At 55.6% G+C, this 144,179-nt stretch overlaps 1 protein-coding gene across 2 annotated transcripts; it reads right to left on the bottom strand.

Moving 5' to 3' along the window:
- Positions 1 to 13,483: 13,483 nt before the first annotated feature.
- Positions 13,484 to 102,952, bottom strand: LOC122385779 (zinc finger homeobox protein 3-like). Of its 2 annotated transcripts, none has more exons than XM_043374275.1 (4): positions 102,774 to 102,952; positions 71,281 to 73,897; positions 59,874 to 65,630; positions 13,484 to 16,102 (listed from the first exon to the last, which is right to left on the bottom strand). In XM_043374275.1, the coding sequence occupies exons 2-4, from the start codon at positions 73,841 to 73,843 to the stop codon at positions 15,579 to 15,581; spliced, it is 8,844 nt and encodes a 2,947-aa protein (XP_043230210.1). In that variant the 5' UTR covers positions 73,844 to 73,897; positions 102,774 to 102,952; the 3' UTR covers positions 13,484 to 15,578. The 2 variants fall into 2 exon arrangements, with proteins under 2 accessions (XP_043230210.1, XP_043230211.1); XM_043374276.1 differs by lacking the exon at positions 102,774 to 102,952 and adding an exon at positions 79,171 to 79,272.
- Positions 102,953 to 144,179: the final 41,227 nt, after the last annotated feature.

Genomic DNA, 144,179 nt, shown 5'->3' on the forward strand with positions numbered 1-144,179 from the left:
CAGCTGTGTCAAAGGATCTGCCGCAGGGGCCTTTGCGTCGCCAAGGGCCCACTGTGTCAGCCAGGGGCCCCTATAGAATAAGGACCCCTGGCTTCCAGGGGGGGGCTAGGTCCCTTTGGCCCCCTCCTTGGCTATGCCACTGCAGGTGACAAGCGTTCTTCCAGGCGACCAGGGGGCAGGGGCCAAGCGACCAGGCCCCCAGGCGACCAGGGGCCCCCAGGCGACTAGCCCCCAAGCGACCGGGGCCCTCTAGGCGACCAGGGGCTCCAGGAAACCGGGGGTTATCGGATGAGTGCAGGGGCCCATTGGGTCATCAGAGGGCCACAGAAATGAAACTTTGATATCAATTTTCTTCCGAGTAAAAGACGTTTTATCCAGTGTTTGAAAAAAATAATATCCCGGGGCCTGAGGGGCTCCCCCATGGCGCGTTTTGCGCTCAAGGGAGGGGGCCATTGCCCCCGTGGCCCCTCCCCCTTGGCTACGCCCCTGCCGATATTATAATTCATGGACAACGCCAGCTAAATCTCTAAATACGGCTGAGCTAAACAAATAAGCAAGAATCATTACCGGTTCGGGTAGCCTTTACTACAATGTATTATGTTAGTTAGCCCCCGCCCGGTGAGGGGGGTTGATGCACCCCCCTAAGGTTTTTCACAAATAACGTAAAAACGGCGGCGCTCAAATTTGGCATACCCTCTGGGGCAACCTTTTGGCACTTGTCCTGAAAATTTCAGATCTCTAGTCTTTTCAGGTCAGGTCACCAGGTCACAAACCCCGTACAAGGTCAGGGGAAAATTGGACTAGTTTAGCGGCAACCGAATGCCAGAGTTTTTCGTTGATAGCGTGAGTTCTATAGCACGTAGCGCTACCAAATTTAAGACACGACTTGGAGCATCTGTTTGTCACTTGGCCTTGGAGTTTTAGGTTCCAGTGACCCGAGGCCAGGTCACAAGGTCACAAAAACTGGTACATTGTCAAAATAGCAAGAATACCGAATAAGGATACCTACCACGCAGTTTGCGGAAGGCTGTACATGTAACTCTGGAACGAATCGCTCGAGCATCGCTAACCATAAAACATACGACAAACGTTAACTTTGCTAACTATCATCTTATTTCCAATAACGGCACTGCTTATTTCGCCTCACCCCCGCCCCCCCCCCCGGTAACAGGTTTTGAAATTGGTTGAACCCCAAAACAGTGGCTGGATTCCCCCTTGGGCAGGGGGTAGCGAAAATTCTGCCCACCCAGTGAAAAATCCTTAGAGGAGGCCCTGGGCAATTTCGAATGCTTCCTGACGGCTCATGCGATATTTTGCTCGACCGATGGCGTCTCAAACTGAGGTAAATGTCGGCAACCGTTTTGCTGTACACTTATGCAATATATGCATAATGTGCGTGAACTAACAAGTGTTCTGCGTGGATGATAGACGACTCCGGTCTCGGACTGTTTCGTATAGACGATTTTCTGACGGACTTGAGCCGACTGCTGAATTCCTTACTGCGGATGTAGACTGTCCCGCAATACACTTGCGTTATCTTTCTATGCGTAACTGCAGTCTTCCGGTGGTTCCCGATAGGGCCGGTAGGTGGCGGCCGGCAGTGCAAACGGACTGTGTTTTTTGATGATCGCTACTTTTATGATTTTTCTTGTTTTAGGTCTGGCGAACATCGAGAAACTATGGATGTGGGAGACGGACCCTATCACGGTTAGTCCTGGCACCTTGATGATGTCCCAGTATGAGTAGTGAGTTATCCTCTCTTCTCCCGTAAGATGTACCTACCTAATGTTTTTGCTATTTTGTAATTGATTAATTAATTAATTATATATGATTGGACACGCTACATAGGTATTCGTTTATTTAATCAATCAGTGTAGCTGACCCTGTAAGGGAATGACTTGCCTGCCCGTAAGTGAACTGCGGACCCCAGGGAATGTGTGCCTCTGCCCAGGTGGGCCGTGAGCGGCCACGGCTCCTCAGACAGTCTGAGAGTGCTCGCTGCGGTGACGAGGGGTGTGGCAGGACAGCCAGCGGTCGTCGTGCCACCGTGGTCTGGTCGGCTCCTAATGGACTGCCGTCTCCTCCCGTGTCACCGGCGACGGCCGCACCGCTTAGCGCCCGTCCCGCCCGCTAATAAGGATCCCGCTGCTAGCGTCACCACACACACCGCTTCAAGGATCACTACCTACACCTTCACCAACGTCACCATCACCATTTCCACCGTCAGGCGTCACCATTGTCACCACTGCACCAATCGACAGCTGCCGAGATAGAGCATAGTGTAACGGCTGCGGTCGCCAAATGAAAAATATCCCTACCAAAACAGTTCGCGATATTAAAGAGCACCCGGCGTGGCTCGCTCTCCCAGATGTCGCCCGGGGCAACGCGACGAAGATGGCGTCTCATCATGAAATTAGGTCGGCAGCGCTCTGCCTCCTATCAGACGACCAACTTGGATTGTTGGACATGGCGTCCGCCGGGCGCGGCGGTGGCGAGCGACAGAGAAAAACAAGGCATTAGGTGCGCGGCGGCCGGCTCTGTTTTCAGCGGGCGCTTCTCATCGACCGGCATCAAGTGGCGCAGCTCGCATCGTCCGATGTTGCATGCAAGATGGGCTCGCGCGCGAGACGCGGCGCGTCGGGAGAGTGCCGCCGAGTGGGACCGAGTCGGTTATTGGCGCGGAGGAGACGATACAGGCGCGGATCGCTGGCAGATGGATGGCGGGAAGGGTGATTGGTTTGAGGCGGTGGTGTGCGGTTCATCTGAGGGGACTGCTGACGGAATGGGACGGGAGGTGGCCGGTGACGAATAGGGGCGTGGGAGGACGGGGTGCAAGGACGCTAGAAGGCGATTGTTCACACTCTGCAGACTGGGTTTTGGTTGAAATCCAATAATGAGCCCGGCTACAAGCTGCCAGGGCTAAGCCATTTTGATCTACATATCTTAACATTCAGGGGCTTTGCCTAAGATAATGAAAGAAAGTTATATTGCATAATGCAATTTTCTAAGCGGATGTCTTGTGATGATGCTCGAAGCCTTTTTTTCAGTTCCGGGTATTTGTGCTGCACTGAAAACAATTTAACCCAAGGCCCGCGAGTAACCCGGTGTTTTGCGGGTACCCCTATCCGCAACCATTTTTAACCACCCTCCCAGGAGTACAGTAAGGTCCCATTGCAGTGTAGTCATCCCTGCTCTCAGCGGACTTGTTCGCTGACAGCGGTTATATCCGCTCAGAGCAAGTACGACTACACCGCAATGGGACCTAGCACTACTCCTGGGAGGGTGGTTAAAAATGGTTGCGGATAGGGGTACCCGTAAAACACCGGTTTACTCGCCAGCCTTGGGTTAAATTGTTTTCAGTGTGGGTTTCTTCATTTAGGTATGGTTTACATATTGTTTTATCTTATCACTAATTAGCTGCAGTGCAGATAGACCAGCAAGGTGCTTGAGGCTTTTCAAGTTATATTTAGGGATACTTTATGAGTTATTATTGCATTCCTACCACAACTCCATATCGAACACCTTTAGCGTTGGGTAAAATGGTTTCTGTTATTCTCTCTGCAGTTGCATCATGGTTTGGGCGCTTTTAAACTGTAGGTTTATTCGCATACCCAAATCTGTTCTTAGCTTAGCAATGCTAATCATCAAAGGAGCTCGCTGGCATGGTAACAAATGCCAGCCCTTCCCGATACCGGCATTCATCAAAAGTAGGCATATTTTAAGGCATGGAGCAAATACTACACCTTTTTAGGCGCAATTTCAAAAATTTAAAGACCAAATTCAAAAAGTTTACATTCAAAATGCACGTGAACGTTTTGAATTTGGTCTTTAACTTTTTGAAATTGCGCCTAAAATGCTGTAGTGAGGGAGAGGTTAAACTTCCCCACTTTCTGGTAAGCTCGAGGAGTTTGAACAAAAATCTGATAAGCGGTAGCTAAAATTACAGCAAAATTTTCTTTTGCCGCACAAAAGCGCTCGAGGAGGACACTGTTCTGCTCCTGTCAGGTGCGGAGAGCCGATCACAGGCTCGGCTGCATGGCGCTGTTTAGACAAAACAACGGCGTGCCCCAAGGGACGGCGACTGAGATTTTCTCTCCGGGGATTAGCAGGCGGCGCAGAAAGTATACCGACCGGGCACTTCCACCAGTGGCGTCCATTTCCCCTCCGCTCCTCACGTCCGCCTAATTCCCCTCCACTCATCGGCTCCTTTGTTTCATGAGCAATTTCTGCCGAGCGGCCGGCCGGTCGGGACGCGCCGATCGGTCCACAATTAGTCCGTTTGTCCGGCCGAGCTCCGTGGGTGCTCAATGGCCGGCGGGCCGGTACCGTTACCTGACACTGACGTGCAGTGGTTCGACAGTTTGTCTCCGGAGAGAGGAGGCTACTTGGTGAGTTTGGCCCGTGCAGTTTGTATTCGTTCGACATGTCTCTACGTGTAGTCGTCGTAGTCATAGAGATCTTATATACATAGAGATGACACGCCTATGTTAAAGCACTTGATTTCGTGGCGATTCAGTGGGTCTTTTTAACCCTATTCCTGGCGGGGGGGCCTCAGGAGCCCCCCCCCCTGAGGTTTTTTGGTTATTTCTCCGAAACGCGTTGAGCTAGGAAGCTCAAATTTTCTGACTTTTCCTAAAAGGCTTCTACGCAACATGTCTGAAAATTTTGAGTTGATCTGACCTCAGGTCAGGTCACCAGAGGCGGTTTGGTGACCCTACCTAAAAAAAGTTTGCAATCACGCCAGAGCTAGAGTTTTTGACCGATCAATTTCTTCTCTTCAGGCTTTAGTTAGGGTACCGGTATGTGCAATTTGTATATCTCGGAATTTTGATATCGGTGACCTAAGGTCAGGTCAGTTTCGCGACCTCCCCATTATAAGTCAATGGGGGAAAAATCAACTCCCTGTTTTTACCACTAAAACGGGTCGGAATGGCCCCATATACCATACATGACTTCATATACGATCAACCTTCACTACTTTGAGGTCTGTTTTGCTGTTGGGCAGCTGTGAGGTCATGTGACGTCATCAAAGGTCACCAAAGGTTTTTGGCCAATAACTCCGTATAGGAACAAGATACAGACGCGTGGATGGTCTCATTGTGTTCAGCTCGTCAAGACGCATCGAATGATATACATGATGACCTCGAGGTCACGTGACCTGAGGTCAACCTATGACCTTGACCTTTCGAGGTCAACATATATATCATTCGATGCGGATTGACGAGAGGATCACGATGATGCCCTTAGTTTGTTCCTATCTTGACTAATTCGAAAGTTATTCGAGAAAAACTCTCTCCATATCTAGCGCCGCCATTTTGACTTTTTCGACCCCTGTGACGTCATCTTTGACCTGACCTGAAAATGACCTTAGTAAAAATTGTAGACCTTGTCCATGCGTATCCGATGCCGTTTACCGCTTGTCGCTATCTTGCTTCGTTCTCGAGATCTCAGGGGGGGGGGCCGAATCGGCCCCCCCCCCGCCAGTTTCTTGTCCCGGCGGAGCCCGCCAGGAATAGGGTTAAGCAAGGTTTTCTGGGGTGCCATGGCCCGTGACTTGCATTTTGTAAGGATTCGGTCAAGGAGATTGTGTTCAAATCCGCTTATTTTTAAGTACAGAGGCCTCTTGCACCAAACTACCTAGCTAGGTAAAATCGAAAAACTGGTTTCAGAATAAGCTAATCTAACGGTGGTAAATTTGTTTGCAATAGCCCAATACATAATCCTACATGTGCTTGCTAAATTTTACACGCAAATTGTTACATTTGAGACTTGGACTGGGTATACGATGCAAAATAATCCAAGCATTGGTGCAAGAGGATTTTGGTGCAAGAGGCCTCAGTTTTTCTTTTTTGTCTAGCTGTGACGCTTTCGAACGTTATTATTGAAATGAAATTAGGCATGTTTTAACCTTATGCTCGTATCAGGTACTACATGTATCATTAACCCTCGCCGGACCTATTGGTTTTCTACATACGCGCCGGCCGAGGGGGGGGGGGGCGGGTACGACCCCCCCCCCCTCGCCGTTTCGCCCCTGGTGGAGCTAGCGCGTCGCGGAAAAAACGAGCGTGTGCGCCGTTACGAGACGCAGAGATTGGTACCCGATTTTAAGGTCCTAGGTCAACCGGTGACCTCTGAGGTCAGGTCAAGTGCCCCAAGGTACGGTTCAGTTTTTGGTGAATAACTTCGCAAAAAACGGCCGCAGAGCGCCGATTTTGGCAGCATCGTGTTTGTCTCGCTCAGGCGCGTCGAATGATATACTTTTTGTCCGGGTCAGGTCAACTTGGGGTGTTGACCTCAGGTCAAGGTCAGGTCAGCACCCCCAAGTCACGAAGTTGGTCGAAAGAGGTCATGTCGCATATCATTCGATTCGGCAGGTCTTCCTGAGTCCATTGGTGGCTTTCCCGACTCGCTAGCTCAATTTGATCAAGAGTTATTGACGAAAAACTAATATGACCTTGATGACGTCATAAATGACGTCACGCAAGGTAAACATTGCAAAAGTGACGCATCTAACCTTGCAAGGAGTGCATCAAATCACGATTCTGTGTGCTTGAGATAGTTGGAGATCGTTCCCGGCGCCAGAATAGCAGTTTTCATTTTTCCCCATTGACTTATAATGGTGAGGTCACGAAAATGACCTGACCTCATATGACCTTTAGGAAAAATCCGAGATATACAAGTTGTGGGACTCATAATGGATACTAGATCCTGCAAGTTTCATTTCCCTGTGACATCGCCTCTGGCAGTGAGGGCGTTGCGAAGTTGCAACATCTGAAGACCGTGCAGAGGTTCACTTATGACGTCATAGGTCAGTGACCTGACCTGACCCAAAAATGCGGTTGGTGTCAAAAGATCCGGCTTGGATCAAAGGTCAGGTTTGCCAAGTTTCAGCTCTCTATCGCCAGCGTGTTCGGAGCTATCGCGAAAAAACCCTATGGGGGGGCGGCACCCGCCCCCCCCCCTCGGCCGGCGAGGGTTAACCCTCGCCGGCCGACGGGGGGGTGCCGCCCCCCAATAGGGTTTTTCACGATATCTCCGAACACGCCGGCGATAGAGAGCTGAAACTTGGCATACCTGACCTTTGATCCAATCCGCATCTTGTGACACCAACCGCATTTTCAGGTCAGGTCAGGTCACTGACCTGTGACGTCATAAGTGAACCTCTGCACAGTCCTCAGATGTCACAACTTCGCAACGCCGTCAGTGCCAGAGGAACTTTCTCAGGGAGATGAAACTTATAGGATGTAGTATCACTAGTATCATCCAGAGGTCTCACAACTTGTACATATATCTCAGATTTTCCCTAATTCCTAAAAATCACATGAGGTCAGGTCGGCCACGTGACCTCACCATTAGGTGTTAGTCAATCGGGAAAAATGAAAACTGCTATGTTAGCGCCCAGAACTATCTCAAACTGTCTCCAGCACATGGAATCGTGATTTCTTGCACGCCTTGCAAGGCCCGATGCTTCACTTTTGCATTGTTGACATTGCGTGGCGTCATTTATGGTCACTTGGGTCATTAGAGTTTTTGATCAATAACTCCCCATCAAATGGAGTTAGCGAGTCGGGAAAGCCACCAATAACTCAGGAAGACCTGCCGATACGAGTAATATGTAACATGACCTCTTTCAACCAACTTCGTGATCTGGGGGCGCTGACCTGCCCTTGACCTGAGGTCATTAAGCGGTCATTAAGCGAGGATTAATGTATGATTGAATGGGAGCATGCAACATATGTATATCTGAGCTTGCACCGTGCTCAGAAAGGTTCAGAACAGCCGTTTTCACGACGGTTGATCGAAAGCGCCAAACTTGACCAAATCTCAAGAAACCTACCCTGAAAATTCCATGAACCTGACCCAAATGACCTTAGACCTGTGACCTTTTTGGGGGGGGACCATGTCAGGGGGCCCATAAAACAGGCATCGCACAACCCTATTAAAGTTGGTTCATGTGCTGACCCTTGGTGACCTGACCTGTGACCTGACATGGTATTATCAGTGACCTCTAATAGCAACATTTATAGGCAGCGTACGCCCTATTGCTGCTTTTCGACAAAATGCGTTTTACTCTTTGTTATAGCGCATTCCCTAGAAGACCTGTGATCGGCGAAACCTTTTATCTTTGGCCTGACCTGTGACGTCATCGGTGACCCCGAGGTCGATGAAATTGGAGTTCCGTCGACAAATATGACAGGGCTATCGAACATCGTTTGAATGTTACGGATTCGTCCAGTAGTTTCGGAGATACGGGAGGGGGGGGGGGGGCAAAAATCCCCCCACCGCGCGGAAGGTGGCCGGGAGGTCCCACCGCCTGCCGGGTTGATGAGAGCCTGAATGAGAGAGAATGTTTTTTAGGCGAGCTTTTAAGGAATTCAATAAAAACACAAAATGAAATCATGCTACAAATTTCATTGCTTACCTCAGGAATGAAATCAGCCAGGAAAGAACAGCAATATCTTTAACCAGTAAAACGCCTTTTGGGGCGACCAACAGAGCGAGCGAGAGGGTGGGCCTTGGACAAGCGAAATTGCAAGGGACACCTCCAACTAACTTGTGCACTGCACCCTACTAACCGGTCCCTAGCGATGTCCAAATTTGAGCGCAATCGGCCTAGCCGTTCTCGAGATCTGGAAGCGGCACCCTGCACGTGCGCACGTGCAAAATGGGTCCCAACTGACTTTTGCACGGCACCGTACTAACTGGTCCCTAACCATGTACCAAATTTCAGCACAATCGGTTCAGCCGTTCTCGAGATTTGGAATCGACCCCTGCACGTGCGCACGTGCAGCAGCACCCCAACTGTGGCACATGGATATGCATTGCCTAGTGGGTGCCTACCTACATACCAAGTTTCAGCGCAATCGGCCAAGTAGTTAACAATATATTGCAACAATTACATAACTGACCCCTCTTCGTTTTGCACGTAGCACGTGCATAAGTGGTCACCCACATGCATCGAGAATAGTTCAATACTTGGTAGAGGGAATGAAGCTACCCTACAAGAATTATCGCATGTAAATCGGTCAAGTGGTTGCTGAGATATAAGCCTCGCAAAAGCGTAACCACGGCAGGCCGGCCGCTCATACTCAGAAATTTCCGTTAATCTACGAAAGACTACGCTTGCTTCGCTCGCTCCGTAATTATTTCTTCAGACTAACAATGCCTCAGCCATATTGGCACGCTACTGGCTGAAAATAAGTTGCTTAAAAAGACCCACTGAAATATGTTGTTTTAAAGTCATTTTTCCCAGGAAATTAGTTATGTATGGTCACTTTTCGGATTATTCTCTGGGATAATAATATCTAACTCACAAGTCCATATATTTCGGATGATATTGCTCACCCTTGGTCACTGGACAAAATAAAAACAATTACATGTATGAAAAACCACACACCAAAAATTATTCCCTAGACGGGTTACATTTTTCAAAAATATATCACTTGCCAAAAAACTGACACGGTCTTTTAGCTTGCATGTTCCTCTACATAACAAGTAGTGCAACCAATCTTCTAAGTTCTACATATTCCTATGGATACCTACTACCTATACTTGTGTCTACAGAGATACATCGGACACAATAGATCAATTTGCACAACCGGGTGTATGTTTAGTTCCTATGGATGACATCTTATGCTCATGTCGACCTATTTCTAAGGGTGAAATCCCATATTGGACTAAGGCCAAATTTTCCTACATCTCGGTTCATGTATGGATCTTTTTCTTTTATTTCTATTGCTTCGCGCACGATTCTCTTTTTCCAGTTACTCTCACATGCCAAAGTTTTGCCTTCCATGGGGTGCATGTTTCTACCGCACTGCCTAGTGTGCCGAGCGGGTGCCGACTTTTGTACCCGCCCGTGCTCGATGTCTTTAGCATGCTCGTTGAGCCTGACATCTTTTGGGCGCCCTGTTTCTCCAATGTAAATTTCGCCACATTCACATTGCATTTCATATATCGTACCCTTTTGCTTGGCCTTGGGAATCCTATCTTTCACGTTAACTAGTGACTTTTTTAGAGTTTTTGACGAATGTCCTACAATTACGTTGTGAGCGCGTAGGAAGCGGGAGATGGGCTCGCTTACTCCTTTCACATAAGGCATGGAGACATAACGAGGGCGGTTCGCTGGTCGCGGACGGCTGATCGGACCGGACGGCTGGTCCGACCCCGGCGGCGCTGGCTGACTGGTCCCAGGCGGCTGGTTCGATCCCGGCGGCGCTGGCTGACCGTTCCCGGATGGCTGGTCCGGCCCCGGCGGCGCTGGCTGACCGGTCCTGGACGGCTGGTCCGACCCCGGCGGCGCTGGCTGACCGGTTCTGGTCAGGTCTGGCTGATCAGCCAGCGCCGCCGGAGTCGGACCAGCCGTCTGGGACCGGTCAGCCAGCGCCGCCGGGGTCGGACCAGCCGTCCGGGACCGGTCAGCCAGCGCCGCCGGGGTCGGACCAGCCGTCTGGGACCGGTCAGCCAGCGCCGCCGGGGTCGGACCAGCCGTCCAGGACCGGTCAGCCAGCGCCGCCGGGGTCGGACCAGCCGTCCGGGACCGGTCAGCCAGCGCCGCCGGGGTCGAACCAGCCGTCCAGAACCGGTCAGCCAGCGCCGCCGGGGTCGGACCAGCCGTCCAGGACCGGTCAGCCAGCGCCGCCGGGGCCGGACCAGCCATCCGGGAACGGTCAGCCAGCGCCGCCGGGATCGAACCAGCCGCCTGGGACCAGTCAGCCAGCGCCGCCGGGGTCGGACCAGCCGTCCGGTCCGATCAGCCGTCCGCGACCAGCGAACCGCCCTCGTTATGTCTCCATGCCTTATGTGAAAGGAGTAAGCGAGCCCATCTCCCGCTTCCTACGCGCTCACAACGTAATTGTAGGACATTCGTCAAAAACTCTAAAAAAGTCACTAGTTAACGTGAAAGATAGGATTCCCAAGGCCAAGCAAAAGGGTACGATATATGAAATGCAATGTGAATGTGGCGAAATTTACATTGGAGAAACAGGGCGCCCAAAAGATGTCAGGCTCAACGAGCATGCTAAAGACATCGAGCACGGGCGGGTACAAAAGTCGGCACCCGCTCGGCACACTAGGCAGTGCGGTAGAAACATGCACCCCATGGAAGGCAAAACTTTGGCATGTGAGAGTAACTGGAAAAAGAGAATCGTGCGCGAAGCAATAGAAATAAAAGAAAAAGATCCATACATGAACCGAGATGTAGGAAAATTTGGCCTTAGTCCAATATGGGATTTCACCCTTAGAAATAGGTCGACATGAGCATAAGATGTCATCCATAGGAACTAAACATACACCCGGTTGTGCAAATTGATCTATTGTGTCCGATGTATCTCTGTAGACACAAGTATAGGTAGTAGGTATCCATAGGAATATGTAGAACTTAGAAGATTGGTTGCACTACTTGTTATGTAGAGGAACATGCAAGCTAAAAGACCGTGTCAGTTTTTTGGCAAGTGATATATTTTTGAAAAATGTAACCCGTCTAGGGAATAATTTTTGGTGTGTGGTTTTTCATACATGTAATTGTTTTTATTTTGTCCAGTGACCAAGGGTGAGCAATATCATCCGAAATATATGGACTTGTGAGTTAGATATTATTATCCCAGAGAATAATCCGAAAAGTGACCATACATAAGACCCACTGAATCGCCACGATTTTAAGTGCATGTCATCTCCAGGGTATGTTGAATTAGGAGGTAGGACCAAGTTTAGTAGGCATGATATCAGCAATTATCTTGTTTTATATGGCGGTTTTCATTATCACAATATTATTTTTGATATAATGAAGTTTGTATATCTCGGTTTTACGAAAAATAGTAGGGCAACAAAGATAGATTTCGCGAAAAAATAATTTTAGCTGGAAACATCCATTCTGGTATGCAAAATTCAGTATGAAGCCCAGTATGGTGACCGTCTAGTGTGCTTCCAAGGCTGAGTACCTGATATCAACAGGAGTTGTTTACTATTTTGCCTTACGTTGCTAGGTGGTTGCTAGGGAGCTAAGGATACTCTCTTGCGCGATCATTTGCACTTATTTTTCCTCATTATATCGACATGTTGCTGTTTCTGCAGGCCTAACTCATGCTAAGAAAAAAGCAGTTTTCTTAAAATGTATATTTAAGTGTCGTAGCATTAACACAGCTCTGCAATTTTGCTTAAATATCTGCAAAATCCTGACTTCCCAGAAAATTGTTGGTGGTGATGGGGATCGAGCCCGTCGATGAAAAGTAAGTCAATATTCAAAGGCTTCAAAACGTTATTTCTTGTTCTGTGAAATAGCAATGCAAAGACCGATGATAGTGCCAGTGTTGAGCTTTCAAATTAAGCATTGCAATTACTGGTTGGGTTATTATCACCTAAGATATCTTCCATCAAATATTAGAATCGTGCCATTGTCTTGCTGTAGAACAGGGTTACTTTCAGTCTCTTGGGAACACGATTTGCCGGTCTCAGATCGAAAAACACTTCAAAAAGCGGTAATAGACAATGAAATTTCCCACCTGATAGCATCTCGGGTTTTTATATATCCTGTCTAGAATTTTCATAAATCCGACGTAAAAATGGCCAATTTCGTCAGATTCCGAATTTTTGCCATTGGGTCTAATGTAAAGCATGGCTACTTTCAGTCTCTTGGGAACACGATTTCCGTACCTCAGATTGAAAAACACTTCAAAAGTTGCAGATAGTAGACGATTTATTCTACAAGATAGCATCTCGCTTTTTTCTGTATCCGGTCATGTATCTTCATAAAACCCTCTCAAATATAGTCAATTTAGCATTAAAGTCTATGGATTTGGAAGAATTTTCATATCCAACTAGATTTGGGCTACCATGTCTGTTGACCGGGGGCCGTGTCATCTCTATGTATATAAGATCTCTATGGTCGTAGTCGTCTGCGTGTGATTTGTCTCGTTTGTCTCAGGTTTGTCTATGCGATAAGTTTGTCTTTCGGCGTGCGTGGGCGATTGAGCGGTTCTCCCTGGCCGATTGACCGAGTGATCGCTTCAGCACAGATCGCTTCAGCACAGTTCATGGCTGGCTGATGCTCTTTGTACCTGCTTGCTTGTTGTGTGCGTGGGATGGGACTTCGTGTCTCGTATGTGTCGTAGCTTAGCCAAAGCCTGCTGCGTGGTAGCCGTCGCTCCGATTCCTTCGGCGGCAGAGCTGCGAAAGATTCCCTGTCCAGTGTCCAATAACTGTTAGATTAGGTGTGACTTTAATGCAATTTGCATCCGACTCATCCCCATATATGCATGCGGCACCTCCCTGCAGTGCACTCTAGCGCGGTTGACAAGTGACGGCGTCCCGACGCGAGCTGCTGTTTGCCCGTCGGTCGGTCGCCGCCGCTCAGGAGTCGCTGTGTCGCCGGCCGGTGCTGTCGCGGTCCCTCGTTAGTGCGTCCCTCCTCCCCCGCCTGTCCGACGTCCAGCGGCGCCTCTCGTTACCGTCCCTTCAGCCGGCGAACGCGGCTCAAAGACCCAGCTCAGGTGAATGTTTATTATCCGACATAAGCATTCATGCGTCCACTCACTTAGTACGAAAACAAATCCGAATCATGCCAGAAATCGGGCGGTGCGAGCACGGCGGCCGGCCGCGCCGCGGGCGCCTCCAGCGCGCCGTGACTGTCGCGCGCGCGCGCCGGATACAGTACGGGCCGGCGGCGGCGGCGGCGGCGGCGGTGTCCCCCTGTCAGACAGGGCCTCCTGCCGACGGTGCCGGCCGCCCGACCACCCGGAGACACCTTATTATGATAATAGGAACTTGGGAGAGGCGCGAGGAGAGCCGGCCAGCCGCGAGCTGCTCGCGCCGGGCCGCCGCGCCCGGTGACGGCGGCGCGCGCGACCCGGCCCGGCCCGGTCCGGACTCTCCGCTCGCCACCGCACATCCACCTCACTGGCGCATTGCCGTCTGTATCACATTGCCAATAATGCCGTTAGCACGTCATCAACAAAATAAATATATAACCCAACACTGCCAGATTGAATACAGTACACGCAACGCTAGCTACGCCAGACTATCGGCAATTATACTTACACACACGCACACACACGCACACAGACATGCGCCAGACTAAAACACACTCGAAATCAACACAAATCACAAATTCGACCACTGGAATGCATTTTTGTTAAACATACATCCTACGCGAGTGGTCGATAAGAATTGCGGCGGCGGCGCGCTCGCGGACGCGCGTGCCCGCGCCAGTGCGGTTTGAACGCTGAAGCGCGTGTCGCCGTCTCGGGGCGAGGTGGCGGCCCGATTGGCACGCACTCGGGGTCCGACGCAGCCCCAGTGACAACACCGACATGCCTGACATGGCGTGACGTAACGCGCGCGCGAGACGCCACTGGAAAACAATGGCACTTGATGCGAGGCCCGGTTAGTTGAAAAGTAGCAGGCGGTTAGCTCTCCGGGCCTGGACGGGGCAGGGAGCGGCCGGGGCCGCCGGCCGGGCTCGCGCAGAGGGTCCGCCGCGACAGCAGCGGACTCGGGTGACCAGCTCAGCGGACCGGTGCGGGGACCTCAGTGCGTCTGAGGGCGTCCCTCCGCCCCTGCTGAGCGGCTGGCACCGTGAGCTGCGCGAGCCGCGCGGCGAGCCAGTGAGCCGCTGCCCCGCCCCCGTCGGCCGGAGGGTGCCGTGTTAGGAACTTGAGTTAGTCAACAGGAACCCTTATAGGAAACATGGCGGCAGCGATAGGGACTATGTACCGTGCATTCCCGAACCTGTGCAGAGACTACAGCTGTAACAGACAGGAGTGCCGCACGGCGGCGCGGCTAAAATGCCAGGAATATTACAAAGGCACCAAAAAACAGGAACTGTCTTCACTGATTTAGCGCTCCATATACCATGAAATTGTCCCTAGCCGGCGCCGGCAAGTGCTACAAGAACCACGTCACCCGGTATAAAAGTACAGGAACATTTTAGTATTGTTAGTATATGTATATATATGTATATATAATGTTAGGAACATTAGCTGTGGTTGGCGGCTGACCGCCGTCCGGGTACCATTATATGGCATTGGAGACGCTCTCTCGCCGCACGCACACACAATATCACAACGAGAATAACACCACAGACGGCCGCTCCGACCAACAGAACAGGGCACGACGACGTCATCAGCGCTGCGTTAGGAACCATAGTGCCAGCGTGTTGTACTTTGTCTCACACAACACAGTCACACACACGCCGCGCCGGCCCGGCGCCGCGCGGCGCCCGGCCGGCCTCGCCCCCATATGGAAGAGAGATTAACTCTATCGGAGAAACATGTAGCTACGTATTGTCTGTGTGACGGCGCGCGCGCCGCCCTCCTCCGGTCGTCCTGTCCGTCCGCTCTCTCTGTCGATCTCGTTCTCCCGTTCTCTCTCCCTCCCCCTCTCTCCCGTTCGGTGTCCTGTCCCGTACCGTCTGTCGCGGCCCTGTCGTCTCTCCGAGCGTCGGTGGATCCTGCGTCGTGTGCCGCGTACACTGGCCTCTGTCTGGGCAGCGCTTTGCACCAGCCCTTTGCGCTTTGCAGCGCTTTGCACCGCCGGCGGCCTCGACACGCGTTATTGCGGTGTGTGGGGGCCCACCGGCTCGGCTAGTGCTCGCCACGCACGGTTCCGGCCGACGGCTGGAAGTTACCGTTGGTGTCGGTACCGCCGAGCGCCGCCAGCGTCTTGCTCTGCGCCAGCGAGGCGAGCTTCTCGGCGGCGTCACCGTGCTGCCGGTTCAGGTGGGCGAGCGCCTCTGCGCGCGTGGCGTGCCTCTGGCCGCACACGGTGCACTGGTACTGGCGTTGGGTGAGCAGCAGCCGCGCCGGCGGCGGCGCCCCGGCGCGCTGCCAGCACGGGTGCCGCTCCAGCTGCGCGGCCGTGGCGAACACCAGGTGACACTGCTTGCAGACGGCGCCGCTCTCGCCGTCCACCTCTGTGACACCCCTCAGCCCGTCGGCCGAGCAGCCGTCCTGTGTGAACCGCGCCTCGGACGGCCCGGGCGTCTGCAGCGCCTGCCGCAGCTCGGCCAGCGCGTGGGCAGGGATCTGGAGCAGCCGCAGAGGGGTGCCGGCCGAGCCGTCCCCGCCTGTGCCGGTACTGCCGCCGCCCGAGTCCCCAGAGGACGACTCTGCAACACAAGAACGGAGATGGGTCAGTGGTGTCGGTGGTGGAAGATGGGAGAGACGCGGCACGACGAGCATGATATGAGCAAGCGAGATAAACAGAGGCTGTCTCAGAAAGCAAAGAGAAAGTCACGACAAGTAATGGCCATAGATCTTGCAAGCTAGAGACTGGGGAAGGATGGTTGTTGGTTCAGACAAAACAGACGGGAACATCACCTACCGAATGCACTCGATAAAACAAACGGAAATGTGGTTGGACGACACAGGTGGATTGGTGGAGTTCCAGTGAAGACAGGCGTGAAAACGGCCACCCTGTTCACGCCGTCACCGTCCGTCACAATAGGCACTTACAGACAGCGGCCCGAGCGTCACGGCGCCCGCTTCACACCTGATTTCAGCGGTGACCGGTCGGAAGTGGCCGAGCGATGGGGAGGGGAAGGGAGGGGTATCCGTCCGAGCAAACAGCGAGTGTCAGCGGCGCAAGGATTATCCACCATCCAGCCACAGGGAGAGAGCTGTTATTCATCATCGTCCGGAGACGCGGCGGCGGCAGGTACGGCGCGCCGGTCACAAACACGACGCGCCGACCGCAGCGCCCTCTGGCTCGGACGCGCCGGTACCGTACGCCGGCCGTTTTTACCTCACCAACAATGATGTGTTTATGGCGCTGTGGCGGCGAACAAAAGAGCTCCACACGTCGATCGCGCACCGCCACCATTACGGGCGCCCGGCTCGATTGCAATTACATGCAGCCGACTAGCAAACTGCCGCTGCTTTCGGTACGTGCCGACAACGGCGCGTTGGCGACTAATGAGTCATATCCGGGCTGGGACGTGCTCCGAACCGCCGCGCGCCCGCCGGGGTGTCAGCGGCGGAGCACAGGATAGCTGCACTCCGGGTGGGGTTAGCACCGTGCCGCGGCCCCCGGCCCGCCTGGGGCCGTCCCTGTCGGCAGCGCCGGGGGCGGTCGGCCAGTCACGTACTAACCATACTGTCAGGCACTGTGTAGCGCCATAACTCTGGTGCTCCCACCGCCCACCGGCTTATCATTCAGTCATCCCGGGCGAGCGCGTCGCCTCCGTGGCGCCACGGTCCCTGGTGTATCATATTTAAACCGGATTCCACCACCATACGTCCGTTCTAATTCGCTGCCTCCATTTATACGACTTCAGATTCTGACTTTTTAGGACTAGATATCATGAAATGGTAGGATACTTTTCACGAGGCTGCTTTCCATGCATTGTCATGGCTAATCATGCTCCAGAAAAGTCTTTCTGCAGGTCTTTCCGACCTACAACTCAGCGTCACATCGCTCCTGCGGCGGCGGCGCGGCGGCCCCATTTGCGCGAGTGATCGGCGACCAGCGACTCGGCCGCGACGTTCTAATGCGCCTCAACTTGAGACGGAAGCGCATTAGCGGCCCTACTTGACAAGAATGAGAGTAATTAACATGATTGGAGGCTACAGCGGGAGCGCGTAATAGGATTAGGCCGAGCGGCCCGGCCGGGTGGACATGCGGACGACGGCCGGCCGGCCTTCCGCGCGCGCCGGCCAGAAGCCGCACAAACTATGGATTTCCGAGCTCATAGAACACTGCTGTCGCAGCTCGGTGTCCTCGCCAGGACGGACAGCGAGGACACGGCTCCCCGCCCGCGCCGGCGCCCTCCCTCGCCAACCGATCAGCCATGGGAGAAAGCGCGGACGAATTCCCCGACGCATTAGCGGTGAGGATCAGCGCGCGGACGAGCGCGGTCACCGGAGCGGCGACGTGCCACCAGAAAAAGGGTCCTCCGGAGTGCGGACGCCGCTGGGTTCGCCGCGCCGGTCAGCTCCGTCTGGGAGACGCGGCGCCGAGACACCGGGGCGTCTCCGGCACCGGTTACCGTCCGGCGAGCCGCTCCTAAGAGTAATGTTCTCGACGGCGGCGACACGCATTGGAGCGGCCCGGCTCGCGTCGCTGACAAAGGTGACACGGGACAAACCAAACGCGCCCAATTCGTCACCGGCGCGCCGAAATGAGCACTCTGACAAATGGTGTGCTTAATTTGCCCGAAAAAAACACACACACAGCCTGCCCTGCGCGCGAACAAATTGCCCCGGGGCGCCTGCTGAAGTGCCGAGATCGGTCGCCGGCGCCGGACCGGTCAGCGCGGCGGCGGGTGGGCTGAAACCGGTGCTGACATGACGTGCATATGGAGCCGAGTCGGACCACAATAAAACCGACCACCGGCCGCGAGCGGCACGCCGGAGAATCCCATTCGGAGCGCCGCTTTCGAATCTCTCCGGGCGCGCGTGTTTAACCACTTGTGTCTCACGACTTGCCTGGCCGGCTACTCGAGATGATTGCCGACCCGGAGGGGGCCAGCTGCTCGCTGACGGCCGACGGCGGCGGACGCGGCGCGGCGGGGACGAGCAGCGACACCCGTCAGCGATCGGCGGCGGCCGTCACGGCGCGCTGGGGACGGTGGCGGCGCGGCGCTGCGTGCCGCCTCGAAATTACACCAGCGAGGCCCATAAAACACCAGTAACAAATTGGACACTTTTTGTGCAATATTAATGAGAAAAACGGGAAAGACGAAACCGGAGGGCGGCTCGGCGGCCAGCTTTACGAGTGGGAAACCGCGAGCGACGGCACGGCGGCCGCGCCGACACGCCGCAAACGCCGCCGCCGCGCCGCGACCGTCTCGACAGCGTCTGGCGACAATCACGCCGGTAACCATACCGTATCCGTTTCCGCTGTCCCTGCCTCACTCCCAAACCACCCACCGGCTCGCCGGGTCGCTCTCGCCGCCCCCGCCCCGCATCCGCCCCGAGGCCCCGATCTCCTCCTTTCGGTCAGTCAGACCAGCAATCTGCAACTCGGCCGCGCCCGGTGATGCGTGCTCGATTATTGCCGGTGATTATCAGTGATTAGTGATAACTGTGGCGAATTCGAGGCCGCCGGGTCGACGCCCGCGGCGCCGGCCACCGTTTTTGCCATGTGCGGACAAAACCCGCCACTTACGCCGCCATAATTGTGCCCAGTTATCCCGCAAGGACAAAACAGTCGGAAGGGAGACGGCGCGCCGGTCTGCCGGGCGGGCGGAGGGAGAGTGGAGAGCATCCGCTGCTCTGACTGGCCGGGCGCTGTGCGGGTGACCTCAGTGACCTGCCGGAGCGGTCAGCGCCGCCGGCACACAGCGCCAGCAGCGCCAGCGCCGCAGAGTTCGGGTGTATCTCAGGGAACGGCGGCAGTTTGCAACGTGTTAGCACCAACTTGTTCAGCGTTTTCGCAAGATGGCTTGCTTAACACCAAGTGGTGAAGTCAGAAGCCATGTCGGGTGATAGGCCGCACCTTGCGGTCTTCCCTTCCAGGATGTTGGGTACACTAAGAGTCAACAAACAAGCTTCATAATTTCTGACTGGTGGTGCCAGAACAGAACATCCGCCTACACGAAGCTCCGCTGGGGAAACCTGGTGCAACAAACTAGCAGAGCTTTCATTCATTCATTCATTCATTGTGGCGGTGAGTGCGGAGCGGCGCCCACACTCGTCTCTCCCACATCAGGTTAGCGAGTGGTCTGCCTTCCTGGTGCGTCCCCGGCTGCCCACGGCTGGACGGTGACGCTGCGCAGTGCCGAGCGCCGACCGGGCCTTATCCGAACGCGACCCGCACCGGCGCAGCAATTAACTCAAGGACAGCGCCGCAGCGCGCCGGCCTCGTCCGCCCTCCGCGCCGGGCCGGGAGGCCGCCGCGACCGGTCAGCGCCGGGGTGTGACTGGCAGATCCGGGCTGTCGTCAGCCGCCCAAGCTCTCGCTAACCACAGTAAACCACCCACCGACCGCGCCCTGTCTCAAATCGTCCACCACTCTACCTACCGCCCGTCCTACTGCCCAGCGCTCACGACCCTGCCTGAAATCATGCATCGCCTTGCCTAATGTCATCGCACGCCCACCATCCACCGTAATCCATTCACCACCGCCCACCACTCTGCCCCGCGCCGTCCACCGTCCCCTGCCCTCTGTCCGCGCGCCGGGGCCTCTCGGTCGTCCCCCTCTCTCCCTCTCTCTCCGCCGCATACGTCACACCGTTCCAAGGCCCGGCGACCGACCGCGGCCCACTGCGTGTCATTACACCCCAAATTACCTCAAATTAGAAAATTCCAATACCAATCACTATTATTCAAACACATCTCCGTCGATGTGAATCGTCCCTCGATAATCGGACACCGCTCTCTGGTTGTGGAGGGTGGATGGGTGCCCGTTTAACGAATGACTGTGGTATTTTCGTGTCCCAATGAGACAGCAAATAGCGGCGGCTGCCGATATCACGAAAACCTGCGGATCACGGCGTGCGGAGCGGTCGATTCACGGTGAAAGTGGCGCTGGCGGGGCGATATGCGTCCGGCCGGCGCGCCTCTGTCTCGTATAGCTCACCGCTCCTACCCTGCTCCTGCAGTCTGTCTCCGAGGGTAGGGTCTCTGCCGCACCCAGTGCGTCCACCGACTCCGTCTTGAGTCCGCTCGGAGTCCGGTGGAGTCCGGCAGAGTCGCGGCCGTCGCCGGAAATAACGTTCTGCCGTCTGATTTGCATGCCGCTCAGTCAACGAGAATGAACGGCCGCCTCCGTCGTCCCCGGCGTCACCCCGGCCGGCGGGCGAAATACGAAAATCAGCCGGCCGTGAGGCGTAATCGCCGCTCGTCGCCTCGCCAAGACGGCGCACGACGCTCAACAAGCACGTTAAACAAGCCTTTTTAGCAGCCAGATGGGCCGGCCGGCCGGCGCGGCGGCGGAGGTCGGCCGGATGTGCTGCCGCTAGTTCGGCCGCCGGCCGCCAGGGGCGCTGAGGTCGGCGCAGCTCGGCAGCCCTGTCGGTTCGTCCCTCTGCCGCTCCGGTCTGTCCAGGGGTCAACCAGGTGAGCCGCCGGGCCGGCGGCGGCGCCGTGACCGGAGCCGAGCAGCGGCACGCTCCGCCGCCGCCCGCCGCCTCTCGGGTTGCCAGCACGAGCCGCATTTGCATAATAGCCGGCCGCGCCATGCACACGGGCCCAATGTTGCCGGTGATTTGCAGAGAGGCCGCTCGGCACGCGGGCACGCGTCGGCACGCCCTCCCCACCCGAGGGGAGACCGAGACGAGACGCGAGCCACCGAGACGCTCCGGGGGTGGGCGGACGTTCAGAAGCTCGCTCGGGTCGTTATGCTGTCCGGTATGCTATATTGTATTGTCGAGTGACTGAAGCCACTGAATCCGCCGCAGACGTCGGAAACAGGCACGGACTTGATGCAGCTCGCGATTCTGTCACCAAGTGGTGAAACATGGATCACAGTGAGCCAGCAGATGTTGGACAATAGAAAAATCAGCGCCTGCATCGTCTGAGAGCCTGGCAGCGTGCCGCGAATTTCGGCCTGACGAGTGCTCGTTCGGGTTGCACTGACAGCCCGCTTGAGGATCCCGAATGTTGATGTCTGTAATGTCGTCTGTGGCCGCTCAATGAAGACATGCCAGGTGTATGAAGAGAGTAGTGAGCCGCTCACTGGCGGCCCTCATCCCGTCTCAAAGTGTTATTTCTCACGAGCGGTCTGCACGAGCGTCTGCAGCTCGACCAGTTAGCGGCGCACGAGCCATCCGGCCCGCCGGCGGCCGGAGCGGCCACTTGAGGCGGCGTTAGGGCGGGTCCGGGCGTGTCAACACGTCTGCCGAGTGCCCCCGGCCGCACCTGGCCGCAGCCGCTGCAGCTATCATAGTCCGGCCGGCCGCCCCGCCGCCGCCGGAGAGCTATGAGGGTGTGGCGGGGCGGTCCGACGTGCTAGCCAGCCTCACTGGGCGCGCCCAGCCACCTGAGTTACACCCCACTCGCCATGCAAATGGCCAGCCAGACGTAATTAAAATCCCAGGCAATTAAAGCGTCAGCTCGTTTGGAGGCGGCGGCTGGCGCGGTCGGCGTGAGGGTCGATTTAGTGCCGATTGCGCCCCTAGATAGTGGGTAACTCGGTAGCCCGCCAGGCCGGCAAAAAGGCAGCGGCCGCGACAGCCTGCCTGCCCTCTGCACGCTCTAATTAGGAGCCGCCGCCTCCAGTCGGGTGGAGGGCCGAGAAGCGCCGCTCCACTGCCCCGCTACAGAGCACCACAGGTCAGGGAGGAGCGGCGACATGTCACGGCGATACCCGCCCGCCCGCCGCCGATTAGCATATCGACCCGTATCCGCATTCAGAATTGTCATAGATGTGTCGTTTACGGCCCGAGTGGCCGCGTTCGAACCGTTATTGACCGGGCCGTATGAGTGGCCGGGGCGGGTCGGTCGGTGGGCCGGCCCGCGTGACCTGACCCGCACTGCACTGGTCCGACCGGCCGGTCGGCACAGCGGGCGAGCCATACCGATTGGGCATCAGAACCGACCGCCGCTGACGCCGACCGCTATCAGCAGCCGCGCGAATTTGCTCGCCGCTAATTTATAGTAATTGCATAATGATTTCGTACATTATGGCTCCATAAATTCATTAAGATCGTCATACATTAGCGCCGAGCAATGCAAAGACTGCGCGATGCAACTGGCCGGCCATTGGAGCAACATTAAGGCACAGATATATGGGAGAAGCGGGCGTCCAGCCGGATCGTGGAGAGCCCCGAGCTGACCGGCTCACCACGTCAGGATGCTAAACAGCGCGCGATAAGTTATATCGGCGGCCGGCAGATAGCATCTCCGCTAACTTATATCGGTGGCGGCCGGCCCGATAGCATCTGCTGCTAACGACTTGCAGCTGCCGGTGAGCAGGCGCGTCACGCGGCGCGCGGCGGGCGCCGTGCTCCGCCGGCACCTCGGCTGGCCGGCCGGCGGGGGCGGCCGCCGTGCAGGTCGCGCCGCGCCGCGGTGACCAATCACTGGGGCTGTCGGGGCTCGGCGGCGGCCGGCACCTGCTCCCCACCCGGCCAGCCCGGATACAGACAGAGCGCCGGCAGACGGCGAGTGCAGCTGCAGATAGCGCACGGCCAGCACTCGGCAGATGCCTTTCAGGAGACGCACCAAAATTCAGACGATGGAGATGGTGGCGATAGTCCGTTGAGGAAGGAAGTCGAAAAGATTGCTGTTGAGTTTGCAGCATTCTCAGCATTGTGAAGTGACTAATAGGGATTTTTAATTTGTATTGAACAAGCTGAAATGACTGAGTCTTTGGTTTCTTTGTTGTATTGCTCTCTATATAACAGAGGGCACTTCACTGTGTTGTTTCAATTGCATGCAAGCCTGTTCTTAAAGAAGTACATATATACTAGCGCGAACCGGATGCTCCCAACCTCTACTTAATCCTTTTTTTCGAGCGGCGTCTCGGACGATCTCTCCTGCAGCCGTCACCGCGCCGCCAACCGTCGCCGACGCGCCATCAAGCGTCACCGGCGCGTCGCGACAGCACTTGCGATTCGGCGCAGGCGGGGTGCGGCGCAAAAAGGGCCGTCGGGCGCGTCCGGGCCGGCCGCGATCACTATGCGCGCCGGCGATGATGGCGGGCCCCCCGCCGGCCCCGTGACACAAACAGTGCATTCCCATCGCTCACGGAGCGACGCCGAGCCGATCCCCGGATAACACACCATTGTATGCTAATTGCCGGCCCACACAGGTGACACATAACCGTCTTTATTGATGGAAGAAGTTAACTTTTTATCTCGGTCCATCGTCCCGGCCGGAGGCGGCGCGCGGCTGAGGCGAGGGCGGCGCGGCGGCGGCCATATTTGGCATATTCGGCGCAGCGCGGCGCGCCGGGATGCGCGCTGTGTCAATTGCAGCGCAGCTGCCATAACTTGGTCTCGGCTGGCGTCGCCGTCCGGCCGAGCTTATGAAATTTTATTGACAAGATGCTGGCGGCTGCAGCGGCGCCGCTGCGAGCGCGACGCCATTACTGCCGGCTACGAGCGCGCCAATAAAAGGATTCATGATTCCGGCCGGCCGCTTTAGATTTTACAAATGGGTTCATTATCTGAGTGTTGATCTCTGGCGACATTTTTATCTAGTGCGATCGATGCGGCTATGATTGGACGCGGCGCAGCGAGCGCGGCCGGCCGGCGGACGGCTCGTTCCGCGCTCACGCGCCGCCGGACTCACATAGCCGCCGGGTAATTGAACGGGGGTCGGGGACGGGAACAGAGGACGGGCCGGGCTGGACGGCACGGCACGGGCACTGGACAGGAGCTGCGCGTATGCAGCAAGAGGGGCTTTGGCTGGAGCCGCAAGACTAGTAGGAATTTGGGGGCTAAAGCAGCGGCAGCCCAGGACAATGCTGTTTACTTTGTTACATGCTCACTTCGGGAACTGGTCAGTGGGTGCCAGTATTGAGCACCGCTGGCAGGGGGGGGGGGTGCACCCGCCTGGAATGACGCACAGGCCATGAAGGGCGCACCTTCGACGGGAGGCGGCGTCACAGACGGTTACTTACATGCTGATTGTTGGACGGCATATGGACAGCGCTCTAAATATGGCACCTTTGAGGACACACAACGAGGGCACTGGCATCGGTGAGCGATGTAAAAGGCTCTCTGGTAATGTGTCGACTGTCGTGTCCGATGGTTACTTGGCATAAAAAGCGGAGTGAATACAGCAAACACAAGGAGATATATGATCAGGAAACTCGCTTCGGCAAGAAAAATTGACGAAATTAAAACTGATGGAGGAGTTGAAAGAAAACATGAGCCGGCGAAGCAGCAAAGGCATCCGAGAAGAAATAAAATTATGGATCAGCTTCGTTGCTGCAACAAAGACAGTGCAACAGCGGCCCATAACTTGACCGAGGCATACGGCTGAGAGCTCAAATGAAGAGAGACCCCAGTTGATAGCAATAAACCCATCCGCCGACCCCAAATGAAAATTCATGGCGACTTCGAATGGCCATCATTTCCACCCAAATAAAACTGCCGGCTGACCCGGCAGAGCAGAGCGGGCTATCGAATCACGAGCCAGGGTCGGCCGGCTGACCCTCTGGCATATCTCCCGCATGTCGGGAGGGCGGCCAACAAAGGCCGCTGCCGCCGGACCGCACTGTCTCATCGTCGGCCCGCGCCATGTAATGGACGCCACTCATTACACAGAGTAGGGGCGGGGGCCGCAAGACGGCCGCAGTCAGCCGACAAAACGACGGACAAACGTCGCCGGCCTTCCGCGAACCGGCGGCGCGGCGCGGCGCGCGCCGGGTCGGCTTTTTTGCCGGGCGATGCAGGATGCTCTGATGATGGAATTGCTTTATTCGGCGCCCGCTGGTCCATTGAGTACCGAGTATATTGGGAATGTCTATTGATAGTGAGGTAAATGGACTACGTAATTAAGTGTTTTGAGAAGTTGTGTCATACTGAATTGGTGTAGATCCTGTTCAAGGGGTATTCCCGGTTTATCAGAATCTATCACTCATCGGATGAACGCGAGAAGTAAGCATCGACAGCTATTATAAAGTGTACTGTTCAATAACATTGCTGCCGGTAGAATGAAATACTGATTTAGAAACTTGCCTTGCGTCATTTTGGAAGGAGGCCAGTTAACATAAAACCCAATAAAGCGTCATTCAGATCACTTCTCAACAAGCGTACTTTATCTCAAAGTTAACTTTTGAAATGCATTAAAATACACGAATACATTAACCTAACGCTTTTCCATAATTCTCATCTAAAATGTGGCTCATCCTCCACCTACTCTCAGCTATTGACCACGGAGGCGACTGAGTCCTGTCGACTCCGACTCGGGAGTCAACGAACTGCCTTCCCGGTGCCATTCGACCGGCCCGACTTCCACAAACGGCGGGCACAAAGCGGCGCCGGTCGCGGTGACGCCGCCTACGGATTCGGCGCGGCTTGACAGCGTTGATTGCGGCTGATGGATCCGCGCCCGGTCACGGTTGGCCAGCCGCGGCCGGGCGGCCCGGTCTGGTGGTCCGCGGAAAGCCGCGTAGTGCGGCGGGTCTCCGGGCAGCGGCGCTGTCCCCGGGGAGCGCACCGCGCCGGAGCGTCCCGTGTCTCCGCCGCGTCCTACGGGAGCGTTTGTCGCGGGCTTCTCGGAAGGCCCGCGTGGACCGGCTCTGAGCGAGCCGCGGCAGCCGCGACTGCGGCGCAGCTCGGACCAACCGGCGTCCAGCCGGGCTGCATCGCCATTAATAGGGCGCCGAGCTCCAGCGGCGGCTCCGGCGGCGGGCGGCGGGCGGCTCCAGCGGGCGGGCGACACACCCACCCGGCCGGTGCTGCCACCTGGCCGGCCGCCGCCTCAGCGTGATCGATGCCACAGGATGAATCGTGGGTTTATGTCTAATTGCGCGGCCTTGGGTTTCACCGTAACTAACGCTAATTGATCAAAACAGTCATGGATAATCGTTTCTGTGATTGTTTGTTCGGCGGACGCTGGAGGTCAGCTGGTGCGCGCTGCGCCGGCCGCGCGGCGGAACTGCCGGGCCTGTGCGGCGGACCGTGAGGTCGGTCACACAGGCCGCGGGGGAGCACGGAGCACGCGCTGTGGGCGGTTGTAAGCGCTGGTCAGGTGTGTTTGTGTGTGTGTGTGTGTGTGTTCGGAGGTCGGTCGGTGCACCAGTGGGTCTGACTGAAGTTACGTCAGACAGTGTTCGATGCAAATGCGCCCGGCCGCCGCAGGAGTCATCTTGTTGCCAACGCGACGCTGTCCATCGGCCGCCATCAGATGTCGGCTCCGAACCGGACACATCATCGGCCTTGACCCGGTCCTCCGGTCGGGCCGCGGCCTCCTGTTCCGTCCCCTCGCCCCGGTCCCTGAATCGCGCCGCAGTCGGTCGGCTGTGCCGGGAACGGGTGACACCTCGGGTCGTTCCGTGACCCGCGAGACAGCACCAGAGGAGGAGAACGGGCCACGGTGGCCGACCGGAGCCTCGCGGTGTCACTCCCACATCAAGCTTTAATCGCCGCCCTCCGCCATCCGGCGTCGGCCTCGGCGGCGGCGCCATGAAATATGCAGCTATTGCCGCCGCCGCGCCGCCGTCGTCGACGCCGCGCCACTATCGCCGCCGTGTCGCAATTACAGCCGCCGCGCCGCTCCCCGAGTCGGTAATTAATCTCATTAACCGTGCGGGGTCGCGGCGACGCGCCTCGTCCGCCCTGATTATTCAATTTGCCGTCGTGTCGATTGTTTCGAGGCACCTCTTCCGCGCGCGCGGCACGACATCGATGAAGGTAATGAGGTATCCGGACAGCGGCGGCCCGGGGGAGAGCTCCGTCCCGCGCGGGGAGCTGCCGCAGAGACGGCGCAGTCGCACTGTGCGAGATACTCCCTCCGGCAGCCCGGCGGTACAGCCTAACTCGCAGGCGTGCACTGCGGCGCAGTCTAACTCGCAGGCGTGCACTGCGGTGCAGGCTGCATTCAGGCGTGCGCACGGCGGTGCAGTCTACTTTCAGGCGTGCGCACGGCGGTGCAGTCTACATTCAGGCGTGCTCTGCGGCGCAGTCTACTTTCAGGCGTTCTGCCCGCCCTATGAGCCGCTCTGACGTTCATCCGTCCGGACAAAGCCGACCGAAGGACGGGTCGGCTCCACCCCGTTCGGAGTGGCACAAACAAGGCCGAGCCCCGCGAAATAATCAATTAGAAAGCGGCAGCCATCTGCGCCGACACCATCTTAATCCTTCTATTTACGGGATTTTTTCTCCGGTCCGTAATTAAGGCCGGCTGAATGGCGCGGTATGTGAGGCGCTCTATGGATGGTGTCGGGAGGACGGGACGATCGGGTCCGTCGCCATGGCGACAATTGTTCAAAACCAGTTAGATTGGAGCAAAAGTGTCGCCGGCCGGTCACAGCTGAGGTGGCTGAGAGGCCGCGAAGGGCCGAGCGGCCGTCAATGGTCCCTCAGACACATTGTCGCCGCCCAGCGCGGCCGGCCGGCGGCTTACCAACGCCAGATGAATATGAATTTCACACCGTCTGAATTTCCGACTGGAATCAGAAGATTTATGTGGTGTTTTCACGCAATTTCACCGAAGCCGGCCGGTCTTTTGTCACTGGGCCGGTCGTAATTTCCAATTCTAAGGGGTTTCCTTCAATGAATGGCGCATCGCGGCGATACGCCGGATGAGGCATGTACCGTCATTAGTGTCTGCACGGCACGGCTGGGCCGCGGCGGTAGCGCTACCGGGGCGAGGTGGTCCGGGCAGCGAGTTACCTAAGTGTGGAACTACCCAGCGCCGAGCCGGCCGGATGACGTCACACCACGGCAAGTGCCGGCGCGGCGGCAGATTGGCCGAGATTGGCATGGTCTTAACTTGGCGAAGAGGCATCGGACGCCAAACTTCTGCTACAGCTATTAATCACATTTCATGTGTTTCTTCCATGTGTATAAGCTATCAAGTCCTTCGAATACCTAACGTGTAGGTGAGCGTACCTGCATTTAGCAGTGTGTGCTAACTATGCTATGTGGATGGGCACATCCGACAGTCGACACACTGCGCAATGGATTCCGATATTGCTTGGCTGATTCTGGCTTTGTGTCTTCGAACGAACCATTGAAAGGGAGGACGTCATTTTTAAAGGTTGTTAGGTGCACTGAAACGTTTTAAGATAAGCAACTGCTGATTGAATTTCTGGCGAGGGTTGGTGGAACGTTCTGTTTACAAATGAGTATCTACCTACCTAGTACCTACCTGCAGTGGCAAATAACTGGGTCGCGGTCAATTAGGCATGATTCACGAAGTCCCTTATCTTTTATTAGACTTATTAAGCCCAGTGTGCAACATTTGCGTCTTTTCGCGTTGTATCGGGTAGCAAATGAGAAAATCTGCTTCTTCTCCACAGCCCTCAATTCAAGAAACCGTCCTTTTCCTTATCGCATCATTCCAGAACATAATTTTCAAACATGGGTATCTTCCCCACAAAAAAAAACTGAAGCAGTTTCCTTCGGCTCCAATGCGCCGCTCGCCCAGGGAGACAAGTGTTATATTCTCGGCGGTCCAGTCTGCATTCTGCAGCACACTCAAACTTGGCGGACCCCCAGCGCACGACTGAACGATTCGTATTGTTGTGAGTGACTGTGACAATTCACTGGTGGTTTCGGAATAATTAACAGGCGGCGCAGCCCAGTGCCTCTTACAATGAATTACAGTGGCGAATGCACTATTGCAGAGAAGAAATGGATTGAGCAGATGCCAAACCTCGCTGTCTGTATTATCAACTAAACATTAGGTACGCTTTACATTTTAATCAGTCAATCATGGAAACAAACAACTTGCGAGTTGCGACCCTTCCGCCTTACATAACTCGGCAGAATGCCCCTGAGTCGGCTAAACTACACTGCATCTCTTCAAACCCTAAGTATTTTACAATTTACCACTCAGCTATGCAACAGGCTTATAATTCACTGCTCAAGTCTCAACCCTTTTTTCCTATCATCTTTTTGGCACCGTCAATCGCCATCTGCGCTGCCCACTGTCCAGCAAATAATCCGGCCGTCTCCATTTCTCTGGCAGGGGCTTCCAAACTCAAGCGAACTTGCCGAAGTTTCGCCATTCAATGCGCGGGATCTGTACAATTGAGTTTGAGAGCCTCTGGGTTGGCTCGGCGCGCCTGCGCTGCGCCGTTGGTCCGGCCAAGTACGCGAGTGACGTCATGCTATAAGCGTCATCCACCGACCAAAGTCACCAATCAGGCCCTAGAATCGACTTGTAGTTCCACACTTAGGTAACTCGCGTCCGGGCACAGGCGGAGCCATATGGGACGGACAGAGAATTTTGCACCGCGCCACTCGCTGTCAGAGGGGTGCGAGACACGCGGCACGCAAACGGGCCGCCCAGTTGAGTGTGACACCGCGGTGGCAGAACAAGGCCACGCGATACCGCCGCCAGTTGTGAGGTGCATAAAATATAGACCGCTTCCCTACCAACAACGGGGAGAGCTATCCAACAGAGATAAGTGCCTGCTTTCCCTCGGGACACCCAGTCACACTTGATACCACAAAGAACGTTGATTATCATTTCAGCCCGCATCTCTTTTCCCAGTTGAATCTCCCAAATTTCCACATGGCCAGCCCCTCTACCCGTCACCGTCTCTATGACCGGCGCGCGCGGCGGCCAGGGCCGTCCACCGGGTCGGCCCAGAGTCCGGCGGGCCGACTCGATTGGCGCCTATGATGACCATTGACCACTGGGCGGCGGCCGGGCGCGGCCATTCGATTTGTCCGCCGGCAGCCGACTCGTATATTCCCGGCAGGAGCTGCATATAAGCCGGGGCTCGGCGCCGGCCGCCGCCCAGACACTAGTTAGAATTGGAACTCTCCCGATGCCCATTCGGGTAATAAGGCCCCAAATAAAAAGCCGAGCCGGAGGCGTGTTTTTACGGAACCGGCCGCGACACCGGGCGTCGGATGCAATATGAATGCGGCATTAGAAGCGGGGGACGGTAAGCCGCTGCCCGGAACGGACGCTTCGAAACATTATACAAATGTGGCGCGGCGGCGGCGCTGGCGGCGCAGCGACGCCACTGCCGTCCAGACTGAGAAAAACACGCCTGATTTGGTAATCCCACGCCGAGATTGAACGTCGTTTTATTCGCGCCATTTTGAGAAACAGATTACGAAGTCATCAGCGGCCGGCCGAGTGGAAATTTCGTTTTAAATGAAACAGCATTTTCTCGCAGAATATTTGAAAGCTAAGCATGGCCGGCAGCATAAAGACTCGATTGGCCGCGGGCGAAATGGCCGCGGCGAGCTTCACTGTAATCCGGGCATTATGAGGCCGGCGAAATAACGTGGCTATCAGTCAGAAATTGAGTTGCAACCAAAGATGTCGGCGCGGCAATGTGAGCAGACCGTTTGACTCGACAACAGTTTCAGAGGATGGCGCGCCCTGTTGAGCGGCGACGGAGAACGAGTGCCGTCTGCCGCCGCCAGACGACCCTCCCCCGTCGGCAGGGGGGGGGGGCGTCGTCCGGCGGCGACGACGGCGCGCAACATAGGTGTGAGTTGGAATATCGGCAGAAGTTCCCGCGCGCCTACCAGGGACAATGGTTCTTACTTCTGTCAGAACTGATTGCGAGTCTAGCAATACGACGCCCACGCAACTCCACTTCTTCTTTTTTCTGTGTTCGCCGAAGGATCTCGAAACGTCAACTTGTTACACACACAGACACACCGCGTCTGTTTCACGCTACTACGGCCTACACCTCAGACTGTGTAACTGTTTTTACACATCGCTCGCGAGTGTAGTTCGGGAAGCCAGCGGAGCTGCCGCAGCTCAGGTCCGGCGGAGCTGCAGTGATCGGCCGTGGGCCGTCTGACGGCACCAGACGCGTCGTCTTCGCCCGGTTTATGAACAGTTGCCGGTGTCTTCGTCGCATCGCGTAAAGCTGTCCTAAGTCGGGTCGCTTTGGTCAGCACATTTACCGCGCGAGGAAGCGCGCCGGTCCAAGGAGCAGCTTCTTAAAACCGCCGACTCCGGGATCAAAAGATTACTCGATGCCGGCAATAACTCGTGGAAGAGAAAGGCCACTCGGGCCAGCCGCGACTGTTATTAAACTGAGGCCACAGAGCACTTCAACGTGCTGTCGAATGGCAAAACTCGGCAGCGGCCGACCGCCGCTATAGTCGCCGGGCTGAAAGGCGGAAACCGCGCCGCCCCGACCCCGAGGTCCATTATTACATCGACGCGAGTCGAGACGTAGTACGTCAAGAATGAGACGGACGGGAGAGACCGGTGCCGAGCCGTTTGAAGCTCTCCCATCCAGGTCGGTAGTGGTTTCGATTTTCATTAATCACAGACGATCCGTCATTGTCAGGGAGTAATCCGCCGCTGGAGTTTCGGTTATTTGAGGAGTCTCCTGGGCTCCACTCACCACGCACGGTCTCCGGCTGCCCCGCCTTTGACCCGCCGGCGGTCCCCAGAGTGCACATCCTTCCCTGACCCGGCGCCCACCGACCCCCAAATCTCGGCCGGCAATCACGCTCCGGCCGCAAGAAATGCCCCACTAAATGTCAGTAATTATAACGCGGATGAATTTTTGCGTGTAAACACAGGTCCGGCGATGCCGTCTGTACAATTATCGGACCAAATTACAAGTGCTTCGGCCTGGTTTGGCCATTATATCGCCCAGAATAAATATAGAGAAGGTGCCAAGGTACATGGCCCATTGTTCTTGCCAATAAATATCTCCTCGCCCGGCGTGATGAGCGTGCGGGGGATGATGAGAGTCCGTCGCTGGCGCCGCTCGGCTCCCGGGTCGGGGGCACCTCACCCGCCTGACAAATGCGCAACGGCGACATTCAACCCCTAAACTGTCGCGGTGGCCACCCTGAATGGACGCACAGAAAGCGGCCCGCTTAAATACGGCCCGTTCTCACGCGATCGCCGGCGGAAACATTTACATAAACTGGGAGATCCCCTTTCTGTTATTGTGACCAGGTGCAGGCGACAGTCAGAGACAATGCCGACGCACTGTTTCTCACGGCCGACGCCGCGCCGCGAGACAAAAGCGCCGCGCTCGTCTCGGTCGGCCGGCGCGCCGCATTGAGCGCCACTGTCGCCGCGTCGGCCGCGCGCCGATTCAAGGGTCATTAAATGATTCAAAATATTATTCAGGACGGAGAAAACAGCGGCGCGCGGGCGCGATCCGAAGAAAAGCCGTGATTGATCGGAATAGGACAAACAGGCCGGTCGCTCTGAGACGGCACTGCGGTGTCACGGAGGCGGCGGAGCGGCCGGCGCGCCCGACCCAGCGCCACCCCCAGAACCGCACCGTCATCGCACATAAACTGGAGCGGCTACCGTGCTGCGCGGATCCGCCGCGCCGGCACATTGCAGCGTAAAAACCCTCGAGACGTCGCACCCCACGCCGCCGCCGCGCCGCCGGCGGCGGGGCTGTTTAGCGTATTGATTCGACGCTCCCCTCTCCCTCGGCGGCGAGCGTGCTTTAGCGCGCGCCTCTAATTCGCGGCCGAGAACGCTTACCCCTTTTTTAATCAAGGAGACACATCGTCGAGATGAGTTCTCCCTCCTTCTGCCTCGGAGCGGGCATCGATCGTCGCGTCGATGATTTCCCTTTGAGAAGCCATCAAAAGGCCGGGCGACGCCGACGTCGCGCAAGGGGTGACAGCCGACCGACAAAAAATAGACGGGCGAGACTTTTTTGTTTTGCGCGTGGGGCTCTCTCTCGGGCGGCGAAGACGCATTATGCGCCGGCAGGCGGCGCCTGTGAGCTGGACGGCGAAGGACGACCGCGCTCGAACAATCGCCGCGCCGCTGAATGTCGCTTTGTCGCCGGCGCGGCGCGGCCGCCGGGTGTGATTTACGCGCAGCCTTTATGCCCGGTGCGGCGGCGATTGCGGCGCGCGATACGGCCGCGCCGCGCTCCACTAATGACGGCGCGCGAGGCGGGCTGCCGAGCGACCGGCCAGCGCCGCCACCGCCCCTGTTTTGTGGGAAAACACGGCCAGCCCGAGAGGTGCCGCGTCACAATGGTCTCCGGAGTGCCGATCCTGCGCCACGAACGTCGCCAGTCACCGTGGTGCGCACGGCGACTGCGCCGGGCGGCTCAACAGTAGCCGTCATCTCCTCGGCCGCTCGTGGCCCGGAGCTCAGCTTCCTGAGACAGCTCTGTGACAGCACCGCTCAGCAATGTCTTCAGGGTTGAGTTCTGAATAGAATTAATTGAACTTCCATCAATATGCTTTCATGGTTCAGGCGGGCGCGATGGCGGCGCGCCGGATCGCTTCCTGCCGCCGCCCGGCATCCGGGTGGTGCGAGTTATGATGAGTTCTCCGACCGGCGATATCGCGCCGAGCCTTTGTGCGGGTCGCCGAGCCTGCGCGCATTCACCGGCAATAACATCAATTAGCGAGATGCTTTAGGAGCCCGGCTTCCCCGTATTGATCCGGCCGAGGCCAGCCAGATCCTCTTTCAATATTTTCATAACTTCATTTTTCCTATTTTTTCGCCGACAGCCGGGCTTCCGGCCGATGGCGGCGGCTCCGTCCGTTCTAACCCGCTCCCGACCGGGGAATCGGCCGCCCGGGGCGCGCCGCGCGCGGCTGTCGGCCTGTCAGTCCGATCGCAGAGTGGAATATTCGCCGGAGGCGGCGGCCGTCTCTCTTCTCCCTTCCCCTGTCCCCTCCCTCTCTGTCGTCTGAAACGTCGGCGACGGCGCGACTGTTTTAGGGAGGCGAGAGCCGAGTCGGGAATTGGTGTGCATCGCTGCTCTGATTCGGTTTTTGTTTGCCATATTGGATGTGTTCTTCCAGTCGCCTCTCTCTCTCTCTCTCTCTCTCTCTCTCTCTCTCTCTCCTCCATCTGCATCGCTGCTCTGCCCCGGCCCCGCCGGGGCGGCGCTATTTCATCAGTTCGTCGTCTCCGTCTCCGTCTGGGCGTCTGCAGACCCGGTTTGGCCGCGGGCGGAATTTAATCCGGCACCGCGCTGGCGACACCTGGGCCCGGCGTCAGAGCGATGTCGCCGCCTCCGCCGTCGCTCTGATCAATATGAATGGAGACCAGTTTTAGCGATTCCGCTCGGCCCGGCCGGCCGGCAGGAGCGGCGATATGAAAAATCCCGCCGGCTGCCAGCGGCCGCCGGCGTGTTCCGCGGACGTAACGACGCCTATTTGCAAGTTTACGCGCCTGCCGCGCTGTGCGACACGAGTCCGGTGTCAGGGATGAGACCGGAACGTCGTCAATGACAGCCGACCGCTGCTGGACTGTGTCGGACTCGCCTGCAGAGGAGGTGAACGCTCAGCGCTCGCGGTGAGCTGCCTCGTAGTGAGCTCCCGCGGTGAGCAGCGGTGTGAGAGGGGTGTGATCGCGGCGAGTTACACCCGCTGATAATGTCCGAGCCGGCCGGGCTCGACGCCGCCAGTGCCCCGATCAATGTAACGCCGAATGTGACTCATAGAAAATTGATCGCCGCAAAATGGCCGGACCAGTCGTCCAAATTACATCCCGCCGCATAACGACGGCATAATTGCGCGTCCTAGAAATGTCCTGGCACTCGTCATTAATTCAATTAATATGGTATTAGAGTCGCAGCCCCAGCAATTAGCGTAAGGCCAAAAAACGGCCGTCCGGACGCACACAACCGTCGATTGTGAGCGCAGCCAGACGCCAATTTCACGGGCGAGTGTTTGATGTTTCTATGACTGTGCGCGCGGCCGTCCTTTGGCGCTGGACGCAAAGTGGCGCGGTGTCCGCGGCAGGGGCGCACAAAGACCGCCTCGAGCGGCGGGGTCACTGTCGGTTCGGGACCGATGAGGCCGACGGTGGCAGTACAAGGAGCGGCTGGAGTCGGGCCTGGAACCGACACGGGCCGCGGCGCCGGATCGCTGGAGACGCGGCAGGACAAGGAGGGTCGGTGACGCCACACACAAAATGGTTTCGAGTCGAAGTCGAAGAACTGCGGAGAACAGTGTACCAATGCAATAGATTAGGAGCCGTTCAGTCGGAATAAGGGATGCTGGATTTTCTGTCGCCAATTTGATTGGCCCTCTTGGAAGTTTTGTCTGTCGTGAAATGGTGATCTTGCTCAGAACGAACAACATCAATTTATTCATCAGCCTTCGACACCAAGTCTGCAGTGTCCTGCCGCCCTAGTTCCTCTCCCTAGACGCCTGGTCTGCCAGCCTCCCGGCGGCGGCGGCAGAAACGCCCGTCGTCTCCCCCCGGGCCGGCCTCTTTATCCCCCGTCCGCCGTCGCCGCCGCCGCAGCGCGCATATGAGCATACGACAATTAATATCATTAGGTATTGATCGCGCCGGCGGCGGCAGAAGCGTTGCCGGCCACTCATTAGGGAGGGAGAGTCCGCGGGCCCGGGCGGCGGGGGCGGCGGCCGTCGGTCGGTCACCCAGGAGGGAGATACGACCGGTCAGTGGTCTGAGCGGCGCGCTATCAACCCGCTGGAGACTCTTAATGCGTTTCTAATGAATAAAGCGTAACGCTAGGGTGGAGGTGGACCGGCACGTGCAGCAGAGATGGAGTGGGCCGCGTGGTGGGACGCTGTGGACGGCCCTGGTGGACGCGTGGTGGGTGGATGGTGGGATCGATGGGGAAGTGGGGTGAGGCAATGGGAGACGGGTTATGTCTATGTGTGGAAAATATTTGGTGTGACTGTGGAGGGGGAAGTGTACCTGGTTGGTGGATGTGGTAAACTCTGGTGTGGAAAACGCTGGTGGACGTAAATGTGGTAGACATACTAATGATTGGTGGAAAGAACGAGGCGATGCGGATCTATAATAGACATATCTTTTTCTGAGGGGGTCTGTGGGAAGACTGAGCTGAGGTCGAGTCGGATTGAGGATGTGCTTTGGAAGCAAAGTGGAGAAGCCATGGCTGAGCTGTAGAGGGGCTGTGGACGGCCAGTGGACGAGCTCTGGGTAGACGATAGACAGATTGCGGACGGGCTGTGGACGGACGATGGACGGGCTGTGAGTGGACGATGGACGGACGATGGACGGGCTAAGGACGCTGGTCCGTGCGGACGACAGGTCATTAGCTGCAGCCCTTCCACGCACGCGCCGCGCGCCGCGCCGCCATCGCTGGTAATAACAATGGGAATTCATATTCATCCACGGCAATCAATACACGAATATAATTACTGGGAGAGATGAGGAGCGGCGTCCGTGTGCGCAGAGCGTCCGACGAACAGAGAGTGGCAGATAGAGCGGCGGAGAGACGCCCAAGGAGGTCAGAAATAGCAATCATATATGGAATCAGTAATGCCGGGATGGAGGCGACACCGCCAGCGGGTATATGGAGGCAAATAGAGCGTGGCCGGCGGCCACCAGTAAACTCGGCATCAGCACCGCGGATAGAGCAGGAAAAGCACATATGAGGGCAGCAGTTAGTGTGTAACGGCCCTGGTGGCGCAGTTGGTTAAGGCGTCGGCCCGCGGTGCGGGTGGCTATGGGTTCGATTCCCGGTGTCGCCCGTCCCGCGGGCGTCGTCCCCAGCTGTGTCACCAGGAGTGGGGTGGGCTCCCACGTTAGCCGTAGCCTAGGGGGGAGGGGAAAGGAAGAGGAGGAGCAGGAGCCTTCCTGTAAGTGGGCGCATCAGCCTGTTGGAAGGATGACGAAATAAATAAATAAAAATAAAAAGTAACTGCTGCGTGGATGGTGGCTGTTTTTGTGAAGAGGTAATTTTATGAGGCATTAGACAGCCAAAGCAGAATTAAGTGAGCGTTGGTTTTTTCTTCTTCCCGAAAATGTCATGGGCAGCAGGCGCTGGAAACTACGCATGCATGGATCAACCGAAATATTATGCCACAAATAAGCATTTCGTGAATAATTACGTGGCAGAATTTCTCGAAACAAACGTGGAAATACGACATACGTTCTATTTGTAATACGCATACCTATGCGACTATGCGAAAAGCGTGGCAACTTCAACCTCGATCGTGATATACCATCTTTTCACCAATATTACAGCTACCCCATCCGCCCGTTGGGTGGGTGGCGGTGAGTGCCCCGCCCTCCCGTCCATGCCGCCACCGCGACAGACGGGCGGCGGCGGCGGCGGCGGCGGCGGCTCGCATGCCGCGCCGCTGTCAGGCCGGCCGAGCACCTCTTTACGGCCTCCGCCTGAGAAATCACGGCCCGCGCACCCAGCCGCGCACTTATTAAACTATTATTTACAGTAGGCACGAAGCAATTAACGACAAACGGGCGATTTCCGCGCACTCGCCACTCGCAACTATTCAGTGTGGAATTCAGAGGTATTTAGCGCCGTCCGGGAGCTCCTGGAATCGGCTGGTGACCGACCGACCGAGCGGCACGGCGACTGTGGCCATCACCACGGCACTGCCGCCTTACATGACCGTATTTAATTAGCGTGCCCGAGCGCCCCCAACGGTTGACTCAGAATGCGCGACACTTTGTGCAGCCAGTGCGCTGCAGAGCACATTTGCGCAATTAAAGCTTCATTGCAGCAGCTTTATGTCGCGCCGTTAACGGTGGGGCATAAATAGTGGGCCATCAGGTGGTGCGAGGACAGGGTTCCAGGGATGCCCCAGTAGGACATACCTACCCGGTACCCCATGAGGGGAAATTCAGGGGCACATCCGTGACAGTAAGTGGGGGTCGCCTCGGCGGCCGAGCTCTATAGAACTGAGCATGACCGAAACACAAGCCTCCGCAGGGTGAACCCGTATTGAAATGAGATCAAACTTGTGTCATGTGACTTTCTATCGTATAATCTTCATCATATTTGCTGTATCATAGCTATCAGAAAGCCGATATAACTACAAACAGTTTGTAAAGGTGCCCAAAACGATTGCCACTTCTTCGCATCAGGCGTTTTCATAATCATTCCGATGTGTGGTAGCTTCGTGTCGGTCCGCGATGAACGCTGAGAGGGAAGGACTGAGTTGGGCTGTACCCACAGGATCCACCAGCCCCTCCCCGAGGAGCAGCGGCAGCGGCAGCGGTAGGGCGGTGTGCGGGGCGGGGCGCCAGGCTGTCTGCGCTCCCCGTCCGCCGCCCTCCCGGTCCCGGCCGGCCGGCCGTCCCACCAAAGGGTACACACACAGCCGGGGAGCGGGCCGGCCGCCGCCCCGACCATTGTTGACCCCCGCTGCGCGCGGCCGCACCGCGGAATGCCAGCGGAATCCGGGCCGTGGCGCCGGCGACAAGGCCCAACCGGCCGCGTCCATAACCCACGTAATGAGCCTTACCGGCGTCCCTGCAGCGACGTGTTCGGAGGTGATTTAAACTCACAGAATGCATGAATGGAAGGCTAAAAAATGTGGAATGGCGTGGCGCGAAGAATGGAGTAATCACCGTCGCCATGATCAAGCAGGGGCTTAACGAATTCGGAGGAGTTCGAACGGGGAGATAAAGCACCGTTTGGAGGAATAACATCCAGCTGAGGGCGCCGGAAGTTGGAGGGAGAGAGGGAGGGAGAGATAGAGAGTGACGAACACAAAGAGGAAAAAGAGACGAGGGAGAAGGAGAGATATTAATAAAAGATTCACGCTTCATCTGGCTGAAACTGCTCATCCGAGCCTACCCTCGTCATACTGAAATATGATTCCCAACGGAGAATCTTCACTAGAGTTGCTTCCTTTTGCCAGCGCGCAAAATTTGATTAATCAACAAATCGAGTCAATTTATCAATATTTTAATTTACTCCGGTCCATAAAAGTTGGCTATTTTCTGGAATCGACAACAGGAATTTATTGAGCTTGGCGCTGCATTAATTAAATTGGGCTTTGAAATATTGAAGAAGTATTGATTTTGCCAGCCGGAGAGTAAATGAGTTTTGAGAATGTTTAATTTTCCACCGACGACGAGCCGCCCGCCGCCGCGCCGCTCTCGATTTATGAAGGCCCGGCACAATGGCCGCCGAGCTCGGCCAATCCGCGCTCTCATTTCAATTTTACCGGCGGAATTCCTTAAAACTGCAACAAATTAATTCAGCAGACGACGTTCATCGCGACTGCCTCTGAAATTGTCTGCGGAAAAAGTTGGCCGTCAGGCCGCGGCCGGTCCGGGGCCGGCGGGTTTTTAGGCCGCGCCTGCTGTCGGATGCAGCAGCGAATTAACGGAGCGGCCGGCCGCGGCCGTCACGTCGCCCGTCCATTTTTATAGGGACACACCCGGGACGGAGCGGCGCGCGATAAATAGACGCGCCAGACGCGGCGCGGCGGCAGAAGCGGCGCGCGCGCTGTCGCCTCATTTCGCGCGTCCCCACCCGGAGCCGCGCCGCCATTAAAAAACTCGGCCCGACCGCCATCATAGGAAATTAGTCGGCGGCGGCGCGCCACGCGCGCAGCATAGCAATATCGCACCGCCGTGCTCCCCAGCGACGAAAATTGTAATAGTCATAACCGGGCGGTGGTCGGATAGGCAAACACGGCGCGGCGGCGGCGGTGGCGGCGCGCCGGAGACGACGGACAGGCGGAGAGAGAACACTGACCAAAGAGAACAGAACACTGGGCGGGGGAACACTGAGCGGAGAGAACACTGACCAAAGGCACGAAACCGGCCGGCCATCGGCGCTCCGCGGGTTCAGCGAAACGAGAGCCACGTTCTGCCTAAGAGTGTCATGTCGAATAGAATATCGTGCGAAGACAGTTTCCATGCATTGTGCGGGGCCTCATTGGCCCGGTTTCGGCGGGCAGTAGCGGCCAAACGGTGGGAGCGCTGGCCGCTCAGGTGATACTCGGAATTATCCGGGCCGTCCGCGGGTTACTCCGGTTTTACGAGCGCCCGCATACCGACTGGCACATTAGTGGTCGTATCATGGGCGATCACCGGTATTTTAGGAGAAACCTCCAAATTCAACCGTTCTCACCCACGGCCGGTGACGGCCATCGCCGCAGACGGGCATTCCCACTGAGCACGACAGATATGCGGTCCGCATAGCATCGGCGAGTGATAAAACGGAGCCCGGACACCGGGCAAATGGGCCGACATTAACTGGCGACCCACACCGCTCACCGACCGGCGACCACCCTGTCTGAGGTCGACCGGCCGCCCAGTCGCGCGCGCGAGCGCCGAGCTCAGGCCGCCGAGCGCCGCCCCCATTTCATGGAGCCTCTCATCAAATGTCAAGCACCAATTTTCGATTTTGAGTAGGCGATCGTGTCTGCCGGCCCGAATGACATCCTTTCTTGCAAAACAATGGCAAGACAATGCCGGTTCGATCGGCACATATCCGGACCAGCTGGAGCTGCAGCTGATGATGGGTGGCAGAGGAAGGGTGCGTCTGAGCACGTCCAGAGGCGGCCGATCAGACCCGCTCCATAATGCCGAGCATTGTGATCAGGCCGTCATTTACGGCACTGTTTGGCATCCAGCGTTGGATCCCTGTCACATGTTCAGACTGACTGGAGCGTTCTCAGTTCATCACCGACTTGGGTTCTGAAGCAGTGGATTCATCCCAGAGGGAGGCAGCACGCTTAGTTGGTATAGCTTCTGTAACAAATGTCATCTCGAGTCGCTGTGAGGTGTTGACTCTGTCACCGCATGATTTCGCTCCTGGGTCACTTTCCCCACCAAAACTTAAGATTGTTACCCTCGTTGAAATCAGTCCACAGTAGTCTGATCGTGACAAAATATCGTGAAATGGTTTTGGCGCTTGAGGAAAATCATAGGACTGAGAATCATGGGATCGACCGGCCTGGTCAGAGAGCGCTGGCTGGATGGTGTCACCACCCGCGTCACTGACAAACTTTGTGACGACCGACTGCTTGGATGATTGGCAGGGCGTCGCCGCAACTCCGGCACACCGTTTAACTCGTCGCCGTGTCGGATGAGGTCAGTTCCGAACTCTCTGAGGGACGAGGCCGACCCAAACTCAGGTCTCATCTCCACGAAATCCTACCCGATCGGACCCCCAACTCGAATCTGACCCCTTCGCCATCCAAATCCGTCATCTCCGGATCCCAGGTCCGTCACCATTCGGACTCCGGACCCGTTCGCGGACCTGTCTCTGGCGGACCCGACCGGACCGGATCCGATCGGCATCTCCAGCTGTCCGGAAGCGGTCTCCGCTATGTCGGCGTTATGACCGAGCGTCGGCAATCAATATCTGTGCTCCGGCACAGATTCGGCCTCCTCCTCCGGGCTGGTCAACACCAGTGTGTGGACTGATCCATCAGTCGGGCGGGGACAGAGCTCCCCGGTCGCCGCCCGCCCCGGTCCCTCCGCCGACGGACCAACGGCGGCGGCGGCGCGCGGCGACACTGCGCCGGACACGCCGCGCCGCCGCGCCACTATTGCCCGCGCCGCGGCAATAATGGACGCCATTTCTCTCCGGCGCCAGGCAATTTAAACAGGCTGAAATCGTGCCCAGCCGGGGGAGCTAACGAAGCGGTGGTTGCACCCGCATTTTATGAGATAAAAATGTAAATGCCCGGCTCGGTTTATGTCACCGAGCGCCCCGCTCGGCTTTGGAAAGGATCGACGCGATGCTTCAAAACGACCCACACACGCTACATAATGCTATCGAGGAGTGTGCAGGCCGGCATTGAAAACCACTTTGTGCTAAAACCGGGATTAAAGACTATAATGAACGTGTTAAAATGCAGTGAAAAACTTAATCAGTTTGTATAGCCGAGTTCCGAATACATTAACCACTCGGCTCCATTAGGGCAAATGCGATTTTTATGCAGGCCATTTATAAGCTAGCCCTTCCATCTTGGGGCTCCATCGGAGGCCAATAAATCATGGCCAGTTGGGTCACCACCGGGTGGGCCGGCACACGTGACCGTCCGTCTCCTGCCGGCCACGGGCCGCTGTAAAACAGAGGCGACCCGCACCGTCCGCGGTGGCGGCCTCCCTCCCCCACAGCCGGGCCGTACCCAGCCTCTGTCACCGCCGCCGTCAGCCAGCGCCGCCCGGTAGCAGCGGCAGCACGCCGGGCTCAGCGACCCGGCTGAGAAGCCTTACGTCGACCAGAAGCGGCTTCATAAATATTCGGGCGTTCATATGCAGCGCAGTCGGGACGGCGAGCCATCTCATTCGCGTCGCTAAATGCTTTCTGAAGTCGCGCCATTAGCCGGGGCGAAGGCTGCTCATATTGAACGACCGCTTCGGCGAAACGCGCCCGCCCGGACCGTATTCGAGCCGGCCGGCGGCGCGCCGCCTGATTGGTGCTGCCGCCGCGCCGGACGGAGCCGCATTTCGCTGCATAGTACAAGGAAAATTAGCTTGCAGAGAGGCTGCCACTTCTCGATCAAGGCAATCGGCCGCCAGTCGGCCTGAATGCCGCGTCACGGGCGGCCAAATTCAGCCGGCCGTGCTGCCATATTGCGACGCTCATATTGCGCTCGCGGAGGCGTCGGTTGGGTGGCCCAGGGTACGACCGTTCGGTGACGAAATTGGCCCAGAAGCCGGGCTGGAGCGGCCGCCCTGCGCCCGTGTTTGTGGTGGCTGTAGCGCGGCGCGACACCCGCGGCGCGCCGGTGTATCACAAACGTCGCCATGCGGCAGTGCACATACCGGGCGCGCCGCGAACGCCGCAGACGCCGCGCCGGCTGACTCCGCGCGGCAGCGGTCCAGTCAACACCCACGGCCAAAACACGGCCCCGGCCGCCGCGACACGGGTGTGGGCGCTCCGACGGCTCCCGGCGCGGCGCCCGGAACCCAGGGAAGCCGTGCAGGGCGGCCGCGCGTGGGGACACGCCCTCGGATCCGGTCAGCCGTTTTGTGGCGTCCTCATGTCCATCTCAAGCCGGATGGAGCTGTCCCTGAGCCCGGCCAAACCCGATTTGGGCTTTCCTAACCGACACCCGGCCTCCGCCATCGTTCGGTTCGTCTCGGCACCGCCCGTCACACACCCATTCGCTTCCTCTTTGACCAGCGCGGCTACCCATCCGTGAACCATCGCCCCTGAATCTCACCCTCGTCCGTCCCACACCACCGAACCCCATGAGCCGCGGCGAGCGGGCGCACCTCTCGGCCGGCTACACCTGGTTTTAATTACCGTCGCTCGTTTAGCGAAGGAATTAGCACCCCTGGGGTGGCGGCTCGCGGCTCGGGCCGGGTCGCCGCTCGCCGGATTCCTGGGCACAAAGCGTCCGTCCAGGTGAGGGGGCGGACGAGTCGTGATTAATCGGGCCCATGGCGGCGCGCCGGCTCGCTGCGCCGCTCCCGCCGCCTCTGCTGCCGCTGCTGTCCGACCAAAGGGGTGAGACCAATGCGCGCGGCCAGGTGAGCGCCGGCGCGTGACAATGGGCCGCGCCGGCCGGCGGCGAGCGACGGCGGCGGCGAGACAATACCGGTGCGGGGACGGACCACCCGGCCGGCCGGCGGACAGACGGCGACAGAGCGAGAGAGGACGACCGGCCGCGCACCGTCCGGATAGGGGAAACGCCGCGACACACCAAACACGGGCCCGGGGGACAGGAGCGGTAACCGGGGATCCGCGAATCTCGGTCCTCTCTGTTCTTTCAGTACCCCGCCGTCTGTGTTTCAGTCTTTGGGTTTGGGTCGGGATGAGTAGTGAGTACAGCCCGCGGCGGGGCAGCCTGGCGCGGTAGGTTGGGACACCGTGTCATCCCCCGGGCTGGGAAGCGATGGTTTCGTCACCGGCAGGGTCCGGCGGTGGACATGAAGGGAGCGGGTCGACAGGGGACACCTGGGACACTGCGACTCTGCGGGGGGTCGGAGGTAAGCCACCATAGGGGAGGGGGACAGGGACCGGACGCCAGCGACGGAGAGTGGTCAGGAATCAGCCCCCGCCTCACACCAAAACTGTTTTTTAACGGGCGTCTTACCGCAAACTGAGAACTGAGAGATTTTGCACTGAGAAACTGAGAACTGAGAGCTTTTGCACTGTTTGATGTTCACCCTCGTTGTATTGATCTCAGCAGTCAGCATCCAAACACACCGCGGAGTTAGGAGGCGATGTGGGGAGGAGCTTTCATGACTCACATATCGCTCTGGGAGGTCTGAATCAAGCTCTGAAGCCATGGGGGCAGTCTGTTGGTTGGATGTTGCGCAAAGTTCCGTTGTCGGCCAGCCGGACTACCGTCGGTCCCCAGCGGCCCGGGGCGGCCCTCACCGGTCACGGCTAATTCGGAGATCGCGTTTTGTGTACACACCAGTCATCGGCGAGCCCGAAATAGCGCACTCGCCACTGGCGGTGGCGCCAGTTCATGTATGCTTTAGTGCCTGGCTGTGCGGTAATGGCGCTTCATAACGCGCCGGCATGGCTGCGGTCGGCGCCGCGGCCCGCGCGGCATTCCCGGCCGGCCCGTTCACGGCGCCAAATCAGCTCTAATTGCCCACCACTTCCGTACATATGCACACGGAGTCCCAGCGGGCGGCGCCGGCTGCGCGGGCTGCCCGACCCACCCTGCCGGCCGAGTGGCGCTCAGCAATCAATGGTTCACAACGCGGCGCGCGAGTTGAACGACCCAAACTTCTATCATTCGTAATTACATCACCCACGTCGCCAGCCGATATAATTGTATAATTCTTCCCACGTAATTTCTATGGAAACAAAGGGCGGTCATTAGTTGTCATATTTATAATCTCTCTCGGCGGCGCGGCGGGCAAATAATCTCTAATTACTGTTTTGACTTGGCGGCCCAGTCCCCGTTATTTGCCCAATGCTAATGGCTCCGTGATATTTTATTTGAGGTCGTCTATAATTACGCCAGCGCGGCGAGCGTGACGCGCTGGAGACAGACGCGGCGCGGCGGGGCGCTCATTAACCTGGGGCCTGTGCAAACGGCGCTACGACGGCCACTGTTTGATAGAGCTAATGTCACCGGCGCTCGGCGGTACGATGGGGTGGTGTGGGCAGTTCGCTGGACCATCCCGCGCAACTGGAAGGCTGGAAGTCACTGGAGTCCTGTGCGGTTTTAGAGACAACTGTTCAAGCGACTGACACGGCTCGCCACGCCAGCGGAGCGGAGTGAAGCACAGTTCGATGGCGCCAGTGTCTCGGCTTTTTGCTCGCCCAGATGGTGAAGCCGGTACTATTCTTTTCGTGCGAGTGACAGCGAAGCCACGATAGCTCGGTCAGATGTCGTTTGGAGGTCCAAGACGGAGCGTTATGTCCCTGTTGGAGTGGGAGTGGGAGGGAGGGGAGACTGCAGTGCCGTGGACCGTGGGACCGCGGTGCGTCCAACACGTGGCTCCAGTGCATGGCTGAACGCCGGGGGACGTCAACTGGCCATGGTGATGGCTGACGGCCGCTGGACCGAGACAGAGTCCGGCCGCTGCTCGTGAGTGCTGGGCGCTGGACTGATAAACGGAAACCGCTCACCAGCCGCTAGTCAGCTGTTCATACTCGCAACACGCTGGTCGGTCTGGGCAGCTGGCCACTGGTCATCACTTATCAACTCTCCAGCCTCCGCGCTGATCTTTGGCACTGCATTGCTCATTAGCCGCTGGCCGCTGGTCGCTGGTCACCGTCCGGCGCTGGTCGGCGCTGGTCGCTGGTCGCTGGTCGCTGATCACCGTCCGGCGCTGGTCGGCGCTGATCGCTGGCCGGTCTGCGGTTGACACCGTGCCTGATCAATACTCTGAATGGGAGCACAATTACAGGTGCGGCCCCATTAGAACGGCTCCGACGGTAAATAACGCCGGCAAACCCGCCGTCATGGCTGCCGCAGCCCTTTCAGGTGTCATTGCGGCAAATGAGCCGCTTTGAGAAAGCGCGCAAGCCCAGAATTAAGCATAGCATATCATCAAAGCAGCTCCCAAAGGCGCACTCAGACAGTTAATTGGCCTTTCCGGGCTTGATTAGAGCTAATTGTGGGAAGTGACTGCTCAGCTCGGCGGCGCCGGTTGGGCTCGAGGCCGCCGCGGCGCGGGCAGCGAGCTCCCTGGAGGGCGTCTGCTAGGGGTGCGCTGCGCTGGGGTGGATGGGGGTAGGGGTGGATCGGCAGACACTGCACACAGTGGGCGGTGGGGTCGCATCGACCGCAAATGAGAGGAGTCAGAGCAGACGCGATTCTGGTTTGAGAGAGACAGAGGGTTTGGCTACAGTTCCGATTGACGGCGTGACGCGTGATGGAGGTCGACTTGTCGCACCGGGCCACTGAGTGAGGCGTGGCGCTGTCATGCAAGTCTGACTCCAGAATTTGTGGACGTCAGTCTGCCGCTCTTGGCTCCGTGGATCACCACCAATACCATGAGTCATTGGATTTATGCCAACGAAGTAGCTTAAATAAGTTTTTATAAAAAAAAAATCATGAAAATTGAGTCTCACGCCTGCCAAAAAAAGTTCAACTTTACGCTCAGTTTCTTTCATTCCCTGCTTACTGCTCCTCAAGCCTCAACCCGCCTCATCTGTATCGTCCTGCTGCTCCGTGCTCATCTGCCTGCAGCCGCCTCCGCCCCCGCCCCTGCCGCCCAGGCGGCGCCTGTTTTGCGACTGCCGCCCGGCCGTCCGGCCGGCCGGTCGGCTCTGTCGCGATGAGCCGATCAATATGCCTGGTGATGAGCGCGCGGCCCATGTCGCCGGCCATTTTAATGGGGCCGCCCGAGCGAGCGCCGCTCCGCCGCCGCCGCCGCCGTCTCCAAGTCGTCGACCAGATAAGAAAGCGTCCCATTGAGATGCGTCCAGTGTCACTGAGCTTTAACATATTAATGCCGGAGAAATTTTATTACATTAGCCCGGGCCGACGACGCGGCGGATAAGAGCGGCGCGCCGATTGGCCGGCGCCGATAAGACACTGCTTTTGATTGGTCGCCGAGATTTAATCGGTCATGCCGTATGTTTTGTCATTATCTGTGGCCTCGATTAATTCTTGGCGACTTTTGAATTTCTAAGCGAGCCGGCCCATAAATCACAGGCGGACACAATAAGCGGCCCGAGTGGTCGCCGGGCCGGTCGGTCGGCGGCGGGCTCTGCGGAGCCGAGGAACCGGGCTGGTGCGGCCACACGCCGCGGCACAGAGGGGTGACACTAGCGGCGACAGGTCACACGGCGGGCACCGGGTCAGATCGGGCATCGGGTGTCACAGGTCACACGAGGTCACCGAGGGTCGCAGGTCACCCGAGCCGGGTCACGGCGCTACGCCGGGCGGCGGTGATCGATAAGAGCTGATGTGATGTAGTGCTCCTCTCAATATGGCTCAAAGCGTGTGCTAAAGGCCTTTCCATAACATCAAGGCCTGCCCTCGTTGAAGACAGAGGCCGCTCGTAGGAGACAATCAGCCCACTCTGCCGAGCGTTGACCCGCCAAAATATCGCTGATCTACACTCGCGCAGATTATTCGCAGAGCGCGGGCCCGGGATTCCGCCGGCGCGGAGACCGACGGATCCGCCGGGCGGTGCGGAATGGTCCGCCGGGCGGAGCGGAATGGTCCGCCGGGTGGAGCGGACTATTCCGCCGGGCGGAGCGGACGGTTCACCAGCCTGCATTTTCAGACATGTCCGCCGGTGTATGGGCGTCTCATACCGGCTCGGCTCGGACTGCGCGGCCGGCCGGCCGGCCTGGACCGGTGACGGGGACATTTGGACCGGGTCGCGGCGGGTCGGCCGGCGCTGCTCCCCGCTCTGCCCGGGACAGAGGGTGGGCGTTGGCCGACCGGTGACACCACTTGACGCCGGCGGACAATGCCGGGTCGGCGCGCGGCCGCTCACGATCCCTCCAAAGACAAACAGATCGCGCCGACAGTCGCGTCGCTAAGGGCGACGCCGCCTGTTTTTGTGTCGCATTTTGAGCTTTAGATCGGCGACGGCCGGGCCCGCTCGGCCGCGGAGGCCGGCCGCATTATAAACAGGCCGATCGGCGCGCTATGGTTCCCGATTCGGTGATAATCTTTTGTGTCTATCATTAGTTCCGGGTTCGGGCGACAGACAAAAAGCCGCAGCCTCGCTCTCCAATAGGAGCCATTCGCCGGTGTTAATCCGCTATAATTTGAGCCTTATGATAACCGGCGAAAGGATCTCCATCGGAATGCCGGTCCTTTGATGGCCGGGTCTGGTATATCACCATAGTTTTTATCTAATTTCTAGGCATTTCTTAAAATATATATCTGATTTTATTTTGACGTGGCTCATTTTTCTACATTCCGAGAAGACGGACGAACAAAGCCCCAGCGTCATTCAGAGCGCCAAGTGATCCGGAGCCGAATTAAGCCCGGTCCATTTACCACCAAATATTTGTCCCCTTCGTCGGCTCAGCATACATAAATCGCGGCCCGCGACAGCCTCAGGTCATATTTGGTCCGATAGATGTCGCCATTGTCAGCGACCGATGAGCGCAGTCTCACAGCGGCGGGCGGCGGCGCGCTCCATGTAAGGAGAGCTGCAATAAACAGGCCGGCGGAGGGGGCTGCGCGACACGGGGGGTCGCCGCCGCCGCCGATGAAGCACCACTAGACATCAGACGTGCACTTCACGTGCTAAGCCCCGCTGTGAGAGTGGCACAGCACTCATAAAAGTTGATCAATGCACGTTCCTGATTAGTGGTGGCGCGGCGTCGGCGCTGGCGGCGAGCGAACGGCCGACCGAACGGAGCGGACCCGTCGACCCGGGTCCGGGTCCGCGTTTTTGTCGGCGCTCCGGTCAGGGGTCAGACCGCGCCCGCTGACCGACGCTGGTCACTGCTGGTCACTACTGATCACCGAGTGATCACTATCTCTACTGGGTCACACCCCGCGCCCGCTGACCGACACTGGTCACTGCTGGTCACTACTGATCACCGAGTGACCACTGTCTCTACTGGGTCACCACTGATCCCTGATGGTCCCTGCACCGGTCACAACTGGGGCCATGCTGGTCATCATTTGTCACCGCTTCATTGTTACTTTTCACCTCCGCTAGTGACCATGTGATCGTTCACTGCGTTCACCGCGTCGTTGACCGTCGTTCCCCGGTCACCGCGACCCGGTCACGACATCATCACGGCACCGGTGCGCCCTGAACCGCGTCACATTTTTTATAAAAGCGCCCCCGGAAGCGGCGGATGTTTGGTTCGTCCGGCAAGACGGCATCGCGACACGAACCCAAAGGCGGCGCATTGTCATTAAGCTCAATTAAGTTAAAAACCATAAATTGTGAAAACTACGTCCGTGACGGTGGCTCAATTGTATCAGCGGCACGGCTGAACGGCGGCGGCGCGCCGGGCCGGGCGGGGCAACATGACAACGCAGATCGGCGGCCGGCCGGCGGAAAACGCGACTCGTCTCGGAGGCAGCGACGGTCGTCAGCCCGCCGGCGGCCACTGACCTGACGCTGGTCCCCGCTGGTTCGGATCGGAGGAGAGTAGGACAGAGGTTGACGGTACGGGCCGGAGAGGTCTAGGGACAGGAATGGCAGTATGGAAAGGGGACTGGGACATAGGTACCGCGGACCGCGGATCCGAGAGGAAGTTAGCAAGGAGAACAAGGAGAGCGATCGGGAAAGATAGTGGTAGTTGAGCGGACTGGGGCACCCATAACCAAGCGTTACCAAAATATCTACATAACCCCATGCGCTCACCCCCCCCCCCCCCCCCCGCCGAACTGGGCCCGTTTTCCGAACACCTCTGCTCCCACTATGCACGGGCGCCCTCCACGGGTACGGGACCGCCCTCCACGGGTACGGGACCGCCCTCCTGCCACGCTGTCACCTTCTCACTCATCGGAGGTGCTCCCCGCGACCTCGCCGCCGCAGCGGCCGACACGCCGCGCGTCGAGCTACTTTGCATAATCTTCGGAGAATAATTACAAGAAATCGGAGTTGGCCATAACTTACTGTGCCGCTGTCATTTATGGCCTGTTTTCATTAGATGAGCGCAGAGCCGCTCGTAGCTTCGCGGCTCGGCGCGGCAGGGAGCCGGGAGGGGTTGGCCGGCGAGTAATTATTACGACAAAATATTCATCGGCCAGCCTAATCAAGCGAGGTTCTTGCACTCGGGTGGCGGCGTCGGCGCATTCCACTGGCATTGTGTCGGTGCAGTGCGCGCCGCCGTGAACCGTATCGGTACGGAGGCCCCGGAGGCCCGTGGGCGGATCGGGGAGGGGCCGCCGCGCCGCGCCGCCGCCTCCAGCTCGCGCCGCTTTTGTCGTTACGGCGCTTCTGCAGCGAGTGACGCGCAGCGGCCGGCAGCTGACGAGCGCGCACACCTCGCAGACGTAAAACGATGATAAACAATGGCGTGTGGTGGTTAGTGGGTGTTGATTTTGACGAGTTTCGGAACGCGGCATAAAAATTATACAGACCGACACGTCTGGGGTGCAGAGCAGCCAGCGCATTGCGGGACGACAATATGCAGCGAGCCGGCCGCCAATTCAGGCCAGGTCGGTGCTCGATATGTTTCCATTAGATGAGTAACATCGCCTTGAATAGGATTATTTGGCGAGGTGAATGCATGAAAAATGATCACCGCGAGTAACGATGATATATCGGCCGTATCTGGGAATACACCTGAGAGTCGATTCCAAAATGGCTGCGCGCCGGTACGTGAAGCCTTGTCGGACGTTGCAGGGCGGGGGCGGGGGCGGGGGCGATTCGTATGCGCGCCGTGCTGGCGGACCGGGGCCGGTCGCTGCCGATCTCGGAGCCAGTCAAAACAGGCCTGATAGATGTTTGTCCGGCCACCGCCGGCCCGCCGAGTGTGTCTCTGCAGGCCGACTGTCCACCCCGCTTCCCCCCCCCCCCCCCCCCTGTGTGTGTCTGTGTGCCCGTACCAATATCGGCGGCTGGCCGCCCACCAACTACCCGCAGTTCGAGCGGCGCCAGCTCCAACTCCGCCCGACGCGCCGAGCACCGGCCATTTGTTAGTTTTGAATTCACTTCCCGGCGGCACAGGTGTAATCAGAGGACCTTTTCACATGTAAACACGCACAGGTAAAAGTAACGCTCCCGGCGAAATGACAGGTCGGACATTATTTCCTGATTAGACCTTTGTTGAACGAATTCTGTGGTCGCGTCTAACGGTAGAGGCGCGCGCGCTCGCGCGAGGGCGGGCCGCGGTGGCGGGATGATTTCGGGGAGCGGCGCCGACTCGGACTCGCAGCCAAATCGAACAGTCCCGCGGGCCGCATCCAACTTGTTCACCAAGCACACCCCAGCGACATACCGGCGCGGCCGTATTGCTCAGCCGCCATTAATTTTGAAGGCTCCTAATGCATGCCGTACTGGCTTCTGCCCACTTAAATCATTGGTGCAGAATATAGTGCTGCCCCCTCGGCCCGCGGCTCCGCCGCTCCGTGTTAATGCACCTTTGAGCGGCCGGCGCGGCGGCGACCCCCGCAGCTCCCGGTGAGATGCGGCCGCATCGGTCAACATTGGCGCCTCTGGGGACGGCCGGCCGCTCCATGGGGACACCCCGGCGCACCGCGCTGCAAGGAGGGGTGAAACACGACCGGTGAAGTGTTGGACCAGGCGGGAGGGCCGGCGGACGGTGCGCGCTGCAGAGTCCTGCAAACGACAAGGCCGTGCAGCCATGACCGGCGACGTGACAGGTCGTGAAATCACGACCGTTGTTGAGCCTGCAGCCTGGTGACCTCTGTGTCTGGCACTGCACTGGCCGGCCGTTACCACCCGAGCACCCACCCACCCCAACTCCCACCCTGACATCCTGGTGGACAACTCCCCAGCACTTCCCCGTCGTCCGTCAGCCCCGCACGCGCCCCGTGCACCTCAGTACGCACCTGACCGCCCCTGGGGCCGTCTCTACACCTGAACCCATCAGCCCAGGTCCGGCGGGCGATCCCCCACCGGCTGGGGAGGAGGGCCATAAACAGTCGGCCGACCGTTGTGGGTAGCGCTACTCGACGGGCCGCGCCCGGCCGGCCGGCTTATGCAGATGTTTATGAGAGGTGTTAGCCGACGCTGTTGCCAGATCGTACGAATGCCGCGAGTGCGCTTTGCAACACGAATGACACTCCCTCGGCGGCAGGGGCGGCGCCAGGTGTGAGGGAGGGGAGGTGCAGTGCCAAGGGCGTCACTAGTTCGGTGGGTCTAGGGGAGAGCTATGCATAGAGAAGTGGAGAGAAGTGTGGAGCAGACAGGAGTCATGCTTAGATGGGAGATGAACGATGTTTTCCTTGTCATATCAACGCTGCAGTAACCCCGGAAGGGAAGAGGTCTGAGGAGAGAGTGGGAGTTAAGGGCTCTCAAACTCAGCGAGTCTGCCTAACGAAGGGCCCCATGATCGTCTCGCACTAAGCCGGTCTGCTGCGGATGGCGCTCGTGAAGGGACTAGCAATGAACGGAGCTGACGTCGGCGACTACGGTGGCCGCGGGCTGAGCGGCCTCCCGGCTACCTGTCCTACACAGCAGCTCAGCCTGACTGACCGAGGACGATGCTCAGGTCAAAAGACGGGAACGCTCAGTGAGGTTTTAGTAAACAAATCACAGGGTTAATTTGGAGGTTGCTGTTGCAATTGCCGTGCTCCCAAGTACGAAGCATTTCACTAGATGGTGTAACCAGCTAGTGGGCGCATGATAAGAATGCCTTTAAACCGGACACATGTTTAAGTCTCCCTTGAAATCCAACCGTCCAGATAAGCCGCTGCAACTGTCTACGACCAACATCGATTGGCCTCTGGGTATTTTTACACAAACAAGGCAAATCCGGCGGAGCTGACCGGTGGCGGCGGGCGGTCGCGGCGCTCCCGGCGCTCCTCCGGTCCCGAATGGGGACAACGAGCGGCGCGACGGAGCGGGCTGGAGCGACGCGCCGTCCGCGACGTGCCCTTTGTTCACCACTTGATGCCGCCGCCACCACCAAACGAGAAGACAAAGAGGCCGGCGACAAAAACGGCTGCAATAATTGTACGGCCGATAATAATTGTTGTCGCACGGTTCGGACAAAAAGCGAGCGGCATGGCTGGTGGCCGCCGGCAGCGGACGCGCCGCCGGTGGCCCTGTGCCGTGCTCGGCCGCCACCCCCCGGTCGCTGTGGCCATTCTCGGCAGCTCGGCGTTTTAATTGCGGCCTTCCGGCGGCGCTTGCATGCGACGGTGGTAGTGCGGCCGGACGGCAGACCGGACGGGGAGGGCTGACCTGCCGCCGGTATAGGACAGCGGCGGCGGGTCGAGGGGTACGGCAGCATAGGGGGAGTTCAGGTGACATTCATTGGTGGGAGAGAGCGAGGGCGATGTTGTTTATGGACATTTTAGTGGAATTATTAGGTTGATGGTAACACGGAGGGCACCGATCGGAGTTCAGACGTGTCGGTCGGCAGAGATTGTCGCCCCGTCAGCCGGCCGAGAGTCGCGTCCGTCGCCGCGGATCGTTCCCAGACGTCGCTAACGACAGGCCATCGCCGGCCGCGCGTGACACATGGAGACGACCAAGTGGCCGCACTCACAAAAAGCGGCAATATTCATTAGCTCGATTCCTGGCCGGAGCACATTAGCGGCGCGCCTGCTACAAACGAGGCGTAGCGCGCGCCATTTGGCCGCGGCGCCGGCGACGAGCCGCCGCCCGCTCCCGCTCATTACCCGCAGGCCAAAACAAACTTCATTACTTCAATCATGAAATGTGGTGTGTCAAGCGCCATAACAATTTCGCTGCGATGAGTTATAGGCGGCGGCCATTGGTGCGGCGTGGCGCGCGTGCAGCGCAGCCGCTGCCGGCGCCGGCCCGGCCGGCCCGATCGCAGCCCGCCCACATAACTCACTCAGCAACGCGGCCCATAACGGCTTGTCAATAGTGGCTCTATTATCGATTACGGAGCGGCAATTAAACGCCGACCGTGTTGAGTAAGCGCGGCGAGGCGGCGACCGTCGCCGGAAGGGGCCGGCCCGGCCGTCGCCCGCGGCGATCCACCAGGTTAGCGGCGGCGCCAGTCGCGTCTGGCGGGCCTGACGTGTCCGCCAGGCCGCTCCCAGACTCCTGACCAGGCCAGCGTCGTCCCGGCGGCGGCCAGATCACTTTAATTTCCCTAATTCCGTCCAGGCGACTGCAATTATCAGCCGCCGATTTCCCCGGCCGCCTGGCTGCGGCGGGGCCGGCGCGGGACGCGAGCGCGCCTGGCCGCGACGGCTGTGGTTAGTGAGCTCCGGCTGAGTCGACGCATGGGTCTCACTGGGACTGGAGCGGCTCCGACCACCATCGACAGCCCGGCCGATCGGCGGCCGCGGCCCTGACCTGCCGTAACCGGTGCTCGGCTGGTCGGCCCGAGCGCGGCGCACTGTTTTGACAGAGTCCGACACTAATCACGTACCGTGGAGCGGGACAGCCGGCCGGCCGACAAACGGGTTGTCACGCGGCCGCCGGCCGGCGCCGGCCTGACATTTAGCCTCGCGACTTGCACGCCGCACGCGCCAAGTGCCCCTCGCGCGCTGTCGGGCCGGAGCAAGTGGCGCCAAGTGTCCGTCAGTCACGAATGGCCGTTACGCCGGGGCTGTACCGGACGCGGTGACGCACCGTCACGAAGCCGACACGGTCTGTCGCTGGTGGTGGGCGGCGGTTAGACCACGGACCGTCCGGAGCTAGCCATGATGAGCGCCGGACGGGGACGGGGGGCGGACGGCGTCCGGCCGCGGCCCGGTCACCACAGGCCGGCCAGTCAATCACAGATTACGGCCACGGTAGTCGATAACGCTGCTCGGACCGTGCCCGACGCGTGCGGCCGCCGAGCGCGCACCGAGGGAACGCCGCCGGCCACGCGCGCCGGCCCGGTGGGGTGAGGGGGACCGCAGAGACGTGAGCTCATGGCTGATCACCGCAGACTCATCATCGTGAAAAGTAATGCTGCAAATTACCGAGTCACGTGTGCTGTTTTCGTGACAATTTTCCGTCGGAAAACGCTCTCTGGTTTACTTTTGATCACCTGCGCCTACCCGAAAGCATTGATCTATTCCCGAAATCTGAGCCAGTTCAGCCCCCTGTCCACCGCCCACCTGGCCTGATATCCCTCGTCCCCCACGGACGGACGGACGGATGATGACGGACGGGTCCCAGCCTCCGATGACGCTCACCGGCCCTGGCGGCCGGGGAGGGGGAGACAGCGGCGCCGGCGCCGGCCAGCCGAGATAAACCAATAATTACACTGGGCACTGGCCGCTCATTACTCGACCGTTCTGTAATTTCAGATTCGGCGTCCGTAATTTCAATGCGAGCGTCACAATTAGTCGGCACCACAATGGCCCTCGATGGACACGTACAAATTACATCGGCGGAAACGCGGATCAAAATAGGCGTCCCACGCCAGATATGTCACGTGCGTCCCGGACCAGAGCGGGCGAACGTGCCGGCTGACCGGATCGGACCAGACCGGGCCGAGGCCATCGGACCACGGTCCGAGCGGTGACCTACCGGTGGACCACGCGGCCGGCGTCGGGCCGCGTTAGCTCACACCCCAGTTGCGGCGTGGAACGACGCTGGGAGCGTCGCACCGAAACCGAAGCCGACACGTGATGGTGCGCGGCGGACGGTGGGCGCACGGTGGTAGGCCGAGCTGCCCGGTGACAGACCTGGACTGGTTTATACGGGATGGGTCGAACATATAGGGCCTTGGGTCGAACCATTATCCACGAGATGTGTGGATAGATGTGCGTGGGAAGGGAGCATCCAATATCCACCCATCGAGAACTATGACCGCAGCTGCTAGTAAACGCGTTCTCCATCTGTCCAGTCAGCCCGGACAACACCCTTTTTAATCGTCCCTGATCGGTAGCTCGCCCGTGTTTCCCGTGCACAATGAGGAGCTCCTGTTACCACCGATTGTCATTACTCAGCGCAACTTCACCTGCTCTGAGCTGCAGCTCTAACTACTCAGCAACAGCGCGGCATTCGCCCTGCGGCCGTTTCGACACAGAATCTGTCTGACAGCCGGCGGCAGCGGCAGCGGCAGGAGCTCAGCGCGTGCCACCTGCTGCCGGCGCTGCTAATTTAGACGCCAGCAGCGCTCCGAGCTGCTCACCAGCAGCGCTCCGAGCTGCTCCGGTCAGCCAGTGACGCGCCGCTCCCGGCCACTAATTGTGCATCACACCCGGTGCCGAGCGCGCCCTGTTTTCGCCGCCGCCGCGACAAATGAGCTATCGACCGCGCCCCTCGGTCCACATAGTGACATTTGACGTTGTCTTTAATTGACCTGCCGCCGATTACGATTTAGCTGTGCACACCGGCTCTGTCGCTGGTGTCTGACCGTTGAAACGCCGCCTTTCGGAGCCTTTCAGCTCCTCGGAGAGACTCGACCACCATTGACCTGCGGCGCTGTTGTTTGTTCCGAGCCCTCTCGCCGGCGGCCAACTCGCGCCGGTGACAATTAACGACGCACCGGCGGCGGCGCGACGCCCGGCTGCACGCCGTCGCGCGCCACTCCTCCAATCGATGGTGTCGAAACGCGGCGGACGGGCGTCGACGACGACGGAGCAGTCATCACGTGAAGTAGCGCGCACAATTAAAGCCGCCGCCCGGCGACCGGTCACAACACGGCGCGGCGTCACGGGTGACCCCGCGTTCTCGGAGGTGTCGGCAGTGACAGTACACTGCGAGCGAGCAGCGGCGGGGGCGGCGCAGTCCTCGCCCGCCCCCGGCTCGGCAGCCGCGCATTGAATTACGGCGAATAAACCAGGCGTTTCAAGGCTGACTCATAATTACCTGTAATTAAGGTGAGATTCCGATTTTGAGCATCACGACACGATGATTTGGCCCGGCTACCTGGCGGCGGCGGAGCGCGCAGCACGCAACCTCCGGTCGGCGCTGACGCCGCTGATGAAGCCGGCGCTGACGTCGGTGACGTAGATGATGACGTTTATGGCGCAGATGAAGCGCTGATAATGCGAATGAGACAAATGATTTAGATGACTATAACAAAACAGAGAGCTCTCACAGAGCAGTCAGCCCCGTTGCCGCTCGGCTGATTGCTGACGAGGCACCGCCCGCGCGCTGATGAGCGCTGATTTCGCTGATGACGCCTGGTGACGCTAATGACAGTGATGACGCTGATGACGTCTGGGCGCGGCGATTGGCCTGCGGCGGTGTCGGCGGCGCCGCCGGCCGTCAGATTTAATGACAGGCCAGCACTCACGGGCGACCCGCAGCCGCCCCGGTTTGTTTGCAGTTTGTAATTACTGTGCGCGTGATTAACAAAGGCGTCTGATTATTCCGGGAAAATTGGCGGCGAGGTGCGCCGTTAATTGTCATCCAGGCATGCCATTAATAGTGCACGAATTATGAGGCCGTGGCACACTACGGTCATTTATAAGCGCGACACACCTGTAATTAAAACTCGATTATGATCGAAATAATCGCGACGTATACGTGGAAGCGAATCCAGCGCGATTGCTAATATCCTTTGAGCACGGACGGCGGCGGCGGCGGCGGCGCGGTGGCAGTGGCGGCGCATAGCGACATTCCGTGGCGCACCGGCCACAGCGGCGCGATGGAGACGAATCAGGTGCGCCGAGCTGGCCTCGATTTGACGCCGTAATTAGCGGCAATTAGTGGCAATTAGAGCCGGGCGCGGTCGGCTCTCACGAACGGTGTGGCCGACGAGTCATCAGTCTCCGGCGCGGTGGTGAGAGGAGACCTCCCCTCCCTCCCTCTCTCCGTGGTGCACCGTCTCAGTGTCTGCCCGGCGCCGCGTCTCTCTAACGCGCCGCTATTAAAACAAAAGCCGAGCGGCAATTGCGGCGTCCGGCGGCGGCTGCTGCAGGCTGTTGATCCGTTTAACGTCCTCCAACTGCAGGCCGTCTGCACTCGGGCGCCTTGTCCGCGCGTCGGGCGCAGTTGCCGTCGTCATTTGCGCCACTCAAACTCAATCGTTTAATGAAAAGTCTGATCAGTGGTTTAATTCGATCCAAGGTCGCGGCGGGTGGACGTCCAAATGGCTTAATTGCATGCCGGTGTCGGTGGCACGCGGGCCGCCGGGTCACGTCAGCCGCTGCCGGCGCGCCGCCGCCTCCCCACGCGCCGACTCAATCTCCGGCAGCCCGGCCGAACCTGGCATGTCCAGTTTGATTAGAAATACAAAGGAAATTGAAATTAAAGTGACCGCTGGCCTGGGGAGAATTAAAATAATGGCCCAACTTTATTGACTGCGACGTGGTCTAATTGAGACATATTGGGCCCCGTGCAAATACATCGGCCGACCAAGTTGCCTGATGAAAAACCCGGACAGAGAGAGTGCTGCGCTCACTCCCGACTCTCTCTCTCTCTCTCTCTCTCTCTCTCTCTCTCTCTCTCTCTCTCCGTGTTTGGCGTTTGAATTTCTCACGGACTCCACACTCTCTCCCGCTGTCATTCCGAGTCCCTGCATCGCTCTGAGCTCTCACATTGTGTGTGAGCTACTGACGTCTGGCCGGGGAAGTCGACCTCCAGGTGTCTGAGCCCCTGCTGGGCTGTTTCCGGCGCCGGTTACTGCAATCTCCAGTTGCGTGAGAGCCTTTGCATGCTCTGCGTCCCACTGTCTCATTCAGTGTCTGTTTGAATGGGTGGGTCGGTCGACGCTTCCCCCAAATAACACATGAGGCTTGCCTTCCCACGACGCCCGTACTGCTATATTTACAGCGAGCTTATGTCAGCCGCACTAATGCCAATTCCACTTTGAGGATATTATTCTGACTGGAATATGCTAGATCCTGAAATAGGAGTCTGATATATGAAATAACTACCTCAGACGTACGGCGCATATTGTTGTGTATTACATAATCTGTCATACTTTGTTAGCCGCTGCGGCGGACCACATACGGTGGCTGGTCCTTTTAGCGGGTGCTCGTCAAGGCTCCCGGCTGTCTCATTCAATCTCGCTCAATTAGAGAGCTTCCGTTGAAGTCTGAGCAGGCGCCCACACTGGGGACGTGTCCGGGAGACTGCGCCGCTCCCCGGGAGGAGTCGCGAACAAGATGAACGCGCGAGCTCCAGCTACCTCTCCGGCAGGTCGGAGGGACCTGGTATTCAAATCTCACACCGGCTCAGATAGGGCCGATGCGGTGGCCGCTCGCCTCAGTCAGACACTCGTTCTCCACCGAACGCGCCGGGCGCGTCACATAGTGCTGACTGCGATAATCAACCCGCGGCGAACGAGCGGCGGCCCGGCGCGGGCGCCGCCGTATAATTTGATGTCGTTACTCGGGTGGCGACGCGAAATCACAGCCGGGCCTGATTCAAATTCGGCGAGCACGGCTGCTGGCGGCTCACATCCGCTGACGGAGGTGGCGGCCGCGCCGGATACGGGCCGCCCCGCCGGACGTGAGGGCTCCGGCACGGCGCCACAGCCGTGCGGGTCGAGCAGCTCAGGTCGCCGCCTGAACCGTCTCCTGCCTCCGGGAGAGGTGCGCAGGGGTCCATGCAGTGGGCGATGATAGGTGGAGTTTTGGTATCACAGTACGAACACGAACGGTGGGTCCAAGAAGGATGGCGGTTGAGAGAAGCATAAGGCTTTAGATAAAGAAATACACACAGAAGAAATGAGGTGAAGAAATGAGGCTAAGATTCGTTACGCTGGGACTGAGTTCACAGGAGCTAACTACGATGGTGCTGCGGCACCGCGGTACTCACCGGGCTGGTTGGGAAGCAGCGGCGGCGCGCCCATGCCGTACATCTGCAGTAGCAGCGACATGTTCTTGTTGACGGCAGGCAGCGGCTTCTCGGCTGGCGGCGGCGGCGGAGGTTCGGCGGTGGCGGGCGTCGGGGCGGGGGCGGTAGCGGGCGCGGCGGCGGCGGCCGGCGTGGCCAGCGAGTGCGACGTCGGCGGCTGGTAGAAGCCGTCTGTCTTGCGGTCGTTCTCGATGGCTGCGCGCACGTTCTCGATGTGCTTGCGAGTGAAGATGTGGTCCTGGATGGCGTACTTGTGACTGTACTTGAAGTTGCAGTAGTCGCACTGTTCAGCCGGACGCGGTGGCTCTGGCTCCAGACCCTGCACCTGCTGCTGCTTCTTGCTCTTGGCGCGTGCGTTCTGGAACCAGACCTGAACCACGCGCTTGGCGAGTCCGATCTCAGTACCCAGCAGCTCACACTCGGACATGGTTGGCGTCTTGTACTCGGAGAAGAGCTGCTTCATGATCTTCACCTGAGTCTGAGACATCTGGGTGCGGTAGCGCTTGGTGGGCTTGGCCTGTTGTTGCTGCTGCTGTTGCTGGACAGACAGCGGTAGCGGCACCAAGCTGGTCGTGCTCGAGGCAGGTGACCCGGCGTTGCTAAACCGCTCCAGGTCCATCGACCCCGCCTCAGAGCGGCCGTCCATGAAGAGGCCGTAGTCGTCACCGCTCCGGTCACAACTCGAGTCGGTAAGCGGCCCTTCGTTCGGCCGCTGGTCGGTATCCATGCTGACACGCATCGGTTTGCTGAGATCTAGAGGCGTTTCCACCGAACGGGGCGGAAGCTCTTGGGGAAGCGTTCGACAGCTGTCGTTTCCTGAACCGTGGCCAGTGTCGGCTGTGTCGTGTCGCGCAGCGGTAGATGAAGAGTCGTCTTCAATGTCGGGAAGAGTATCGATGTTAATCTCGCCGCGTGCGTACTGCTCCACGTGTTTGCTGGACAGATGTGACTCCAGAGCCGATTTTACCTTGAAAATGGCAGGGCAAAACGGACATCGCTTGTTGATGACCTGGGCATGGGCGCGAAACTGGCCTTTGCGCTCACGTGCACGCGTGTTTTGGAACCACACCTGAACGACGCGCTTCTTGAGGCCGCATTCCTGGGCAATGGCCTCGAGCATCTTGCGACTAGGGTTGGACTCTTGTTGATATTTTTGATACAGGAACTCGAGCTGCTCAGGGGTGATTGTGGTGCGGAGCCGCTTGTCCCGTGGATGATCCTCCGTCTCGTGTTCGCCATCTTCCTCGGACGCCTTCCGCTTTGGCGAGATAGCGTTTGTCATCGGTGGCAAAGGAGGCAGTGGCGGCAGTGGAGTCGGCGGGATCGGTCCAGATTCCGAGGCGTGGAAGTTCGGGAACAGATTCGGATTCATCAGATGGATGACCTGGTGTTCGCGCCACTGGTCAAAGCGAGAGAACTGCTGCGAGCATTTGTCGCATTTGAACGTGCTCTCCTGCTGAGGCTGCGGAGCCTGCGGCTGTGGTGTCGGTGTCTGAGACTGCTGCAGCTGTGGCGGAGGCTTGGAATCAAACGGGGACAAGTTAGGAGGGAGGACGCTGCGCACCATGCCCGGGTTGGAGTTGGAATCCTCGGACAGTGAGAGAGCCACCTGACTTGCCGCAGCCTGAGCCTGAGCCGAACGCTTGGCGTCCTCCTCCTTGTAGCAGTGCTGCTTCTGGTGGCGGATCAGCTCGTAGTAGCGCTGGAACACCATCATGCACTTCTTGCACTGGTAGTTGAGTCCTGCCGTGCGCTGGAAACGGCCAGAGTTCTCGTCAGCAGTGTCCACTGGTGGCTGGTTCTCGTACACTTTGCGTGCCTTTTGACGGGCGTTTTGGAACCATACCACTATGACTCTTGGGCTCAGTCCCAGAAGTTTCGACAGATACTCAAGGTCGTCGTCCTTCGGATAAGCGTTGTTCTCAAAGAACTCTTGCAACACCTTGATCTGGTAGTCGGTGAAGCGCGTCCGGTTGGCACGTTTGCCGTGGCTGTATGAGTTGGTGGAAGTTGACGGACTGACGGCCGACTGTGAGGAGTAGGAGCTCGGCGACGGACTGGCCAGACCCGGGAACAGCGACGACTGCGCGTACGGACTGCTCGAGAAGCTGGGCTGGAACTTGCCGGCGGCCATGTTGGTCGGCACGCCCTGGCCCAACTGCGAGGACAGGATGTTGGTCAGCGTTAGCGGGTTTGGAGAGGCGCTCTGAGAAGAGTAGGCGCCCGGAGAACGACTAGGGCTGACCATGGCAGGAGTCGGGGCCAGGGGATGTGGACTAGAGGACACGCTCGGTGGGTTGGCCGGGAAACCGGGACTTGCAGACGTTGTTGCAGTCTCGGGCTTCTCCTGACTGTGGCTGCTGGTCGGTGGCAGCTGAGGAGGCGGAGGTGGAGGCTGCTGCTGCTGCAATGATTCCTCTTGCAGCTGCTGTTGATGTTTAAGCTGCTGCTGCGGCTGTTGTTGTTGCGGCTGCTCCTGTGGCGGATGCTGTTGCTGCGGCTGTGGTCTTTCTGGGACAGTCGGCTCAGACTTAGGTTCTGGCTCTTTCTTCTCAGTGTTCGACACTTTCGGGTCAAGAGGAACGACCTTAGCCTCACCAGTTTTCTCGTATTCTTCAAGATTTAGAGTAGTCGCTGGTGGTACATTGAAGTTGTACGGCGAATCCTTGTTGCGCTGACGCTCTTTGAACAAGGTGTTTCTGAACCAGTGCTTGATGACCTTCGGCATCAGACCAGTCTGTTGCGCCATTTTGTTGATCTGCTCCTCAGACGGGGAGTTGTTGATGTCAAAGTGCGCGCGGAGGATCTTCAGCTGTTCGTCGCTGATGCGTGTCCGGGCTCGCTTCTGCTGTCCCGCTGGTGGCGTGGGCAGCTGGTGCTGCATCATGGCGGACTCCAGCATTGACGGCACCATGGGCGACTTGTGCTGTGCCTGCTGCTGCTGCTGCTGTGCCAACGCTTGAGCCTGTGCGGCCAGGAGCGCCATCGGATCAAACATCTGTTGTGGAGACATCATCGGCATCAGAGGCGGCTGCAGGTTCATAGCAGCCAGTGCTGGATTGAAAGCACCTGGAAAGCCGCCCATGGAGGCGAACTGAGCCATCATGAGTGGATTCATTTGCTGCATCTGCTGGTGCATCTGAGCCGCCTGGATGAGGCTGATTGCCGCCTGCATGTCACTCATCGTCTGCTGCTGCTGCTGCTGTTGTTGCTGCTGCTGCTCTGGCTGCTTCTGCTGCGGCGTCATCGGTGGAGTGGAAGCCCTGACCGGGTTAAAGGCCGGCGAGCTGGTGTTGGCCTTGGCAGGGGTGCCGTCTGTCTCGGTACTCGGAGTTGGAGTGGACGGCGGTGGTGACTTGTCCGTCCGTTCCGAGGAGACGGTGGTCTGAGTGTTGTGGGAGTCGTCCATCTTGTCAGAACTGTCATTCTGCGCAGTGGAGTCATTGTGCTCCTTATCAGCTGGCACAGTCTGGGCCGACGGTGTTTGCTCGTGATTGCCATCAGAGGGCACAACGGCGGCCTTGTGCTTCCGCTCGAATTCCTCTTTGAATGACTCTGCGTACTCTTCGACCACGTCTCTCGGCACAAGCGTCTTGTGGACCTCTTCGGTGTGGGCTTTCAACACCCAGACGCTAGAGAACTCCTTTTGGCATATCGGGCAGAGACATTTGGAAACTTCCGGTACAACCTGTTCGCCTTCATCATCTCCCTTTTCGTCACCATTCTCGCCATCATCTTCCGGCTTCTTTCGTCTCTGGTGGGACTCGTTGTATTGCATGACAACCTCGAAGCCGTAGGTTTGAAGCAGACGTTTTTGTAGGTGTGGAGTACGCCTTATAGGAGCAGACATCAGGGTCTCATCAGCCATATCAGACGGCATCGGTGATTCGCTCTCAGGCAGTGACTTGGGTAGATCAGCAACAGGGACTGTTTGTTGTTGTGACTGCTGCTGTTGTTGTTGCTGCTGTTGCTGCTGCTGTTGTTGTTGTTGTTGCTGCTGCTGCTGCTGCTGCTGCTGCTGCTGCTGTTGCTGCAGCTGCTGGGCCTTGGCCATTCCAGACTGCAGCTGCAGCGCGGCCAGCACATTGAGACCGCTGCTTGGCGCCATGCAGTACAGCTGCTGGTGCTGCTGCAGCTGCTCACCGGTGATGAAGACGGCCGAACAGCGGCCGCAGGTGGGCAGGCCGCTGCTGGACGCCTCCGTCGCCGCCTCCTGCTGCTTCAGACCCATCAGCAGCTCGAGCGTCCGTCGCTGCTGCTCCTGCTTGGCTGTGTCGGGAACCTCTATCAGGGGCCGATTGAGGTCAATCAGACCGGCTGCCAGCAGCTCCGGAACCTTTGCAGCTCGGGATTGGTGCAGCACCGAGCGAATGTGGATGTCCAGGGTCTGACTCTGTCCGTACGACACCTTGCAGATGTTGCATTTGAACGGCTTGCGGTCGTCGTCGGATTCTTTGGTGACGGCCGATGTCAGTGCAGCTTGGTGGCTCTCTTGCTGCGCCGGCGGTGAGGTCTGGCTATCCTGCATGCTCTTCTTCAGCTTGTGCAGGTGGCTGACAGAGTTGTAGTGCACCAGAAGGATGTTCTTCTGTGTGAAGGACTCCTTGCAGACATCACACTTGAACGGCCTGTTCGGATCCAAGTACTTCTCCATTGGATAGGAGAGTTTCTCACCTTTGCGGTGCAGCAAGGTCTTGTTATGCGCCACCAGGTACGACTGTCGCGTGTAGGCAACTCGGCAGCGATGACACTTGAACTTGCGGCCCTGGTCGGCGTAGCCGTCCTCAGCTGCTGCCGGCGCGTTCAGCAGGTCCTCCACCTGGCGCTGTTCAGGGGTCATCCCTTCGCGGTCATCCTCCTCCTCGCGCTGCTCCTGCTCCTCGTCATCACGGTCGTTCTCCCGCTTCAGGATCTCGTTGGTCTGCGAGTCGAGCACCTGCCCGCTTAGACCAGCCATCAGGAGTGGGTTGGCCAGCAGCTTGGCGCGGTGTCTGGCCAGCTCCGCCTCTCCGAGCTCCGTGTGCGAGGTCTCCAGATGCTTCTGCAGGCTAAGCACAGACCGGAAGCTGCGGTCACACACGCCGCACCGTGATGCGTCCCTGATCAGATGGTACTGCGAGTGCAGTTGCAGTTTCTCGACCGTCTTGAAGGCCAGGCTGCACTGGCTGCAGCGGTACTTGTAGACGTGGCGCTCGGACACGGCGGCGATCTGCTCAGCCTTGGCGTGAATCTCGCGGAAGTGAGTCTCCATCTGCTGCACGCCTGCGAAGTACTGGTTGCAGCCTTTCTTGGAGCACAGGTAGCCAAGACCGCGGGGCGTCTGCTTTAGGTCGAACAGGCCGTGCTCGTGCTGGTGCTGACACAGCTCATCCACGCTATGGAAGGTGTGCGAACACGTCTGGCACCGGTACAGCTCCTCCTGTTCGGCCTCGTCCACGTCAATCGCCTCCTTCTCTGGGTCGGAGCGCGACCGCTCTCCGGCGTCCGAGGCCGCCGAGGTGGGTGACGTTCGCTCGCGCTCGGCGTCCGATAGCAGTAGCAGCCGCTGGATGACGTCTTCTCGCGCTCGGTGCGCGTCCACTAGGTGCTTCTCGAGCTGCGCGCGCGACTCGGAAAGCTCGCCGCAGAGCGGACACGCCGGCCGCTCGCCACCGCCGCCGCCGCCGTCCCGCCGCGCCTGATCGCGCTGGTCGGCCGAGTCGCTGGATGGCTGAGTTCCTGCGAACAGTACGTCACATTCCACTCCAGAGACACACTCACAGTGGCATTGGCAACACTGGCATATTGTCCTAAGGGTAAGCGTATCATCCAAAGGGTGATTATAGCACTCGGTTACACCACACTGATACAGTAATCCGACACTGAAACAAAGTGTGGACGGGAGCTGTGCCGAGAACAGATTATAACCACGCCACCACCGACACATATTTTTACGACCACCTTATTACGTAAGCTGATTATGTAGTTATACGGGACCCGACACGAACACCGACAGACAGTCAACCCGATCACACATCCCACATTGAAGCTGGACATCGGGAGCTCCCCAGGCGGGGGCGTCACGTGCGTCGCCGTTACGAGCCCGTCACACACACCACACCCCGCCCACCGACGGCGGCGCACTCGATAAATCCATCCGATCGGCACCGGACGACGTACTCATTTTGCCCAAAAAGAATGTCATATTCATGCGGCTGCCGTCATTTATCACTGTGGCTGCAATAGCTAATCACAGTAATTACCCGTTGCCGTGCAGTGGATGACGGTAACCGGGCCGGGTCGGGGGCGCGCGCGGCGGCGCTCGCTTTCCTCGAGGACGGACGCGTAATAAGCACATCCGGCCGGCGTGGCCGCGCCGAGCAGCCCCTGCCCGCGCCGGCGGCGGTGCGGCGGTCTGCCCTCGGCCGCGCGCGATGGGCCAGAGGTCACGATATTGCTGGATGGTCAGCTCCGGACAGCGTGGCTAACTTTTCTGCTCGTAAAAAGCGCCACTCGGGCAATCGATGCATCGAGCACCTCTCATCCTGGACGTTGGGCTAAACGGGAATACGGCAAAAACGGAGTCGTCTTCCTCTTGGCCGGGGATCGATGGCTGTGGGGTGTTTAACCTGTGCGACACTGTGACCCTCCGGTCTGGCAGGGGGTCAGACTGACGGAGGGGTCAGCCCGTCACACCCCGGGGTGGCTGATCGGGCAGGGAGGCTCTGAGTTGACAGGGGGTCCGTGACCGGTCGACCACCGGCGCCGGTGGGCGCGTCTAGCGGCGTTAATTACACCCGGCAGGCTGACGAGCGGCCGTATTTCTTCTCTGTACGCCTGCCTTGCCACGGCGAATTAATATAGAGGAAAGGATGATCTATCGGCTATCGATTTATGCTTAATATGCGCTGCGCGGGGGAGGGGCGATCGCGCGCGCCCGCGAGCCGCCGGTCGATTAATAGATGAGCCGGGGGCAGAGTGCCTCGGGCGGTGGGCCTCCCCTGTCCTCCCCTCCCCGGGCCGGGACTAGGCCGCACAGTGGGCCTGTCCTTACTGCTGGGAACCTATACAGTCCGACACGGAGCCTCTCAGTCGTCGCGGACTCGACGGAGCAGTTCACGGGCTATGTGCCGCTGAGGAGATACTCCAGATTGATGGAGGGACACCGGCTCTGACCACGGCCCCTGACACGGCGGGTCAGAGGGCATGCCGACGGCGGCGGAAACGGCAGAGGGGAGGGAGAGATCGCGTGTGGCCGAGGGGAGCCGGCCCTGCCTGCGGCCCGGTGTGGGGAGGCCCCCGTTGTAGCCGTACTGAAATCGTTGCGGTGAAACAGGGACTGCTCGCGGCGAGCAGCTGTAGGTGGCCATATGACGGCTCGTCAAGTATGTGCGAAACGGCGTCCGTAGGCCGCCGACGCCGACGCCGCCCGCGCGCCTTCAGGGGCCCCGCCCTTGCATGTGGCGGCGCCGCAACGTTAACTATGCAACAAGTAATGCCACCGCGGGCTATTTGCATAAGTGATTCGTGCATTTTTTGCCAGCCGACAAATTACAGAATCGTAACCCGGCGCAAATATCACTTAGAGCCGGAGCGGGTCGCAGTGCGACGGAAGCGGACGCGCGGGCCCGCCTCCAAAACAGGCCGCCTGGTTATCGGTCAGCGCACAGGGAGTCGATCGACGCGTCAGGGCGCGAGCGTGGCCTGCCATTAGGGCCGCCGACGGACGGAGGGTGGGCGCCGGGCGGCGGCCGGTGGCCGATGGCCGGCCGGCTCTGACGGACAGCGCGGCGCGGCTCAGTTTAAACATTAGCGCCGCGGCGCTGGTCGGACAGGACGGCAATTAGTCGTGCCGCCGGGCGCCGGGCGGCAGCTCTGATAAATTGAACGGCGGCGGCGCAGCGCCGGCCGCCGGGGACAGACCGACACGCCCCCGGCTCCCCGCGCGCCGCCGCGGCGGCACAGGGCCGCTACCGGCCGACGCAGCCCCGGTGAGCACGTGCCCCTGCATGGCTACCGGATGTGCGGCGGGATGGGGTGCAGTGGGAGGGCGGCCAACGCCTTGGGCTGTCGTAAACTGGCAGCACGGTTATAGCTCATCAACTTAGAGTGGATATGAGCGCTGGCCTTATCCATCATACCTGACGGCTAACGTTGCAGTGGATGGACATCTGATAGCTGAAACTATGCTGCTAATAGCTAGGCTATATCAGGAAAGCTAACCGGGGATACCTAAGAACACCGAGGCTGACTTCGATCTATTCGTGTAACTGGCCGAAAGGTTTGCATGTTACTCGACCGGCTTAAATCTTCCGCGGATGTCTCACGCTGATAGAGGAAACGGGCTTCGTGTCGGCTTGTCGCCGATTAGCGCCCAGTCATTTGGACACCTGTTCGGAGGACATTGTTCGCAGCTCGAGCTCGTCAGTGAGCTGAGGTGCAGCAGAGCATCGGACAGTCGCCGGCCGCACGGCTTACGTGTCACAAAGTAGCGGAAAATTAGGTAATGAGATAGCACCGGCCGGGAGTTTTCCAAATTCGCGGCGATGGTCGATCTGATCGGGTGGCGATTTTTTCGGTGATCAGGCGTCGATGCATTTGTGTGCAAGTGTTGTCTGGAGCCGGGCCGTATTTCATTGGTCCGAGCTAAGCGCCGGAGGAATGCTAACGTGCCACTATTCCTGTTGCGATACACATCAGTCGTGATAGCGGCCGGCAGCTCCTGGAAACGTTCCGCGTCGCCGGCTTACCTCCTACCCACCTACCTATTCGGAACGGCCCGCCTGGCTCACCATGCAGTAAATTGCTTTAAATTAATTTCATGTACCGTGCTTCTTTTTCGCACAATAAGCAACTAATTGGGGTGTAGTTACAAGGTGTCGCCCAGGAAAAATACCTTCCCGGCGTTCATTAAAGGAAATAGTTCACTTTTTAACATGGGTTTTGAACTGGAATAGCAGTTCCGTAGCCTGGGCTGAGACGAGCATAAATCAGGAGCTTTTACAGCCCAACGATCACCCTAAGCAAAGATATTCTATTTCTCGTCCCGAAAAAGGTGTCTTGCGTTGAGGATGTGTGCCTTGCATATATTCGCATCCAGTATGAAAAGAGCATGGGTACCGAAAATTCTTCAGAAACTAGAGAAATTATCTACGAGAACTCTAGAGAAATTCTCGTACTGATCAATAAGGACATTCAGCAGCAGCAGATCACCCAAATGCCGGTGGCCGCGATAATTTCTCTAGTTTCTGAAGAATTTTCGGGACCCATGCTCTTTTCATACTGGATCGCCTGTGCCTTACAGAAACTGAAAAGTCCTTCCTATATCAAAATATAGAAAATAATCTTTTGTTATAAATAGGTTTTATTTTCTTTGCTGATCATTTTGAACATAAAAAATCATAAATCCATTGCAAAAAAAAAAATAATTTCGTGAAAGTGAACTATTTCCTTTAAATCCGGCCTGATTCACCGCTCATTCACCGGGCGAGGCTCGCTGCAAAACAAGCCACGCGCTCACTAAAAATCCTGCCAGAAAATAGCGCACCATCCTAACAAACTGCGAGTCCTTACGACCACCGCTGCTAGACGCCGGTGACGACGACGCTAGCTCCGCCGGCGCCGTGCAGAGTTTCCCCTTATCGGAGCACGATCGCGCAGACCGGCAGCTGCTGCCGTTGCTACCCCTGCTGCCGCTGTCTCGGCAGCTGCTTCTGTGACTGACTCACGGCGAGGAGCGGACGCACGGGGGCTGCTGGGGCTACTGTGTGAGGGCATGTGTGAGGTCAGCATGCGGTGGTACGCATGATGTATGAATGTTATTGTAACGCTGCGAATAAAGGTCTATGTGACGTTCCATGTGACACTCAGCGTAACGTTGCCAGCTGCCGCCTACTGTAGGTTTGCGTTGGTCTTTAAGAAATGACAAAGCGATGACTTGTACGGATAAAACTGGAGTTCAAAGGCGCATTAGAAGGGCGAACAGCTTAGGTATCAGCAATTTATTTTGCGCATGAGATGTGCTAAATTTCAAGGAAATGCACCAACTCCGTCAATCGAGCCTGCGAAACTTGTGCGCTTTCACCAACTTGTAGCAGGCAAGGATAACATTGGAATCTAAAAGTAGCGGGTGAGATGTATGTATCGTAATTGTGCACCTTCCGACGCCCCCGGCTGCGCAGCTTTCCGTACCCATGTGGAATGGCAGTATCACGATCCTAGTGGTGCCACCGAAGTTTGCCACGTGACAACGAGTTAGTAACGCGTCAGTAATATTAATGACACCTAACTCACGAGCGGCCTGCCGCCCGGATTTCGCTGCGAACCGTACCCAACGTTTGGGACTGGTGTGAGAGAGACCAGTGGGTCATAGAAAAGGCTCACTCGCTTCACACTACACACCGCTGGAGTCTACAAACAAACAAATCACGTGGAGGCCCGATCGGTGACATGGGATGCCACCAGGCTATCATTTGAAGGAAATTTAGCACAGATTCGTAAGCAGACCCGATTTACGATCGGTAGTTGCGGCTCGCTGCAACGCTCGTAGCGTGGCGTTCGTTGCCCCGAAAGCATGAACTCAGCCACGGAATCACGATAAATGTGAACCAGCGGAACAGGGGAGGAGTGAAAAGTATCGCACGGGCATCTAATCACCCACTTATTCCTCGTGACTGGTATATAGCCTCGAGTACCCATGTGCCTCGTCGTCTCACCCTGGACTTTTGGCGTTGTTTCGGTAGAACTTTGCCGGTTGAGCCATGAGTCCGATCTAAACCCGTGCGACTGCTGGCACTGTGTCTGGATAACAAATAACCCGGCCCGCTCCGCAGTCACCGTCATGCATCGTTTAATCACTGGGCGTTATTTGGGCATAATGTTCAGTTAGAGCTCGGACGTCAAACTACGTGTCATTATCCGTGATAATGGATAAATGACATGCATGAATGTCTGCCGCCCCACTTCCATGGGCCGGAGTTCCGTGAAACTACCGTTGACATCCAGACTAGGTGGGTACAGCACACGTCACAACACACGGACACGAACAAAGGGGCTTGGCGACGCCTCAGTGTACCTACTAACAGGACAAAGGACTTCCACAAAACGCACAGTTAACACTGAACATGCCGATGATACATATCACAAACCACCAAGCACATGGACTCTGAGAATGATATGCTGCTATAAGAGGAACGAGACACTCAGGATGCACATCTGATGAATAACCAACATTGAGCCCCGTCTGGTGGCTGGGGTGTCGAGTCAGGGCCGGACGTCTGACGGGCGGGACGGACCACCCGACCAGTGGGCTGAGCTGACCAGCGGGGCTGACCGAACATCGGGGTTGACCTGACCAGCGCGACTGACCCGACCAGCGCGGCCGACTCACCTGACTCGTCCTCCAGCTCTCTGACGGGGAATATGACGCTGATGTCGTCCTGGCCCTGTTGTCCCTCGGCCTGCCGCTGCAGCTGCCGCAGCTGCTCCATCTGCAGGTGCTGCGGGCTACCAATGTGCTGCAGCAGCGGCAGCTTCTGGCGCGTGGTGAAGCGGCACAGCGCGCAGCTGTAGGCGCGCCGAGACTCGGCCAGGCCGGCCTCGGCGCGCCGCAGGTAGCTGAACAACACCAGGCTGATCTCGTGGCGCTGCTGCGACGCGTGAACCTGCAGCTTGTGCACGCTGTTGGTGAAGAAGTCGCACAGATTGCAACGCAGCTGCACCGGGTTCGTCACGTTCAGGTAGCGGAGTTTCCATTCGTTGGCCTCGCCGCCCTCGAAGATGTGGTTGAGGTGCTGCAGCTTCTGCAGATGCTTGTCGGTCTTGCAGTGTAGCTGGAAGTTGGCCTTGAGGTTGGTCTTGTAGGAGCAGAGCCGGCACACGGAGCTCCCACCAGCCACCAGGGTGACATCGGCGTCGCGCGGCTGGCTGCGGTCGCGGCTCAGGTGACGCACCACCTCCTCCACTGTGTCGGCCGAGAAGCGCGCGCACGTGCCGCAGCCGAACACGTGGCTCGGGTTGGGGTCGACCTGGTCCTGCGGCGGCTCCAGACGCTCCTGCATCAGCTGCTCCAGAGGATGTGGCTCACGGTGCTGCGGCGGACCCACCTGGCCGCTGGCCATCATCTGGAACATCATGGCCTGGCCGAAAGCGAGGTCAGCCAGTGCAGCCTCGGGCCCGCCGCCGCTCCCTGCCATCTTGTCGGCGCCCAGCAGCGCCGCCTGAAACTGCATCATCGCAGCCGGGTCGAACCCGCCGGCCATGTGCGCCTGCAGGCTGGAGAGGTGGTGCATCTGCTTCACGTTCTGCTGCATCACCATGATGTTGTGCGTGTGCTTTTCGCTGGTCATGTGGATGCGTAGGTTGCGCGCCACGTTGGTCTCGTAGTTGCACACGTCACAGCGGAACGTCTGCTTGGGTTTTGCCGGCAGTGGGGAGACCTGGATGGGGGAGCGGCTCTGCGGTGTGGCGTTCGAGCCGTGACTGGACGGTGGCCGCTGCTGGTCACGCGGCACGCCGCCGTTCTGCAGCTCCTGCATGTTGTTCAGGTGCTTGTCCGACTGCATGTGGATGCTGAGGTTGCCCTTGGTGGTGGTGGAGTAGTTGCACACCTCGCATCGGTAGGGTTTGTAGCCGCAGGTGTAGGTCTCACCGCGCGCTAGCCTCGGGTGCGGCTGACTGGTGATGCAGTAGATGCACGTGGTCTCGCTGTCGGGGTGTTTCTCCTTCATGTGGATCTCCAGGGTCTCCTGGTACTTGTAGTGCCAGTTGCACTTGGGACACTTGAGCGTCTTGCACGAGTTTCGCGAGTGCATCATGGCCATCTGGCCGCCCAGTGAGCGAGTGAAGCTCATGATCTGGTCGCACTCGATGCACTCCTCGTCGGCCGGCCGGCCGTTCATGTGCTGAGGGCACGCGCCGATCGTCGTGCCCGTGACCGTCGAAGCCGACGGAGGCGTCGGGAACGACGGAGACGACGTCTCAGACGTCGGCGGACTGCCGGCTGCCGGACTCTCCGAAACCGGCGGCGGCGGCGACGCCTTCACACTCAACTTCATACTTAAATCTACTCCGGCACTGGTGCTAGGAACATTTGGGAGATAAACTTGAGCTCTACGATTATCACTCGTTTCCAGATTGTCTTTTGATTCGGCCGCGGCCGGCGGCTGCTCGGTGCGCTGGCCGCCGGCGCGTTCGACCGACTGCTCGCCCCCAGCGCCCTGCCTGCCCGGCGGCGGCGTCATCGGCTCCAGAAACGACACGCGCGGCCGCCGCTCGGCGCCGCCCGTCACCAGGATGGCCGAGGTGTTGCGCTGCGTCAGGATGCCGCGCTCCTCGTCACTCAGCGTCACGCCGTGGTCGCAGACGGCGTGAGTGGCGAACGGCTTCACCGAGCCGAACGACAGCTTGCACACGAAGCACATCAGGATGGGCTTGATGGGCACCGTTGAGTAGTCGACCAGCGGCGGGCGCAGCTTGTCGCTCACATCGGCCGGCGCCGGCGCGTCGTCGCCCAGGCTAAACACCCGGTAGCTGTGTACGATCGGCACCTCAGGCACCTTCTTCTCTTGCAGGAGACTGGCGTACGCCTGGCCGTACAACGCCGAGTAGAGGGCCGGGTTGCGACTGATGTAGAAGGCAGACGCGATGCGCGGCAGGCAGGCGGCCGGAACGGCGTCGCCGCCGCGCCGGTCGACGATGCTTCCCGGCGCCGTCGTCACCGGCACGTCGTCTGCGCCGGTGTCGATGATGTAAGCCGAGCCGTCGGGGTTGTACACGATCTTGCCGTCGAATCGCTCGACGTCGGCGGCGGAGGCGGCGGGGGGCGCGGCGCTGGCGGTGTGGCCCGGCTCCGGCGCGCCGGGCGACGCTGAGGGTTCCTCGGGGGGCGACATGCGGGCGGGGGCGGGGGCGGGGGCGGCGGTGTCGCTACTGTCGCCGTTGCTGGTACTCATTGCGACAAGCAGAGAGCGGAGCTGCTAGGGGCGCAGCATTGTAGTTAACAGCACCTGCCGGGCACACAAAGAGACGGCGTCAGATTCGCTGCGACATATGGCCAGCAATGGGCCTTTTCAAACGTCTCAAGTACACGCACATAGGAGAAACGGCAGCTTCCGTTACTAACTTCCGTTTGTCACATTTCCAAAACTCCGTAGACCCACACCCACATACGTGATGCGTTTTTCGCTCAGCGGTGAGCAGGTTCGGCCCGCTGAATGGGCGCCGATCACAGTCAGTTTGAACTTTGAACGGCCTGCGGTTCTCCCCGCAGCCACCCATGCTACCGCCGCCCTTTGTGTGTGTCTGTGTGTGTCGGTGGCCCGGTAACTGGTCCCACTTTCCGGCCCACGCACCGAACCATTAAACACACTCATTTGCCGCGCTAAAAACGACCGACCGCGCCGTTGACTGGTCATAGTTATGACTCAGGGAAAAAATCCAGCCTGAACCATGCCTAAATTCTTAATTCGCGTCGATTTAAGTCATTATAACTGCCGCTAGCGCTATAAATATGAGAAGCCACGGCTCGGCTGGCCTTGGTACTGTCATTATCTAACACAAAGGTGCGTTTAATTAGCGGCCAAAAATTACTTTAATTGGTCTTTTCTCGCCGTGCTGCCAACTCGATTTGACCGAGGTAGCCGGCTGGAAAAAGCGTCCCTCGGAGAGAGCGTGGCGCGCCCGCTCGCATGACGGCCAGCACGCGAAGCAATGCCGACGAATAACGACCAATCCGAACTATGGCGAGACCATACATAATACAGGAGGAGCAAATTGACAGTGACTGCCTCGACACGCAACCGGGGACGGCGCCCCGGCCGGCCGCCCCGACCGCCCGGAAAAAGTGTCACGAAATTAGGGAACACGGTCTCCGGCTCGTTTGTTCAAGTGGGGATTTGGATAGTCAGAAGTTGTGTTGTCTTTTGAATGGCCAAGGAGACCGTTGAGTTATGGAAAGGGTTATAGAGTATGTGTTTGAATGTTATGTTCGATGCGAGGCTTCTCAGGACTAAAGGGTAAACGTTCAAGCCGCGTCAGCACCGTTCAGCGCTCTCGGTCACTCTCTCGCCTCTGTGCGCCGTCCCCTCTCTCCTCCCTCCTTCTCGCTCGGTCCCTCCTCGTTCGCTCGTTCACCTGGCGGCCGGCAGCGCCGGAGGAGTGCCGCCAGCACGTGCAAACTCGGCCGGAGGCGGCGCGGCCAGTCATAAAACACACCGGCCGCCGCCGCCGCCGACCGCCGTCCATTCATGCGCCGCCCGGCCGCGCGCCCGTAAAGCGCGCTCGGTGAGCGCGGAAGGCGGCACACGGACACGGCTGCAGCCGCGCTCCACCGGCACCCAGGTGCCAACCCGCGCCGCCCCGGGTCCAAGGACGAACCGGTGCGCCGGGAACGCCGCGCCGCCGCGCCGCAGTCGTCTCAGCCGCGCCGCGGGACCAATTAAATAGGCGGCAATTAAAGCTCTCCGGCGCCAGGTTACGTGCACGCTGAGACAAACGCGGCCGGTGGGCGCGCCGCCAGCGCCGCATTATGTTGGCGCGCTGTTCGGGTAGCGCCCGGGGCGGCTGACTGGTGACGGGAGATCCGCGATCCGCGCTCCCCCAGCTGACGCCGGCGCTCGCTCGCGGGCTGGGATTCACCGGAGCGCTGAAAGGCGCTGCCGGTGGGACGGAAGGCGCCTCCACGCGGCCAGGTGAGCGGCCCTGGTCGGCCCGGCCCGGCTCCGCGCCGTGTGGGGTGTGGGAGCGCGCCGCGGAGCCGCCGAGGCCGCGAAGGTCGGGTCGAGGGCCGGCCGTGGTGTGAGCGACCGACGCGCCCTCAGAGGCCTCCCTGGTGGCACCGAGTGCAGCCATCGCAGTCGGTCAGCGACTGAAACCCATCCTCTGGTGCAAATTGTGTGTGTTTCACACCCAGATGCAGACTGCAATGCTGGCTTAAAGAGCTGGATGGATAACCAAAAGAAGATAAGTCTGCAGCCGTAAAGGCACAAACGTGTTTGTTAGATGGGCGGACAGCATCTTTCGGAGTTTGCTGCAAATGAAGCGGGACGTCCCCGAGCTGCAAACGCTTTGTGCCTCTTAGCTGGTTGAGCGTCTCCACCACCACTCTCGTCGCACACTGGCGGTGATTGTTACCTCTTCTGTCACCTCGACAGTCACTGGCCCATCGGACGCCACCGGCATCCCACCATCACCCCATCGGACGTCCCGCTCGCGCTATCGGTAAGCCACCGTCTGTGCCGGGCTGGGGCGTGGGGAGAGAATTCGCCGCGTCACGTTGGAGCGAGTTCCGACCCCGTGCCGAGATCGCTGAACGGAGAGGTGGTCCAACCGACCGAGCGACCAAAGGGGACCAACGGACGGACTGATGGACGGACAGGAGGCAGACAGCAGACTGATATAGTGGCAGAGAAAGACATACAGCCTTACTGGTAAGGCAGAGTTATAGGATGACTAGGAAACAGGCAGATGGACAGACAAACAGACATACTTTTAGGCAGACGAAGATACACGGACAAGAAGACGAATTGTCACACAGATAAACTTACTAATGGATAGACAGAAAGATAGACCGTGCAGGATAATGTGACCAGGTCCCCTGCCTACGGGGTCCCCAGGGCGCGCCTGTGCCGACTGGCCCGACCCCGGCGGCGCTGGTGGGTCGTTATCGGCCCGGAATGACGCGAGAATCGGCCACCAGGCACGTGTCAGTGGCGGGAGAGAGGGGGCAGAGAGAGGGAGAGGGAGAGGGTGCATGGCCGAGAGTGGGAAAACTGACCAGCGGAGGGGAGCAGCAAGAGCTACTGACTCCCTGGGGTAGTTCAAATTATTTGCCTGCGGGCATGAGTGGTAAGAGTCGGATGATCTCACCAGTCAATGTTTCGGAATGGGCGCTTGAAAACGGAATACTGCGGAGTGTGCAGTGGCTTTCTATGTGTCGCAGTTGGGGAAAACGTGTTTGAATTAAACCCTCGAGCTTTTCATCATGTTTTCTGATTCTCTCATGCCGCCGCGCCCTGCCGCCGCGCGTGCATGCGGCGGCGATCGGGCGTCTCTCCGGCAGCGTCGGGACGCCACCGGAGCGGGACGTTCCCAGACAGTAGAGCCGGTACGGCCGCCGCCGCCAACGACACACCGCCCTCGCACGCACCCCCGGCGGCCAAACCGCGCCGGTCCGGCGCCCATTTGTGCAGCCGGTAATTTTCACACATTTTAGCCAGCCCAGTGATGTACAGTTTTTCACGAATGATGTTGATTTATGACTGCATTGTGGCCTGTCATCGATGCAACGAACAAAATGAAGTGCTTTCGAAAGTTGTTATCATAAAAGTCGTCGCTATAATTGGAGATTTATACGAATTCATTATATCAAGACGAGATGGAACATGTACGGATAAACATGTATGGATGCACGGAACATGTTAGAAACATAAGCGGGATTTTTTTTTTCGCCAACTTCCGTCGGGTTCTCAACTCTGCCCATGTTGGCGGTCCAGTGCACCCCACTGCAGCGCTCCGCTCACGCTGGTTGGCCCCACTGCAGCGCTCCGCTCGCGCCGGTGCCGCCGTTCTCACCCGGGCCGACGCACCGTCTCCGGCCGACCACCAGTCACTTCCGGCCCAGTGGCGGCGCGCTAACGTCCCCTGCACGACGGCGCCGCGCTGAGTCCGCCGCCGGAGCGCCGCGCTCGCCGCCAGCCGTGCCGCTCTCACACCTTTTATTAACCCGGCCGGCCCGGGCCGCCGTGTCGCGCCGAGGTCAGATGATGACCCGGTGAGGCCGGCCGGCCTGCACTGAGTGCACAGTGGTGCCACCGTTACCGGCCCCGCGCCGCCGCCGTCCGCCCGGCCGGCCGGATGGTCCGTGCGCCGATGCGGTTTGCGGTCGCCGTATCCCGGCGATAGGCACCGTAATCACGGACTTCCGATGCTCGGATCGAAGCTATTTTCACTAGAATGGTGCGAGAAGCGGCGTACCGGACGGACAAGAGTGGGGCCGCGGGCGGGGCCGGCGGCAGCGGGTGGGTCCACCGCGCTGCACAGCTGCCCCGCCCGCCTGCCACCGAGACGGGACGGGACGTTGGGTCTGCAGGGAGCGCGTGGGAGGCGGCCCGACCACGTGTGGGCGGGGTACGGCCCGCTCTCCCGACAGACGGGAGCTGAAGGAGCGACAGGTGATGGGGAAGGGTCGGGGGAGCGCCAAGACGTGAACGGCTCTTTTCATCGACCGATGTATTATAATGATGTTACATGACTGTGCGAAGCCTAAACAGTTGTAAGTTAGGCGTATCTAGAACAATGTTGGAGGTCCTGACCAAGCCCGTTTTTGCGTTATAGTTATGCCTGAAGGGTTCCGCCTGTGCATCTAACGATCAAATTTGCTCCAATATTTCAGCAAAGGCAGACAAGCCGATGTTGAATTTTTAATCATCATCCATGTACGGCACGCCTCACAAAGCCCGTTACGGCCTCTGCAAAGCAAATGGCCGCGCCACAGCTGCACGTGGCTCAATGGTGATCGAAATGAGCCCGACGGTGAACTATGGCCAACATTTGTCCAATTATTGTCGCAGCATTTTTGAACACCTGGCAATTACAGTTGCCGTAATGACAAGCTGCACTGAAAGGACACCATTTCGTTGGCTTCGTCGGAAGAAAGACTGAAAGAAACTGTAAAGCCGACTGCATTCTGTGGACAGCTTTTATCGTCGCAGTCGTTTGTTTTCAGCATGGGTGCTTGGTGTGTCCCAGTTGAAATAGGGACAAAGACACTACCAAATGAAGGAACAGTCCGGTCGTCATAGGCAGAAAAATTCCCAGGCAACGGAGCTCTACGCTCCGCCTAAAACAGTGAGCCATTTCTCGCCATCGAAAAGTCAAAACACTTTGAGACGGTAGCCAATGACTGAAAAGTGCATCTTGACAAAGAGTTAATAAATATCGGCCGTCCGTACATCGTTAGCTGCAGACGAATTCACGAGGCCCCGGAGGCCGGGCTAGATTGCTTATTGATCAGCTGGTAGTGCTTAACTGACTGGACCGGGAGCCAAATCTCGGCACTGCCCGGTCGCAGTTGTTAGCTGGACGGCAATTTCATGGGAGCGCAACTCACAAATCGAGGAAACGGGGTCACGTAGAGTTAAGACGTTGCTAAGTGATTGGACGTTTCATTATGCCAGAAAAAAAATGAATACCAAATGAATTATTTCCGTTAGTAAGTGAAGAAGCTCCTCGAAGTAATTGTGCTTTTATCTGATGTTTAACCACATTACGTGGAACTTACCTTCCATAACTCCAAACCATCGATGAATCCAGGTCTGCAGTCCCGTTGACCAGCTTATCACTACATGAACTTAACACTATATAACTATTCGCTAATGCACATGTACTATCTACACACAAATTACACTTAGGAACTTGTAAGAGGAACTTTCGTTGCGTTGCACAAGGCTGTGTAGCTGGGCGCTACATGTTTGTGAGTTGGTCCGGTGGTCCGAGGACCGATCTGAGCCGCCCTCTGACACCCGGTCTCGGTCCGCTGCGGCGGCCGACGGCGCTCCCCACGCACACCGCTCGGCTTCGCCGCTCTCCGCAAACTGGTGCGAGCCACACCGCCGGCGGCCAGCATCCCCCAAATGCGACGCAAATCAATGCAAACGAGCTATTGTACGGCGTGCGCCCGCGCCGAACCGGCGCCCATTATAACGCGAATATTCTCCCTTTCATGTCCCTCTTTGATGGGAGCGGGGGCAAGAACGGGTAGGCCGAAGAAAGGCCTGTCGGCGGCGGCCGGTGGGCCGATCGCGGCGCGGCGCCCCCCGGCTGAATGGCCTACCTGGCCGCCGGCGGGACGCGACTCGCCGATCGGAGACACCTTTGTCTGAGTCCGGTCCGAGCGACAGGGCGACGTCACACACGCCCGACGGCTTATTTAAAGGCGCGCGCGCGAGCGCACGAGCGCACCGCTCGCCGACGGCAATTATATTCATGCGCGTTATAGAAACAGCGCGCTGAATTAATGACGCGGCCGCCGGAAATAAATTGGCCATTGTTGCCGGTTCAAGGGGACCGGCGGTGGCGGTTACAAATTAGCTGCAGGTTTGTTTGGTGGGACGTCCCTGCGCCGCCGGCGTCGCCCAGCGCCGCTCCCGGCTTCCAAAGCCCCTCCAGTGTGACAATTACATGGCCGATTGTGAACGGGCTTCACCGGCGCGCGCGAGCCTGCTTAGCAGCCTTAGTTCGATGGGTGCCAGCCAGAGCTTTTGTCAGGTAAATATGGCGTAGACGTTGGGTGTGTTGACAAAAGCGATACTGCAAATCTGGGACATGGAACTCGCTGGTGTCAGTTGTGCAACCGCATTCACATGTTTGGACATTCTCTGCCATGACCGTTCGACCACCATCAATTTGCAGACATTGGAGTCGATTGGAAAGCTCATAATGTCTGTCTTCTATGCTGTTTTGTGGCCATCTACTCCAGAGTTAGTTTGGTTTCTCAAAGAACGTCACACCACCGGCGACGAAAACGAGCCTGTGGCCCACCAAACGTCCCAATCACGCTCTGCTCGAAGCTCCTTGCTCGACCTCAGCTGCAGTCCAGCCGTCCGAGCTTCGGCTACCTGCTGAGCGGGGTTGGCGCGGCGCTGCCCGGGGCGCCGGCGCGCGTGGGAGCCTCGTTGTGCGGTCTCCCAGACGGAGACGGCGGGTCAGCGGCGGCAGACCCTGCAGGGCCAGTGTTGCCAGGGACACCCGCCGCGGGGACTCGGTCCGATCCCAGGCAGTGGTTGCAACGCGCGAGGTCATAGCATCGAGAGTCTTTGGATGAAGTCATTGGCAGGGTCTTAGCCATTCTCACCTCGATGTTGAACTGGATGTTTGGATGGTGAACTTCCGAAACACATCACTCCTGAACCGTCGTTCACTCGTCGATGAGCTACCATGCCATGCCGTGACCTTTCCAAGCTCCAATGCGACTCTGGTAATGCACCCCATCCAACTTGAACAATGAGCACTCATCCACCCACCCACCTACACCGTTTGCACACACCCAACGTCACCTCTCGACTCTCCAATCCTCACTTTCACAATCACTCGGCGCGTTTTCCCGTCCGACGCTGCACACTGTCCCCGTCTGGAGCTGTCTGTCCGACTGCCTCAGCCCGCCGGTCACTGCGAGGCAAGACCCGCTGCACAACGAGGCCCTCAATTAGCACCGCACCGGCCTCGGCGCGGCTCCGGCACCCCCCCCCCCGAGCCGCCCGGCGTCTCCCGGCGTCTCCGTTGTCTCGTGCCGTCTCCCGCCGCGTCCGTTGTCTCGTGAGCAGCGGCGCCGCGGCGCGCCGCGCGCAACTAATTGCCGCTAACGAAGCGGTGGCTACTTGGCCATTGATTAATTCTGCAGCGTCGCGGCCGCCGGCGCGTCGGCTTTGTCACGGTGCCCGGGGCGACCGGTGGCGCGCGCTCGCTGTGTACCGAGTGACGCCCGGCCCCGGCCGTGGATGGACGGAGTCGAACGGTCGGTCGGTCGGTGGGTTTACTCACCAGCTCTGTGTTTTGCGCTGATGGTTCTGTCGTAATGGTGAGGTGATGTGGCCTGAACGGCGCATCGTACAGCCACTGCCCGCGCGGCGGGAGGGTGCCCGTGCGGGCGGTGGTCACTTCGACAGGGTGGGTGCGGCCGGGAGATATCGTATTCACGCCGCGTGTTCCCATCTGAGTCAACAGACCACCACCCGCTGCTGTGGACCAGGGTGGACCGTGGTCTGTAGGGTGGTCTGCAGACCAGGGTGGACCGGTGGGCTCGAGCTGCAGACCGGCCGGATGGTCCGTTGACCGTTTTGTCCGCGCATTAGTGCGCGATGGAAGGTCGAAGGACGAAGTGCCGCTCCCGGGCGCAGGCGCCAGGTCACTAGTGAGTTTTCAGGTCGTGGAGTGCAGGAGCCTTGCTATGACAGGGTGCAGACTGGATGCAAATCTCTGGTGGGTACCCAATCTAGCTGGATATAGCGGGCTTGCGCGCTGGGTGCAGGTCTCGAATGGGTGCTCCGACCGGCCGGGTGCAGGTCTCCGGTGGGTGCGCGACAGGCCACCACCCAGACACCATAATTAATCACCGGATATTCGGCGGGGCCGGCGGTGATCAGCCGCTTGACTGGGCCATTGTTTTCGGACCGGGCCGGCGCCGGTGCTTAGAGGGTGCCGTGGAGGTCGGCGTGCTGGAGAGGTGTGCACGCCGTGGTGACGAAGGGACGACAGGGACGAGGGACGCCGCACCCCGGCGGGACCGGACTGAGCGCACGTCTGAGGCGAACACGTCACGGTGAAGGGTATACCTCAGTGCTGCAGGCAGCAACTGCCGGAGTAACTCGGGCCGGTCTCGTATTGGCGAAGTTTGCATCTCAGATGAGATGGACGACATCGACTGCCCGGCAGTCTCGGAGAGCGCTCGGAGATAACGAGCGACCTGCCAACTCACTACCGACTCGAATGGCGAGAGAGAAACGACTGCGACTCGGAACAATCCATGACGTCATCCACAGAGGAGCGTTAGGTAGTGTGACATCACAGCCGGGTGACGGTACCGGCGCGGTGGCGTGTCTCTATTTACCCAGTCGGTCAGCTACTGTCAGTCAGACGTGTGAAAACACGGTCACATTCCGTGCCGCTCCGGCAAAAAGGTGTGCCGGCCGCATTGTCGGCACGCCATAGCTTGGGACGCCGCCCGGCCCGGCGGCGGCAGAGGGGTCGGAAAACAACTCACTACTTAGTCACCACGCCACACCTGACCCGATCACTGACACTGGCAACAGCCAGGCAGTCTCCCCGTCTCTGATGCTCATACGCCGTCCGTTGACTGCTATGTGGTCTGACATTCGACCGACCGGCCGCCTGTTGTCCGATGTATCCCGTAAAGGCGCTGGGCGTCGCACAATGACCCCGGGACCGGCGCAGACGATACATCACGGCAGTAAGTGACGGACGGACGGGACGGGACGGGCGCTGTCACTGGCTCATGGCCGGTGCAGAGCTCGTGGTATATCACAGCCTGTGCACGGTGCACTGACGAGTGCACAGCCCGGCTGTCAGTACCCGGCGGCGGCCACCGCGTCAGTCCCGGGCTGCAGCTGCGACCGTCGACAGCTGCGGCTTACAGACGACTTAGGTGGCGCACAAGTGCCGGACACCAGCGCCGCGCTGCATACAATGGTGTCATTTAACGGCGCACGCTGCTTACACAGGCGCGCTTAAACATCGCGGCGCCGAGTGTCGCTCATCGGCGACATCGGCGACAGCATTACGCGGTGGTGCTGAATTCAGCTCATTTCAGAGAGGGTTCAATAGGTCTGAGCTACCAAAACATGTGCCAAAGGGTTGGATGAATGCATCTATGCATAATAAGCGCGACACCTGCTGGTTAAAAATATCGCGCCCGACCCGGATTCGAACCCGGGACCCCGACAGTGCCTCGGTGCCAGTCATCTCGCCAGCTGATTAGTGTCCTGATCAGTCCCGTGGCGCGGCACGAGCCGCGGCGGGTGGGATGGGGTGTGGGGAGGGGGCGTGGCCAGGCACCCGGGCGCGCTGCTCCTGTCCAATCGGCTCATCATTTATCATGGCAGATCATACTGGAGCGCCGCCGGCGACCGATCGGGGGGACGGTAGGGGGGGGGGCGCCCCCGGCCGGTTCTGATCACCAGGATAACGGCAGCGGCGAGGGAGGGAGAGCGGACATCAATGTGATGTCAGGGATAACATCAGTGAACCAATGCGATAGGTTCTGCTGCATGAAGCATGTATGCGTTGATTATTTATGTAATTATAAGTTGCATTGGAGGTGTTCGAAGAACCATGACCCAAAGGTTGCGATGGAATGGGTTGAAGTCATTTGTTCAGGCATCGCAGTGGGTTGCAATGCCAACAGTCCATTGTGTGTCGCTTTCATAGAGCTATACCTTCCAAATACGAGCATAGAGCATATCCGGTGAGGTCACCAAGAGGGGAACGGGTGCACACGGTAGCACCCACCTGCACCCATCAGTTGCACCCCTTCACCTCATCTGCCCCCCCCCCCCCTCCCCCAGCCCCCTCCAAAACGACGGCGGGCCGCACCAATGGCAGGAACAACGTGTAATGGAATTAAACTCTGGGCAACGGGCGCAATTAAGCGTGAGTTATTCGCCATATTTCAGAGGGGTCGGCGCACGTCTGACGGGTCTGTTTAGCTAAACGGAGCTGGCAGCACGGCCTGGCGCCGGAGCGGACGTGACCTGACCTCGATCCGCGGGGCAGGGCAGGTCCGGGGGTCAGGCCAGGTCACGGCGGGTAACGAGCAGTTCGGCAGCCGCCGGGACACACAGGTCAGGTCGGAAACGGAAATCAGGGGGCTGATTAGAGTAAAGTCAGCCCGGCAAATCAGCCGGGGTCGGATAATCAGTTGATATGGGTTATGTCAGTTCATTGGTGTCATATGGATATCAGAAGATAGATATGCTGGTGTGTGCTGGATTCATGCCCACCTCGGCCATGAGTTCACAAGCCCCACAAAACATTCCTTGCTTCATCCCTCCTTCCAAGTGAATGGCATGTAAGGTCAAACGGATCGGGTACATTGAGGGCGGCGGATCATTCGGGCGGGGGCGGGGGCGGCCGTGGGCGGGGGCGGCAGCTGCAGACTTCACCGAGAGACGCTGCCTGCACGGCTCGAGGTGCTGTCATGCTCATTGTTGCCACCACCATGGGGAGAAGGTCAGTGGAAGGTTGGCAGACGGCATACACCACCACTGGGCAGGGCGGGGACGCCGGCCCGGAGTGACCCGTTTCGGAGAGGGGCGTCGGCAGTGCCCCGAGGAGCGAGGACCAACTAGGGAGCCGAAAATGAAAGGCAGAGGATGGTTGGAAAATGGGGGAGATGGCTGTGATGTAACTGAGGCGATTTGTAGAGCATTCTTCACTTCAAGTTTTGTCTCCGTCATCGAATGGCTGACGTCCCGTGCCCAAGTTCACCCGGCGTGTGTTCACCTCACTCAGCCGGTGTTAGGCGGTACCGTGGGTGTTCTTACCCCCTCTGTTCGCCCCTCTCACCCTATGCGGCGCGGCGCGTGCGTTATCTGTCTCACGGCGAGTTAGCGTGCAACACGAGTGCAGAGCTGAGTGGTAATGAGCTGGACGGGGGAGAGGAACCGGGCCGACCAGCTAATGACGCGAGACTGGCCAACTGGTCCTTTGGAGGAGGAGGGAGGGAGAGAGAGAGAGAGAGAGAGATAGAGAGGGGGAGAGATGAGAGAGAGGGAGAGACAGACAGACAGACAGACAGACAGACAGACAGACAGAGGCAGATAGGCAGATCTTAGGAATGGGTCGGACCAACTACCTGGTCGCTCTCAGAGCGCCAGAGATGCTGCACTATGCCAGTTAGTCACTCGCCACTGCCACCGTCTAACAGTCACCACTGCACCGGCTCCCTCCCTGCCGTCTGGGTCCGGTGTGAATTTCGCCGACGCTGATAATACAAATATAACCGTCTCCGGGTGTGATAAGACCGGCCGGCGGCGCTCGTTTCGTAAGCAGTTGGCCTCTGCAGCCAATTTGCCCCCGCTCGCCGGCCGCCGGCCGCGCCGCCCTAACAAAGGCCAATTGTGGGAGACCACATTAGCAGTCGTCTTATGGCACGACTGGCTGCGAAATGACCCCGGTTCGCGGAGCGGCGGCTGCAGCGGCCCGTCCTGTCACTCCCCTGTGGCCGCTCAGAGAGGTGGAGCTACACCTACGCGTCTGAGCGTCACTTAGACCCGCCCCTTATCGTTAGACTGGTCTGTTGCAGCGACACAAGGTGTTCCGTCACGTCATACCGACCGTCACACTCGCACTCAGTACCTACTGTCACGTCGTAATGACTGAGGATGATGTCAGGTGAGGTCGGTCACATCTCAGAGGTCTGGTCACTGGTGTCAGTGACGTCACCTCCGGTCTCCCCTCTGGACATGGTGAGACAGCCCGGTGTGTCACCTGACCGGTCACCGCTGACAGCTGGCCAGTAAACACGGCACCTGCCGCGGCCGCCGCCGTTCGCGGTAATTACAGCCATGCACAGCGCCGTGCATGGTCCGCCGACACGTGCCGTGTGACGTCACAGGTGTGCACGTGCACGTGCCGCTTTTGTGCGGCGCCGACAGGAGGGGGCGCGGGACACGACGGCTGGCAAACACGGTACTCGGCCGGGGTCCGCTGGGGGCGAGGTGCCCGGTCCAAGGACAGAGCCATGCTAGGAGGACCTGTCCTGTTCCCTGGTCGAAACTTTGAAAGAAGGAGGTGTGATTAAAAGCACAATTAAGGAGATTCGTTTGAATAAACTGGTACAATACGGACCCATGGGCTGCGCAGTGGCCAGATGTGGTAGAAAGAGCCCATACAATGCTTATAAGCAAGTCATTGAGTTAATCAAACCAAGTAACTTCTCCCCGCCCAAAGGCAAGTGGGAACTTCCCCGCTTCTACCAAAGCTGCAACCAAGATACTAGGCCGGACAGCCGGCGCTGGAGAGTAGTTCTTGTCCGGGCGGGCGACTCGTCCAATAAACAACGCGGTGGCATCGGCGGCGGCAGACCGAGGCGCTGCGAAAGTTCGGCGACCGTTAAGTGTTGTTTCAAGTGCGAGAACTCGACTCCGGTCGACGACGGACGAGCGGCTCGATCGTCTGACTCGACGACGGTCGACTCGACGCCCTGTGAGAGCGGAACGGGAGGCGGCACTGCTGGGACTGGTGACAAACTCGGTCCCGACCAGATCGTGCTGGTCAGAAGAGGCCAGTGGTCAACTCGAACCGAATATCCATGATACTTATACACCTTCCTGATCTGGAGCTGTGTGAGGTAAGCAAGCACTGGGTGTTTTGAGCCGACTGTGAACCGATCTGTACTCGTGAGCTGCGCCGACCGCCGTGCAGCTCAGAACGAGCCCAAATCGGTGCACGTCATGGCACCACGCGTCGACAAAACACACGGTTTCACTGAAAGCGTCGCCGGCGCGCACGTACTAGGTGATTGGTGCCGGCACAAAGAGTGCAGCTCGGCCGGCCGGCCGCCTGTGACTGTTATAATCGCCGGGTTTCGCCGGACACGGCCGTTCGCGCCGCTCCGCGCGCGCAAAACAGCGCGCCGCACGTGACGCCGCCGCCCCGTCCTCGGCAACCGGCGCGGACGAGCGGCGACGGGGGCACCAGCGGCTCATTGGATGGTTCACCAGCGGCTCCACGGAAGGTCCACCAGCAGGTCAGCCCCTGCAGGCTGGATGGTTTAGCAACAGCTCAGAACCGTCGGATGTTTCACAAGCAGTGCAGAACCCACGGACGAGCCGGAGCATTTCAACAGCAGCCTAGCACCGACAGCCAGAGCTGGGCGGCTCACCAGCGCAGCCGTTCAACAAACGGTCCACCAGCAGCTCAGCCCCGCAGGCCGGTTCAGCAGCAGCTCAGAGCCCACGGACGGTGCACCAACCCGCTCGTCGCCCGCAGACGACCAGGCTCGTGCACCAGCAGCTCGGCGCCCTTGGGCTGTGCACCAGCAGCTCGTAGCCGGCGGCGGTCCGGCGGCAGCGGCGGCTCCCAGAGAGTCCGGGGAATGAATGGGTTTGAGGTGGCTGTGGTCGGCTGCGGGTGGATGCCAGTGGTTCCTCAGTTTGGCGACCGCGGCAGGAATTCGCCGGCTCACATTAGAAATAATCAATTATTTAAAAGTAAATTGAATCTATGTTTTGCACGAAAAGCTGACTGAAGTAATTTTAATTGTTCTGTGAGCTACACTGCATGCAAAAATAGGCGCAGACGTCCCCCACATGACTATAATGCACAAATTACATAAGAAGGTTTTAAAGAAGCCGATTTACAAATGCCAGCCACGCACAGACAATCCTCAGGTGCCCGTACCGGCCGGAGATGGCTAGATACTGTGTCCAGATGCACAGATACCGTGAGCGATGCACAGATACCGTGCCGCTGTGTGCGTCTGCAGACCTCCCAATCAGTCTGGGTAGCTCCGTGAGAAGTTCCAGAGTTCCAGCTACTGCTGAAAGGAGTGGGAAGGGGTGGGAGGAGGGAGGGAGGGAGGGAGAGGGGAGAGAGAGAGAGAGAGAGAGAGAGAGAGAGAGAGAGAGAGAGAGAGAGAGAGAGGGGAGAGAGAGACGCTCCACCTGTTTGGCCGTACTTACACTCAAGAAGTCATTCACACTCACTGCTTCAGCTTCTTATCAAAGGCATTCAGAGATATGTTAGATGCTGAATTTAGGCTCGATGCTAGTGTCTAACAGTGCTAACTTAATTATGCTAACTATACCCAGTCGACTGGTGACGCCTCGTCAGGCGGCGACAGTTTTTGATCGATAAGAAAATGAGCTATGTATGATCACTGTTTACCTGTGAATTAGGCTCTAGAATTGGGGTTGGGTGTTCAGCGGGCGCCTGGGAACGCATCGGTTCGTTGGACACCATGTTAACATGCCTCAGTTTCTGTTACATTGGTTCAAAAATTACATTGTCAGTGTTTGAACTGACATGTTTTCCATACATACCCGACTGGGTATTAGGCCGAGGTGTGGAATGCAACGTTCGAAATCCGAATGTCGCTGTTCAATGGTTATCGCCAGCACGTGAAACACTTGCAGCAGTCGTGACCTCGCCGGAGTACGGGAAACTGCCGGCCGTTTGACAGACAGCGCTGATTGATACATGATCACGAGTGTGTCGAACCGCCACCTGTGGCCGCCGCCGCGCCCAAGACAATGGCCCCTTAGCGCCAACAGGTGGGGGCCGCGGCGGCTCCACGAGCGCCGGCTCCACGCGCGGCGGCTCCGCGAGCCCCGGCTCCACGCGCCCCGGGCTCACCGTCGGACCGATAACCGCGCACCGCACCGCTCGCGGCCACCGCTGCCGTTCGCGCCGCGCCGATCGGACCCGGCGCGGCGCGCATTTACGACACGATTTGACCACCGACGACCGGCGGCACGTTGTCGTCATTTATGGCGCAGTCACGGCGGCGGCGTCTTTATCCGGCGCGACGCACACGGCGCCGAGCGCCGCTATCGCCGCCGCGCCGTAATTAAAGCATTACCGCGCCTCTATCTTTACGACTGGCGCCATTGATTAATTAAGGCGAGATAAATTAAAAAGCGCGTTGACACGAGCATTAGTGTGTTATAAAGTGTTGAAGCGGGCTGATACGCGGCTCTGTCTGATACAGGGGTGTTAATACGACCCTGATAACGCTGTGGACGCCTCCGCAGCGCCGCCGACTCGTACCTGACCTCTCGATAGCGAGGTGGGTGTGCACAGGCGCGGGTGGGACAATTCCAACGCAAATAGCTCGCCCGGCCGTGACGGGAAAAACGGCCGTCAGACTGTCACCGAAAGGGGACACGTGCGTGTGTGTGTGTCGGCTGTCACCGCCGCGGAGGTAGTTCGTTACTGGTGTCACGGTGACAGTGACAGCGATGAACTGTCACATGACAGGACTGTCACAGGGGACAGTTCGGGCACGGTGGGGCCCTGGGTGGAACCTAACCTAACCTATCTTTAAGGTGGGCTCGTAGAGACGCGAGGGATCCGGGGAAGATAACGTCATGCTGTGAAGGGCTTAACGGAATGTGCGAAAGGCTCATCCCACGATGGCTAATAGGAATAAACGTTCAAATAATTGTAGACATGGGCAGTTGGTTGGACGGGAGAGGTGTGGGCTAGAAACAGGTATGACATTCGGTGGGACAGTGAAGCATGACAGGGCAAAGCCAAGAAATAGTCGCGGTTTCCCGTGTCTGGACCGTTCCCTCAGCACGGTAGAACGTTGCAGTTTTATCGGGACTAACGAACTCAGTTATCATACCATCTGTGCTGCCAATCCGACCATGCAGAGGAAAATCGTTGCCGATGGATAAAAATTTATTAGCCGCGTCTCTGTGTGGCATGCCTGCCCTCATTAGGTGGGTGGTGGCAAAAGTTGGCATTGTTCGGCGCCGAGGTACAGACGGCTGCGGATCAGGGGTGCCTTACGGCTAACTCACGTGATGCATCGGCATGTCAATGACCAGTTCAAAAGGAATGTGGGCTAATGACTCGAACGGTACAAATTGTGTCATTTCACATCATACGCTAGCGCAAACGACAGAGTGGCATGTTTTGCCTGTTTTGGTGAGCCTCCCCAGGACAATACATATTTATTATGTTTAGCTGTTCGGTGAAATTAATGCTCTCAGTGTGTCGAACAAATCTAGATAACCCGTTTAAAAGACCGAATACGGTGGTAGGCGAAAAATGTTCGCTCTAGTCCAAATGTCGTGAATTAATCGCGACGTGTTCCTTGTCGGCTTTGGCAGCCACACCACATTTTTTGTCCGACTTCTGTCCTCGATCCAGAAAAGCTGCTAATCCCAGCTCATTTGGTCAATTCCGCAGAAATCAAATTCACGTCATTATCGATTTAAAACTGAGCGGCTAAGTCCCTTATCGCACAGGAAAACCAGATGTCAGCTGGTAATTTAAACTAGCGTTTCGCCCCAGTCCCATACCAAAGGCTCCCAGTGACTGCATACCGAACCGTGAACCGAGACCGCAGCTCCTCCACCAATCAGGTGGTTCGGTATCCGCTAACTCCGTCAGCAGAACACACAGAGTCTGGGAACACCACGCCTGTGATCGGCGTCCGTCCAACGCGCGCGAGACAATCAGCATCACATCTCCGCGCCTGAACCCGTTCGGTTGCCCTAACGGACATCGAACAGGCCTCGCCGCCGCCGAATTTCAGGCACGTCCGCCGCTTACCGGCGAGCATGACTACTGACTCGGACTCACGGCGCGACTCTGACTCGTTCACACGGGCGACGGTCGGCCGGCGCGGCGTCTAAACACCCTAATTACGCCGTGCGTTCCCACCAATCGCCGCGCCGGCCGGCATCACATTAACCATGCAAGACAGCAGGAATCATCGCGGTCTGGCCACGGCTTGGAATCATCACGCCCCGCGCGCCTGGCGCCGCTCCAGACAGGCCCACCGCACCACCGGCGAACGGGAGTGACGTCATATCGCCGCTACTGCATGCGGTGACGTCACTCTGAATGTTACGTCATCGATGGGCCGAAGAGCTGCGAACCTCGGTTTTTGAACTTTGGAATGCCCCAGCTCTGCGAACCGTTGAGCAGGTACGGATAATGTCACGCTTGTTGACATCCATGTCACTTTTGACAACTTGACACGAGTGACAAGGTTCCCCGGTGTGACAGAGTTGCAGCTCTATCGAAAGTCGCTGAGGGGTACATTAGATGTCCTTAACACTGGTTGGCTCCGAACATGTCATCATAGGTCACCTGGTCACGCAAAACGACGTGGACTCCTCGGAAACTCCCAAGAGGTTGCTGCGAGGAAGCACCCACAGATGCAAACACCCTCTCGCCAGGTGACCCATCTCAGTCTCTATAAGTGCGGAGGATGCGACTCTTACTAGACCGGTGTCTGCCTCGCTATCTCACAGGCCACTGAGCTAGCAGTGCCTTGGTGAGCTAAGTTCCGCGTAGTAGGGAAGCTCGATGGCAAGCCGGGGTGGCTCGGTGAGTCCCCAGCAGACCTCGTGACCGACCACTGTCAGCCGTTCTCAGTCCGTCACTCACAAGGTCACTCGGTACGCCTGGGAGGGGAGGAGGGAGGGTACCGCGCGCACTCACACACCCGCGCGCTGCCGGCCCGACCGACCACCTTCCCAGGCCTGCCCGAGCGCCAGCCACTCCATTAGTTCAAGAATGTGTCCGTCCTTTATGCTGCCACTTATGGGCCGCATTAGCTGGCCTATTTTTACGATTACCGGCCGGCTGGTACGGCGCCCGTGTGCCGTACCGGCCCTCTCGGAGGCTGAGAGCCGATCGGGGACGCCGCGAAGGAAGAGGCGCCCCTCTCCCCCCCCCTCCCTCCCTCCCGGGCGGCCAGGGTCGCCGCGCCGCGCCGGCTGTCTTGTTTGTTGGGCTTCGGCAGATTATGCGCACGCCGTCAGTAATTAATGACACCGGAATGCATGTTCGGGGTGGGAATGAGATTTCCCGATAGTCCCCCATTGTGACTGGAATCAGATTTGCCCTTCCCAAATCACTTATCAAAATATCTAAATTGCTTATCGGTCAAGTGCCATTAATTTGGCGGTGTTTGGCGGCGAGGCGTCGGACGGCCGTCACTCAAGGCGGCGGGCGGGACCAGGTGGGACCGGACGGGACCAGGCGGGACCGGACGGGACCATAGCGCACCGCCGTGTGGGTGCCGGTCCGGCGCGGCGCGGCGCCGGTGGCTCCCTCGGCCGGCCGGTCGGTCGGCGCCGCGCGCCGCCTTGGAGTGGTCGTCAGCTACTCAGACCGTTTTGCTAGCAGGCCATGAATGCGCCAATGGGACGCGAACATGCGAGCTAAGCAAACAAAGAATCGTAAAAAATAGTCATGAAAATGACTATGGGAAGCATCATAATGGCCTGAATTGCCGTCATAACATAATATGGCCGTAAATGTTCATTTAATTGCAACTCGGGAACAAAACAGCACATATTTTGGGCGCACCAAAGACAAAACGACCCGCAGCAAGCAGCTTGCGCGGACGTCTGAACCGCAAACGCCGGAAGCCTAATTCACTGGGTCTGATTTCGCCGCCGCTTCAAACAGCTTCCAGCATGCACGCATGCATTCATCCAGGCGAACTTCCTGTCTAATCGTCAGCTCTAGGAACACCGGGGGGGGGGGGTGCTCACGGGACGGCTGGAAGATAGACCGAGGATCACGGCTAGTTTGGCACGGCTGGGGCGTCCGAGGCGCTCAGGGGCGCTCAGGGCACTTCACGGGCGCTACCGGCTGCACGCGACGCGCCGCCGCACGCAGCGTCCGCTGTGACAAACGGCAGCTCATGATGTGTGGTCGCGGCTGACGGACTGCACGGCGCACGCACAGACATCACTTTATATGCCACCCAGGGGGAGCAGTGGACTGGGAGTGGGAGGGGGAGGGGAGGGGTACCGAGGACCGACGGGGCACCGACGACAGCCAGCGACGGGCCACGGCCATTGCCGACGCATGAGTTACAGCACTGTCGAAATGGAGCCGAGCCGGCCTCAACAAAGACATGGCCATTGCACCCCACCACTCAGAACGCGAACTCAGTTACCAGCCCGGGCCTTTGTTCATGGAGCTGAATTGAGCGTGGCATTAAAGTTCTTTCCGAGCTGGTATCTTCCTTCGCTTCCAATCGGACACATCCTCATGAAGCGAGTTTTGTGGTGACTTTTATGCGTTCTCCTTCGCCATAGCCAGCTCTGGCGGCATTTAAAACTCAATTCGATAGCCGGGCGGTTGGGTTGAACCCTTTCCCTTCATCAGCCTCTCCCCTCTCCTCCTCTCCCTCCCTCCCCTCTCCTCCTCTCCCTCCCTCCCCTCCTCCTCTCCGTCTGGCACGCACGGCGGCCGACGGGGCGGGCCGGGCCGGGGCGGGGGCGGGGGCGCTGTCTAATTACTAGGTGGTTCATCAGATGGCGTGGCGGCCGGTGTTGTTTTACCACCGGCAAATTAGTGTAGCGACCGATGGTAGCCCGATAGGAGTTAATGTGTCGCCAGCCGCACACCTGATACGCCACCGGGTCGGGAATATGGGAGGGAGACGGCACGGTAATGGGATGGGATGTGGGGACCCGGAACGGGTGCTGCCCAGGTATTCACCGGATCGGGAACTGAAGCGAAACGCCAACACAGAGCTGAGAGGTGGCCACGGAGCGCGCACTGCACCGGTGAAAGGAGCCACGACCGGCGTCAGGTTACCAAAACGAACCGGATGAAACCATAACAACGATCGGCGGCCGGCCGGGCCGCGAACCGAATCGGTGATGACGGATATTTGTGACTGGGAATCCGAGAAACGAGCGCCAGATTCGCCGTCTCGAGAAGCACGTTAAACAAGCAAAGCGTCGTTTGACACCGGGGTGCTGTGGAGAATCGGACCGTCCCGCCGCTCTGCTGTCGAAACTGTTTGACTGGCGGAGGAATGTGCCGAAGGATCTCACCAACAATCGTCATTCAGCAGGAAGCTGTTCTGCCGATTTGACGAGATCTGAAAACGCGGCGTCATATCGGCAATCCAGGACATGCGTGAGTCGATGGCATCTATCTCCGCGGGTCTTTGGTTAAACGATACTCCCGTGTATACTCTGCCATGGCAGGTAACAACTTGGTGCTGGTAGACCAGCTAATGGTGGACACGGGCCGTCTGCTCGCCTCCCCTCCCCGCTTCCCTCCCCTCCCCTCGCACCGGGGCAGGTGGCCCACCATCCGCCGCCACCGCCGCCGGCAGGCCCGGACTATAAACAAATAATCTGCTTACTTGTAAAACTGTCGGGAGCGGGGCTTCTCACAGGTGTTAGGCGAGCGGCTCCCCTCGGGCAAGTGAGTCTCTTCCCCGGGGCGAGCGAGGCCTCTACCTGGGCGAGCGGCGCGATTAGAGCGAGCAAGTCTCTCTGGGTGAGCGATTCTCTACCTGGGCGAGCGGCGTGACCCGGTCGAGTCTCAGCGAGCTGCGTGAGAGTCACGCCCGACGGCCGGTAGTGCTGTCACGAAACCCCGAGTATCCGGCCGCTGGTAGCGAGCGCCGTATGGGAGAGCCCCCCGACGGACGGCAGCCGGGGCAGGCCGAGCTTCGCTCACTTCCGCCGACGGCCGCACACGGCCGGCCAATCACGACGTACCGCTGCTGATGACGCGATGAAAGATGCCTCTAAAATTACCCCCGATTGGAAAAAGCGATTGATTCCGGCTCGGTGCAATCACATGAAAGGCAGTTACTTAGGCCGCGTTGGCTCATTTTAGTCCGGGGTAATTTGCAAACTCCTGCAGGCTAAATTGTGCACACCAACAAAACTTAATGAAAGTCGCCAAAACGCGTCATAAAGCGGTGACAATCAACATAAATTTCAAACATTGAGGCGTGGGGCAAAATTAAAAACGGGACCCAATCTATGATAGCATGAATTAATCTAATTTACTGTCCAATATGGTATGTGAATGTCCGCGTTTTAAAGCAAAAGCACGGGTCGCGGTGATTAACTCTGGCAGAAAATATGGAAGCAGCTGGGCCTATTTATTGCGGAAAACAAGCGTCGGCGACAGAAATGGAGCGCCGGCGACAGAGGCGGCGCGTCTGTGGCGCTGCCGGCGCGACCTGCAGGCGGATGCGGCGGCGTTTGAGGGGGCGCGCGACACGGCCGACACGGGACCGGGCACGGCACGCCAGCAGAGTGGCAACTCGAGCTGCAGGGCGAAATTAGCACCGTTTTCCTCGGTATTACATGGGTATTCATTGACACGATGGTGTAGAGTATTTCGTAACAGTCAATACTGAGCATAAAGGCCGCGTCGGGAACATAGCGGAAACTGGGCATCGATGTTCAAGAACGGTTCGGAATATAGACATCCGACTCGCGAGAGACGATTGGTGTGTTCATGGAAATGTTGTGCTTCGGGGAGGAACAGCAGCGGTTCTTGCAAGTAAGAAGGGAGCACTTCGAAGCGCAATGGATTTCTGCCATAATACGTTGATCTCAGACGCGGATCATTGCCTTTCTCGGCAGGTGACCTTGTTGTCTTCCCAGCCAACAAAAATCGGTCCGCCGAATTCCACCAGCCGTGGTCGGAGCACATCGTTCATCGGCATATTACTCACTGTGCGGCGAGCCATTTGTGGAATACCCATCGCTCCCATCATTACAGCTATTCTCCGTAGTTCAGCGCGGCCGACTCAGCTGAACAGCTTGAGGAGTCTGAGTTCCCGTTACAGCACCCGGCACTCGGCAGCACTCCGCGTGGGCCGTCCGCGGCCGTCAGCCGCGCGGCGCCGGCCGTCTCACAGTCTCGATTGAGTTAAACAGCTCACTAATTAATACGACCTTTATTTCACCTCGGCGCCACCATCTGGTGACGTCATTAGCCCAGTGTGGTGATCGTCCAATCAAGAGGCGGCGCGGCGGCCTGTCGGTAGCTGCACGCCCGCGACTGATTGCTGCATCGCCGCCTCCCCCGATGTGCAGTGTGCACTGCACGGGAGGGAGGGGCGGCCGGCGCGCGGGCACTGTTTGTAAGGAGGCGGCTGACGAGACAGCCTCCCCTCCACGCATGATGCAGGATGATGGGGCGGTGACGGGCGGAGGACAGGACGACAGGGGCGTGCTTCTGTGCACGGCCACCGCGGCTGACCCGAGCGGACCCGCCGACACTCGGCATGGTAGGGACATCCAGTTGAAGATTGCAGCGGGCGTGAAAACAATAATGAAAGAGGATGTGCTGGGGGTTTAGACGAGACTCCAACATCCGGCACATTTTGCAGTCTCATTGAGAAGAAGCGAATCATTGACCGTCTTTTCGTCTGTAGATATATGAGCACATAATGTACCCAGGTATTATGGGACTGCAGCCTGCAACCACGAGTTTCGAACATTCTTTCTCTCTTCATGAGTTCAAAAACAAATGTGTGAGTCTACAAGAAGAGTTGTGTCGCGCTGGCTGCCAACGAAATGAGGCCAAATGAATGCCAACAGGATGTGGCTGCCAATGAATTGCATGAAGTCAGCACTAGATTCGCGGTGGCGTACGAATGCATAATAACCTTCTCATTTACTGATGATAAAAGGGCATCGGAATCCCAGTGGCTCTATTTAGGTGCCAGAGAAACAATCCAATGACACTTTTATGCAATGCAACTTGCATAAATTTGTTTTCTAGTTTGATAAACATCTCGTTTTAATTAACAGGGCTCAGGTCGTTAGCATGGATCCTGTCCTGGATTCAGTACTCCGTCTCCGCTCCTTGGGCTGACGGCCGGGTCACAGACCCGCTGCAGCGCTGCCCTGTGTCACCATCCCTCGCCTACCCGTGTGTGAGCCACGGTCTCCATCAAATAAAGAATGCATTTCTCATTTACCGGCGTATAAGCCCGCGGGACCGGCAGGCGCCTGAACGGGGCTTCATCTGACAATTTGCCGCAGTGGCTCCGAACAGTGCAGAGGTGTATAGTATACGGTCAGGTGCTGTCATTTAGACGTCTTACGTGTGGAATAAGCGCTCGGTGTATCGGTTTGGATGTGTCGTAACGGTTGGAAGCGGGTTTGGCACATACTCCTTGTCGACTCAGAAAGTAGCATTGAGAGTTAGCCCGGAGTCGGAGTCAGTCTGGCCTGAGCTCGAGGTCATGCATTTGATCCAGCTAGGGGCCAGCTCGTGGGACCAGATAAGCAATCTGACACCAGATGTAAAGTCTCCAGGGACCAGAAGCGCTGGCAGTCGACCGGGCCGCTCTGACTCACACGAGTTTACTCGGGTCGGCCAATCCGGGCCGAGCCGGCTCACTCGGAGTTCACTGTTAACTCTCGGGTGGGATTGTCACTCCGGGCTGCCCCCATGTATCAGCCCCCGCCCGGAGCTCAGGCGGGGGCGGGCTGCGGGCTGCGGGCCGAGCTGCCGCAGCTCCCCTAAGGCAGCCCTCCCGAGCTGCGAGACCGAGCCGACCGGCTCGTGGCGCCCCCGGGCGGCGGCCGACGCGCCATCCGACCACCGCCGCCGCCGCCACCAGGGAAATTATCCACCGCCACCACTGCGCGCCCTACAACAAAGAACCAATTTCTGCTCTTAATTGACTAATTAATTAAAGGGAGCAGCCGCGGGCGACGCGCCTCCCCGTGTCACTCAGGCCAGTCAGATCGCGCTGTGACGTCACGACACGCCGCGGCCCAGGCGGGCCGAAATATCGGCCGATAGAGCCAGAAATTGCCAATTACCCCGGCGTCAGTCAGGTGGTAAGGCCTCATAAATAAGCAGGAGTGCTTACACCGGTCAGCCGGCCCGGCTGTCTAAAAAGCGCAAAGAATTGAACATTTAGCGAGCGAGCGCTAAGTTGGCGCGCGTGTCGATGGACGGACAGTCGGCGCGTGCGACTGGGGGTGCACCGCGCAGGGCTGAGTCGTATACAGTAGCTCGTATAGAAACGACTCGGCCTTCAGTGCGTCACTGGATTTCACTCTCTTCTAGTCGATCACCAATGCGACTTGGAGCTTATATTGCAGCGTTGGACAGTGGTAGCCGCGTGAGGTAAACCAGGTAGTCGGCCACTGCGCGCCGCTGCCCGGCTACCGGCTCAGGTGAGTCGGTCACATTTACCCGGTGAGAGAATAACGGTCCGCCGCAGCTGGTTTGGGAGACGCTTTTTCCAAAGCAGCTTCAGTCGAGGACTAACTATAGCCGAGGATATAATAATCAAACTACCTGGACACCCACCTTTGTAGTCATGACGAAAAGCCCTTGTGAGATGAAGGCCCATGGTGTTGGATTCAGGCAGCACTCCAACAATGTGAAAACTGCCAAAGGTCGAAATTTCTGTCCCATCTTAACTTTTTGCACGAGAAAAGACTAATACCAATAAAATTAGTCTTTTTTGCTTAGCACTCAAGGCATTATTAACCTACATTTTCAGCATCATAACAGAGCGATCAGGGCAATTATCGCAGACATTATTCCAGCTGACATTCTGTGGTTTGTCGGTCCTCCTCCGCGTCTCCGACCGATCGGTCAGTCCTCATCCGAGCTGACCGACTGGAAGGACGCCCTCTGACTGCTGACGAGTGGACAGAACGGCCATTAGTGCACACACACCTACCCGCCGCAATGGTTTATAGCGTGCTCGCATTACTTTGCTAGGTCAGATCGTCTGCGGCAGTGGGATGAGTCTCCGAGGTCAGGGCGGGATCACAGTCCGTCCGGGGTTGTCCTTGTCTCGTGCCGTGTCGGGCCGTTCAGTCTTGTTCCGTCATGTTCGTCTCGTCTCGTCCACATCTCGAACTGTCCCATCTCGTCCAATATCTCCCTTTTCAGTCCAGTTCAGTTTGGTTCAGTTCCACCCCAGTCAATCATGTCAATCGAAGTCCAGCCCATCCCTGTGCGCACCGCACTACACCTTGTCAAACCCACTCCACCTCATCCCATTTAGCCCAACATACCCGTCCATTCCGCCCTTCTCTATTCCATCCAACTCTATCCCTCTCCATCCCATCTCGCCTCACTCCATCCCATCCCACTTCATCCCACTCCATCCCATTCCGTCCCATTCCGTCGTCTCTCGTCAGCGCGTCATTAGTGATTTGCCGCCACCACCACCGCGCCGTGGGGACGTGTCTTTGATCGCCGGCCGGCCCTCCGGCTCTCTGTGCACTAACGAGCACGGCGCTGCAGCGACATCCACGGCCCAGAGACACAGGATCCGCCCCGGCAAATATCGTAATTAATTATCCCATGCGATTTCTCAGCGACAAAGAAGATTATCGGAGCTGCGCGACAGGCTCTTAGTGTAACAACGTCTGTCTCTGGGGTGGCCGGCGATCAATAGCAGCGGTAATTAGCGCATACATTCTTTGTTAAGAAAATGTCGCCTGGCAGGGCGCAATGAGTCGTGCTGTGCTCTGCAGAGGAGGTGGGGAGATGAGCGGGAGAGAGGGGAAGAGGGTGAGAGAGAGAGAGAGAGGGGGGGGGGAGAGAGAGAGAGAGAGAGAGGGGGATTGGTGATGGACGAGCAATGTCATGGTGAGAGGGGGAGGACGAAGTGTCAGTAGAGGCAGCGTGACAATAAGTAGGGGTCATAGAGAGATATTTGTGGAGCAGGCGTTGACACGTTAGTATGGTCAATGGTGGTTGTTCAGGTCATGTTTTTAGGGATGAAATGTACCCGGAAAAGTTATGCACATGTCTAAAACCAACACCCTGCGGCGGCCAGCCCGTCGATTGTGTTAATTGCAATTTTTACGCCTCCCGATCATTGCGAATACATTGCTATCGTTACATGCACCTATGTCGCTCACCCTCTCATTCATTGATATCTATAAAACCACCTGTTATTGCCCACGTCTATCCTTATTACATGAATACCAATTAAGATATTTTCAGAGAAGCTTTGTATTGTTATTTGGCAAACATTTGTATTTTCAATTTATGGCTTTTATTTGTATATGTATGCATGTACATACAATTTAAATGAAGTTCTAAATAAGAAAAATGTTGAATCATGACGAAGCTCAGGAACTTATTGCATGAATAGCTATCAAATACAATGAATTTATTTCATATGTTTCTAAATGTTTCATCAACATTACATGCTTCTGTGGAACCCTAACTAGGTACAGATTGCTGGCACCCCATTTTCCCAAACTTATTCATCAAAGTTTGGTATAGGAGTTGGTCTGACAAGCCCCCGTTTTGCATAATGTATGGCTTAGCCAGTATGCAGAGCTGCGTATGCCCTCCAACTCTGCGCGGTGGGTGGAAGTTACAGTGCGTTTTCCGACCCAGGCGCGGCTGGGCTTCTTCATTGGTCCAGCAGTAAGGGCTAGGCCAAAACTACAGCAGTCAATCTACACAATCGGCGATTGGCAACAGTAATGGCTGACCAAGATGTCTATCAATAAGTATCATCCACTCCTTAGGCCGGAAACATGAACACAGATGATTACGGTGGTCGTTACAGAAGCATTAGGTATTACTGGCATAAGCGCTAGGGCATTGTTTGACGAAAGATGGTCGGTCGCCCTGGCATGCTGGAATGGCACCACTGAATTTTTGCTTGCCATTAGGCGCGAAAGTATCGAACGTTTGAGGATATCTGGTAGATAGGACTACTGATAAATACCATTTTTGGCACTCTAATATGTTATCACCGCATGGGATCGGATGGGAAATTTCGAGGCAAAGTTTCATTAATAAGCAACATGTCATGTTTGGTGCAACCATGCAGAATTAGCTGCCGAGCGAAAACAATTGACAATGCATCTTGGTCGGAGGGTATTTTCTCGCCCGAGGATAAAAATGTCCAGCATTTAGGAGCGCGGCCGGTGCGAGATCTTCCTGCGAGGAGTGCCGGCGCGTCGCCACCGTTCCTCCAGGAGCCGATGGCGATTGCCGTCACCGTGACACCGTCGCCGCCGACACGCGACGCGCCGACGGTCGGGCCACTTCCAGTAGTGGAGGAGCAACACGAAATCGGCGCCCACTCGGCCCGCCGCGCCGGCGGCCCTATCCGCCATCGGCAGCCGTCGACAGATTGACGACAAAACACACGGCTGGATATCGGCTTCCACAAATACAGATTGCCCGGCGATGGAGGGCATAGTTTCCTGCATGTCCAACATGGACCGACTGACGATCAGAGAGACTTGGTCAGGGCCGGTGAGAAGGCACCGGGCGGGTGGATTTAAAAATGGTCCGTATGAGTTAACGCCCGGCGGGACGATGAAGTGGAAGGTCCAAAATGATTTATGGAGGAGATAAACAAGCTATTCTGTTCTTGTATTCCAATTTTCATTTGGTAAACTTGGTGATATTGTCCAGATGAACAACTTTTCAAGTCACTTTTTACAGAAATGCTAACTGACAGGCGTGTAAAAATAAATTGCTGAAAAAGTAGCTAAGAGCAAATGACATTTTGCAACAATAAATTATTATCAAACAAAATTGTTGTTCTTGGCACTCAACGGAATATGAAGACTTCAATCTTACATCTAGCAACAACAGAAAATTTGTTCAGGGATACAAATGCTGATAAGTGTAAAGCATAACATGAGGAGAAGCATGCATGTCGTTTTGGTGGTGCAGCCGTTGGTTGTCAAAATGTTGCAAAGTTTTCAAAATAAAAATGAAATATTCAGAATTATGTGCAACGTTTCAGAGCAACCATTGCACAGTGGACACGTTTGAAAGCAATGGTCAGACGCTTCTACATATATGTATATGCATATGCTTCTATGTATATGCATTTGTATATTGGATTAAAATCAAGCTCTTGAATTAAAGAGATGGAAAACCATTCAAGTGCCTCACCCCCAAAACAGTCATTCCACCGAGATTCTAAAACGTGAGATAGAAATATGAAGCTAGCGAAGCGTTTCGAATCGATATCTCTGCTGCGAGCCTCCCACGATTTTATGAAAGTTAATGGCCACGACCGGTACTGGACCGACATTTTGTTGGCTTTTTGTGCGTCCCATTCCAGTTCAGAGCAATGATTGGAAGGCCCGGTGCGGTACGAGCAGATCTGTTACCGTCCCTTCCAGCGATTGTTGTCAGCGCGACAAACTGACTTCCAAGTGTGACTGTCAGACCATGAACAACTAAGAGAAGACAAGAAGAAAAAATTGTTGCATAAATGCTAAATCAACTGTTATAACATAAGTGAAGTGAGCTTGGGCGCAGGGAATTTCTAAATGAAAACCCAGCACACATGATAACAATTTTGAAAAGCATATATTACTTTTTTCCAGAAAGCTAGAATTTTAAAGCTACAATTTTTAGTCAGCATTGTTTTCTTGCTGAAGCATACCACAAGAGCCACCCAAATTTTTGTACATCGAAAACCTTCTTTGCAATATTTTTTAACCTCTTAAACACTTCTTCCCAAAGCTCCGGTGGAGTCAACAGCTCTGGGGCTTCATCGTCAGTTAGAGTAAATCACACTTGAGCACATCAGACGAAGAAAGCTCAGCTCGTCGCCAGAACGATCCTTCGATAGCTGCCACACTTAACCGGGACGTTTTTCTGCGTGCGACACAAGTTCCTCCATCGCCAACTCGGCCAAAGTGGGAGAGGCCGGCCGGCGGGCCGTTTTTGCTGACCTCGGGGGCGGCAGTGGACGCAACAGTGTCGACATCGACATCGTCGGGGGCGCGCGCCTGGCGTGGGAGCGCTGCCGGCCGCCGGGCACGCGCCCCATGAGAACTCACCCCAATCTGCATACAGGCGCGGCGCAGCACACAAAGGGTCGCCAGCCGGCGGACCCGCGGCGGCAGCGGCAGCGGCCGGCTCACTCACCTCCTCGCGTCGAGCGTCGGCGCCGCTCTCCGGGCTCTCGTTAGCATCGCAGCCGACGAACTCAAATATGCACACCCCGGCCCTAATCAATGAGCGCCGGATCGCAGCGCCCCGTGCGCAGATTCTTGCGTATCGGGCGGGCGCGGCGCGGCGGTTCGGCGGACGGCGGGCGGCGCTGCAGCGGCGCGCGGCGGCCACTCTCTCTCGGCACGGCACGCGGCGAGCGGCGAGCGCGCGGCACCTCCTCACCCCCGCGCGGTCGGGGCGCAACTGGCCGGCCGGCCGGGCCGCCGCTAATTAGCGGCAGGCTGGGGGAGGGATTTACCGCTAAGACCCGCCCCGCGAGGCGGTCGCCCATTAGCATCCGCTCATCAGCCTATTAATAGGTGTTGACATGGGTGCACTGCTGACGCTGGCGCCGCCTGGTGGCGCAAACAGGCTCTGTGTTGTTACCGGTGCGGCACTGCTGTGCGTGGACGGCGTGGAGCGCCCTCACTGAGGGATTAATCGGGCTCCGACTGATCAGCACGGCCTCAGGCGGGGGCACGCACCACGCACCGGGCACAGGGGTGCTCTGGGCCACCGGTACCTGCCGACAGGGAGCCGCCGGGACCAGCAGGTGCCCCCCCCCCCCCCCGGCCGACGGCTCCCGGCCTTCCCCGGGGTGCGTGTTTGGACTGAGGGTCCCCCTCCCCCTCCCCACACACACACGTGGCAGTACGGCAACGTGGTCTATGTCCTTCATGGTGACACAATCCACCGCTATACCCTAACTCAAGATTTCCCCGAGATCAAATTTTCTTATTTTACTCTTTTTTTTTAATTTAGACACATCTTTTCTTTATGTAAAGGGCAACACTGCTGTGCGTTAACACTCTTTACTTTATTATAATATCGAGGTTCTCTCTGAATCATATTTTAAGTTTTTGACATGAATTGTACCTAACTGAAACTTTCATGTAATTCATTTTTTAGTCAAACCACAGTAGTACTACTGTTATCTGTGGCCAAACGTATGATTCTTACATCTCCAACTCTAAGGCTGGGTCTGGCCGTACAGGTGCACCTTCTTTTCTGCAATATTGTTATTGGCCATTCGCTAAGGCTACCATATACTCAACACCAGTTACCTGAAATCGTTGAGGAAAAATCATCCTGAGATGAATAGGCTTTCCCTTAGCCCACGCCCCGCTGGGGGGGGGGGGCAGAATCTGCCCCCTCCCGTTTTTCGCCAATAACTTCTAAACGCGTTACGCCAGCGACGTCAAACTTTTAGTACCTTATCATACATCAATTTGACACGTTCCCTGAAAATTTGAGCGAAATCCGTCGGATTTTTTTTTTAGAAAACGACGCTTTAGTGATGTCATGTTCGCCATTTTCGCCTCAAAAACGGCAAAATTTCAAACGCTGCTATCATGATCATTTTTAAAGGAATCAAGACGTAACAAAAGAGGTTATACGTTATTTTAGTTTGTCTATCAAATGGCTATCTCGGTTTTTTGAAAATGTTGGATTTTGGCCCAGTTTTTTTTAACTGACTTTTTTGGGAAAATAATTATAAAATCCAACATTTTGAGTGTATAAAAGAACGGAATATATGTCAGAGAAGTGGTCTATGTGCACCTACATACCAATTTTTAGAAAAATCGGTTCAAAATGTGGGAGTTATTCGAAATTTTATGACGTAACGACACACAATTTTTTTGAAAAATGTTTTTTTTTTTTAGTTCTAGACCTCGTACAGAAACAAAAATAGCACTATTCGATTCGCCGTGAACCACTGCATCAGACAGACACCTTTTTAGACCTTAACAACCAACTTCAAAATTTGACCTCACTTGACCTGACCTTGACCTGACCTCGACCTGAATTTCATCCAGATGTGGTCCATATCACTTATTGAGTGTGCCTCTGCCTATTGAATTCTATCAATAAAATGACCCATACAACGTGTGTTGCACATGTCCTTTTCTATATTTTGTTTTGGTGACCTTGACCTGACCTGACCTGACCTTGACCTTGACCTTTGAAGGATATTTTATGCAACGAATATTGTCTCGGTAGCCTAAGAACACGTTTTGGGCAATCAGTCTCCGTCCATTCTTCTGCAACTACGGTGCAAGGCCGATAATGTAGAAACTTGCATTTTGTACCTTTGACCTGACCTTGACCTGACCTCTGACCTACTTAAGCAAAAAATTGGGCTCTTAAGATCCGCCTTGTTGAGAGCTTTCGATTGCGTTTTCCCCGTCTTTCTACGACCATCGGTTCGGAAGTTAGACAGGGGGGGGGGCAGAATCCCCCCCCCCCACAGCAGGGCGCGTATGGCTGAATAGCCCAGCGGGGCGCGGGTTAGGGAAATATTTTAACAAAGTCATTATTTTTCCCTTATGAAATACATACATCATTGAAGTCGTTACCTACTCCGAAAAACGCACAAACAATAGATGAACAGTCACTAAGGTTATCCAATAAAAATAATCAAAAGTATACCTTTGCACCTAGATTCGATTATGTTGGTGCTGTTTCCAGTTGCCTCATGAACCGAAAATGTGTGTTACACAGCGTGATATGTGATTTTCTGATTATATACGCGCAGAATGCAGCCAGAATATACATGATATACAGAATACAGATGCAGTCAAATTTCAAAATGTGTTAAAAGTTTTTGAAAATAACTTTTTTGGATTATAGCATTAATGAAAAACGCTGCTTTTATTAGTTAAAAGCAAGACTTGCATTTACTGAATCTCACTTGCATTGCATTCAACTGTGGAGTGAAATGATTTTCATTTCACTCCATAGTCGCTGGGGTATTTCGACACTATGAGTAGGTACTAAGATTATCCAATAAAAATAATAAAAAGTGCACAATTGTATATTTGATTATGTTGGTACTGTTTGCAGTTAACTTAAAAAACAGAAACGTGTGTTACGCGGCATTGTATGCTACCTGTTTTTTTTTTCTTTTTCCATATACATAATATGTTGATGCAGGCAAAACGCATGAAAAAGTCAATGAAAAGTGAATTTTATTGTATGGTATTCATGAAAAAATTGTTTCAATCATTTTGATGTAAGATCATTTTTCAATTCACTCCGCAGTTGCAGAGGCATAGGCTCCTTTGCAGTTGTGAAATGCAAAAACGTATGCCAAGATTAGATCTGTAATGATAGGCATTGTTTCAGTCTAGCATTTTATTCAACTTGACCATCGGACATTGTAGATTTGACGGTCTTTTGCCACACCAAGTTCCCTGGATAAGCTCCACCCATGCACAGTTGCTGGGGTAATTGGGCACGGGCGGTGTTAACCCGCGCCCTGGTGGGGGGGGGGGCTATTTTTTGCCCCCCCTCCAGACTTTTCGATATATCTCCAGAACCGCTGCGCCGATCGTCACCAAACTTTCAGTACCCTCCCGGACATCAATTTTACACATTGTGACCAAAAATTTTTCCAAAGGCTATGATAGGTTGGCCGGAAATGACGTCAGAGTGACGTCATGTTCTGCCGTTTTCGACCCAAAAAAGGGTTTCGCGGGAATAGCTGTCAGGCCTATAGCTTTGCAAATACAGAAAAACGATAAAGACATAAAAGCTGTAGAATTGACAGGCCTACAAAACTGCTATCTCGGATTTTTAAAATTTTTGGATTTTGACCCCCAAAAATCAAAAAATAGATTTTTTGATTATAATAGCCGAAAAATCCAAAAAGTTTTTTGAATTTCAAAAAACCGGAATATATGTGATAGTCCTTACCGCCTTCTATCTACATACCAAATTTGAGATCGATACCTCTTTTTTTGGCCAAGTTACAGCGAAAAAACTGTTCAAAATTGATGACGTCAAATTTTCAAACTCAATTTTTTGCAATTCTAGACCTCGTAGCGCAAAACAAAGACCACCATTAGACTCCCCGTGACGAGCTGCATCGAATCAATACCCATTTTATGCAAAAATATCAACTTTGAAATTTGACCTTTTTTGACCTGACCTTGACCTGACCTCCACCAGAAAGTGACCTAAGCCGTACCTGATAGTCTTATAACCAACACCATTGAGTTGGAAATGAAAAATTGGCCATAAAACATGCATCGCACAACCTTAGTACCTAAAGTTAGGTTCATGTGACCTGACCTGTGACCCTTGGTGACCTTGGTGACCTGACCTGGTAATGTCAGTGACCTCTTATAGCAATATATGTACTAGGCAACTGACGCCCTATCGCTGATTCTCGACAAAATGCGTTTTCTTCGGTGTTATAGCGCATTCCCTAGATGACCCGTGAACGGTGAAACATTTCATCTTTGACCTGACCTGTGACGTCATCGGTGACCCCGAGGTCAATGAAATTTGGTTTCCCTCGACAAATTTGACAGGCCTTTCGAACGCCGTTTGAATTTTGCGGATCCGTCCAGTAGTTTCGGAGATACGAGGGGGGGGGGGCAAAAAATAGCCCCCCCCCCCCCCCACCAGGTCGCGTTATAAACAGACCCCACCAGGGCGCGGGTTAAAAGCCTCAATAGCAAACAGAAAAAAAACATATAGCGTCGAAAGGAGACTTAAAAAGACTGCAAACGGCAGTTGCACCGGAATTCTATTCTGTCAGTCTTTGAAATTTGAGCTCATCCATGCTCAGATCAAATATATGGCATCGAACTTCAGCAGCATCTGACTCGAATTGGACACCTTTTGCTGATTACCTTTTATCATGAGGACTGTCATTCCTGCACTAATTTTATCATAGTGTCAGTTTAAACTGGGGTCGTTGCGTAGGAATACAAGACGCACAACAAAGCGAAACTTAGTAGAGCTTACAACACATGGATTCGGCATCGGGTGTTGAAATTTAGAGCCAGGTCGGGCTCGTGACTTTCGGAGGCGATTGGGAAAAGTAAAAATGCCTCCTGTTTCGAACAATCACGCCAAAACCATAAGCTGCTCCCAGAATCATGACATCTTCATCCGTGCGCAATTGTCAAGGCTAAGTTGATGGTCGGCGGTCGCCTGCGAGGTCATATTAGGTCATGAAAGGTCACTAATACTTTTTTAACAGTGACTTTTGATGGAGACATGCTGGACCAATGAAACAAGTGGAATGCATTCAGGTCAACAATGATGATAAACTGATATGCAGCATGTCCTTTTCCGGTTCCGTCATGACTTTGACCTTAGCTAAAATTTTGTAGTTAAACTTTCGAGGTCAAATAATATTGGCGCGCCTGAATGAGAGAAACACATTGATGGTGAAAACAATGTCATAAACGATTGAGTGAAGAGATTATGACGGAAGAACTGTTTCCACAAAATATTGTTTATTTTGATGACGAAAAGTCAACTGTATGCTTCTGATACCTTTTGAGAGCGATCGCTTACTTTTTGTTTATCTGGCTACCTTTCTTTAATTAGTTTTCTTTTTAGTTAATTTTTAGTTTTCTAGCGTAACGAATGTAGCCAAAAGGACCTCCAACATGCCAAAGCTGGAAGAGTCTCACACCAGTCACACCTAGGTGCGGGGTACCTAACACTCGCGGGTGAATCAGCTTACCAACTTTTGTCCCACTTTTGAAACGTAGACATGAAACAAAATGAAGATATTTTTAAGCGATTTTGAACTTGCATGATTAACCCTCGCCCTGGCAGGGGGGTCGATGCGACCCCCCCTAAGGTTATTCGAAGATAGCGTAAAAACGGCGGCCCGCAGCGACGCCAAATTTGGCACAGCCTATGGGGCAACCTTTTTACATATGACCTTAAAATTTCAGGTCCGGGTGAGGTCACCAGGTCAGAAAAACCGGTACAAGGTCATGGTCAAATTTCAATTTTCTTTTTGCACCTGTCCAACTCACAGTTTTGCACTGATTTCCTTCAAACTTTCAGGATGTGCTAAGTTCACCGAGTTGTATAACATATAGCTCGGGTTTTTTGAGGTCACTGACCTGAGGTCAGTTCGAGGTCATTACGTCGTAATGTTAAGCCTATGGGAAAATACTAAATCCGGAAAATACTGGAGATATCCGCTTCGTTCTATCACTTTTGTGCTTTGAAACCACAGTACTTAACAGCAGGTCACTTGGTGCTTCTTTGTTTGGTGTACTTATCCATGGTTCAGGTCAAATGAGGTCAACTGAGGTCAAATGACGTTTTTGCCAATAACTTGGCACATAATGACGCTAGAGCTTCAAAGATGGTATCACTGTGTTCCTGGTGATCAGCCGAATGGAATGATATGCGATATGATGCAATTTGGTTAACTTTAACTTAATTTATTAATTTAAGTTTACTTAAAATTTAAGAAAAACTTTAAGTACACTTAAGCAAGCTAAAAAGTATATCATACGACGCGCCGTGACGTGCTGAGTTCACTGGTGCTTTTCTTTTTGCTCTATCTTAATCAGATCAAAAGTTATAAGCGAAAAACTTTTGACCAGTTTTTAGCGAAATTTTTACATTTATACCCCCCAAAACCCCCCCTAAATATTGACCTAGAGCAACCAAATTTGCACAGGGGCGAGAACTCCAGGGGGTCCACCTACCTACCAACTTTGGTGTTTCTAGGTGCCATAGGAGCTAATCGCGAGGGGGGGTCGCATCGACCCCCCCCCCCCCTGCCAGGCCGTGTTATGAAAAATGCCCTGCCAGGGCGAGGGTTAATATACATTTGCAAGTGCGAGGTGTAATGGTAGTAGGTATTTGAGCACCCTCACCACTCCATATTGATATTCTCTTGTCTCGACTCGTACCCTATTCCTAACTACTGTTCATTTCCGCATTTTTGTATGTGCTCCTTACCGTGCTGTATCTTACGATCACTGCCAGCAGCCATGTTTCCAAATAATAATCATCCATACTACGTCCTTTGCATCTCCATACTAGCTCACTTCCTGCTCTCCTTTCTTAATCAAATTCCCGCTCCTCAACGCCACACGATCACAAAGTGCGTCCCTGGCGTGGCGACCGGCGCACCGCCTCAGGTGATACATCGAGACGGTCACCGGCGCCACGTGACACCGCTCTCGACCAATCAGCGCTCAGCTCAGCTGACAGACGCGTCGGCCGGCCGCGCTGTACACAAATTTAACTGCGCATGACTGTGGGTGTTGGACGATTAATGAGTGATTAGTAATGGGTGATGACTGATGTGATAATAAGAGTGGCAGTGTCCCAAACGGTGTGGTGGCGATTTTATTGTGATGATAGTGGAGTGAAAAGTGTGATGGAAGTGTTGGACTGACGCGTTCATCGCTACAATGAAACTGCCTGTAAGTTGTTCTGAAGCCAGAGAGCTTGACAGCCGACACTTTTGAAAATATTACGATCAATGGTAGGTATTTTCTAGCAGTCAGGGCACGCCATAACGGCAATCGAGCACTGAAGTGTGCACCTATCTGCTAGAGATCGGTACGCGAAAATGATTTGCCGTTAGTTGTCAATAAACAGATTAACCTTCCAGGCGGTGGGGGGGCATTTTTCCCCCCCCCCCTAGTTTTTTCGATATATCTCGAGAACCGCTGCGCCGATCGTCACCAAACTTTCAGTACCCTCCTGGGAGTAGCTAGCGCACATGGTGACCAAATATTTTTTCCAAAGGCCATGATAGGTTGGCCGCTAATGACGTCAGAGTGACGTCATTTTTGCCATTTTCGACCCAAAAAAAAGGTTTCGCGGGAAGAGCTGTCAGGCCTACAGCTTTAGAGATACAGAAAAATGTTTCAGACATAAAAGGTGTGGAATCAAGAGGGCTACAAAACTGCTATTTCGGTTTGTCGATTTTTTTTGGATTTTGACCCCCAAAAATAAAAAATAGATTTTTTGAAAATAATAGCCGAAAAATCCAAAAAGTTTTTGAATTTCGAAAAACCGGAATATATGTAATAGTACCTATCGCCTTCTATCTACATACCAAATTTGAGATCAATGCCTCTTTTTTTGGCCAAGTTATAGCGAAAAAACTGTTCAAAATTGATGACGTCAAATTTTCAAACTCAATTTTTAGCAATTCTAGACCTCGTAGCGCAAAACAAAGACCACCATTAGACTCCCCGTGACGAGGTGCATCGAATCGATACCCATTTTATGCAAAAATATCAACTTTGAAGTTTGACCTTTTTTTACCTGACCTTGACCTGACCTCCACCAGAAAGTGACCTAAACCGTACCTGATGGTCTTATAACCAATACCATTGAGTTGGAAATGAAAAACTGGCCATAAAACATGTATCGCACAACCTTAGGAAAGTTGGGTTCATGTGGTGACCCTTGGTGATCTTTGGTGACCTGACCTGTGACCTGACCTGGTATGACCAGTGACCTCTAATAGCAACATATGTACTAGACAACTGACGCCTTATCGCTGATTTTCGACAAAATGCGTTTTACTCGGTGTTATAGCACTTTCCTTAGAAGCCCCGTGAACGGTGAAACATTTTATCTTTGACCTGACCTGTGACGTCATCGGTGACCCCGAGGTCAATGAAATTTGGTTTCCCATGGCAAATTTGACAGGGCTATCGAACGCCGTTTGAATTTTCCGGATCCGTCCAGTAGTTTCGGAGATACGGGGGGGGGGCAAAAAATGCCCCCCCCCCCACCGCGCGGAAGGTGGCTGGGAGGCCCACCGCCTGCCGGGTTAAACATCTTCATGCTGCATCCTCGTCCAATAATGTATTGAACACTTAAGGCCTGGCTACCTTATGCGTTTTCTGCGTGCGTTTTTTGCGAGTTTGTGACTTGGGTGATTTGCGTAATATCGCTCTAGAAAGAAATGACATTTCGTTTTTGTTGTATGTGTTTCATATAAACTTTTAATTAATATAAAAGTTTTATTTACTTTAATGTAAATATTAAAGAAGTTATATCAGTAATAACTTTTTTTCTAGAACGATATTACGCAAAACACGCAAACTCGCAAAAAACGCACGCAGAAAACGCATAGTGTAGCCAGGCCCTTATACTCCGCTAATAAGATAAGAAATGAATAAGAAATAGAATTAAAATAATAATATAAATACAAAGGTAAAGCTGCCCTTGTGTCAATTACCTCATGGAACAACTAACAAAGCCCAGCATGTTATGTTTGTTCTTCATTATAATTATTCTTTTATCTCCACGTAACCAATGTGATGTCGCATCGTGATGTCGCCCTCGTGGTAGCAACCTCTAATAATGCGAAAATCTAGTCATAATTTTAGGTAAATGGTAGGCCAGCAAGTTTTGCATCTCTAAACTTTTGACCGGTCAGACGGGTGCAGGAGAATCGCCACCGGAACGTGTGACTTCTGCTTTTGGCCGGCTGCAGTCGCGGTAAGGGTCACCCTGTAGTGTGACAAGTGATGCTGCTCATGTCAGACATGGACGTCACACATGGCCGAGATAATAACAATGCGAGTCAGCGTTCGTAACTGCATCCACGTCAACTGGCTAGTTGAAATTGCAGCTCCGTTTCGATTAGAGCTTTGTTTATCGCAGGGCACCCATAGGCGGGATATAAATTATATTTATATTAATTTGTTGTTACCTTGAGAACTCATTGTTACCATTGGAAAGGGTTAATTTTTGGTGTAAAGTGGAATGGTTGTGTTTGGTTTGCTTTGGTTATCTTGGCATGTAGACTTTAGTCTTGTTTAGTTTTTCACCGTTGCGTTTGTTCGGCCAGTAAGTCGTTGCGAATCTGATGTCTACATTTATACAATGGTTATTTATCGTTGCAGATGCTGCCATTCCTGACCAAATTGGGGATTGCAGCATAACTGCTGGTCTTCCATCGGACTTCGTCTACGACACTATGGGAAGAGGCTGAAATGGTACCGGTTTTCCTCTTCCATCTGTTTCATATCAAAGGTAAGTCGTCAGATTGCATTGTTTTTGCACGTTGTTTCCTTAGCAATGTCTGTCTAACAAGACAAAGGCGTATTAGAACGTCCAGCACTTCCAGACTTCCGGAATGTGATGCTTATCAATAGTTATATTCACTTATAAAACGTTCCAAAACTGAAACTATGCAACATTTAATCATTTTCAACAGAGCACAAATGCATCTCATCCCTATGTACGCAATTTATTTCAAATTTTAATAAAGGCAGCATCATTCTGTCATTTAAGAAAAAACGGAACAAATAGTGTATATAGACGCGTTTCGATTGTTAAATCTTCATCAGCATGACAAACAAGGTGTCATGGTATTATGTCATGCTGATGAAGCTTAAACAATCGAAACGCGTCCATGCACTACTTGTTCCATGTTTTCCCATACGCCGAGATATCCCTTTAGCATTATCCTAGCCGTGCGGGAAACATTTGCACGTGATCTTTCCTGCACTGTTTTCCGGCACGGGTTGATGACCCACAGTTATGGTGATTTTTTATAAAAAATCTTAAAAAAGGTGATTTCAATAATTAAATTGTGAGTTTCTGAATAGATATTAAACGACGTATGGGAAATATCTTACTGAACTTGCTCTGGGAAGAAAAATGGAAACCTCGGTCTTCAAAAAATCTCCGGCACTCGGCTGCGCCTCGTGCCTACAATTTTTTAAAGACCTCGGTTTCCATTTTTCTTTCCCAGAGCCGTTCAGTAATATATATTTCTACTTGTCTCTATCAATATACAGCTGTCATTTCACATCGAGGAAATTATTATAACTCTGATCATACGACGGATTTTTACTAACCATTACAGTTATCAATTTTATCCGTCAATTTTACGAAAAAACATGTAAGAAAAAACTCGGTTGGTTGACCCTCAGCATGAAAAGCCTCTCCGCTTGTGCCCTTTTGCTCTTTCCTGGGCTGTTGATAATAGCCGTTTTCACGACGGGCTATCCGGCGAGTGCACCTAGTTTTACCAAATCAGCACCTAATCTCTTTTACAGCTCTTTATTTTACAGCAGGATCTTTATTTTATGAATTTATTTCAATGTTTTAATCGATGATATTCTCTGATAGCAGGCGTATAAGGACAAAGCAGGCATATAAGCAATTAGGTGCAACCTTAGGTGACAGCTACTAAGAGACACACTGAACCTAATTTGACCAAATCTGCACCTAATCTGCACCAGATGCGCACCAAATGTGTACCAGATTGCCGTCGTGAAAACGGCTATTGACAAACTTAGTACCCAAACCGTTTGATGTCGAATACCCGCGACGGACAATAGGTGCTAGGCTTATTTTATTCCATGGGTGTGCACTGTGCTGTTGCTCGTATTGTAAAGCATGCTTAAATTAAAGCATGCCCATTGTCGTAATTGTTGCTCGTAAAGCATGCTTAAATTAAAGCATGCCAATTGTCCAGAATGGCAATCGAGTCAGAGCTGCTCGCACTGGCTGCCATTTGTCTATCATTCATCCCTCTAGCCCGCCCCCGGGTGTTTTTGGCCAAACCTGCCGTTTTTTTTTTTGCGTGTGTAAAGAAAACTGCGACGCGCAGCGACGCGAAACTTGGTATAGCCTATGAACTATGATACATTAATTTCGCATCGTAGGTGAAATTTTGACCGTAGGTCACATAAGGTCTGGGCACCAGGTCAAGTGCAATGACCATGCCTTTAAAAACTTTGTGATTTCATCATTTCTACAGTTTACATCCTAGAAGTTTGAAACTCGGGCCATTGCATGACGGCATCAGTACCAACAATTTGCACCTATCAGAGCTTCGATATCGGTGGCCTAAGGTCAGGTCAATTTTGCGACCTATCCATTTTAAGCCAGTGTAATAGGAGGATATTGAAATGGCCTTCTTTTGGACGAGAACACTCAAACATCGGGATATAGGTAAACGTGACACAATGAATCGAAAATATTCACCCGTGATCCCTTTATGTCCCTGAGGTCATCCCAGGTCATGAAATGTCTCCAAAAGTCTTTTTGACAATAACTTCAGAATTCAGATAGAAACGTCCTAGAGCGCTGAAAACACCATGAATGCGTTCCGCTCAGCGATACGAACCGACTACAGAATCGACTGATATTGAGCATGACCTTTTATGTGACCTTGACCTGAGGTCAACTTTTTGATTGACCTTTTCAGGTAAAATTATTGTCCATTCGGCGCGTCTCGACGAGAAAAACGCAATGCCGGTAAAATCAACGTACCTAATAAAAGCTTTGTATCAAAAGTTATTACAGAAAAACGTTTTCCGCAAAACGGCAAATTTCGAGTTCTGCCTTCTTGAGGCTAAGCCATTGACCTTAGCTCAAATTTTAGCACAAAGCTCAGAAAGAGCTTCGAAAGAGCTATGGAATGCGCTTTTCCGCGGCGCTGTATTTCTATTGGTTCCTGACTTATGCGCCAATTAGTGAAAAGTTGTCAAAATTGTGAACCGAAATTCGTGATAATTTTTCTTCTGGTAACCTCCAGTGACCTCAGCGATGACATCGAAATATGACTTATGATTATGCAAGATTTTATAGCGAGCCATTCATTGCTTTTTCCGCGTCTTCCTAGTTTTCTTGCTTTCCTAAATAACCTGGTGTGGCCAAATACGCCACCCACCATGTTGATGCTGACTGAGTGGCCCACATGGGCGAGGGCTAGTCATATGCGCGTGCTACGTGTGCAGGTGCACCTCCAACGCATTGCAACTGTGCCTACTGTCACCACACAAAACATTGCCTCATATTGTGTCACCATGAACGGAAACACAAACGCCACTCATCCTTCTTTTTAGTCAACCGCACACGCGGTCAGGAGTCAGAATTGATGGCTCGAAAACTGTAGCGAGGTCATTCGTTGCTGCTGGCGGTGCCACCGGTGCATACATCACGGAGTGAAGCGGTTTGCGCCGTGGAAACGTGGGAACTCAGCCGCCGGTGCTCGCTGTCTGCCCCGCTCGATGTCGCCTGACCGCGACTGGCGCCTTAATTACCTTTGCGGGTGCGTCTGTTGCAGCCATGAACATCGCAAAATGAAAATACAAGCATTGTAAAATATTAAACAATGGTTTAATTACAGCAAGGAAAATTTTCTGTCAATATTTTGGGAAGGCAAATGAGCGTCCTTACTCCACGTCGCCTTCTCTTGCCCCAAACGCCGTCATCAGCTTTAAATTTTGAGTCATGGTTCTCTGTTGAGTTTGAATTTAATCCGATCTTACAGAAAAACAGACCTTTCGATATCGGGTTCAGTAAGAGTGATGAATCAAAAAAAAAATCCAAACCATTATGGGAGCCTGCGGCTCTGAAGCTAAATACTGCAGCCAGTCAAGTCAAACATAACGCCGTCTGAACAACTGTTCTATCTGCTTGGGTGCGGATGTCCTCCTGTCTCCTGTTCTGGTCTTTTCAAAACACATCCCTAGTACGATCAAGACAATGCTGCACCCTCGTCAGCTGCGTGAGCGCCGCACATGCAAATCGCCCACAAAGTCGCCGCGTGCAATCTGCGCCCGGCGCGGGCCCGGCCCACACCCCTGCTCGCCTTTTTGCTCGCAGTTGCAGCTGCGTGGCTTCGCGATAGGCCGATCGGGGACAGATCACGGCCTGGTCGATGAGTGTCGCCGATGCACTGAATCCCAGCGGTAAAGCCAATTTGAAATTATAATGTCGGCATCGAAGCCCCATCAATTAATACTCGGCGGCCGGTGGCGCTCGCAGGATGAAGGCTGGAAATCAGTCAGATGCTATCTGCAGTACTCGGCCAGATCGCCAGCATGGCGGTCGGCCGCGCCGCGCCGAGTCGTCGACCAACACTTTTTCGCCGCGTTTTTATGGAGACACGAACCCCACTGGCGGATACAATCTTTCCAGCCAATGTTGATGTGATAAACGGATGATTTACAGCACGAAGAGTGCTGCAATTTTCCGGGCCGCGCTCGCTCGCCCGTCATATGCATGAAGTCAGCGTGCAACGCGATCTGGTGATATGCTAAGGTGTTGGACTCATCGGAATATGGATTGCGCCCGAGAAGGACCGTTTAGAGCTGGGAGGTGCTCGGGTTTGTTCCATCTCAGTCAGTCGCTCTGGGGGCTCCCGATGGGGCCGCTATTGTACCCGGTATTATAGGATGACTGCAGAGGAACACGGATTCGATGAGATTCCTTCGTACTAATTTTATCTTTTTGATGTCATTTTTATTGAAATCTTTCAGGATTTCAAAATTTCGAACAGAACTGTTCTCAATCGTGGGTCAAGATGACTCCCTAGGCTTTGTATTTGTGTCATCTGCTCGGGTGGGCTTTATTATTCTTTTATGGTCTGTCTTTCCAAGTTTCTATCGCATTTTGCTGAGTGCAGAACAAAGGTGGCATCATCTTATCTTCCTGCCCGTCCAGTTCGACAGCATCACTCTACAGTCTTTCATCCCAAAAGCGTACATACACGAACAAATTTTCTTCGTGACTCTGCATTGACAGAAGGATGGGCGACATTGACGGATCGTCACTCGACTCCGAGCGTCCCATTGGCATCCTCGCACCGCCGTGACCGGGGACGGCGTCAATATGTGCGGCTGTCGACAGATTCATGACATTGCAGAGGGCTCGGCAGATGGTCCTCCACGCCATTCTTCCATGACCGAACCAGCTGGTTCATACATCTCAGGGCTGGAAATGTACAGCTAGAGATGTAAATTTAAGGCCATGACTCTTTGTCGAGTTCGACATGCTGACTGTTTTGGGTTCAGTACTCAGTATTCATTAGTTGTCAGGCTTGAACTTTTACTGTTTGCAAGGCGGATTTAATTGCAAAATATTTATTTCAGTCTGAATTTCAGCTGTGGATCTAGTTGCGCCTTTAGCTTGTCATTTTCCAAGCGCCATGTCATAAGGTGAATGTCATAAGTTTCCATCTATGCTTATATTTATTAGATAGTTACTACCTCAGATTTGTTGTCACATGGTTGCATTAAAACATCTAAATTTTCAAAGCTACTCAACGGATTGGTTGAATTTCGATAAGCCAATGGCTAAATGTGATCGAAACAAATCAGTCCTATCAGTAGTCACAAAACAAATCATTTAGCTCAAGTGTAAAGCCTTATTTCTTGAAGTCAATCAGTAGAAATGGCAGCTACTCGAAATGAAATGTGGCTCGATGGCATTGTGTGCTAGCGATAGTGGCAAATGTCACATGCTTAGTGTCTCAAATTAGAGCGTGTTACAGAAATTGGTCTTGAGGCCACATGAAATACGCAGATGCACTTCTTGGAAAGATCTGGCTTGTGAAAATAATAGGCGGCTGTTAGCAAAATACTTCAACGGTCCTTGCTAAACAGACCATGATGCAAAGGAATGCCCATTTGCTATGTATGCTATCGAGGACCCTATAGAATTATCCAGTGTTCCCCTCTGGACATTAGTGGAATATCGATACTCCTACAGCTGGCAATTTCGTCTTTGATCGCGCTGGCTACAAGCACTCGCCATTTCATAAATGTTAGCCTGGACACTATCGGTCACAGACAAAGGCGCCATGAACGGTGCTCGCATTCGCCGTAAATGTGTATGCCGAACCGTATTTAGAAGCAATAGACCTATCGCTGTTTGGCGTGGGTCTGATCACGGCTAATTGTATAGCCCATTTCTTAGTGTGCTGCAACTAATAAGGGACTAATGGAAAAGCTGCAGATATCGGCTGGTTTGAGTTTTACTGTTTCATACATTATCTCAAGAACTAAGTCGTCCTGTTTTTTTCCTTTAGATAAATAATTCGCCTAAGGCTTTATTAGTGGATATATAGTGGTGAGCTAGCTCTTATGGTGAATATCATCCGACCATAGGTTTCAGTTGCTTTGTGAGCTGGCACGCAATACGCCGTATGTACATGTTTTCGAACAGCGTGTGATAACCTAACCATTTTTGGTGAAAAAGGCGCGTTCATTTATTTTCTAATGAGCAATGTCGCGTGCCTTAGCCATATTCACTTCAGCCGTAGCCGGGGGGGGGGGGGGGGATAGGACGGCGGGAGGAGCAGGTGCTCTCTTCTATAATTGGGACAAGAGCCCGTTGGAGAGAGGTCCGATTAAATAACATAAAATAAATAAATAAATATTCATCAACGGTTTTCATAAAATTATGAGCATACTAGCCTTTAGGAGAACCACGCACCTTTCTGCAGTCTCATATACAGACGTCAATTCTCATTTGCAGTTTTCACGACGGCTGTCTGGTACACATTTGGTGCACATTAGGTACAGATTTGGTGCAGATATGGTTAATCTGGGTTCACTGAATCGCCTAGAAGCTACCAGCGTTACCAGTTTGAGTTGTACAGTTGTTTATGTATCTGATTTTGACGTTATCAGACGTTGTTTTTTTTATTAAAACACTGAAATAAATTTAAAATATGAAGATGATTGTGGTAAAAGAGATTTGGTGCAGATTTGGTCAAGTTTGGGGCATTCGCCAGGTAACCCGTCGTGAAAACGGCTATTGATACCCTGACGCCCGGTATCTTTGTGACCCGGTCTGGGCGGACACCGTCAGAGGCCTCCACAAGTGGAACGGAATGCAGAACACTGCACACACATCCACATTCGGGTCTAACGGTCGGTGCCATGCTTACAAGTCATTCAATCCTTTTGCTTCCAAATGATTAATGGGATCGTCACTCGAATGCATGCGCTGTGCAATGCTTATTGCTTATGCTTACGCTAAACTTCAATCTACCTACAAATAACGATGTCTATGATTTGTGATTGTGTTATTCAGCAATGGCTCCCTGTCGTCACTTAACCCTATTAGTGGCAGGGGGGGGTTGTTTTTATCCACCCCTCAGGTTTTTCGGGAATATCTCCGAAACCGCTGAAGCTACGATGCTGAAATTTTCTGACTTTTCCTAAAACTAAATTGGGCACATTCCCTGAAAATTTCAAGTTCATAACTTTACCAGGGGCGGCTCCAGAGCACTGGGAATTGGGGGTCCTATTCGTGAAGCGAGTCATTTGGGCGAAGATCACGATGCTGCACCAGTTTTACGAACAGTGAATGAAAGGTATCATGTGATAACATATACAAAGTTATTGTGCATCCTCTTTTGACACGTTTTTGCTATAATAGGCGGATCCAGGCGTCCAAAAAGGGGGGTTATTTTTTACCTCCCAACATAGGTGCCCTGACACCGCATATGCATGACCAATACAATTTTAGTCGTTCTCTTATAAGAAAATTGTAACATAACAAGACCATTGCCACCCTTTTTAGAAACAGTACCAACAAAAACCTTATTTACTATACTTTTTGTGTACCCCCAATCTCAATGATCTGTATCCGCCTATGATTTTTGAAAATGCATATTTTTAGGATCCATGTGAATTCCTGGTTCATTCTCTATCGATCGGCAAAAGTTGCGTTAAGATTGGTTCAGAAACCTGGCCGTGATAAACAGTCTTAAATGTATCTGCAATTTGCCCGTTTTTACCCCCCTCTACCCCCCTATTGACATATTTTAATTTTATTTTTTTTAGAAATGTAGATCTCGTTGAGCCAAATCGAATGCCGTTTGAATTTTGAAAATCGGCCGGTTAGATCTCGAGATATCAAGGGGGGGTCGTAAACAGCCCCCCCCCCCCCTGCCACTAATACGGGGTAGCCAGGAGCCTGCCACTAATAGGGTTAAGGTACTCAGTTGTATAGTTATTGCTGTAACTACGGCCGCATATGGGAACGGTGACTGCTACTTTGCGTTTACGACTACATACACATGCGGCAAAACATTGAGGAATTAAGACTGTGGTGTATATTCATCGGTTGTTATCCTAACGGGTGTGTTCCCACTGCTGCGGATCATCTTATGGTTTAAACTGATTCGTCACCACCCTGGCTCATCTTTGAGGATGCATATTTATATCGCAGAAACTTTGGAACGGCGGACGGGCTGTAATTCTGTCATAAATGGACCCGGGTGTACCGATGTGAGCGAGGCACTGTGCATTGTTATGAGAAAATTACCTAAGATCTCTAAAATGTGCAGCCAGGACAGGTAAACAGCTCGTTGTGCGCGAAACAGGTAGCAATTCAATGCAAACCCATGTCGGCACGGTGAACCTTAGGCCACTAAAAAGGTTAGCCGAAAGCTGACCAAACTGAAGTCATTTAGAAAGCATACATGTCGACCTCTGATGTGCTGTTCTCGCCCTCCTAACGTTACTTGCACCTCTGTGCCAAGTCCAACATAAGTTACGTTATTTGATCGGGATGGGGCGGACGACACCTCAACTCGGAGCACCTGGCGAAACAAGTGCCGCGCTCTGCAGCGCGTGCATCGATTTATAATGACGCAGACAAAGGCGGCGAGACGGCCGTAATCGGCGCTGTGTCGGCCCCGCTATGAGTGACGGGCCGTGGGACAGCTGGGCGGCGCACCGCCTCCGGCGCAGGGCCCGCACCGACACACACACCCGTACATGTTAATTGAGACCTGGGTCGATACATTGCTGGGTGTTTGAGCTTCGCCACTTGTGGGTGATGGATGAAATTTATTTGCGTCTGTCCTGCAGCTAACTGAGCACGCTATATTGCCACCATGTGCTTGCTCGGTACATATATTAGGACATTATACAATGACCTGGGTCTTACAGGGCCGCGCAGGGCTCTCATTGTGTTCTCATTGTGTGAATGAATGCAGCAAACAAAAGGCAAGTGACGGCTCTTCTCATAGAGCCAAGGACTGCTCATTCAGCTAATGCAATTATCATTACCCGGCTTTGTTCCATTGTTTCGTACGGAACGTTATGCTCGCTCGAGGTATGGGGACACCTGTTGTGCATCTTTGTTCCCTTTCCTTTATTAGATTGTTATGCACATACAGAGTAATGGCCAAGTGCTTCGTTTTGATCAGATAATTGCAAAAATGCTGGAACATTGGTGGCAAGAATTGCTTAGGGAAGACGCCTTTTTCTCACTTAGAAACAGTGGCGGCGGAACGCCTTCAATTAAGGAGGGGGGGGGGGGCACTGCCGACTTTTGGTCCCGTTTTTTCCATGCAACACCCATAACGTATGTTAAAACGCTAAAATCAAAGGCCCTCCCCGTTCCGCCGCCTATGCTTAGAAATTACACTTCCCTGCCGAACCCTCTGCATGATAAAAGGGGAATGAAACTCATTCGGTCCGCCTCCCCACCTGGTGTTACCCAAGCATGTGGCCGTCTTTCCAATATCCGTTACCCTATCACTAGTCCTATGTTCCCATCGTTACGGGTTACCCCATCTCTCGTGCTATGTCAATGTGCCCTCCTCCCGTCTGATGACGGACGTTGCGGCTGTCCTCTGTAGCGGGACGCCGTCTCTGACGGGGAGGGAACCGTGTCACCTCGGCCAGTGCCGGTCATCCATAGTCATCTGAGCGACCATGCGCCGCGAGCGGGGCAAAAATGGCACTGCCACCGGCATGGCAAGCAGCGCCGGACGACACCGGCCGGGCCGCGGCGAACGGCGAACGGGACTGGGGGGGGGGGGAGGGGGATGATGATGGGTGGGGACCGGGTGGTGAGTGCTGATGGGCTGATGGACTTGCCACCTTCTGTTGGTGAGTGCTGATGCGCAATGAAGTTGCCCAGCTAACCAGTGGCGGATCCAGGGGGGGCAAAATGGGTATTTGCCCCCCCCCCAAACGGCATGATTTTAACATTACGCCTATGGACGATGCATGGAAAGAATCGATAAATCTTTATGGTTTGCCCCCCCCCCAAACCTCTGAGCTGGATCCGCCTCTGCAGCTAACTGTGGGTACTCTTGCAGCTTGCTATGGTGGCTGCTGTTATTTCTTCAGACATTGCAAACGTCAAAAACCCCAGAGGTTGCGTCTAGCAATCGTTTATCATATGATGTCGACCTTGCTGTGCGATAGCTAGCTAGCCTTGTGCATGTACGAATATTTTCCAATGCCAACCAGTGACCACCGCCCGCATGACCATGTAGTTTTGCTGCATTATTCGTATGCATGAGTTTCTACATTACTTAATATGGCATATCCAATATTATTGCATAGCATGCTACACTTCTATGGATAGCCCGTATGGTATGGCAGTCGGTCGGCTATTTCTGTCATGCAGTGAGCGTCCTCCGTTCAATGTCGGCTCGATGTCTTATATACCGTTAGTGCTTTAGAAACGTCGCCATGAGATACTGCGGCATAATTGACCCTGTGACGGCACTATGCACAACAGTGCTTACTTGGAACAGTACTAACATCAGAACTTACTCAGTTGCGTCATACTTGCACTACCGTTTTTTAAATTGAATTTAGCTCGAATGTTTGAATGGACGAGTTGACAGAGTCGGAGTCCACACTGTAAGCAGAGCTTGTTGCGTAGGCCCTGACCGCTACCTGCAAGAGCCCTGATAGTAAAAGCGGCAGCGTAGCGATTCCAGCCATGGCGGCGTCAGGAATAGCAAAAGTGGTGGAATCGCAACAAGTTAGCCTAGGCAGAGTGGAGATTGTAACGAAGCTACGCTAGCACTTGCAGGAATGGTTTAGTAGCGGCAGTACAGCATCGCAAGCTACAGGGCTAGCAAAAACGACAAGGTAAGCTGTTGTGACAACCATTGACAACCAGGTTTAGCATCGCCATGGTGCACGGGGCCCCTGCCCTCTCCGACTGAGGAAGGTCAGACGAACGACCAGCCGTCTCCTTTTTAGGACGACGCTCTCCGAGCAACGGTTCTGCTGTCAATTTCCATGCAGTGCATCTGGAATGCTGGCATACACTTGTGGGCACCTTGGAGAGGGTCCCGGGGGTCCTGCTGGCACTGAGTGCCGACCCAAGCGGGCCACCGTCCAACCGAAACGGCAAGAGGTCTCCAAGAAAACATGCTGACATACACTGAAAATGAACACACCTATTGCAAGTCAATGACGGACGGTGTGAGACTGCCATATTCAAGCAGGGATTGTCGTCACGATTGGGTATATTAATTTCATACAAGGAACATATATTCATTTTCAGTTTTGATTTAGGCTCGCGTCATTAATTTTCGTTGCCATTTGCATGTGTTCGATAAGACCCAGCGGGTATTAGAGTTGCAGATGGCCCGGTGTATGGGTGTGGTGCCGGCCGCTGGGACCGGCGCAGGGTCGGTACTGGGTTCCGCCGGCCTGGTAACGGGTTAGGACGGAACGGTACGCTGCCATACAGGGGTGGGTCGTGACCGCCGCGGGTCAGCGGCGACACGTCCGGCACTGCAGGTGCTGCTCTGGGACACAAACGGACAGCCCGTGATTAATCGGCCGCCGCAAGGTCGTGCCAGCGGCCGTGGTGATAGACGCGGCTGTTATAAAGTACTGGGGCTGGGCCAACGTGATTATGAGCGAGCGCGAAACGAGTTTTTATAACAACAAAAATGAATCTTTGGATCTGCTGTAAGAGCACGACAAAAATAAATATCATACCTTCCCATGCTTTCCCAGCCATTTCTTTTTTTTTGCACTGCCCTTGTCCATTTCAAAACAGCTGGATGCAATATTGCAGTGCACACTGCACACCTATGATGAATATGATTGTCGAATTCTTGTTTCAGCATTACATTGCGACCTGACTAACGAGGTCGATGCTGACCAGGTCAAACAGGTTCCATGAGTGATGTGCTGTTATAATTATGACTGGCGATTACCACTTAATTTTTGGTTAATTTGTGACCTGCTTTATATGAACGACTTTTATTTGCCCCGGGTCATGCACCGCAGAAAAAAATCAGTACTTTATTTCTCTAATTTCAATCATCCGAGAATTTTTTTTTCAGGCAAGCATAGCTAAAAGTTCGCTATCATTTCACGCCTAACGTTGCTGCATTTTCAATGAAACTCGTGTGTCGCGGTAGATCTCGGTGCCCATCACCCCGTGGCATCGCCCATCACCGCAGTCGCCGTGTGGCAGGTGCGCCAGTGGCCGTCGGGCCGGCCCTGTCCATCCACAGGGGTCCTCGGCGGCGCCCCTGAGACGGCGGCGGGCGCCATGCCGCGGCGCTCCGGGCCGCCCCGGGCTGCAGAAAAACTCGCGGCGCTCCTCACCCCTTCACCAATCTGGCGCGTATCGATTGGCGCGCCGGCGGCGGCGGCACCTCGGCCGGCCGGTGCGCGCGCGCGCGCCGGCGCCGCTTTTTCAGCGCGCCGCGCAGCAGCGTCATTAGACTCCCAGATACCGGGCATATCAAACGAGACGACGCCGCTGCTTAACTAGCTAAAAAATCAATACTTAAATCTGCCGCCGCCGCCGCCGCCGTCGGGAGCGGCGCGCTGCCTCGTCGGTGCCGACGAAGCGGCGTCGGCGCCGACGATCGGAGACGGCCGCCGCCGACGGGGTGGGGCCGGCACCGGCGGCAATGCACGACAGTAATTACCGTTAGATCGGCATTCAATCAGCGCGCTGACGACGCCGTGCGCTGCGCCCGCCCCACCCCGCCCCCGCCCCCGCCCTGCGCCGTTCAGCCACCTCCCCCACCCCCACCCCGGCCCCCGCCGCCACTGGAAGCCCCTTTTTGCGCGTGCAGCGCGCGTGCGGCGGAATGCGCCGTCGGGCGCGGCGTCTGCACCGGGGCGCGGCTGCCGACCTCTGCTGGTGGATGACGGATGTGTCACGGCCGGGGACGACCCCGACCCGCCGCGTCCGCCTCCGCCGGCCACAAAATGGCCGCGCCGCTGCCGATAATGTGGCAATGCCTTACAGCCCGGCCGCTGCTGATTCTTAAGGGCATCGCTGACAGTCTGGCTGTTTTACGATCGTGACAAAAAGCGGCAGTGCGGTAAATGTGGACGGATCGCCGGCCGCTATCTTGATCAGCAGCACAATTGTTGCATTACAACAGCGCATATGCAAGGGCCGGGTTGAAAATATTTTGAGCGCTGTCTGTCGGCCTAAGCTGCTGACGAATTACCCCTATTGGCGCGCGGTGACCAAAAACCGGCTGCAAAACCGGCCGCTCGGCGCGCTCGTGTCGCCGCAGGCGCCATTGTCCTCGGCCGGCGCGGCGACACGGCGCGAGAGCGAGAGACGAGCGAGTCCGTCAGCGAGAGGCGAGCGAGTCCGTCAGCGAGAGACGAGCGAGAGTCAGCGAGAGACGAGCGAGTCCGTCAGCGAGAGACGAGCGAGTCCGTCAGCGAGAGATGGTTCGCCACCGAGCGAGAAAGGCTGAGCGTCGGTGAGCGAGAGAGACGGAGCTTCAATGAGCGAGCGAGACGGAGTTTCAATGAGCGAGAGACGGACCAATGGCGAGCGAGAGATAGAGGATCACCGAGCGATAGTCAGCGCGACACTGAGCGAGCGACGGAGCGTCTTCGAACTAAACGGACCGTCGCGTCGCCACAAGAAGAACGGACCGATGACGAGTGAGGATTGTCCATCGCGTAACAAGAGATGATCTTTCGCCTAGCCGGAGAAGGGTCGTCGCGTGGCAGGAGAAGTCCGTCTTCTAGCCAGAGAGACGGAGTTGTCGGCAAACGAGAGAGACGAACCGTCACTGGAGACGAGAGGACTAGTGGGGAGACGAGGGACCAAAAGCAGAGAGGGACCGCCGCCACCGCCTGGCCGGCCAGCCGGCACGTGGCACGCGGCACGTGGCGCGGGTGCATGAGGCGTGAATACACGTGGCGGGCGGCCCACGAGCGCCGTGTTGTGTGGCAGGTGGTTTACGAGTATACACTGGTAGGGTTTTGGTCATGGATCGTATGAGACATGAGTGCACCATGCTGCCTCATGTAAAACGATGACGTGCCACTCACCAGCAGATTTAGCAATCGGAGCGATACACACCTGTATGTCATGCATGGATATTGCGACGTATACACGTCTTTTCATCCCTGTCTTTGTCTGGAAATTCTAAACTCTTATGACTGGGATAAATAACCATCTTCCTATGTTAGCATAGGGTTGAGACTTCTATTATTATTTTCTTTCGTCTTTCACGGATCTGCAAGATGCCATCAAGCTGCAGACAAGATCGTGATGATCAGTAAGTTGAGACTGGTTGAGACGGAATCCCATTAGCATCAACAATGTGGAGCCCGGTGGAGCCGAACAGTTTCTCTGTCCCATTATTTTGACGAACGTGACTTATCCTCTGTTGTGTGTACCACCTGTCCGTCTGCAGTATCGCTGCCTCGTTTAGATCGGGTGAGATGCAGGAATGCAGGACACGGCAGCCATAAAAATGGCGTGTGTTTTCCACAAACGATGTCCGAAACAGACAGATCACCATTGATTTTATTGTGATAAAGCCGATCTTCTTAGAAAAGACGTTTATTCACCTAAATGCGAGGCGCAGCATGAACGCTTACTCTTATTCGTTTTTTTTTCTACACACACTAAAAGGCACACACATATTATAAAGTAACGCAAAATTTATTCTTATTACAACCATTTTTCATCTTACTGTTGATCGATCGAACAGATACTAATTCACTGCGAAGGTTCCTTCTCCTTGCAATATGTAATATTGCCTGGAATCTCAGTTGCGCTTTCAAGGACTTTTTTTCACCTGCGAGTTTGCAGCACTATACCAGGCATCCATATCTATGCTAAAAAGAAAGCACTCAAAGCCATTATAAAAAACTCGGACATTCTCGACTCTCCGCTCAACACTGAGTCTCAGACGGGTGACAGTGGCTCGTCAGCCCTCCTCCACTTCTCCGCTGTCTCCCTCCCTCTCCGTTTGCGCCGCCCTCGGCCCCGCCCCCTCCAGCCTCCCCGATCTCGTTTAACATGTAAAATCCCCACGCGCCGCGCGCCTGTCGCCTGCGTCATTAGAATTTTAAAACGTCTGAATTTTCCCCATTTGCGGCTCAATCAGCCCGTGCCCTAATGAATAATCAATACTGTGGCGCGGCGGGCCGAGCGCGCACGTAAAAATATCGGCTCTCTTAACTGGACGGCAGTCGCCGCCGCAGGGACGGAGCGACTCTCCAGAAGGGTGAGAGGCGGTAAAAAAAAAAAAAAATAGAAACGAGGGAAGCATCTGCAAGGAGGAGAGAGGGAGAAGGGTAGATATAGGAAATGAGGAGAGAGGGAGGACATAAGGGTGGCAAGGAGAGAGAGAGAGAGAGAGAGGAGTAAAATACAAATATGCTTTAGATAGCCAGATAGAAACGATATAAACATGCTTGAAGGGTGAGACAGAAAATAAAACAACAGCGGAATTTCAGAGTAGGTATGTAGATGCTCAACGTATAGTTTGTCTATGTGATAAACCTTTTTACTTAATTGATTACTAATGTCATTTGCGTCCCAGTAGATGACACGTATGTACGCTGCATTTTTTCGAACCAGATTTTAAAATAGTGCATTACGACATTCTGCGTTAAGCTGAACACTCGCGGCCTCATTTCTGGGACGGCCTGGTTCTGGGAACGTCGACGGTCAGTCTCTGAAAGTTGGGTGGCCGTGGTTGAGAGTCCGCTTCCTTACCACCGTGAACGGGAAACAGCAGTCACCAACTTTCTGTCGCACGCCAACGCCGCGCCATGGATTCGGCGGCGCCGACAGATTTCCATAGAATTTTGCATGACGAGAATACAGTGCTGTTGTGGTCATAAAAGTCATAAAATGAGAGACTAGAAGTTTGTTCGTATGTGGCTAGACTGTTCAATACTTGTGCCTTGTACATTTTCTCTCGCTGCAGATAACAAACTCGAGTTCTGGATAATTTCAAATTAAATAATACCGAATAAAGACATTTTTCGTTGCTGCGAGTGCTCAAACAGGTAATGGCGCTCCACACTCTCAGCAAGGCAGCCGCCATCCTGTGCAGCAGGTGCAGACAAATGCCGAATGATCCCTGCGACGAGACTTGGTCCGACAAAATTTCTGACTTCGACACACGTCTTCATGGTTTGTGGACGACGATGATGCATCGCCAACCAGTGCCGACTAATTTGACATCATTAAAGCCATCAATATCGGGCTCGCAGTGTCGGCACGGCTGACAACTCCGTATGACAGCGGCTGCACTGACAAATTACTGCTGTATCATGTTGGACATGGTCCCGAGGTAGTGGTCAGATGCCAGAGGGACCTCAGTATCACACACCGGTGCAGGAACATGACTCGGTCAGGTTGATCGAGCTGATGGCATACCCAGCTGTGCGCGCTCGGTAGCAGACGTGTGGTTTCTTGTCCATTTTATTGACAGGTATTCTTCTTGGCTGCTTTGGTGATAGCGACGAACAGTGTCTGGAGTTTTGAACAGTTCTCTTACTCACATTATCGTACATCAAAGCGAGCCCGCCACTGCTGATTTTGGGGGCTATTTTAAAACCAGCATTCGGCAGACCACTGTTTTATTTCTGTGTCCTTAGCTTGTTGCTCGTGCTCGTTGCTTGTTGGACATACCTACCTATACTCGTTGGAAGTGGAGGATATGTCAGGTGCAGCGTACAAAGCAATGCTAAGCTACCATAGTATTTGTTTGGAATGCTTATCTCCCGAGCGACCACTGGAAGCAGGCGCTAAACTTGCTCTTCGGATGCGCGCAGCGTATCGTAGCTGTGTTTGGACTTATCCTTCAGACTGACCATCCTCCCGTCCATTTAGCGCCTACGACATCCATATGCCCTCAGCTTGCCTCCCTGCTGTCTCTCTTCCTTCATCGGCGGTACAGCCGAGGTGACGGCGATCTCTGCCGGACCGTCTCCGCCGCCGCCCCGGCTCACCGCATCCCAGGCCACGCGCTCCCGCGGAAATATTCATTACCGAGCCTGAGGACCGAGGCCGAGAATTCTCTGAAGCCGGGCCAATTTTTACCCCTTCAGCTGTTATCTGCCGGAATGGGCGTCGCTCAAAGAGGGCGGCGTCGCTGGCTGCGCCGTTTTACAGTTGGTCTGCTATGAAAATCTTAATAAAACCCGTCTGTTGATAGGCGTCGGCTGGCGGGCGCTGAGACGGCCTGGACTGCTAATATAGCGCACGGGCGACGCCAGGAGTGGCCCCAGGAAGGTCGCCACACCCTCCCTGCCACACCTCAGGTGTCACGCTCCCGGCTTCTTCGCCGTGTCCGGTTCGGCCGACAGCAGTGGACGTTCATTGGAGAGGTGTGCTGCTTGGACCAGTGCCTGGCGCCGCCCCTGCAGGTCATCGTCGGTATCTGTGCTGCCCTGGTCCGGCATTCGATTGCAGTCATGCTCCGACACCCCTTGTCATCGTCTCTCTTACTCCCTCACCTCTCTCTCTCTCTCTCTCTCTCTCTCTCTCTCTCTCTCTCTCTCTCTCTCTCCCTCTCTCTCTCCCTCTCTCTCTCTCTCTCTCCCTCCCTCTCTTCATTTTTCTCTCTCCCTGTCTTCTCTTCTTTCCCCTCTACTTACCATCTCTTTCCTTAAACATGTTATTTCTAAATGTACAAATTAAAACCCATCATATGATGCCAAGCACAGATACCTCTTTCCCCTTTTATTTTAACAGTAGGTACATTTACTCTATAATCTATGATTCAGCCGAACAGTTTTTGCCATTTCTTGCCATTTTGATTCCCAGTCTGTGAAATATGCATTGCACCATTTTCTTCGGCATGCATCATTTCGCTCCGCTCTATTGTGGCTGTGGGAATTACTCTCCACTTCTGCCGGGCTGAGTTCGGATGTTGGATGGATTTCAGGACGGTCAATACACTCCCCGCGCTGCTTTCGGTTCATCAAATCCCAATGCCTCTTTAGGATGCAAATAGTGAGAAATACCGCCAACTTTGCATGCAGAACCGCTGAGAGACGCCGATTCTTGCGGAACATCTCGGTGATTTTCTTGTTACCGCTGTGGCGTCCGGAGTGTCACCTCCAGACATTGCCGGGCCTGAAAAGGCATCCTACGACTACGACAAGCGCCAGCATTCGCCGCTAAGCTGATCTTTTCCAACGATGGATAAACCATCCTTTCCTCCTGAGCCCATCCCCTGTCACCGGAGAGGACAGTGTTGCTCTCTCGGCTCCGTCCAAGGTGGCGGCGCGTGGTCGTGAGCCCTCCCCACTCCCCCTCCCCTCCGGCAGTCTCCATTGTATCTCCGATCGACAGAGGAGCGGAGAACAGGGGACAGAGGAGCGGAGAACAGGGGGCAGAGGAGCGGAGAACAGGGGACAGAGGAGCGGAGAACAGAGGACAGAGGAGCGGAGACCGAGCGTGGAACCCTCCTCACCTGTCCGTTCCTTCGTCGTCTCGCGTACGACACCAATCCTGCGCCATGTTACGCGCTTCCGTGCGCCGCTTTATGACGTCGTGAATCTATAGGTTTATGATTCTTCTGTTGACGCGCGTCGTGTCGCGTCGTCTTTGGTCTAAGCATGACATGGTTGTGTCTTGCAAGGTATAAGAGCTCCTCGTGTCACTCGATTTGTCCCGTCCCGATGTCCCTTCTTGATCCCTTCTCTCCCGTCCCGTCCCACTCCGTCCCGTCGTCCCTGCCCGCTCGGGCGGTCCCAGCGGCCGGGATTAGTCGGGCCGACACACCAGCTCTCTCAGCTCTCACGGTGCGTCTCCCCGGACCAGCTAACGAGCTCAGGCGTCGCTCGGATCTCCGTCGACGAGAGAGGGTGGTGAGACGCCGTCACTGTCGTCGTCACCAGTCCGTCACCGCCGGGGAGGGGGGGGGGGAGGGGTGTCATCGGTCATCTCTAATGAGGCGCGCCGATACCCGGTCGGCGGCGGCGACGCGGCACTATGGATATGACGGCGTAATGGGGACGGCAGGACATACACGGGGATGTCAGAGAGGAACGACACGGGGATGTCAGAGAGGAAGAATAGAGGACTGCGTGTGTCGTCAGGAAGGAACAGGGGACAGTGTGGTGTCAGGGAGGAACGGAGGACTGTGTGTGTGTGTGTGTGTGTGTGTGTGTGTGTGTGTGTGTGTCTGTGTCAGAGGCAACGGAGGACAACAGGTCAGGGAGGAATGGAGGACTGGATGTATGTAAGTCAGGAGAGGAACGGAGGACTTTGTGGTCTGTCAAGGAAGAACGTAGGAAGGGTCAAGCCGCCGCTCCGCTGACGCTGCCGCTCGACCAGTAAGACCAGTAAGTAAGGAGGAACGGTTAACTGGGTGGGTGTCAAAATGTGGGGATCAGAAGGACATTGATGCATGGTTTGCCATCAGAATAAGCAAAGGAAGATAGGAAAAGGATGCAACGCTGGAATGTCGATGCTTTATTAGAGAGGGAGAATGTTGGAGCAAGCTGATATTGGTGAGGAACAGCATCAGGACTTCTGCCCGACCTCACTTGATCATGACGAAAAGATCTCATTACCTGAAACATTTTTGATGTAAATCAAGGCAATATCCTTTTCTAGTTCATATTACGAAGGCAATAGTCACTTGGCAAACGTGCATTGTTTTTTATTTTTTGTTTTTGCAAACCGTGACTTGCTTTGTGTTATTTGTGATATTTTGCTTCCGTTTGTACTCAATGGTTAAGCGAAATGAAATGTTCTTGCTGGTCACCAGTGATTGCCATTTGGTAGGCCTGTTGCAATAGCAGAACAAAGACCTTCCTACATAAGTGATGCATTTTCTTTTTTAATAAAGTAACAGCAATCTTGAACTATAACTAATTGGGATGAATATGCAACACTCGAGGCATTTTTATTGTTCCGGGGTGCAGTTTCGCTATGTCAGTGTTCGCGCTACGTTATTAACCCTCCGATATTTATGTACCGTCCATTTAGATTCAATGAGCGTCATATGATCAGCGTTAGCGAATTGTATAATGGCGCCATTAGAATGGAGTTCAACCCTTCACCTGTGTCCCGGCGTCCGTCAGTCGATCGACTCAATGGTCACTTAGGGCCGCCGGGGGACGTCTATATCCTATCTGGCACGTGGCACAATCGGCCGTAATAGGCCGTGGACATGTCGCCGCCTCAAGCCCCGCTGATGGGTGGTCGAGCAGTGTCTGATGACCCCAGTCGCGGCCGCCGGGCCATTCGAAATGCATGCTGCAGCGCGGCCAATCGCTACAGATACTCCTGATGACACTGTGTGGTCCAAACATCAAACGGTGACGGTACTTCCCGCGACTGGCCGTCATTTGGCATAATTGAGTGCCATCGGCGGCTGATCCGGCGCAGAACGAACTCCGAATGACGCCTGGCGACCCGCGGTGACGGTGTCGGTGACGGGCGATGGCCGGTCGTCACCCGGGCCCGGGGACGGGGAGTCACTGCTGTCACCAGGCAGGCAGGGCCGCTGTCTGTGGGATGAGCGTAACTTGGGAACGGGGTATATACCACGAGGTAGAGACTGGCTAGTTATAACTACCGGCCGACTCTGTGATATGATTGATATGGCTCAGCTGTGGCATGCTGCAGCATGAGCTGCAGAGCTGTGTTATGTGTTATGTAAACTGATTTGATGTGAGCATTGGGAATCGAGCGATGTTAACCTCATCAGCAATTCTCTATACCAAAGTGCATTGGTGTTTCTACTTACATAAGTATACATCATTGTATTATTGAGGTGTGGAATGAATTAACCTTGACAGATTCATTTACCCACACAAAATATCCGGCTCTCTTTCCCGTGCAATGTTACTTTAGTTGGTTTGTTTTTATCTTTTTCCCAATAGAGCGTAGGGACAATTTTACGAAACATATGTTTAGCTTCCTTCAATGGCTTTACGTTTTGCCTGACATTGATTTGCATTGGGACATTTATTCATTCGGTATAGCTCACGGATGACCGATGGAATACTTTCTGCATCTGGTAGTGTAACTATACATAGGAACTGGTCACATGTAAACAATGGACAAAATAATATGGACATTGGACAAGTCACGTAGATGAGATTCTGTTGAAACGGAAACATTAACTATGCTGCCATTTACCAGTTTCCAATGTGAGCTGACAGGCATATATATGATTACTCACGCTATTTCAGTCGGTGCATAAATAGTTTGGCGGCATAAGTAGGTATATTAGTTTTGATGGCAGGAATTACTGTGTATTGCGAAGCACTGCGGTGTTTTGTTCACATCGAACTATTACCCCACGCCAGGTTTGATATAAGAGCACTTTGTAACAATGATTTGACATATCACATCGAGTTGGGAAGCTTTCCCACTGCATGTGATCGGCTCAAAACTATCGTTCTAATTAACTGTCGCAATACCGCTCCTCTGCAGGCTGCAAGTGCAGCCATAATCTTGAATTCGGATGTCAGCATTTGCGGCCACATCCTTTAAACACAATCCCCGCGCTCGCATATTTCTTTATTGTATTTTCTATGTTGTGCCATGTTGAAGTTACCGAAGTCTATGTAGATCTTGTTGCTGTTCCATTCAATTCAGCTCCGCATGAGCTCGCTCGTCATCGTTCCGTCCCGTCCTGTCCTGTCCCTGTCCTGTCCCCTGCCGCTGCCCTGTCCTGTCTCCGTCCTGTCCTGTCCTGTCCTGTCCCTGTCGCCCGCCCGCCTCAGGTGGTGTAAGGGACGTCCGTGCCCCGGCCGGTCCTCTGAATGGGGGCCGTCCGACCGGCTCGTGGGGGCCACACGGACCGTCGCCAGCCGCGCGCCAAATTAGCATTATAATGTCCATCCTTTGACGCTCGCCAAGAAGGGATGAATTTACAGAGCCGAAGAAAGCAGCGGGCGCAGCTGTCTGGCGGCGACAGACCCCCTCCCCCCCCTCCGCCGGTCCCTCTGTACGCTCTCTCGGGGACCCATTGCAGGGTCCAATTAGCGGCGCGCTTTTTCCGGAACACTATTTCTTCATTTAAATCCCCCGCCGGCGACCGGGGCCCATTCATTACCGACGGGAAATTACAACTTTTCCTATTAAAACACTGGCGGAGGGTGGGCTGTGCGGTGCGCCAACTGGAAAGTTGGACGAGTGCCCAGTCATTAATTGTCTGTGCGATTGATTTTTGCGCAGTCTGGTGAGCGCTTTTTTGCAGCGTAACGATTTGGTGCTATGGAGCGGTAATGGGGGCCGCTGACTGGAGAGGGAGGGAAGGGGAGATGGGGAGAGTGTGACGGTGAACGGGGGTCGGTGAGCTTAGGTCGCATGTCGTGACTTTTTTTTTGTTCAGTTGAGTCTTTATTTTCATTTGAGTTGGCTCATTATGTCCAAAACTGGGCAACGTTCCTCTGAGATTCGAGGTTGGGGCGACAGAACATCCTAAATTCATCTGCACTACCTACAACCACCATTTCAGCAAGACGCCGTTTTGCCAAGACTTGCCGTCTGGCCTTAGTTCCGAGTAACACACCTCCGTCGTCCTGGGGTGTCCTGTCTGCCTGTCGGGTCCGAGCAGCGGCGTCTGAGCTGTCGACGGCCAGTCTCATCAGACCATAGCTGGATGCGGCTCGACTCATTTGGCGGGCCCTGACGGTCCGAGCGGCCGTCGGGCGCCTCTGGTCCGATCTCGGGTGTGAGAGGACCGTCCGCGGGTCCTTACGGGCCGCAGCGGACACAGAGCTCCCCAGTCGCGTCATACGATAATGGACAGACTACCGAGAAGACGGGCAGATGATTATATGCAAGAACGCGTGTCACCGACACCGCCGGTCGGCGGAGGCAGCGTCTGAGTCTGAGTCAGAGTCCGTGGAACGCCGCGGAGCAATGTATGCGGCGCGGTGCTGCCGCTCTCAAGGCTGACACCCATTACTAAGCGAGGAGGCCCGGTTCGACACGCCGCTGAGACGGTGCGATGGCTCATGCTCGGCGGGGCGACACAGCCCAATAACACGGGGCGCTAACAAAGTGGATGCAGCGGGGCTCTGACGCCGTTACTGTGAGGGGTCGCAGCGGTCACTCCGTGCTGTACTCGGGGACCCTGGTCGGCGAGCGGGGATGGTCGTCATAGAGCCAACCGATTGAGACCGAGAACAGCGTGTCGCTGTGCCGCTCTCGCTGGAGCTGATTGGCAGTGAAGCTAGACGGGGGATGGGGGGTTCTGTCTGCATTTTGTGCAGCGTTTAGATGGGAATGCTTCAATAGTAATTTTTCTGGTGGAAACAACTGGGATGGTCGGAATATATATTTCGAATACTAACAAGGCTGCGATGTCCGTCACGGAATTCCTTTATAAAATCACAAGCACCCCCCCCCCCCCCCCCACCCCCACATACACATATAGTTTGTCTTTTCTCAGATTCATTAACGACCGTCGCACCGCCAGTCGGCCACAGGTCGCCTGGGAACCGCGTGACGAGCTATGCCGGGACGGCTGCCGTACTGACACGCAGCCAGTGGCCACCTCGCCCGGTGTCGGCCGATGGGAACTTGACCTGGCCGGGAACGCACCTCAGGTGGGAGGGTGTCAGCTGGGAGTGGTCAAACGACTGATCAGAGGTGTCAGGGCGTCAGATATGCTGTCTGCCGTGTGCCGAACAATCTCGACGCTTTTGTGGTGACCCGACGCCGCTAAACGCGATGGTTCTCACGCTATAAAGAAACACAGAACATTTGGAATGAAGATATGCTGTGTGGCCTGACGAGCTCTCCGTCAAATGTGACTCATTTGTAATGAGATCCAAACATGCGGTCTCATAACGTTACGCTCGTCAACTATGCATGTGCTCCTTGTTTTGACTCCCACGAGTCGGAGTTTGGGTACGCACTGAGTAGCCGAAGGGGGACGAGGCTCCCCTCCAGTCGCTTCATTCGTCGCCTGTGCGGCCATTCGTCCGTCCGTCGGCGGCAGCTCCCCTCTAAAAAGCCCGCTCTCATAATCGCCGGTCCGGTTGTTTCATCCCGGGCCAGTTATTTCGCCGGTGCATTTTTACTGGCAATATCACCGTCCAATGTCCCCCGGCCCTAATCATAACTTATTGAAATGGTTACGTCCGACGTGCGCGGGAATGGTCTCTGGGGTGTCCACGCAATTTGAGGCACCGGATCTTTTTCATACACAGATTCGGTGCGATGGTTCGGTCTCTGGCAGGGCGTTCACGACGCTATTTTGCTCGATTTAGCTTCGATCATTATGGAGTTGCGTTGTGAAGTCGCTGTCAACGAGTGTACCCGCCCTCTCCAAGACTATTTGTCAACTGCAGTTATTAAAAAAATCGAAACAGAAATGAGACGCGCACAGACGAAGAGGGGAGCACAAAGGCACGCGTGCGCCGGGAATTTTTTATCGGGCGGGATCTCGGGCGGGGACAGACTCGCGGCGACTGCGGACGTGCGTGCCGCGAGAATGCGGTGACCGACGGCAGGCGCGGAATGTCAGACACGCGTAACGCACAGAGGTGCGTGGTGGGCGCGCCCGCTGCTCCCGCGCGCAGACGCACGGGCGGCGGAATTTGGACGGCGGGCGGGCCCGAATTCCAGTGGCGTGGTGATCATGGCTGGCGGTAAAATGATAACGGTGATGGTGGTGGTCCACAGTCGCACGGATGCCTGACCCTGTTGAACTAAACGGTATAATTGATTGGCATTACCAAAACGAGCTGTGCTACATCACCAAAGTAAGGTATGTTTTCAGTATATTGCAATCGCTCTCTCATTGTGCATAACAACACAAAGAGAGCTCAATGGCTCTTGATGGAAACGCCCGATGAACTGACGTGGGTAGTCGCGGAAAGCCACGTAATTGTGGCTCCTTTAGCACGTCTTAATTGCCTTAATATTATTCAGTGAATATAGGTGCTCGCAACTCCCTTAGTCATTAGCTCATTATGCTCGCCGCCAATGTATGCCCAAAAAATGGGCCAACAGCGCTAATGGAGCATCGTGACCATTACGTGCAAGTCATTTTTTCCTGAATAAATTAATGTGCTCGCCTTTTGCTTGGCTATGCTCGTTGAGGTTTTCCACGATCATAAATTTGTTAGGCTTCCTGTAATTATGTTGCTGATTGAGACGTACACGCTCCATAATTTGTCACGGTAACCGTGCATAATATTGCGTTCCAGCTGTGTATTTACTTGCAGATGTGCACTGTACCCGATATTTTGCGTGCTTGTTGGCTGTTTCTCGGAAAAATGTTTGTGCGGGGCTAGCAGAACACATGTAGTGGGCACTGCACTGACGATAATTAAACAATTATCTTGTATTTCTCACTATCTTCTGTAAAGTCATAGCAATTTATCTATTATAATTTGATGGTTTTTTGGTCATACTACTCATCATGGCTTGCATCGCTGTAGCAGGCTAGCGATCCACAGCATTGACTTTTCTAGCTATGTACAATGGGCAAAATACCTCAGGATTGATGCCCTGACACACCACATTAAAATATGCATATCCAATTCCAATGTCCATCCAGTGCCTATATTTATACAGTGCTCATCCACATCATTGTACGAGTTTATACATTATGGACCTCTGTTGTTCAGAGGTCTGTATATGCATAGTTCACATTTTGCCAGAAAAAAGGATTTGGATATTTTCGTATAAACTGTGCATTTTTGCAGAGGCGGATCCAGCTCAGAGTTTTTTTTTTGGGGGGGGGGGGCAAACCATAACAATTTATCGATTCTTTCCATGCCTCGTCCATAGGCGTTGTTAGCGAGCAAATAGGCATTTTTGATATCTTCGCAAAGACGGCCGGCGCTCGGAGCGCGGCGGTGCCGCGCCACGCCGCTCACATATGTGTCATCTGGCCCCTGTCCTGGTTCTCATGCCCACGTGTTGTGCGTACCACGAGGGCTGAGACGGGACGGGGGCCTGACAGTCTTCGACGGGACTCCACCGGTGCACGACGGCCCGGTGCACGACGTGGCCGACGTGGCCTTATTACGTACGACGCGGCCGACGTGGCCCTACGAGAACGATTCAGTGAACCGCATTTGTGACCGCCGTATTTTGTGCATTTTAATCGTTTCCGCTTCATTCAAGAATAGACTTTTACTTATATGAACAATAACTTTATGGTCCTCCGGGTGACGAAAGAGAACGAGTGAACGATCACGAGCACGCACGAACATTTCCGTATTGAACGAGTGAACTGTACGATTCTCACGAACATTCTGGTCCTCCGGGCCGGATATCAGTGAACTAGTGTGATGGATTTACAGTGACGACGCGGTGTTGTGAACTGTGAGTACAATGTCTGACAAGCGGTCACGACATGCCAGTGATGCGAAATCACATCAAAGCCGCCGAAGCTCGTATCACACGAGGAGGGAGGCGAGCTTCAGCACGGCGTCCTCCGGTCTCAGTGAAGCCCGCCGCCGGGCTGCACTTAGCCAGCTCCAGGCGGAACAGGCCCAGCGCGCCGCCGCCGCCAAGGCTGAGCTGGCCCGGCGTCTGGCGGAGGCGGACGCGGAGCAGGCCCGGCGTCAGGCGGAGGCGCAGGCGGAGCAGGCCCGGCGTCAGGCGGAGGCGCAGGCGGAGCAGGCCCGACGGGAGGCGGAGGTGCGGGCGGAGCAGGCAGAGGCGCAGGCAGCCCTGGAGGCACAGGCGGCGAAGGATGAAGCTGAGTGCCGTCAGCTGGAGCTAGAGCTGCTGGAGCAGGAGGAGCGGGGTTCGCAGCACCCTCGTTCTTCCGCTGCACCATCCGTCGCTGGTCTTCCGGTGGTTGCAACTGAGCGACCGGCACTGGTGGACGTGTCTCGACAAACGGACGAGTCAACCACGCGCACCCGACAGTGGCTGGCTCAGTCTCAGCTGCATGTGCCGCCAGTGGATACGGCTCCTGTCGGCACCCTGCCTCCACCTGCGGTGCGGCTGCAGCACCCGTCCCGTGACGATACCAGAGCGGTCCCACATCTGCCGCGCATCACGCTGGAGAAGTTCGGCGGCTCTGCCATCGAGTGGCCGCGGTGGATAGCCCTCTTCAAAGCGCTGGTACACGACCGCGCCGACCTCACCGACGTAGAACGGCTGACCTATCTGCAGAGTCACCTGACGGGGCCGGCGAGAGAGTCTGTGCGGGGCATGCTCTGCGACGCCAGTCTTTATAGCACTGCCCTGGGTGAGCTGGAACGAGAGTTTGGTGACCCGTCCCGTGTGATACACGCCACGATGAAAAGACTGCTCACAGCGCGGCCGGTGAAAGATGGCGACCTGTCAGCGCTGACAGAGCTGTCTCGTGAGCTCCACACCGCGGTGAGCGTCCTACAGTGTCTGCACTACGAGCACGACCTCGCTGCCGCCACGAACGTCACCACTGTGACTGGGAAGCTACCAGCCTCCCTCGCCTGGAGGTGGGGCGAGCACATGGTGGAAAACGGCATCACTCGTCCGACGCTCGTCGATCTCGACGAATGGCTTCGCCGTCATGTGTCAGCTGGTCGGTTGGCCTTGAACGTGACCACCAAGCATCCGCCGAAGGTCGAGGCTAACGACGCTGAGTGCCGCCCGAGACGCGTGTTTACCACCACGTCGGCGCGGCCCACGCCGGCGGCTGTAAAGCGGGGGAGGACGGCGGCCATAAAACCATCAGCGGACGGGAACAGCGCCGGCTGTGCCATGTGTCAGCAAACACACGAGCTCCAGCACTGTGAGGAATTTCTCGCGCTGACTGTGAGTGAGAAGGCAGAGTTCGTCGGCAGAAACGGACTGTGCTTTAACTGCCTGGGTCGCGATCACATCAGCGCCACGTGTCCCAGTGATGCACGATGTGACGCGGAGCACTGCGGCAGGCGTCATCACACGCTGTTACACAATGGAGGACGAGTGTTTCCGCTGCGCGATTCCGATGATAGTACGCCGTCATCTGCCAAACATGTCGGCACCGCATCGGCCGAGCCTCGCAGTGATATTCTCCTGCAGGTGGTGCCCATCACCGTAAATGGGCCGGCAGGTAGCCGCACCACGAACGCGCTCCTGGATCTCGGGAGTCAGATCACACTGATCACCGACGACCTGTGTGACCGACTCGGCATCTCGGGGCCCACCGACAAATTGGTGCTGAGTACGCTGAGTGGGACCCAAACGACGACGTCACGACGCGTATCCTTCGCCATCGAGGCTGTGGGCGGCGACGGCAGGGCACACCGTATACGAAACGCCCAAATGACGCCGACGTTAAACGTGTCAGCCAAGGCCATGGACTGCACAGTAGCAAAGGAGAAATGGCCGCACCTTGCCGACCTGGATCTCCCCAGCGCCACCCACGGCCCAGTGGAGGTGCTCCTGGGAACCGACGTCATCGAACTTATTGTGCCGCGGGAAGTGATCGAGGGACCGACGGGAACGCTGTGCGCCGTAAGGACGCTGTTGGGATGGACGGTGACTGGGCGGGCGTCGGAACGCTCGGTGCTCGATGGTGAACACGTTGTCAATCACGTTCGTGTCAGTGATAAAACGAGTGCAGTCGCTGACCTTCACACCCAGGAATCATCAGAGACGACCCAGTGGTGTCACGCAGCCGAGCCGCCGGGCCCGGCCGACATCTTCAGCAGAGGCGGCCCGGGGACGGACCTCGCCCCCGGCGGACCGTGGATACGAGGTCCAGCTGCGCGGTCCGGCCCGGCCGCCCTCTCCGACGACGAGACGAGGGTGACGGCGTGCGTCACCGAGCGAGCGGAGCCGGTCGTAAACGGCAGTGACTTCTCGTCCTGCCTCATGGACTCCGGCGGCCTGCTCAGAGTCGGTGGCCGTCGCTGGAAGCGGAAGAACACGCAGCCGCATGATCGCTCCTGGCGACGCCGGCGGCGAGAGTGTCTCCCCGCGCACGCTGACCGCGCAGTGTATGTCGATCATGGACACGACCGAGGTCAGGGTCGACGAACCAGTGCGGCTGACCGACGGAGACGTACCGCGTGGGCACCGGCCGATGGGACGAGCAGAGTGTATGACCCCGGTGTAGGCGGTCGTATCCGCGCCGTGGATGCGACGACTGCCACCGGCCAATACAGGCGGCCTGTCAACCGCCTCTGCCGCCTCGAGTGCGACGGTGACGGACAGTATTGATGGGATAATATGCTCGCGCGTGGGACGACTGAAGTGAGTCGTTTACGACCCTGCCGTGCCGCCGGCGAGCAGTGTCGAGATCTGGACATCTATTAGTGTTTCCTGCCCTCGTCATTCGCGGTGTAAGCGTGTCTCTGTGTGTGTGCGTGTGAGAGTGAGCCGCTCACCCTGTCCGCGGTCAATGGTCATTTGTGTTTAGTGTTCAGCCATTAGCTATCAACTGTGAGCCGTGTGACGATGACGATGCTACGCGTTCACTGTGGCAGTGTCCCTCCCGGCCCACTTGGCCGGTCGGTCTACGAATGAGCTAGTTTACGACCTTAGAGTGCGCAGTGTTAGATTAGTCTATGGTACCACGCCCATGTTAGCGCTAGTTTCTGTTCGCGTCCGCTCCGTTCGGTAATGCAATGTGTGTTATGTGTTGTACGCTGGGTGCTGGGTGTTTGTGTGTCGGCAATGTGACGGCACTGTCACTGCCGCCAGTGCCTCTCGAGCGAGTGTTCGTAGTTAACGACATGCGTCAGTGCGTGACAACGGTGACAGTGACCGGCGGCCGGGACCGCGCCGTCGTATAGTTTTACGACTGGGCGCGTGATTGTTGTCAGGAATGACCTCCGCCCCGGCCAGACTCTGTAGTGCGTAATGCGTATTGTATGTGAGTGTATGTATATCGCGCATGTTGAACGGATCGTTACGAGTGTGTGCGTGCGTACGGGACGCTTGAACGATTGCTCGCTAGTTGTTGGATTTTCCGCGGATGATCGCGAAAAACCGGGCCGGCTATGTTAGCGAGCAAATAGGCATTTTTGATATCTTCGCAAAGACGGCCGGCGCTCGGAGCGCGGCGGTGCCGCGCCACGCCGCTCACATATGTGTCATCTGGCCCCTGTCCTGGTTCTCATGCCCACGTGTTGTGCGTACCACGAGGGCTGAGACGGGACGGGGGCCTGACAGTCTTCGACGGGACTCCACCGGTGCACGACGGCCCGGTGCACGACGTGGCCGACGTGGCCTTATTACGTACGACGCGGCCGACGTGGCCCTACGAGAACGATTCAGTGAACCGCATTTGTGACCGCCGTATTTTGTGCATTTTAATCGTTTCCGCTTCATTCAAGAATAGACTTTTACTTATATGAACAATAACTTTATGGTCCTCCGGGTGACGAAAGAGAACGAGTGAACGATCACGAGCACGCACGAACATTTCCGTATTGAACGAGTGAACTGTACGATTCTCACGAACAGGCGTAATGTTAGAATTATGCCGTTTGGGAGGGGCAAATGCCTATTTTGTCCCCCCCCGATCTGCCACTGCATTTTTGTATTGTTAGTATAAACTGTGCATTTTTGTATTGTTATTGGCAGCTTCAGGCTATCCAAAATGATGTGCCTAGTGTGCATCCAATGGCATGTCACTCCACCCCCGCGCGGCGCTGAATTCAATGTAGCCAGGGACAGCTTTGTAGGGCGTCAGCATGCATTATTCATGCCCGTGCAGCGCAAATCACGCTGAGCGGCGGCCAGTGGTCTACAGATGCCCGCTACCTATACGGGCACCCTTCTGGCTGCTCAGCCCGTCTTATTTTCCAAGCATAAATATACGCGCAGAGGTGCTGTCAGTCACCGACCGAACCAAAGCGGGGCCACTGCTTAGTTTGACAGTGATTGAGTATGATTTTTAAAGGCACCCCGGGCATCCGCCTTCTGTCCCTAATCGATCTCACGACAAGCTGATCTAAAGGAGTCATTTGACGTTCCAATATATTACATTTGTCGTGCTGTACGCTCCCCGAGACCGGCTGTAAAAATAGCGGACTGTCCAAGACGCTGCACGAATTCACCATTCACACATTGCAGCGCCCTTCATTAACGGATGCAGCAGACTCGTAAAACCACTGACTCGGCAAATTCTCTTATGTATTCCAGAGGTGTTGCTTTCTGGCCACCTCTGTGTGCTGTCGCCATTGTCGATTCCGGTCTTGCTAGTGGCACCTATATGTGCATGAAAGTATAAAGGCTGCTACAGGTTGAAATGTACATTGGTAGTGGGTTTTCAGCCCATCCCTAAAATAAATTCCTTTATTTTTAGCATATATGCTATAGGCTTAGCAAACAACCCTGGGAAAATTTAGAGCCAAATTCAAAGCCTAGCCCAGTGCCCACAAGTCTAACCGAACACATCGATAGCATCGTGACTATTGATAAGTTTTCCTCGCTTTTCCCAGCTACTCTATGGTCTGATGACTGCCTGAGCTTGATACCGAAGTTTAAGATTTATTAATTTAAAATTTTATAAATACATTAACTCCACCTATCGACAGGACTGCTTTGCTGTCCGCTTCATCTACCGGAAGATCAGAGTCTATGCAGATGCCGTTAAATTCGGGCTCTGCAGCTCCCAGATCAGAGAGCTTCCCTGGAAACAATCAGCTCTGAGGACTCATAATGTCTGGCTGCCTCCTGGCTCGATCGTAGCCCGGTCGACTATATTGCCTCATTTCCAAACATACAAACCGCCATCAAAGCTCATCATGATGACGTCATCGGGGGGTCTGAACCAGGATATCAGCTGAGTGCCGAGCGCCGCCATGCCCAGAGAAGTTGATGTAATGGCTAATGCATCTGCATTGGGGACAAGGTGACGTGTACCCACACATTCGAATGATGAATCATTGCATGAAATTAGAATTCGGTGAA

This window comes from Amphibalanus amphitrite, unplaced genomic scaffold, assembly GCF_019059575.1.
Source record: "Amphibalanus amphitrite isolate SeventyFive unplaced genomic scaffold, NRLGWU_Aamphi_draft 000230F_arrow, whole genome shotgun sequence".
Taxonomy (NCBI): Eukaryota; Metazoa; Arthropoda; class Thecostraca; order Balanomorpha; family Balanidae; genus Amphibalanus; species Amphibalanus amphitrite.

Coding starts and splice junctions, on each gene's coding strand:
- LOC122385779 (XM_043374275.1), bottom strand. CDS start 73,843: ATGAGTACCAGCAACGGCGACAGTAGCGACACCGCCGCCCCCGCCCCC. Junction 65,631..71,280: donor AGAGCTGGAGGACGAGTCAG/GTGAGTCGGCCG, acceptor TACTGTTCGCAG/GAACTCAGCCATCCAGCGAC. Junction 16,103..59,873: donor GCTGCTTCCCAACCAGCCCG/GTGAGTACCGCG, acceptor CTTGTGTTGCAG/AGTCGTCCTCTGGGGACTCG.